Source organism: Oncorhynchus masou, chromosome 30, assembly GCF_036934945.1.
Source record: "Oncorhynchus masou masou isolate Uvic2021 chromosome 30, UVic_Omas_1.1, whole genome shotgun sequence".
NCBI classification, from domain to species: domain Eukaryota; kingdom Metazoa; phylum Chordata; class Actinopteri; order Salmoniformes; family Salmonidae; genus Oncorhynchus; species Oncorhynchus masou.
Genome location: NC_088241.1, coordinates 9,406,334 through 9,537,357, shown reverse-complemented (window position 1 = coordinate 9,537,357; position 131,024 = coordinate 9,406,334). Strand labels below are relative to the sequence as shown.

General features: G+C 43.1%; 7 protein-coding genes, 1 long non-coding RNA gene and 2 pseudogenes across 14 annotated transcripts; 4 read left to right on the top strand and 6 right to left on the bottom strand.

Moving 5' to 3' along the window:
* Positions 1–13,500: 13,500 nt before the first annotated feature.
* On the bottom strand, positions 13,501–73,942 carry LOC135521995 (histone-lysine N-methyltransferase 2A-like). Of its 3 annotated transcripts, none has more exons than XM_064947854.1 (34): positions 73,571–73,942; positions 67,566–67,644; positions 54,461–58,918; positions 54,075–54,268; positions 53,742–53,855; positions 53,360–53,522; positions 52,978–53,212; positions 52,568–52,866; positions 49,148–49,251; positions 48,384–48,494; positions 47,450–47,563; positions 47,109–47,258; positions 46,547–46,757; positions 46,300–46,413; positions 36,165–36,349; positions 35,512–35,613; positions 35,275–35,385; positions 34,526–34,602; positions 33,074–33,309; positions 32,806–32,960; positions 31,396–31,533; positions 31,079–31,237; positions 30,871–30,988; positions 30,662–30,740; positions 30,405–30,565; positions 28,950–29,093; positions 25,488–28,788; positions 24,579–24,691; positions 24,319–24,450; positions 21,312–21,564; positions 17,702–17,809; positions 17,084–17,167; positions 16,533–16,662; positions 13,501–16,342 (listed from the first exon to the last, which is right to left on the bottom strand). In XM_064947854.1, the coding sequence occupies exons 1-34, from the start codon at positions 73,901–73,903 to the stop codon at positions 16,067–16,069; spliced, it is 12,741 nt and encodes a 4,246-aa protein (XP_064803926.1). In that variant the 5' UTR covers positions 73,904–73,942; the 3' UTR covers positions 13,501–16,066. The 3 variants fall into 3 exon arrangements, with proteins under 3 accessions (XP_064803926.1, XP_064803928.1, XP_064803927.1); XM_064947856.1 differs by having other exon boundaries at positions 24,642–24,691; XM_064947855.1 differs by having other exon boundaries at positions 73,595–73,942.
* An 803-nt stretch (positions 73,943–74,745) lies between these two features.
* On the top strand, positions 74,746–76,410 carry LOC135522014 (gamma-secretase subunit PEN-2-like). Of its 2 annotated transcripts, none has more exons than XM_064947883.1 (4): positions 74,746–74,835; positions 75,253–75,349; positions 75,549–75,653; positions 75,967–76,410. In XM_064947883.1, the coding sequence occupies exons 2-4, from the start codon at positions 75,289–75,291 to the stop codon at positions 76,104–76,106; spliced, it is 306 nt and encodes a 101-aa protein (XP_064803955.1). In that variant the 5' UTR covers positions 74,746–74,835; positions 75,253–75,288; the 3' UTR covers positions 76,107–76,410. The 2 variants fall into 2 exon arrangements, with proteins under 2 accessions (XP_064803955.1, XP_064803956.1); XM_064947884.1 differs by having other exon boundaries at positions 74,766–74,867.
* An 88-nt stretch (positions 76,411–76,498) lies between these two features.
* On the top strand, positions 76,499–80,569 carry hspb6 (heat shock protein, alpha-crystallin-related, b6). 2 transcript variants are annotated; one of them, XM_064947881.1, is made up of 4 exons: positions 76,499–78,240; positions 78,644–78,809; positions 79,090–79,212; positions 79,432–80,569. In XM_064947881.1, exons 2-4 carry the CDS (start codon positions 78,651–78,653, stop codon positions 79,597–79,599), a joined length of 450 nt encoding a protein of 149 aa, XP_064803953.1. In that variant the 5' UTR covers positions 76,499–78,240; positions 78,644–78,650; the 3' UTR covers positions 79,600–80,569. The 2 variants fall into 2 exon arrangements, with proteins under 2 accessions (XP_064803953.1, XP_064803954.1); XM_064947882.1 differs by lacking the exon at positions 76,499–78,240 and adding an exon at positions 78,260–78,434.
* A 1,621-nt stretch (positions 80,570–82,190) lies between these two features.
* Positions 82,191–86,829, bottom strand: LOC135523026 (proline and serine-rich protein 3-like; annotated as a pseudogene).
* A 692-nt stretch (positions 86,830–87,521) lies between these two features.
* On the top strand, positions 87,522–90,314 carry lin37 (lin-37 DREAM MuvB core complex component). 2 transcript variants are annotated; one of them, XM_064947878.1, is made up of 10 exons: positions 87,522–87,598; positions 87,912–87,961; positions 88,087–88,162; positions 88,292–88,339; positions 88,472–88,501; positions 88,601–88,686; positions 88,834–88,994; positions 89,107–89,238; positions 89,332–89,405; positions 89,588–90,314. In XM_064947878.1, exons 2-10 carry the CDS (start codon positions 87,928–87,930, stop codon positions 89,673–89,675), a joined length of 729 nt encoding a protein of 242 aa, XP_064803950.1. In that variant the 5' UTR covers positions 87,522–87,598; positions 87,912–87,927; the 3' UTR covers positions 89,676–90,314. The 2 variants fall into 2 exon arrangements, with proteins under 2 accessions (XP_064803950.1, XP_064803951.1); XM_064947879.1 differs by having other exon boundaries at positions 89,315–89,405.
* A 76-nt stretch (positions 90,315–90,390) lies between these two features.
* Positions 90,391–91,814, bottom strand: LOC135523025 (prostaglandin D2 receptor 2-like; annotated as a pseudogene).
* Positions 91,815–97,184: 5,370 nt separating this feature from the next.
* On the bottom strand, positions 97,185–100,753 carry LOC135522009 (chymotrypsin-like protease CTRL-1). Its single transcript, XM_064947874.1, has 7 exons — positions 100,576–100,753; positions 100,203–100,303; positions 98,662–98,741; positions 98,453–98,534; positions 98,126–98,306; positions 97,840–97,970; positions 97,185–97,574 (listed from the first exon to the last, which is right to left on the bottom strand). The coding sequence occupies exons 1-7, from the start codon at positions 100,688–100,690 to the stop codon at positions 97,413–97,415; spliced, it is 852 nt and encodes a 283-aa protein (XP_064803946.1). The 5' UTR covers positions 100,691–100,753; the 3' UTR covers positions 97,185–97,412.
* A 409-nt stretch (positions 100,754–101,162) lies between these two features.
* Positions 101,163–107,064, bottom strand: hsc70 (heat shock cognate 70). The gene is made up of 9 exons (XM_064947862.1): positions 106,898–107,064; positions 104,869–105,074; positions 104,381–104,586; positions 104,036–104,188; positions 103,365–103,920; positions 103,073–103,275; positions 102,764–102,962; positions 102,369–102,601; positions 101,163–102,145 (listed from the first exon to the last, which is right to left on the bottom strand). The coding sequence occupies exons 2-9, from the start codon at positions 105,071–105,073 to the stop codon at positions 101,948–101,950; spliced, it is 1,953 nt and encodes a 650-aa protein (XP_064803934.1). The 5' UTR covers position 105,074; positions 106,898–107,064; the 3' UTR covers positions 101,163–101,947.
* Positions 107,065–107,674: 610 nt separating this feature from the next.
* Positions 107,675–117,191, bottom strand: si:dkey-238d18.4 (uncharacterized). The gene is made up of 10 exons (XM_064947866.1): positions 116,590–117,191; positions 114,698–114,883; positions 114,356–114,474; positions 113,768–113,871; positions 111,678–111,745; positions 111,135–111,281; positions 110,922–111,012; positions 109,545–109,693; positions 109,007–109,148; positions 107,675–108,869 (listed from the first exon to the last, which is right to left on the bottom strand). Exons 1-10 carry the CDS (start codon positions 116,885–116,887, stop codon positions 108,707–108,709), a joined length of 1,467 nt encoding a protein of 488 aa, XP_064803938.1. The 5' UTR covers positions 116,888–117,191; the 3' UTR covers positions 107,675–108,706.
* A 4,011-nt stretch (positions 117,192–121,202) lies between these two features.
* LOC135522016 (uncharacterized) lies at positions 121,203–125,818 on the top strand. Of its 2 annotated transcripts, XR_010452634.1 has the most exons (8): positions 121,203–121,289; positions 121,527–121,587; positions 121,696–122,126; positions 122,363–123,887; positions 124,456–124,567; positions 124,724–124,798; positions 124,941–125,019; positions 125,339–125,818. It is a non-coding gene; the product is annotated as an uncharacterized LOC135522016 (long non-coding RNA). The 2 variants fall into 2 exon arrangements; XR_010452633.1 differs by having other exon boundaries at positions 122,363–124,567.
* The last annotated feature ends 5,206 nt before the right edge of the window (positions 125,819–131,024 follow it).

Sequence of the window (131,024 nt, the reverse complement as noted above, 5' to 3'; positions counted from 1 at the left end):
CATTCAAATAGTATCTTATGCCAATCTTTGAAAGGAGGAACATCACTATTCCACTGTAAGAGGATGTTTTTCCTTGCTGTGAAAGTAAGGATGTTGTAAAGCCTCCTCTTACCCACAGAAGTAACATGTCTGCTAAGGTCACCTAAACAGAAAATAAACTGGGTCCAATTCTAGATCAAACCCTGGGATCTTTTCAAATTCTTGCAGAACAGAACAGCATCTTTGTATTTTAGAACATGACCATAAACAATGTGTTACGATGCCTGTATCAGTTTGACATTTAAGACTGAGGAGAAGAGGAAGAGGGGATAAAGGCATGTCTGTGATTATGTAATTGAAGTCTCGGGACTAGAGATGAACATCAGTGTACAAGCTTATTTTATGGTGAACATCAATGAGAAGCCCTTGTATAGCAGGCGTTACTCTGGTGGCCTCGGCCAGTGGTTCCATAGTGAGTGCAAATAGGAGCGGGGACAAAGGATAGTCCTGCCTGGTACCTCTATGTATAGAGAAGCTATTTGACCTTAGCCCATTAGTAAGGACAGTAGCCTGAAGATCATCATATTAAACTTTCACCCATTTTATAGTCCCCTAGGCCAAATTTAGTCAGAGCAAAGAATAGGTAAGACCACTCCACACAGTCAAATGCTTACCCAGCATCTAGTGAGAGCACAAGGCTTGAATTATATTAAGAAGTCGCCTGACATTGTTACATGACTTTCGGCCCTTAATGAAGCCAGTTGTCTCCTTTCACAATTAGTGGCAGTGAGTCCTCTAATCTTGTGGCTATAATTTTAGAAAGCAATTTTATATCCACATTCAGAAGGGAAATGGGTGTGTACGAGGAACAAGACTCTGGGCATTTTCCCTGTTTGAGAACAAGTGATACGTTGGCTTCTCAGAGTTTGAGGGAGGTGGTCTTTTGAAAATGAGTGGTTAAACATATCAAGCAATGGCTCAAGGATCAGACCATGGAACTCCTTATAAAACCCGTCTGGTCCTGGGGCCCTACCATTTTTCAGATTCTTAATTGCGAACATTATCTCTTGCTCAGTAATAGGGGCATTAAAGAGAAGCCTCTGTTCTTTGGAGATAGCAGGGAGGTTTGGGTGCATCATTTGTCAGTTCTGAGGCATAAAGATTTGCATAAAATGTCTTAAATGAGTCTGTTACGGATCCCTTTTTGGCCCGACAGTCTGGGGGGGGGGGGGGGATGGTAATGAGACCCGTAACATAACTCATGCAAATAATTGTGACAAAGTAAAAGTGAGAACGAAATAACCAGGACAATTGAAATCTACCGTCAAACTAAAGGTTTATTTGAAAACACACGGTAATGGGGGGAAGCAGGAAAAGGGGCTGAGCTGGACCCAAGGAAAGCAACAATAAGTATTAAAAAAAAACCTAAGCTAGACTACTTTTACAACAGCTAACTAACCAAAAATACAGTTGGTGGTCCGCCCAGTTCTAACTAGTGTATTTAACAAATTTTACCTATGGGTAGTGTATGCCCATGGGCGACTTGTCTTGGTTTCCCCTTTTCCCACCAGCAATCAAACACAAACACCATAACCAAAACAATAGTCACAGGTGATGAAAGTGCTATGGAGGTGCTCAAACAACAGAGAGGTTAATACACAACAAGAGAGTGAACTACAGAGACCTACAGACATGGCATTTACAGAGAGATTGAGCTCCAGAGCAAACAACTGACAGGGTTTTTAAACCAAGGGAAAGGAACTGTGATAGGGTAGGAAAACAGGAGGAGGTGTGTCTTCTGATTGATGATTGATTGTTGACTGATTGGGGAGTGATGATTTTCACCTGTGAGGGGAGAAGGAGTGAAAACTCACACACAGGATACTGGTATCCGTAACAGAGTCATTTATAAATTTATTTTCATATAAATGATTGCCATCGGAATAAGTAATAGTAGCAATTGACTGTGAGTCTGCTCTCTTAGCTAGGTAAGCCAAATACTTTCCTGGTTTATCTCAATGTTCATAAAGCTTTTGCCTGACAAATCTCATATTCTTTTCAGCGTCCTGTGTTAGGAGAGAGTCACAGGTTTCCCAAAGGAGCAAGGGGTTATCTGTTGATTGAGAGTTAGAGACAAATGCTTTAAACTCTAATAAAATATGATGTAAATGTATGGTCTTTAAGAATGGTTGTATTCAACCTCCAATGTCTTGACAGATTGAATGCCCCGTTGAGTTTCATGTCCAGGATCACCTCAGCATGATCAGATATGACTATGCTTCCTATCCTAACGGATAAAACAGACTGCAAAGACGTCCTGGGCATAAAAAAGTAATCTATTCTAGTCTGACATCCATGAGGCACAGAGAAAAAAGGTGATCTCTCTGTTAGAGGGATGAAAGGTTCTCCAAACATCAGCATACCCCAGATCATCACAAATAGTTTTAAGTGACCTAGCTTGAGGAGAGAGTGAAGCTATACCGCTGGGAAACTTGTCAATAAGGGGGTTCAACAAGCAGTTAAAATCTCCTCCAACCACTGCAGTGTCTGAGTTCAATTCTGAAAAGTCTATAAATACCTTAGTGAGGAAATCAGGGGGGTGGGGAGTAAATATCCATTATGGAAATGTTCTGCCCAAAGGGGCCAATCTTAAAGAGTACAATTACCCTTTCAAAAAGAGGATGGTGTGATTGACTGAGACAGCCACCCTCAGGACAACACATAACTGTTTACAAACATTTGTTATGTGGTCTCCTGAGGTGTAAGGGTTGTAAACATTTGTTGACCCTTCATATAGATACACCGAGAAGTATTTTGGAAGGTCAGAGGTTTGACAGGTTTAAAAAAAACGCTGGTACAAGCACACATACAGACACACACAACCATATGTATTTGTCTTAGAAAATAATGTTTCCAGTAAGTTTCTCTGCTTGTAACCTAACGCCCTGCCTCAGGTTCACACACACAGAGCCTTATATTTCATAAAAGGTCAATTACATTTTAAAACCCTTTATTTCTTTGAAAATGTTACCAACATTTAAACATATTACTATTATTAAAAGTTACTATGCAATATTAAACTATACTTCTGTTTTTTTACTCAACCTTTATGTTTGTCATACAGAACTACAAAATACATATTTAAAAAGTATAATTATTTTTAACTGTTGGAAAGACAGATGTTTTAAAGGAAGACACTTTCAGTTCAACAAGGTCACTACACATCAATCACCAGGACAACTTTATTGCAAACACATGCTTTACCCAAAACAGCTGCATAAGCACTCACTCAATAGCTTGAAAACACCCAGACAGGATGTCATAAATGCGCATAACTACGTGACACATAAAATAGGTCATCAATCACTTTCGGACACATGCGCTCACCTATAACTCTTCTATTAGTATACTAGTACCTTATTAGTATTACTAGTACCTCTAATTCACTACTCTTCCATAAGTTGCTAGAAGGCTCTTGAGGTTTTAGCGTGCAATTTGAATTTCAGCACAAATCTCCCATAACATTTGGGTGGTTCCACGAAATGGGTCCCTTTTGTGTGTCTTTCATATTTTAAGTAGAAATTGTACCCCATATTTAATTTTAAAAGCCTGTTATAAATTGTGTGCCCTTTAATATAGACCACATGGATAATTACATAAATCAGGTCTTTCATATGAATGAAGACTGAAAAGACTTTAAACTTTTAAACATTTAATAGTCAAATCATAGTGTAAAAGCAGGTGAGCTGGTTCTACTCTTTTGTACATTTTCTGGTGTTTTGAGGTTGAAAACTGAGTGGGTTGAGCATAACAAGTCAACCCTGTTACCCAACAATTTACGTTGTGAAGCTTACATTCAATTCTCCCTTCCTGTTGCACACAAACTTCCATTCCCCCTGTAAAAGGGGGTTCATAGCTGATTTAAGATGAAATCGTCATCCCTGTTACTTTATTAGCCACTTAATATAGTAATTATTTTATTGAACCTCTTGATATGGGAAAACATGTTTTTTTAATTAAGTTGACTGTGAGCTCATGATATAATGTTAAAATGATGTGAAATCAGGTTTTTCTCCTTCAAGTTACTCTACCCAAAGGGGACTCATTTAGTGGAACAGCCCATTAGTTCATGATTTACGCATTTGGCTCTGGTTTGACACAAGTCAGCATGACAGACGCGTAACTCACCCTTCGTGATATTTCCCCTCACCTCACCAGGTCCTGACCTCCAGTCTGCGCCACTGCAGACGGTTCTGGACAACCTGGATGTTCTAGAGGAGCTTGTGATCCTGCTGGACCCAGAGATCCCTGGGGTGAAGAACACCACCCACCTAGCATCTCGCTGCTCCTTCCCTGCCACCTGGATTACCTACACCTAAGTTGACTATGTGCTCGTGATATAATGTTAAAATGATGTGAAATCAGGTTTTTTGCACAACGCAAAAGGGACTCATTTCATGGAACGACCCATTAATACATGATTTACACATTTGTTCTAGAGGAACTTGTGATCCTGCTGGACCCGGAGATCCCTGGGGTGAAGAACACCAGCCACCTAGAATCTCGCTGCTCCTTCCGACACATGGATCACCTACACCTACTCCTTGATGGACAGAAAGAGCCCCCTGAGGGCTGTGCTGGAGGGGGTCATCATCAAGCACCCAGACGGGACTGTAGGACAATTGGCCAGGCTGCTGAGAAATGGACCAGAACGACACAGTGGAAATACGCACCAAGCACATCTTGCTTGCGGTTGTCTAGTCTGGGTGTGTTCTGTGTTGGGTGCGGAAAAGATGGCTCCATCCAGATACAATCACGGAGTCTCTACCACCTGCCAAGGCACTGAGATATAACAGGAGGGCCAGTAGGAGGCATGCTTTCCTTAGGGACCCCAAAGTCACAAGGCAGTGACCCTTTTGCATTAGGGTTCAAATAAGATATTTAACTGTGATAACATGGCGCTTACCACTTAAAGCAGGGATGTTAAAACCTCTTAGTGATCCCTTCAGGCGCCAATCCCGTTAGCGGGATAGATTTGACAACATCCAGTGAAATTGCAGAGCGCCAAATTCAAACTACAGAAATATCAATATTCAACATTCACGAAAATATAAGTGTAATACACTAAAATAAAGCTTAACTTCTTGTTAATCCAGCTGCTGTGTCAGATTTCAAAAAGGCTTTACAGCAAAAGCACACCATGCGATTATCTGAGGACAGCACCCCGCATACAAACACATGAAAATCTTTTTTCAACCAGGCAGGTGCAACACAAAAGTCAGAAATAACGATACAATAAATGCCTTACCTTTAAAGAGCTTCTATTTAATGCAATCCCAAATGTCTCAGTGACACAATGAATGATCGTTTTGTTCGATAAATTCCTTCTTTATATCGCCAAAATGTCCATTTATTTGGCGTGTTTGATTCAGAAATACACCGGTTCCAACTCGCCCAACATGACTACAAAGGAATCTAAAAAGTTACCTGTAAACCTCGTCAAAACAATTCAAACAACGTTTCTAATCCAACCTCAGGTACCCTAATATGTAAATAATTGATACATTTAAGACGGGATAATTTGTTTCCAATACCGAAGAAAAATAACACGGAGCGCGCTCCTGTTCACGTGCAACAAAATACTGGAGACCTTCTGAGTGACACATGGAATGAATAGCACTTCTTCTTCATTTCTCAAAAGAAAAACATCAACCAATTTCTAAAGACTGTTGACATCTAGTGGAAGCCATAGGAACTGCAACCAGGTTCAAAATAAATAGGTTTCCTATAGAAAACCATTGGAAAATCCTATGACCTCAATTTTTTCCACCCTGGATGGATTGTCCTCGGGGTTTCGCCTGCCAAATCAGTTCTGTTATACTCACAGACATTATTTAACAGTTTTAGAAACTTGAGTGTTTTCTATCCAAATCTACCAATTATATGCATATCCTAGCTTCTGGGCCTGAGTAACAGGCAGTTTACTTTGGGCTCGCTTTTCATCTGGACATCAAAATACTGCCCCCTAGCCTTAAGAAGTTTTAACCCCGGTGTCCTGAAAAAGGAGAGCCACACACTCCAGGAGCTCAGATGCAATAATGTGTAGCGACCCGCACAGACAGCTGTGTGTTATGTCTTAGGCTAGGATGTGGTTGTGTTGTACTGACCAGTACCCGGTGTTCGCGGGGTCCGACATGTCAGTCAACCTGCTATCTGCCAATCACGGGAATGCCTGGAATGTTCTGATGCCGGGCATCCTGGTGGTTGGCGGAGTGGCGTGGAGGGGGGTTGGGCAGGGGGGTGAGCATTGGAAGTTAAGACCAGGTTCAGCTTTTATTCTCTCTCTCTTACATCTGGGCTGCCCAAGAGAAGGTCACGATTGGCTTATGGGTTATCTGTTATCTTTTTGGCGTGTGCTACGGCCCAAACAGTAGCCTGTGTAAAGTTGGTTTAATAAACCGTCAATTCGCAAACTCAAGCCTCTGTCTGGACAATTGTTCCTTTATGATCTAGTCAGGTCATTACATTGGTGTCAGAAGTAAAAACGTTGATACAAGTTAGCCAGCTAGCTAGCTGACTTATGTGGCTAGCTACCGTAGGTGAGAACGGGGGTTGAAAATTCGTCGAGGGAATCCGAAAGTGAAGGTGGAGGTAGGGGACGATTATGGCCAAGGAGGTGCGTGTGAATGGACGTCGGGGGTTCTGTCTGAGGAGATCGCCAGGGCGTTGGAGCGCAGAGGCCGCTTGAGGGAGGACGTTAGAGCGATGGCGGCTGAAGCAGGCATGAGTGCTTCGTCGACTGTATTTCGCGCGGATTCTGGTGGGCGGACCGGAGGGCGACGTCGACGCGGCGTGACGAGGAATCTGGGGCTCAGGATGTAAACAAACATGGCGGCGCCCAGTTCCCGGCTGCGTCCGTATCTGTTAAGACCCCGAAGTATTCCGGTAAGGCGGATTGGGAAGCTTTTCATGCTCAGTTTGAACTGTTAGCTCATTTTAGGGGGTGGTCATATGAAGAAAGGGCACTGCAGTTGGCTTTATGCCTCACGGATGAAGCTCTGGCCTGTTTGATATTGATTAGCCCCGAGGACAGGCATGATTATGGTGCTTTAGTGGGAGCACTGAGGAGGCGCTATGGACAGTGTGTACAGCCCGGGCTACTGCGCTCCGAACTGAGTAATAGACGCAGGCAGCCTGGAGAGCCTCTACGGGTGCTAGCTAATGACATTGAGAGCCTCTCTCGGCGGGCATATGCTCACATGCCCCCCTCCGTGCAGAGCGAGCTAGCACGGGACCAGTTCATACGGGCGCTCTCTCCTACGGAGCTGCGCATACAGACCCAGCTGGCTCATCCTGAGTCATTGCAGACAGCCTTGGAGATGGCTTTGGAGAGGGAGCTGGTGTGGGCTGGGGCTTCAGCTGGGGCTTTGGTGGGGGTGCAGGGAGACACACCCTCTGTGCGAGCTGGGGGCAGAGCAGCCCGGAGCCGGAAAAGCCTGCTTGGGTGGCCGAAATGACAAAACTCATTCGGGCTGTGTCGCTACAGGCGGCACGAAACACAAGCCCTGGTCCCAGGGTCTGCTGGGGTTGTGGCCAGCCAGGCCATCTGCGCCGAGATTGCCCCATGTCCCCCAGAGCTCAGGGAAACGGCTCGGGGTCCGCATAGACCGGGTAGTGCGGACCCCTGGCTTTCTATCCCAACCACCATCATCTTCAGGAGGAGCCCACCTGCACAGACGGGAAGCAAGGCTCCACTTCCCCCAGAAGCAGACGAGGGCAAGCGGATGGAGCCTGTTGTTGTGGTGGGCCGGACCTGTGTTGGGGACTTTTGTCATGTCCCTGTCACTGTGGAGGGGTGCCCTGCTCCGCCCTGGTGGACACTGGGTCCACAGTAACCCTGGTGAGGCCAGATATTGTGCCAGGTTGGACTCAGTGTGAGCCTACAACTGTGCAGCTCCGCACAGTCACAGGTGAGCTGGCACCCATGAAAGGGAAGGGAATAATGACTCTGACAGTAGGGGGCAGGACTGTGCGTCATCCTGTGTGGGTGGCGGCTGTGCAGGACCCTTGTATCCTGGGGTTGGACTTTCTTAGGAGCACAGGCTGCCAGTTAGACCTAAATAGGGGCACACTGAGCTTCCAGGGAGGGACGGAAGTCACCATGGCCCCCCTAATGTCACATTCACTCAACCCAACAAACCCTTTACTCCAACAGTTAAAGCAGCAGAGACTCATGGCTGCGCCCCCTCCCCCACAGCTGTGTGTGACTTTTCCCCAGTCCCCCTGTCACCTACGGCGGTGTGTTACATTCCCCCAGCTACCTCCATGACGCAGCCCTCTGTGAGCCCGGGCCGCAACCCCCCAGCCCAGCTACCCCAGATGGGAGAGGAGAGGACACTGTCTGCAGTGAGGGAGATATGGGGGAGGAACTGTGTTGGTCTTGACCCCGAGCAGCAGGAACGGTTGTGGCAGTTGCTGTTTGAATTCAGAGACAGTTTTGCGTTGAGTGAGGGAGAGGTGGGTCAGACTCATCTGGTGCAGCATGAGATCGACACAGGTGATGCTCGACCCATCAAGATGCGTCCCCGCCGTATCCCGCTGGCACGCCAGGAGGCGGCAGACAAGGCTGTGTTGGAGATGCAGCGGGCAGACTTCATTGAGCCCTCAGACAGCCCCTGGGCGGCGCCAGTCGTCATGGTTCCGAAGAAGGGGGGCAAGCTGAGGTTCTGTGCGGACTACAGGCGGCTGAATGAGGTAACCAGGAAGGACTCATACCCCATACCACGTATCGATGAGTCGCTGGACCTGGTTAGGGGGTCCTCCTGGTTCTCCTCACTAGACCTCCGAAGTGGCTACTGGCAGGTGCCCCTCTCCCCAGAGGCCAGAGCCAAAACTGCGTTCTCCACTAACAGAGGACACTGGCAGTTCAAGGTCCTGTGCTTTGGCCTGTGCAACGCTCCAGCTACTTTTGAGCGTTTGATGGACAGGGTGCTGGATGGCATCCCCCGACAGCAGTGTCTGGTATACCTCGATGACATCCTGGCCCATGGCAGCTCCTTCCAGTCAGCCCTGGAGGCGCTACGGCGTGTGCTGGAGAGGGTGGCTGCCGCAGGTCTGAAGCTCCACCCCGAGAAGTGCCACTTCATGAGGAGAGAGGTGTCCTTCTTGGGCCACCGAGTGGGGAAGGAGGGGATCAGCACCATGGAGGACAAGGTAGGGGCTGTCAGAGACTGGCCCACCCCCACCGACCAGCGTCAGCTGAAGAGCTTCCTGGGCCTGGCCTCGTACTACAGGAGGTTTGTACGGGGCTTCTCAAGCGTTGCTGCTCCACTGAACCGCCTGCTGCCGAAGGACAAGGCTTTCACTTGGACAGTGGAGTGTGAGGAGGCGTTCAACACCCTCAAACGTGCACTGATCGAGGCCCCCGTGCTCGCCCCCCCTGACCTCACCTTGCCCTTTATCCTGGACACAGACGCGAGCAATGTGGGCATGGGTGGGGTGCTGGCCCAGGTGGGGCCAGAGGGGGAGAGAGTGGTGGCGTACTTCAGCAAAACATTTGACAAACATGAGCGCCGCTACTGTGTCACCCGGCGGGAGCTCTTGGCTGTTGTGGCTTCCGTCAAACACTTCAAGTACTACCTGGGTGGTCTGCCCTTTACTGTAAGGACTGACCACTCTGCTCTCCAGTGGCTCATGTCTTTCAGAGAGCCAGAGGGGCAGGTGGCACGCTGGTTGGAGGAGCTTCAGCCGTATGACTTCACGGTGGTGCACAGGGCAGGGGCACGCCACTCCAACGCCGACGCCATGTCCCGTCGGCCCTGTACTGCAGACGGCTGCCGCCACTGTGAACGGAGAGAGGGACGGGAGAGAGAGCTGCGGGCAGAGGAGGGTGTCTGTGCCACAGTGTGTCGGGCGAGCGGGCCTGTCTGCTGCGAGCTGCAGACTGTCAACGTGGCTGAATGGCGGCAGCAGCAGGGACGGGACACAGACCTACAGCCAGCGCTACAGTGGGTAGAGGCGCAGGTGAGGCCACCATGGGAAGAGGTAACAGCGCTCTCACTCGCGACCAAAGGGTTGTGGTCGAAGTTTGAGAGACTGCGGCTGGCTGATGGCGTGCTACAGCGGGCATGGAAGGAGTCAGCTACGGGAGAGGAGAGGTGGCAGGTGGTGGTCCCAAAAGCATTGCGGGAGGCTGTGCTCCAGAGTACTCATGGGGGTGGGGACTGGACACTTTGGGGTCACAAAAACACTGCGCCGTCTCCGTCAGGGCTTCTACTGGGGGCAGCACAAGAGGGATGTGGAGGACTTTTGTCGCCGCTGTGACAACTGCACAGCGAGAAAGGGCCCCCAGGCCGCTCTCATGCTCAGCTCCAACAGTTCCCAGTGGGGGCTCCCATGGAGAGGGTGGGAGTGGATGTAGTTGGGCCGTTCCCCACCACAGACAGTGGAAACCGCTGGGTGCTCACGGCCATGGACTATTTCACAAAATGGCCCGAGGCCTATGCTCTGCCTGACCAGGAGGCAGAGACCATCGTCGACGCCCTGACAGCGGGGATGTTCAGCAGGTTTGGAGCTGCAGAGTCCATCCACAGCGACCAAGGCAGAAACTTTGAGTCCCGTGTGTTCGCCACCATGTGTGAGAGGCTGGGTATGCACAAGACCCGCACTACTCCTCTCCATCCTCAAAGTGATGGCCTTGTGGAGCGCTTCAACAAAACGCTTGGACAGCAGCTGGCCATCGTCTCTTCCAAACACCAGCGTGACTGGGACAAGCACCTGCCTATGGTCCTCATGGCATGCCGCTCCGCTGTCCAAGACTCCACCTCCTGCACGCCTGCCCTCCTCATGCTGGGGGAGAGATCCGCACCCCTGCGGAGATGGCGTTGGCCGGCCCCTGGATAGCCCTCATGTTCCTCCGGGGCCGGAGTATGCCCGGAGACTCCAGGACCGCCTGGAGACAGCCCACACCTTCGCCAGAGAGCAGCTGGTGAATGCAGGTGTGAGGCAGAAAAGGAACTATGACGTGCACACCCGGGGAAGGCACTTTGTGGCTGGGGAGCTGGTCTGGGTCTACAGCCCCCTAAGAAAAAAAGGCAGATGCCCCAAGTTGGACAGTCACTGGGTGGGACCCTGCAGTGTCCTGGAGAGGGTAGGGGAGGTTGTGTACCGGGTGCAGCTTCCTCCCAGGGGGAGAAAGGTGGCACTGCACCGGGACAGGTTAGCCCCATACAGAGGGGCCTCTTTTCCCCAAACCCCAGGAACCCCCACAATTCCCCTCTCTGGCAATGACATTCTCCAGGCACCCACCCTCAGGTGCCGCAGACAAGGCTCCAGACAGCCCACTCCCCCTGTGTCACCGCGTGGTTCCCCAGAGCCATGGACTGTATTACCCGTTCCCGCTTCCTTGTCCCCCATATCCCTGCCTTCATCCCCTGGTTCCCAGGGGGGCACTCTGCGACCATCACGGCCACGCAGGCAAAGGAGACCTCCGGGTCGCTTCAGAGACTTTGTTTGTTCCCTCGGGGACGAGGGACTTTGTGGTGGGGGGCTGTGTAGCGACCCGCACAGACAGCTGTGTGTTATGTCTTAGGCTAGGATGTGGTTGTGTTGTACTGACCAGTACCCGGTGTTCGCGGGGTCCGACATGTCAGTCAACCTGCTATCTGCCAATCACGGGAATGCCTGGAATGTTCTGATGCCGGGCATCCTGGTGGTTGGCGGAGTGGCGTGGAGGGGGGTTGGACAGGGGGGTGAGCATTGGAAGTTAAGACCAGGTTCAGCTTTTATTCTCTCTCTCTTACGTCTGGGCTGCCCAAGAGAAGGTCACGATTGGCTTATGGGTTATCTGTTATCTTTTTGGCGTGTGCTACGGCCCAAACAGTAGCCTGTGTAAAGTTGGTTTAATAAACCGTCAATTCGCAAACTCAAGCCTCTGTCTGGACAATTGTTCCTTTATGATCTAGTCAGGTCATTACAAATGTAATAACCAACGCTTCAACAGACAAGCTGTCTTCATCAGGGTATAACGACAAACGCTGCAGATCACTAGTTTTTATCGTGTCAAAGGACACACACAGGTGTCTGTAATCGTGACCGGGTGTGGCTTGACATCATTGGTTAATTTTCAGATATAAATAGAACATACAAAAACCATGAATGGATAGCATACAATCATAGATAACATTTATAATGAATAGCAAAATCACAATAATGGCTTCAGATCAAAGTCTACGTTGAGCCCGAGGGGAGCAAGGGTCTTTAAATGTAAGATCCAGGCAGCCTCTCGTTTTAACAATAAGGGAGGGTGATGTGTTCGATGCCGATATAACGTAGGGATGAAATCGAGTGGTTCACTTCCAAAAAGTGGGCCGCAACTGGGTACGTCGAGTTTTTGCACATAATGGTACTACAACTTGCACTTTTAATTCACCCTTGGTTTTACCCACATCATTTTACCACAAGGACAAGTTAAGATACATAATACCGTTGATTGGGATCTGTTTCCCTGTTTGGGGGTGTTTAAGGGATCTACATTTGTAAGTGACATAGCATTGAGCGCAGCCGTTACATTTGTAGTTTCCATCCGGTAGAGGTGCAAATAGACATTGTGCAGGGGTTAATCAGTTTACCAATTGAGATTTCTGCCCCGCAAGAATACGACCAAGGGAGGGTCCGAAAACACATTACCGATACGTTCATCGGATCTTAGAATGTGGCAATGTTTGTGAACGATTCCCTTAATTTGTTCAGAGCACTTTAAATAGCGGGTAGTGAAGACGCAAGAATGATTCTTTTTGCGAGAATGTCCTTGAAAGAGATTAAGGGACATTTTAATGTTTGTGCTTTTCTTAACTCATTTCTGTGTTCTATACATGTGCTGTTCTACAAACCAATTTCTGTGTTCATGCAAGTGGCTGACTGGATAAGTCACACCTATCAGTAACTGCAATTTGGCAGTAAGCCCAGAACGTTTTGTGCAATGAGTACTATAGTGCAATGAGTTGGTTGGAACCTTTCTAGCGCGCTGACATATAAACTATTATTCATTTAAGATTGACATTCAGTGTCCCTGTGTAAATATTTGTTTTGGATTTGCTCAATGGCAGTATTAAATCAGACAATTTTTGTACCCTCTCCCCTTTAATTTTCTTTGCATCTCAGCCATGTTTTTGATGCGACAGAATTGGCTGTAGGGCAAACTGTATTTAATGGGAAGCATGTGACAGCTATCAGCCCTTAAACTGTTACATCAATAGGTTTCCTATAAAGATCAGTGTATAGAACATCATCCTCACACGAAATCAGATCAAGGAAACTGATTTGACTTGTGTCAGATGGCATCGTAAATCTCAGGTGCTCAGAACAGATGTTAAGTTCCCAACCTGGCCCTCACACAATCATTATCATCGTTTGTCAAATGTATTATCACTAATCAATGATATTGCTGTACTTATACATTGCATGTTATATAAATGTCATATCAGCATTTGTTTATTTACATTTTCAATTGACCAAGTCTGATTTGTTCAAACATCTTAACATCTTTATTAAGCAAATAACATTATAAATAAAAAAAGTGCATAGAAAAATTAAACGGGTTTAGAAATATGTATACAATTATTTACAAACTCAGGGTTTATTTGTACAAGGTAACAAAGACAAGTTCACACATTTTCTTATGTCTTTTACACTTTGTTATACTTTAAAATAACCCTACCATATAGAACATACAGCTTTCTGAACCAGTTCTGGGAGAGATCGTCATGGTAACTTCAGGTTTACAACTAGTGCTTTGTATGCTTCATCGAACACACAGGCCAGCTCTGCAGGACATTAAAACCAAGTTACTCTTATTATCATCATCATCCTCTTTTTTGCATTAGTATTCTTTAACATCTGTCAGAACTACTGAGGTAGAATCCTGGCAAAAGGTTGGGGAGTGGAGTGGGCATAGAGAAACCTTGTCCTCTGAGAAGTGTTCCCACATCCGGTTTTAAGCAGAAAAGGAATCTAGGTAAAGGATAGCCGTATCCCTGAAAACCAGAAGCATCCTGTTAATGGCAAACTCTGCTAAGGGTGTTAGATGATTGACACATGGGAATACAGGCTCCATCTCACTGATTGGTCGCGCAGGCGGGCTTAAGCTCTTCCTTACTGTGTATTAAATTCCAAAAGGACAGTGCTCATTTCCTTTAGATTATTATCTCTAGCTTGAAAGGTTCTCTGTGGCACGCAGATGGGAAGAATAGCATGGACTCCAATGCTTGCTATTCTTCTGTTATAAGGCCTGCCGATAATAAGGCCTGCTGTACTTTCTCCATGAAAATAATACCAAAACAAAGAAATAAAATCAAAAACAATTAAAAAAGACCTGCTTTAGAACAACGTCTTGTGTAAAGACTGAAATGTTATACACAACTTTCCTCAAACATCAAGGTTCAAATAAAAGAAAGAGGAAACAAAGTAAACAAAAAGAGGAAACGAGGGGAGGAAGATTTCCCACAAGACCACCACCATTTACACGAAGCAAAGCTAGTTTCACCAGTCCAAAATCTGAACAGAAACATGAATAAATACAACTATTCTAGAGCTCAAGCATTCTCCCACTGTAAAGATGTGAACAACAGTGTGTACACATTTGATTTCCTAATATGTCTGACTGAACTGACAGCGTTGTCTAAAGTTGTACGACAGCAAACGTTAAGGTGCTGAGTGCATTCTCTCCCTATCTTGGTTTTACACCAAGACATGATTCTCTCTTAAAGCCATCCTACGGAGCAACATACAGTACAGTACTGGCCTAATGCTATGCTTGAGATCTCCAGTGCACAGGGGTGCTGTCAGTACACACAGTCTGGAATATATAGAGTTTATAACACATCTCTTTGTGGTGGAACATGAACAGTGTTCCACCCTTTGTGGATTGCGGAGAATGTCAGAGAGAGAAGTCAGTTCTTTGTTAACTCCACTGAATGTTGAGAAATATGGAGTCTGGATTTTGTTAGTTCACTAAAGACGCGCAACGCAGCAAAGTCGTAGGCCTAATATTATTGCAAAAGGTAATCAGCATTTGCCATGATAGTAATAAAATATATTTTTAAATAAAAAAAGATGCACTGAGGTTTCCAGCTAAACTCTTCACTCTTGGATTGGGTAGTGTTTGCAACATACAAAAATGGCGAAGGGAAAGTTCTTAAAGATATGATTTAGCTGCAGCAAACATTGTAAGGGTGACACTAACCGTTATCTAACCGTTTAACTGAACATAATGGAGGTCCCGTCCCCGGTCTGTGGGAGAGGGGAGTGGAGAATGGATAGAAGAATAGGTATTATTTGCAGGGTCTCTGACGTAGGAGCCTCCAAGCCTATTGCCCATCATATCTAGCACCATGGTTCTCTGAACAGTCAACGGAAAGCAAATATGTACAACCTGACGCATGATGAGCACTGTGAAATATAATTTCAAATAAATAAAACTATGATTACAGGATCAAGTAAAGATGGAGATATGGCTAAGGGATCAACTAGATAGCATGGAGCCAACATGATTATGGGTGTCAAAATTAAAAATCTACCCCGCCACCCGACAACAAAAGAAAGAATATCACCAAGTCTAGCTTTTCTGGTCCACCCTTATTTCAACAGAAAGGACTTGACGTTATGGCGTCAAGGAAAATACCTTCATGCAACATAGAACCAGCAAAACCACAGATGTCTGCATGGTTCCTGTTCTCAAGAAAAAACCCACACTATAACAGTAGCTATTTCCACCCTCTCCTGTGGTGAACTTGTCCAACCCTTGGCAAGTGCATATTGGTTAGAAGTCAATGTGAGCTTATGGATGCATGTCTCTGTGTGGCGCTCCTCTTCCCTCTTGCTCCCCATCTCCTGGCCCTGGTTCCTCTCCCAGTCTCTTCGTAGTGGCTCATCCTTTCCTGTATTTTCTCTTCACCCACCTCCCAACCCAGTAAAACCTTAATTTAAGGATTTGAACCTGTCTTCCCCTGTTGCCTCTGCTCTCACCCCCTTCCCTTGTGCCTTGTTCCCCCTGCAGAGACTGTGGCAGTACCACGTCATCCTCCTGTCCCTAGTTGAGGAAGCGTCTGCATTTCCGGGCCCCGCAGTTGCAGTTGAGCTTGCTTGCTGGGTCTTCGATGGGGAACTTGTAGTCGTAGGTGAGCTCCTCACCCCGGTAGATCTTGCGCAAGGCGAAGATGACGATGTGCTTCTGGCCCTCCACGTTGATGACGCGCGAGTAGCAGTTGGGCTCGCACGAGTGGTTGATGAAGCGCGCCGCATTGCCGTGCATGGTGGCGTCCACCACGTCAAAGTCATCGATACGGAACATGTAGCAGCCGATACCCTGTGGAGGAAGGAGGGAAAGAGACAGGGGACTTAGTTTTAGTTTAACATGTATTATGTTGGTATCAGTAACATTTATTCATTCAAGCCCACAATTAGCGGATTTAAAAAAGTCCACCAACTAAGGTCTCGTTGGGACAAACCATAGGGCTTATGTCGTCTCAACCACACTCTGGACTGATTGATCTCACCTTGCCATCGTAGTACTTCTCTCGCTTGTCTGTGAGCACTGAGCGAATGACGATGCCGGCATACTCGATGACCATCTCCTGAGCGTCGATGTTCCTCTTGCAGAACAGACCTCTGCCGTGGATAGCAGACCTACACCAGAGAGAGATGTCAAAAGAGGCCCAAGTATAAACAACAGTTTCCATAGCTAATCTCCTTGGCAATTAAAAGGATGCGATGATCACATGATTAATTTATTTATTATCTGATCCTGAGCCAATGGGAATTCATGTTATTCATTTTGTAGCAGAATGACATAATAGCAGAAAAGGGAGAGGCAGGAAATATAAACCATGCCTCAGTTTCTAGTTTGCTGTGATAGCTGTAGAGAACCGCAGTGACGGCTTCCTGTCCAGACAGACTGCAAATTCTCTCTTGTGGGGTCAGTTGGCACCCCACTGAGAAACACATGAGCTCTTCAGCCCAGAATCATGATCATAGTCACAGGCTCTGTCCATAGTATTGGCTTTGACCTCAGTGCCTCAGGGGGGATGAGGACAAGTTGTGTGCTGACCTGTACACGCCTACAGCCTCCTTAGATGTCCTCTCCAGATGTCTGAAGCGCATGGCCATGGGGAGCTCCAAGCTCGTGGCACGTCTAGGAGAAAAGGGATAAGCAGAGAAGATGACAATGTGCTTCTGACCTTTTACATTGAACTCTGAGTCTCTAGTGACTCTTTTCTCAGACACAAGTGGGTAGAACATATTTGTAACATTGCTTGTTAGGAGGAAGTAGTTGCAGAAATGACAGAATGGTTTAGTCCAACCACAAAGATCACTTTAGGGGAGTTATAAATACTGAAATGGACAACATTTCAATAGTGAATTAGTTACAGCTATAAAAACGTTTATGTAAACCTGTAGTTGTACAGCTCCTTTGTTACTCATAAATCTGAATGAGAATATTGATATGTTATGTATACAAACTTATAAAATGGATCACTTGTTGATGTGAAAGTTGTTTTTTAAAGGAACAACACATGTACAACAAGTTCTAAGAATGTTCCCGCGAGACAAGATCTTTCATGGACTAGCTCCTGCAGTATTTAAGCCAAAGCATCCTTTTTTAAGATGTTAGCATTTAGCTAGCTTCCTTTGCAATGGCCAGCATACAATAACTCTGTAATCTGACCTTGTGGATTTGAGTGGGACTTCATCTTCTTCCTCATCATAGGGGTTGATGTCAGGCAGCTGGCGGTGCTGGGAAGCCAGGAAGTTGAACATGTCAAAGGTGGTCTTCCTGTAAGAGAAGACAGGAACAAGGTGTCACGTTACATTTTACAGTATGTAGGCTTGACTTTCTTTATCATTGTTTTCCCCCCCAGCATTGGTGTAGAACTTGGGATGTGGACGTCACCCACACACTCTTCATAAGTTAACGGAGCAGCATAGATGTCATACAGGTCTTATTTCTAGCTTACGCAGACTGTGGAGGTGGAGATGACGCTCACACAGAAACACAACAGCCACAGCACTTGTTCCTCTAAACCTGACAGATGTCGACATTCAAAACATACATTCCACCAATACTCTACACAGAGAGACTAGCTTCCACTTTGAAGTTGAAAACCACCTACAGAGGGGAAAACCCAGATTCTCCAGACATTTGCTAGACAGTGGTATGGGTTGACCAACTACAAGGTAAGGACAAAGTAATACCGGTTCCCACCATTACACTTGTGGCGATGTACCAATTCTCTGAAACTTCCAAATTAACATATTTTTATTTATAAAACTTCCTCCAACCAATAACGCATGATCAGTGTTGCACATTTTGGGGAAAATTCAGAGGTGGAAACTTTCCGTGGAAATTAACAGGAATATACGGGAAAATATGCAAATTAATATTATCATTTAAAAGTAGATGTTTTTTGCATTAGATATATTTACCATATCATATGGAGACAGAAACAAACATTTTACCTTATCATAAGTAGACATAATTGCAAATGATTACCGGTAAATCCTTCCAATAGAAAAAAACTAAAACTTGGTTACGAATTTGACTTTAATTTAATGAGTTGACTCTTCACATGGCATGATTTCACTGAACAAAACGAAAGGGAATATTGAATGATCCCCAATGATCCATCGCATCTCCCAAAACATTTTCAACATACATCTGTAAAATGATAGTCTAGTAACTAAAGCTTTCGTTGTCTTCCTCTCAGGCTTCCATGTCTTCTCCCTAGGCCTCCTCAATGTCCACCTCTTGAACATCAGACTCTGAGGCCTCATCCACATTGTCACTTTCCAACCTTGTTAAGGATTGTTCGTTGTCAGGCTCAAAAAGCCTCAAATTTGCCCGGCTGGCCACCACTTTTTCAACCCTTGTATTGGTCAGCCTGTTGCCTGCTTTGGTGTGCATGCTCCCAAACAAGGACCAGTTGCGCTTTGAGGCAGCTGATGTTGGTGGGATTTGGAGGATGATGGAGGCAACAGGGGAAAGAGCCTCAGATCCACAAAGTCCCTTCCACCATGTGGATGATGAGATGTTGGCACGACTGTCATATTGCATCTCCATCCCAAAGCCTTTGCTTGGAAGTTTACTTTGCCAGACTGCCAAGAACCTTGCCCTCATCCAGGCCAAGGTGGCGAGGACACGGTAGTGATGACACCATAGGCCTTGTTGATATCTGCACCAGACAGGATGCTCTTGCCAGCATACTTGGGGTCCAACATGTACGGTGTGGCGTGTATGGGCTTCAGGATTTCAGAACTGCAGTTTCCTCTGCTCGGAGCAATAGTGAAGTGGGCAGGGCAGTACGGATTTCTTCTCTTTCATCTGCAAGCAGAGTCTGAACATCAGACAGGATGGCATTGTCTCCCTCAATCCGTGCAATGGTTACTGCTATAGGTTTCAGGAGGTTCAGGCTGCTTACCACTCTCCCAAAATACATCCTCCAGGAGGATCCTCTTGATGGGGCTGTCCATATCGGCAGACTGTGATATGGCCACTTCTAGGAGAGACTCCTTCCCCTCCAGGAGACTGTCAAACATGATGACAACACCACCCCAACGGGTGCTGCTGGGCAGCTTCAATGTGGGGCTCTTATTCTTCTCGCTTTTCTTGGTGACGTAGATTGCTGCTATAACTTGATGACCATTCACATACCTAACCATTTCCTTGGCTCTCTTGTAGAGAGTATCCATTGTTTTCACTGCCATGATGTCCTTGAGGAGCAGATTCAAAGCATGAGCAGCACAGCCAATAGGTGTAATGTGAGGGTAGGACTCCTCCACTTTAGACCAAGCAGCCTTCAAGTTCGCAGCATTGTCAGTCACCAGTGCAAATACCTTCTGTGGTCCAAGGTCATTGATGACTGCCTTCAGCTCATCTGTCCCTTGTGTCTGTGCTCTTATAGAATACTGGTTGAGGGGTGGAGATGATGTTGATAATTATTCCTTGCCCACGAACATTCAACCACCCATCAGAGATGATTGCAATACAGTCTGCTTTCTCTATTATTTGCTTGACCTTCACTTGAAGTCTGCATCCAGCAAATGAGTAGATAAAGCATGTCAGGTTGGAGGGGTGAATGCTAGGCGAAGAACATTCAGAAATCTCTTCCAATACACATTGCCTGTGGGCATCCGAGGTGAACCAGTTGCATGCACAGCTCAAGCAAGATATTCATCAGCATTTCTCTGACTACGTTTCTCCATTGAGTCAAAGAAACTTCTGATTCCAGAAGGACCATGAGCTGTTGCTATCGATAAGGTGTCTCATCATTTTCACCTCGAATAGAAGTAGAGGGACTTTTGTCAGAGGTTGCTTGTTGTGAGCGCTGAGGGAACTTTATGCACTTGGCCAAATGATTCTGCATCTTTGTTGCATTCTTCACATGATTTGGCACAGTATTTGCAAATGTGCACAACTTTTCCTTCTACATTAGCTGCAGTGACATGTCTCCACACATCAGATAGTGCCTGTGGCGTTTTCCTGTAAAGATTAGAAAAGAATTGTAAGAAAAAACAAAATACAATTCCATGTACAGATAAATAGTTAAACAGTTAGATTAAACAACTTTGTAAGATAAATGTTTAAAATGAAACATGTATGGAAACGGGTGAATTAATACTTCTCAGTTAGCAGGCTCAAGCAAGCTAAAGCCCACATGGTAGCAAACACTAGCTAGCAGAATTTGTTAACCAGTTAACACTTTGCTGTAGACTACCATTTACTAGTTAACGAAAAATCATGTTTGTCATATAAAATATATTCACCCCACCCAGTATTGTAATCTAAACTTACCAGAAAGCATGTAGTCCTTGGCTCAGACAGTGTAGTAGTGTGGGCTCAATTGCATCTCATTAGTGTGCAAGATCTTGAGAATCTTGATGGATGAGTACACTGCACATGTGATGAAAGAATGCACTGTGCATGCAGAGGGTTGCAATTCCATTGAATTGGGGATAGTTTAACCAAAATATGCCACAAGACCTAGAATTGCCTTATGTGTATCCCACAAAAAAAGGTTCACTATTATAAGCAAACTTTTTTGATGAATTTAAGCAAAATTCCCAGGCTTAACTTCCCATGGAAAGATTCCCGGAAAGTTTGACACTTTGCAACCCTACTCATGATACCGAGGAAGTATTGGTGAAATGTTTACAAGATATGTAAGATTAATCTGTAAGACAACTCGGACTCAATTTACATTACAAAATAATGACTTCCCTTATATTTTCTATATTTAACTTCCAGGGCCCCTGTAGTGAACAGACACCGGGACACTGACCTGAGGTAGACCTCAGAGCGGGCGCATCCAGAGGGGTTGACAGGCAGGTCCTCCTCTTGGCTGATCTGTTTAAAGAAGCGGAAGGCGTGGCTATGGCAGCGGCGGGCCCCCTGGAGCTGCTCCACCAGGAAGACCACTGTGTCGTGGAGCAGGCCCAGCATACGGGCACCTGTCATCCCAGAGAAGGACAGCTGCCGAAGCCTGGCCCCCGCCCGCGCCTCCTGGACACAGTCTATCACTGCTCTCCAGGCCTCTGAGGAGGGAAAGGAGGGGAAGAGAAAGAAGAGTAAAACGTGAGTAACACAGAATAACACACAAATGGAAACATATGGAAAACAGCCAACATTTCGTGCTAGATGGTTTATTACACAAGTTCATTCTAGCTGATTACGAGAAAGGAATGTGTGTCATAATCTTATGTTTAGTCATACAGTCGAAGTCGGAAGTTTCCATACATCTTAGCCAAATACATTTCAACTCAGTTTTTCACAATTCCTGACATTTAATCCTAGTAAAAATTCTCTGTCCCTGTCAGTTAGGATCACCACTTTATTTTAAAAATGTGAAATGTCAGAATAATAGTAGAGAACGATTTATTTAATCTTTTATTCATTTCATCACATTCCCAGTGGGTCAGAAGCTTACATACATTCAATTAGTATTTGGTAGCATTGCCTATCTTGGGTCAAACGTTTTGGGTAGCTTGGGTCAAGCTTCCAACAATAAGTTGGGTGAATTTTGACCCATTCCTCCTGACAGAGCTGGTGTAACTGAGTTCGGTTTGTAGGCCTCCTTGCTCACTAACACCTTTTCAGTTCTGCCCACAATTTTTCTATAGGATTGAGGTCATGGCTTTGTGATAGCCACTCCAATACCTTGACTTTGTTGTCCTTAAGCCATTTTGCCACAACTTTGGAAGTATGCCTGGGGTCATTGTCCATTTGGAAGACCCATTTGCAACCAAGCTTTAACTTCCTGACTGATGTCTTGAGATGTTGCTTAAATATTACTTAATTTTCTTTCCTCATGATGCTATCTATTTTGTGAAGTGCACCAGTCCCTCCTGCAGCAAAGCACCCCCACAACATGATGCTGCCACCCCGTGCTTCACGGTTGGGATGGTGTTCTTTGGCTTACAAGCCTCCCCCTTTTCCCTCTAAACATAACGATGGTCATTATGGCCAGTTCTATTTTTGCTTCATCAGCCCAGAGGACATTTTTCCAAAAAGTACAATCTTTGTCCCCATGTGCAGTTGCAAACCGTAGTCTGGCTTTTTTATGGCGGTTTTGGAGCAGTGGCTTCTTCCTCGCTGAGTGGCCTTTCAGGTTATGTCGATATAGGACTCGTTTTTACTGTGGATATAGTTACTTTTGTACCAGTTTCCTCCAGCATCTTCACAAGGTCCTTTGCTGTTGCTCTGGGATTGATTTGCACCAAAGTACGTTCATCTCTAGGAGACAGAACGCGTCTCTTTCCTGAGCGGTATGACAGCTGCGTGGTCCCATGGTGTTTATACTTGCATACTATTGTTTGTACAGATGAATGTGGTACATTCAGCCGTTTGGAAATTGCTCCCAAGGATGAACCAGACTTTTGGAGGTCGACATTGTTTTTTCTAAGGTCTTGGCTGATTGCTTTTGATTTTCCCATGATCTCAAGCAAAGAGGCACTGAGTGTGAAGGTAGGCCCATCCACAGGTACACCTCCAATTGTCAATTAGCCAATTATCAGAAGCTTCTCAGGCCATGACATAATTTTCTGGAATTTTCCAAGCTCTTTAAAGGCACAGTCAACTTAGTGTATGTAAACCTTCTGACCCACTAGAATTGTGATACAGTGAATTATAAGTGAAATAATCTGCTGTAAACAATTGTTGGGAAATTACTTGTGTCATGCACAAAGTAGACGTCCTAACTGACTTGCCAAAACTGTAGTTTGTTAACTTCTTTGGGGTAGGGGGCAGTATTTTCAGTAAACTGCCTGCTACTGCAGATCCTAGGATATGCATATTATGCATAGATTTGGACAGAAAACACTCTGAAGTTTCTAAAACTGTTTGAATGATGTCTGTGAGTATAACAGAACTCATATGGCAGGCAAAAACCGGAGAAAAAAATCCAACCAGGAAGTGGTTAATCTGAGGTTTGTAGGTTTTCAACTCTTTGCTTATCCAAGATACAGTGGAAATGGGGTCATGTTGAACTTCCAAAGGCTTTCACTAGATGTTTAAAACCTTGTTTGATGCTTCTACTGTGAAGTGGGGCCGAATGAGAGGGGAATGAGTCAGAGGTCTGCCAGAGAGCCAAGAGCTGATCACGAGCATTCACATGAGAGGTAGCTTGCATTCCATTGCTTTTCTACAGACAAAGGAATTCTCTGGTTGAAACATTATTGAATATTTATGATAAAAACATCCTAAAGATTGATTCTATACATCATTTGACATGTTTCTGCGGACTGTAATGGAACTTTTTGGACTTTTTGTCCGTACTGTCCGCTGGACTTGCACGTGCGTTGTGAGTTTAGATTGTGTACTGAACGCGCAAAAAACAAGGAGGAATTTGGACAAAAATTATGGACATTATCAAACAAAACAAACATGTGTTGTGGAACTGGGATTCCTGGGAGTGCATTCTGATGAAGATCATCAAAGTTAATATTTATAATGTTGACTCCAACATGGCGGATATGTCTTTGGGTAGATTTGTCGTCTGAGCACCGTACTCAGATTATTGCATGGTTTGCTTTTTCCGTAAAGTTTTTTAAAGACCTGACACAGGGTTGCATTAATTAACAAGAAATTTGTGGAGTGATTGAAAAACGAGTTTTAATGACTCCAACCTATGTGTATGTAAACTTCCGACTTCAACTGTATGTAGAAATAGTGGGTATTTGTGCAGAAATCATTGCCTTGAGTACTGGGTAATGTAATTCTTTCTAAACTAACATTCTACAGATAAGACACATGAAGTCTATTCATTTGCCCTTTCCTCCCTGAAACCTCACCCTCTACGCTGTCTGCCTCCACACTGAAGCCGTCATCGCTTTTGATCTCAAAACGGAGGTGGGGCTGATCTCGGCTGGGGGGACACTCATCGTCTGAGGGCAGCAGCTCATCATCTGAGCACGATACAGCACCTGACAGGATGGAAATACCACAGGGTATTTTCAAATCAGGCACACTTGTTTACATTGTACAGGTATAAGAAGTATCATCAGTCATCATACAGACATACTGTTCATAAGGCACTATTACACATAAATACCGGAGTATTTGTTCCAGTCAGTCAGGGCACTGCGGCCCACTGCATCCCAGTTCTGTTGTTTACCTGTGTCCATCCCTAATCGAGGTATCGACAGGCGGTCCCAAAGCCCTGGCCTGTGAGGAATACAACAAGAGAAAACACTGAAATCGACTGGATACAGGCTGTATATCACTCACTGTATGAGATACACACTTCGGTTAGGGCAAAAATGCAGTGATAATAACCATCACACTCATTTACTAATCTCAGTTATGACTTCAAAAAGGTTTCTATAGTTACTGACCTCTACAAAGCATATTGACAGTCCTATTTCAAGAGTAAAATGCCTTGTTCCATTTGTCATATCACACTATAGGTTACTAGTAGGGAGAGGAAGAGTTTAGCATAAGGTTAAAAATAGCCAGACATGATCTTATCGACACTGATGAGAAGAGGCCCACACTGGAAACATGAGTGACGTGCCGATAGTGAAAAAATAATCTATTTCAATATGATTCTGACCTTTAGCATTGTTGCAGATGTAGCAAGTTAACCACTTAATAAAAGAGGAACACGGGGCCGGCAGGGTAGCCTAGTGGTTAGAGCATTGGACTAGTAACCGAAAGGTTGCAAGATCAAATCCCCGAGCTGACAAGGTACAAAATCTGTCGTTCTGCCCTTGAACAGGCAGTTAACCCACTGTTTCTAGGCCGTCATTGAAAATAAGAATTTGTTCTTAACTGACTTGCCTGGTTAAATAAAGGTAAAATAAAAAAATAAAAAAATAAAAAACACTACAGGAGACTCACTGGCTATCAAACATAAAAGGCATAACTATTTTTGTATTATTAATTGAAAATAATATTTGTACATTTTGTCTCATTACTCATTTCATAAGATCACTGCCCTGATAAGTTCCAAAGGACTAACCTTGTGCTTTCAGAGTCACTCAAGTGCTCCTCCTTTAGCTTGTCCAGGTCCAACACACCTTTCACCGTTGGGGTTTTAATGCGAACACCCCCAGCCCTGCTGGAGACAGCAGCAAAGCTGTCTTTGGGTGTCGGCAGGTCCTCCTTAGCACTAGGAGGCTCTGGCTCTAGGAAGTCTGTCTTGGACTTCTTTGTGGCACCAATGCGATCAGAAAGGGAGGACACCCTCTTCATACGGACATGGGCGCGAGGAGGGCGGGGTGTTGAAACAGACAGTATGGTGGCTGCGGGCTCGGGTTCGATGAGTAGTCCTGGGGGCAGGACCACAGATTTCAGGGAAGGGTTGTTACGGAATGTGGAGGGACTCAGTATGCGCGGACCGGTCCGGTTGGGGGTGTAGTTACTGGCCATGGCTTGGTTGATGATGGCTTGGGCGCTCTCAGTCTTGGTCATGGAGGAACTCCCGTCCTGACCAGCAAACTCAAACAGGTCTACAGCTTTGTCAGACTTTTTTCTCCCAGAAGTTGTGGAAGGTTCTTTCTTCTTTCTGGGTTTCTTCATCCCTGGTATAGCTCCATCTGCAGATGTGCTTGCGTTCTTCCTGGGTTTCTTGACTGCTGCCACTGTCCCATTGCTGTTGTGAGTGAGCAGTTGAGTGATGGTACCTGGGTTCTGAACCACAGACGTGGCCATCCTAGGGACATGGGATGGCATGGCTGTCCCTGGAGTCGGGGTGGACATTGTACCAGCTGGAGCTGGGGTGGACATTGTACCAGCTGCTGCCAAGGTGGCAGACAGGGCATTGCTCTGAAGGAGGCTGGCTATCTGAGTGACACAATTATAGGAGGGACAGCTCTGGCTGGGCAGCTGGAAGGTGTTGCTCTCTGGGTTCTTCACAAAGATCTGGCCCAGGCGGTTGACCAGCAGAACGTGAGGTGTAGGGTCCACGTTGGGACCACCCACTTCCTTAACAGTAAGGATAGCGTGGCCAGGTAGTCCCTGAGGTAACAGCGGCTGTTGGGGCTCCAGTGGCGGCCTGGGGGTGGAGAAGTTAATGGAGATGGTGTGTCCCATGGCAGCTTCCTTCTGCAGAGACATGGAGCTGTATCCGTTAATCATCACAGGGGCAGAGGAGGGCTGAAGTGAAGAGAGCATGGGGTGACACTGGGTGGATAGAGCATTGGAGAGAGAGCATACAGAGGGAGAGGAGGATACAATGGTAATTGCTGTGGAGACCATGGCCTGGGATTGTGTGGAGAATATAGGCAGAGAGACTGATCCATAAGTTGGGAGACTGACGCTTGATGTTGCAGACAAAATGGGATCAATTTGAGAGGACAAATGTGGAAGGGCACTGCCTGGAATAGGTGCTGATAATTTGGTACAAAAGGTCTCCATGGGTGGCAAGACTGTTGACCCTTGGGAGGATGACAGAGGTTGTAGTGAGATGCTAGTCAGAGGTGGCCTTGAAGGGTTAAAGCCAGGCAAAGAGGACTGCACAGAGGGACTCATTTGTAAAGGGTTCATCTGTGCTATGCTGGGGTTAGGGAAGTCCGAGGAGATAAGAGAAGAGGGTTGAAGAAGCTCCAACAGGGTGCCCTGACTACTGCTCAACGAGAGATCTCCGGAACTTTCGGTCAAGTGGTTCATGTAAATGGCAGATCCATCTGTGGGCAATACAAAGTGGCCACTGTTAGAATCCAAGAAGAGGTCTTTTGGAGCGTGAGGCTGATGGGTTTCCATGGGAGCATCAACCTGGACAGGGACCAGTTCAGTGAAACAGGTGCTGGGGGAGGGAGGATCACACCTTTCAAGAACAAGTGGAGCCTCAGGGGCAAAGTCTAGACCGGAACCTTGGAATAAATCCTCTGGGTAGACCGTATCAGGCACCTTAGTATGGACAAAGTCCGGCAGAGTTCCTAGAAGGGGTGCAAGCGGCACTGGTTCCTGGGCTTCTAAGGTGGGGATTGAGTTTTGTTGTTCAAGAGGAGTTGGGAAGGTGTATAACTGCAGGGGAGTAGTATTCACATCAGCAGGGCTGTTTGTTGTGGATGGGTCCACTGCAGCTGGTCTTGGAGCTTCTGGTGAGATCTCAATTGGCGCAAGGGTCACACTGTCCAAGTCAGTCCCAGCCAGTTGTGCGGCATTAAAGGCTTTGGATGGATCCTGGGGTATATACGCTGGGGGAGGTTTTGTAGAGGGGAGGACAACTCTGGTTGGAGATTTGAGAAGGTTGCTAAGGGGTGACTGATCTGAGACAGGGCTTCCAGAGTCTGCACATAGACCATTTGTCGTCATTTCTACTTCAGGCGGAACATGCATTTGAGCTGGGTTCTGAACTTGACTGGCGCTCTTCAGTTTCTGAGCCCCGTCCGTGGTTGTCACGCTGGCATCACTCTCCGTCCCATCGTCCACGCCATCCAGTTGAGGGATAGATCTTGAAGAGGGAGAGGCAGGAGCCTGGGTTGGGTCCCTGGAGCCTGTGCGACTGACCACAGTCCGCGAGAAGTCAAAATAGTGCTCCATGTCCTCATCGGAGGAAGTGTTACCCCAGTCTTGCCTGGCAGACGCAGCTGAGCGGGTCAGGGCTGTACGTGTCTTCCTCTTACGAACCTCTGGCTCCCAGAACTCCTCTTGGTTGTCGTCGCCCTCCACGTCTATCTGGGCACCACAGTTCATGGCCACTCCCTCATTCACTAGCATCTCCTCAATCTCAAGCTCAGTCTTCAACTCGGAGCCCATGGCCACGTCAGAGTCCTCGCGGAATTGTGTGAAAGAGCCCCTAAGTGGTGAGGTGCTGTTAGGTGCAGGGTTATCCTCCGGTTCTGGGGAGGCCAGGAAGTTGTGTGGTACCTCCACTGAGTCTGACTGGTTCAGGTCGAAAGACAGCCTGGGTCTAGGAGAGTGCTGGATGGTGGGGGAGAGGGACAGGCCAGGGGAAGGGAAGCTGCCCACACTGTCTTCCCATGGTGGCTGGGGAAAGAGTCCTGAGGTAGAGTGAGTCATGTTCCCGGGGCATCGGGCAGAGGAAGCACTTCGACCTCCGACAGGGCGGGCAGAGGGAGAGGTCAGCAGGATATCAGTAGCCCCTAGGGGAAACAGCAGAGAGGTGGGCACAGAGGCCTTGGGATGCATGGAACCCCCAGTGCGGAGAGTGATTAGTCCAGAACCAGTTGGGGAGCCTAGGGGTGGGGAGGACATGTCCCTGCGGGTTTGGGAGTGGGGGCTGTGGCGACGGGGCCTGCGTGTCTCCTCCAGGTCACTGATGGTCAGGATGTGGTGGGGTTTGGACTGGGTAGCTCCTGCAGAGGAAAAACAGATAGAAGTAAGACAACTGAACAGACACACAAACAATCAATGCTTTCTGGGTAATATCTATACATCAATCCAAACCTGGCAATGTTTTTTTTTTTTACCCAGAGGTGTTCTACAAAACAACATCAGCCAACTACGGAACAGTTACCTGGGGAGGGCAGAGGCCGGAACAGTCCTCCAGCTGGTCTCCTGATTTTGGGCCTTGCCCCTTGGTCAGGTTTAGGGAGTGGAGCTGAGAAGCTTGGAGTAGTGGGTCGGGAATGTGCCACGTCAACCTCTTGGGGATCAGATTCTAGAGGTGAAGCAACAACAACTCTGTTTACTATGCCACGGTTAAGTCTTTGCCAATATCCACTTTGCAGTGTAAGAAAGCCAACAGTTACACTAATATTTTATGCTGAACAAAAATACAAACTCAACATTCAACAATTTCAAAGATTTCAATGAGAGACAGTTCATAAGGAAATCAGGCAATTTAAATAAATCCATTGGGCCCTAAATCTATGGATTTCACATGATTGGGAATACAGATATGCATATTCTGGTCAGATACCTTAACAAAAAAAAAGGTAGGGGCGTGGATCAGAAAACCAGTCCGTATCGTGTGGGACCACTATTTTAGCCTCATGAAGCGCAACATCTCCTTCGCATAGAGTTGATGAAGCTGTTGATTGTGGCTAAAATAGATTGCGGCTGCGCGAAGTTGCTGGAAAGTGGCGGGAACTGGAACACACTGTTGTACGTCAATCCAGAGCATCACAAACATGCTCAAAGAGTGACATGTCTGGTGAGTATGCAGGCCATGGAAGAAATGGGACATTTTCAGCTTCCAGGAATTGTGTACAGATCCTTGCGACATGGGGCTGTGCATTATCATGCTGAAACATGAGGTGATGGCGGCGGATGAATGGCATGACAATGGGCCTCAGGATCGCGTCACGGTATCTGTGCATTCAAATTGCCATCAATCAAATGCAATTGTGTTCTATGTCTGTAGTTTATGCCTGCCCATACCCTCACGACACGATGGGGCACTCGGTTCACAATGTTGACATCAGCAAACCGCTCACCCACACGACACCATAGGCGTGATCTGCAGTTGTGAGGTCGGTTGGACGTACTGCCAAATTCTCTAAAACGACTTTGGAGGCAGCTTATGGTAGAGAACTGAACATTCAATTCACTGTCAACACGTTTGGTGGACATTCCTGCAGTCAGCATGCCAATTGCACGCTCCCTCAAAACTTGAGACATCTGTGGTATTGTGTTGTGTGATAAAACTGCACATTTTAGAGTAGCCTTTTATTGTCCCCAGCACAAGGTGCACCTGTGTAATGATCATGCTGTTTAATCAGCTTCTTGATATGCCACACCTGTCAGGTGAATTGATTATCTTGGCAGAGGAGAAATGCTCACTAATAGGGATGTAAACAAATTTGTACACTAAATTTGAGCGAAATTGGCTTTTGTACATACAGAAATTGCTATGATATTTTATTTCAGCTCATGAAACATGGGACCAACACTTTACACATTGCACTTATATTTTTGTTCAGCATAGCAGTGAGGGTTTGATGCAGTGTTGCATTACCAGGACTCTCACCTGACTGGGCACAGGGGCTGTGTGCTATAGTGCTATTCTCTCCTTTGTCAGGCATCTCTTCAGCAGGTTTCTCAGGGACCGGCGGTCGGACCTCACGGATCGTACACGTGTATTTGCATCGCCGCAGTGGGTTCACCGTGCTCCAGTACCAGCGAGAACACCTGCAGAGAGGAGTTGAAAGGAAGGAAGTCATAAAAAACCACATCTAAACATGCCAATTTCTGATTCATTATTAACTATGAATTGCTGCTACTTACCGGTAACCCACTGGGAAAAGTTTTCCTTGCTTTGCAGACAGCTCAGTCAGCATACCTAGCTTTTCAATCTGCAAAGAGCCTGAATTCAGAAAATAACAATGATTAGATGAGCAAAACCCATGACCCGTCCTGTGTCCACCCACTGTACTGTGATACCTGTACTCAAGGGAGCTAAAAAAATAACAATGTAATGTGTCGAGAAAACATACCAATCATCAAATTAATGTTTTCTGGCTCCAGTCCGGTCAAGAACTTCCTGCGAAGACTGACCCCATCAAAGTCCACGTACATCCTCCGATTCACCTCAAACCCTTGGCCGGTGATGATCTGCAAACGAACAAGAACAATGTACACATGCGTGAGGAAACTCATAAAAAAATAATACAGTCTCACTACTGAGTAGTCTCAGGACTTTACCTTGCCACTGATGAGGTCTCTGTGTTTGTAGCAGTACACCTTCTTGTCGTCCTGGAATACACAGTTGCGGGAGCGGGCACACATGAAGTGGTAGTTGCTCTGGCAGGAGGTCAGACAGCAGCCCACTGTAGCACCTGTATGGTTACAGCGCTCACAGCGCTGAGAGAACAAAATACACAGACAGGTTAGATCAGTCCAGGAGGAGAGAATAGGGGTGGATAAGGCGTTTGAGAGAGACAGAACTTTGGACAAAGATACACAAACTACAGCTGCTGGAAAAACAAGAACGTCACTGCACAAATAAAGTGAAGCCTCACCATGAAGCGCCCCCTAGCAACGGCACTGTGCACGTGCATCAGAGAGCCATTGTCCTCCTCGAACACCTCGGCGGACCACATGGAGCAGTTGATGTGAGCCCATTCGTTCTGGCCCAGGTACAGCAGCCTGCCCGCCTCCTGAGGAACACACGGAGGAGGTTAGAAATACAGAACTGGTGGGTTACCTACTGTGTGGATATGGTTTACTTCATTTCCTGATAGTCACAGGCTGTTATGTTAAACAAGGGTATGAAGGCTTAGTGCTCTGAAGTCAGTGTGGTTTGTGTTTCTTCCCACCATGCTGTGATTCCTTACCGCTTTGTGTTAGGGGGCAGTATTTTCATTTTTAGAGAAAAAAAACGTTCCCGTTTTAAACGGGATATTTTGTCAGGAAAAGATGCTAGAATGTGCATATAATTGACAACTTTGGAAAGAAAACACTAACGTTTCCAAAACGGTAAAGATATTGTCTGTGAGTATAACAGAACTGATGTTGCAGGCGAAAGCCTGAGAAAAATCCAATCCGGAAGTGCCCCAGGTTTTGAAAGTGCTGCGTTCCAATGGCTCCCTATTCAGCTGTGAACGTACCATCAACGAGCTTACGCTTTCTACGTATTCCCCAAGGTGTCTACAGCATTGTGATGTAGTTTTACGCATTTCTGTTGAAGAATAGCCGTAGGCGGCCACATTGCGGCTCCGAAAGAGATTCTCGCGTAAAATACAGAGGTAGCCATTACTCCAATCGGTCCTAGTGAAAAACAAATTGTCCCGACGGATATATTATCGAATAGATATTAGAAAAACACCTTGAGGATGGATTCTAAACAACGTTTGCCACGTTTCTGTTGATATTATGGAGCTAATTTGGAATATTTTTCGGCGTTGTGGTGACCGCAATTTCCGGGCGATTTCTCAGCCAAACGTGAGGAACAAACGAGGCTATTGCGCCTACAAAAATAATATTTTGGGAAAAAAATGAACTTTGGTTGTCTACCTGGGAGTCTCGTGAGTGAAAACATCCGAAGTTCATCAAAGGTAAACGATTTAATTTGATTGCTTTTCTGATTTCCGTGACAAGGTTGCCTGCTGCTAGCAAGGCATAATGCTATGCTAGGCTATGATAAACTTACACAAATGCTTGTCTAGCGTTGGCTGTGAAGCATATTTTGAAAATCTGAGATGACAGGGTGATTATCAAAAGGCTAAGCTGTGTTCCAATATATTTCACTTGTGATTTTCATGAATAGGAATATTTTCTAGGAAGATTTATGTCCGTTGCGTTATGCTAATTAGTGTCAGATGATGACAACGGTCCCGTACACGGGATGGGGTGTCACTACAGGTTAAGTCACTTTTGACAAGGGCTTCTCAGATGTGTTCTGAAACCTAGTTCCATTCAGTCTTACTCACATTGGACTTGGCATCTCCATACTTTTGGCACAGTGAGCATTGCCTCCCGTCGTCCTTGGACCACCCTGTGTCTAGGTCAGCCTTGGACAACCGTCCCTCAGACTTGGATGGCCATACCTCAGACATGGATTGCCGTCCGGCTCTTCCCCTTTTCCCTGAGGGACAAAGGACAGACATCATACCAAAACCACAACAATCCCCTTAGGAAATTGGTCTATTCAATATTTGCTTTCTCATTGTTTTTCCTCCCCTCAGTTGTGTAATGTACCTTTAAGTTTATTAAGCCTGAAAGCCCTGTTTTTCCTGAAGTGGAGGCCCCTTGTTGTCTCTGTGGTCAGAGGGGTGGTGGGGTGAGGCACCTCTTCTTGTTTCACCTCCAGGCGTGGTACATTCTCTGTCTGCAGGGTCCCTAGAGGGGCCCGGGACCTTAGCTCCTCCCTCTCACGCCACTGGGCGTACACATGCTCAGTGGTGGGGGGCTGAACCGCATGGGACAGCATCCCACTGCAAAGGGAATGGATGGAGAAATGGAGGGGTGAGGAGATGGAAAAAAAGAGTTAGTCAAGTTGTGTTAGAGTCATGCTGTGCCAGATTCCAACTTGAGTTACCAGCACGTAACTCAAATTTGGATGGTTTAAGCAAACATCTGAGTTACATGCACACAGTTACACTCAAGTTAGAATTTGACTTGAAGAGTACACAACTGAGACAGTGGCTTACATCAAGCTGATTATGATTACACTCATTTACATTAACAAATAATTCATATTTATTAATAAATCTTTTCCCCCAGAAGATAAGGTGACAGGCAGGTCAGGTCCTTTACCACTCTACCTTTACCACTCTACCTTTACCACTCTACCTTTACCACTCTGTGAATCACCCTACATTGAGCTAAATGAAGTCACTACTCTGTGTCCTCAGATGTGAACTGGGAATGTGTGAGAGAAGGGGACAGTCCTGGTTTTAACATCCAGAAGAAGAAAATGAGAAAATAATTGTAAGACTAACTTCTGTAACATTGGATTTGAATGACTGTCCCCCCACTTTAAGGTTGTTGTTGACAGTATAGTACAATTTAATCAACTCATCATTTCCCATCAGGATGTGAACAACAGGGGTGTCATACAAATGTGTGGCAAACCAGAAAACATAAATCAGTTGCTCCACTGAATGTAGGCTTATGCTGCTTCATGGGAAAATACATAAATTCCTGCAGGGCAGTAGAGAAGCAATATGTTACAACCCAAAGTTAAACTGGAATTTCATAGAAATGTTCACATGAGTCAATATCTGACGACTAAAAACATGGCAGCTTCTTCAACCTATGTGGTAAATCCCCAAATCCCAATGTCTGAGAAATAACTCCCAGACAGAACCTTCTAAGAGCCTTGGTTAATCGTACGCCGAGTTCACAAGCATAACAAACACCAGGTTTAACAGACAAGGACAGGAATCATCAACTAGATTCAGCCGCGGGTCGATTCTCTCTTGAGAAGATGGTCAGGGGGCCGGAACATAATTACACATCATATGTAGGACTGCAAAATGATCGCAAGATCCCCAAACAGATATAATAATTTGACTAAAACAGCCATTTCAAAACTTACATTTGTATAAAACCACTTATTTCTCTTTTATGTATGAGAAATAAAATCACTGTGGGCCACCAGTTGAGATACCCTGAACTAGGAGATACGAGGAGAAGATTGCTACTCACATAGGCAGGTCTTTGGATCGGGGGTCCCACACTTTGGGGTCCTGACTGTTGAACCAGTTGAAGACCTCCTCCAGAAGCTACAGAGAGAACAATGAGGAGAGGGTGAATCTACACTCTTCTGTTGGCCATTTTAAAACATGTACTGCTTTTTTCTTTCCAATAAACATTACAAAAATGGTCTTGGATTCAACCATCTTCTATGACTTTAGTTTGAACCAAGTGAACCTATGATGGCCACCAGAATCATAGAGCCCCATAACTCATTCCCAATTACATACCGTTCTGCTGACCAGACAGCCATATGGAACAACTTAGACACCACAAGACATTTTCTGAGGACTGATGTCACTGACTGAGTACAGACCATGCATTGTGTTAGGATGAGGGTATTCAAGGGTCTGTGTTGTCTAACTTTATGAAACTAGTGTGTACAGTTTGTACACAATATTTAAAAATAAGTTGAGAATGTCTCAAGCAAGATGAGCGTAAATAGCTGTGTTCACAAAGTGCAGCCAAGTGTAGTGAGAACATTTGTATATCAGTTTATTATCACGTGTGTGTGCTTTTAACAAAAAAGCTGTGTTTATGTAGCTAAAGTACAGGACAAATGCGATAACATTGCAGAAGACATCGTTCAAACAACTGTTTTTCTGTCATACTGAAAGTACTGTGCTTGCAGCAACACGATCAAGTAAATACTTCAGATTAGTTTCCTCCCAGAGTGTTGCTGTCTGAGTACTCAGCATTACCTTCAAGTAGTAGGAGCGGGCCACGGCTGTGGGCCTTTCATCTTCCGGGAGAGACTCCTCCTGGTCCAGACGCCTCCGCACCACTTGCACCACATCTTCATGGAATGATTTCTACAACATAAATAGACATGGAAATATACAAACATAGTTATTTAGCTGACACTACTCACTCATCTTCCTTTGAAATCTTTGAGATCCTGTCCTGCCAATTCAGATGCTATATAGATAGACACTGACCAGGGTGGTGTAGAGGCCTTTGTCAAACTTCTTGCCCACAGCACGGAGGTCACAGGCTGGCAGGCCTTCCGCTCCACTGTCAGGGACAACCTGGGTCACACACTACGAGGGGAATAAGGACATATTTAGTACGCTACAGAGAAGAAAAAAAACACTGAACATATAGCCACACAAGCACTTATGTGCAACAGTTCAAGAGGAACAGGCAAATATTCCTAGCCGATCTGTCTGCAAATGTACATCTGATATCAGCTAAAACTTTTTTTTAAAGTGGAGAGTCGTTGCACTCGTTCTTTATTATTATTATTTTTTTTACACCTTTATTTTACGAGGCAAGTCAGTTAAGAACACATTCTTATTTTCAATGACGGCCTAGGAACGGTGGGTTAACTGCCTGTTCAGGGGCAGAACGACAGATTTGTACCTTGTCAGCTCGAGGGTTTGAACTTGCAACCTTTCGGTTACTAGTCCAACGCTCTAACCACTAGGCTACCCTGCCGCCCCTTTGAAACTATTTCTTCAGAAAAGCCACATCAAAACTTGACTACAAGTCATGATAGGTGTTAAAAAGCCTGTTGCTATTTTCAGCCTGTGCATCCTGTCCCATTTAGCATCCTGTGGTAAGAAACATTGTACGGCCTGGTACCTCTCACCTGTGAGCAGGCAATGAGGTGCTGGGTGAGAGTGGAGGTGAGCAGGCAGGCCAGCACCTTCTCTACCCCGGCCCTCAGCTCCATGTGGAGCAGCTCCCTCCAGGGGCTGGGCTGGGATTGGCTGCAGGGCCGGCAGGAATACGCCACACTCTCTGGCAGGCTGGACAGAATCTCATACAGGTCACCTGGAGGGGAGGAGAGCGGAGAACAACCATAAGAACCATTCCTTAGCACTACATCAAAGCATGGGAGATAACAGCATGTGATAAACTTCAGATTTGGGCTGTCCCAGAAAGAGGCGTCTATTCTTTAGACAAATCACAATTTACATTTTTCCCCCACATAGACACACCCTATGCATTTGAATAAAATCAACTATATGCACCAAGATTGTCTGATGATTTAAGCTCAATGTTTGATTAAATAATTTAGACAAGGGAGCCCATTGGCCACACTGAGTAAAAACATTTATAATAAATGACAGCAAGTCTCTCCTTCCTGGTGCAGCAAGCAGCAAGTGTTTATTGCACTGTCGGCGCCAATGCTGCAACATAATAACAGCGATTTCATTTCTTACTTGTTCTGAAAAGTTCTGTTGCTGAAATACCTACATTTGTTAAGGAAAAATATTCCCTCGACACTTGTTCTCTTTGCGTGAAACATGTACGCACTGCATGCACGAGACCAATAGGGCCTCGCCTATAGCCTATCATAATCAGATCAATAAATTGGTTCTAACAAACTCCGAACACATGAATACAAAATGGATGTGAAAGACAAAGGGTGTCAAGACAAAGGGTGGCTACTTTGAAGAATCTCAAATATAAAATATATATATTTTTATTTTACGAGGCAAGTCAGTTAAGAACAAATTCTTATTTTCAATGACGGCCTAGGAACAGTGGGTTAACTGCCTGTTCAGGGGCAGAACGACAGATTTGTACCTTGTCAGCTCAGGGATTTGAACTTGCAACCTTTCGGTTACTAGTCCAACGCTCTAACCACTAGGCTACCCTGCCGCCCCAGTTTGTTTACTACATGATTCCATGTGCTAGTTCATAGTTTTGACGTCTTCACTATTATTCTACAATCTATCAAAATAAGATTTCAGAGTAACAAGATCCTGAGGCCCATTGCCGTGCCACTCATCCGCCACCATCACATTTCAGCATGATAATGCACAGCCCCATGTCGCAAGGATCTGTACACAATTCCTGGAAGTTGAAAATGTCCCAGTTCTTCCATGGCCTGCATACTTACCAGACACCCATTAAATATGTATTGTATGCTCTAGATCGCCGTGTACATCAGCGCATTCCAGTTCCCGCCAATATCCAGCAGCTTCGCACAGCCATTGAAGTGTGGGACAGCAATCTCATCTCTGTACCACACACAATCAATTCTCATCTCTGACCACACACACTTATCTGTAAGTTCCCTCAGTTGAGCAGTGAATTTCAAACACAGAATCAACCACAAAGACCAGGGAGGTTTTCCAATGCCTTGCAAATGACACCCATTGCCAGATGGGTTAAAAAAAGCAGAAATTGAATATCCCTTTGAGCATGGTGATATTGGGGGAATAATAATAATGCCTCAATTTACAATGTGCTGGTCCTAGACATCCCTGTCGGTAGCCTAGAGTGTTGATCACCTTTTCCCTCTTCTTCCTTTCCTCAGATAAGAGATCTCTCCTTCAACAGGAAGGGATTCTTCCTTCGTGTCCAGGGCCTCATCTGCACTTGTGAATTCCATTATTTGCTTTCGCTTCCAAACCCACAGCATTGCCAAGAATCGTAGATAAGTTTTGATTTCACTTTTCTCCAGTGACCATCTGATCGGAATGAATTCGTAGCGGTTTTTTTTCACAGCCGAGCAGACAGGTCTGGATGAATATAATGGATTGGCCGTGGATTTGAATTTCTTTACACCCCAGTGCCTTCAGAATGTTGACTTTGGACCAATAGTTCCACAACTTGAAGATTACCATGCAAGGGTATTTTGCTTTCTTCTTCCAATGGAACCGTTCCAGATCTTCTGGTGATATACCCTCATCAAGTTCCTCTGAAATCAGTTTGACCATGTAGCTGGAAAGGGAATCTTTTTCGTTGTCTTCCGGTAAGGACAATATTCTCATGTTTCATCTTGTTCTACAGTATTTTCTTCTTTGGTCCAATTCATCGTCCAAAGTTCGCAGCTGTGTTTCCAAAAGGCTAATTTTGTCGTCTTGTTCGCCCATACACATGCCTTGTTGGTGCGTGTCTGGCACGATAAGACTACTACTTTGAGCAAATCTACCTGTTTCACCACAAATTGTTTGTTTGGTGAGCATCAAGAGACTTTTAGGTACGCTTTCCTGGATACCCCTTAGATGTTCATTACTCTCCTCTGCATCTCCAAGTTGTTCCTTGTCTTTTCCTCTGAGGGAAGTCATGGTTGAGTCGCCACGTCGCTTTACCAACCGATTGGTTTGTTGTTATACAGTGGGGCAAAAAAAGTATTTAGTCAGCCACCAATTGTGCAAGTTCTCCCACTTAAAAAGATGAGGCCTGTAATTTTCATCATAGGTACACTTCAACTATGACAGACAAAATTAGAAAGAAAAAAAATCCAGAAAATCACATTGTAGGATTTTTAATGAATTTATTTGCAAAATATGGTGGAAAGTAAGTATTTGGTCAATAACAAAAGTTTCTCAATACTTTGTTATATACCCTTTGTTGGCAGTGATAGAGGTCAAATGTTTTCTGTAAGTCTTCACAAGGTTTTCACACACTGTTGCTGGTATTTCGGCCCATTCCTCTATGCAGATCTCCTCCAGAGCAGTGATGTTTTGGGGCTGTTGCTGGGCAACACAGACTTTCAACTCCCTCCAAAGATTTTCTATGGGGTTGAGATCTGGAGAGTGGCTAGGCCACTCCAGGACCTTGAAATGCTTCTTACGAAGCCACTCCTTCGTTGCCCGGGCGGTGTGTTTGGGATCATTGTCATGCTGAAAGACCCAGCCACGTTTCATCTTCAATGCCCTTGCTGATGGAAGGAGGTTTTCACTCAAAATCTAACGATACATGGCCCCATTCATTCTTTCCTTTACACGGATCAGTCGTCCTGGTCCCTTTGCAGAAAAACAGCCCCAAAGCATGTTTCCACCCCCATGCTTCACAGTAGGTATGGTGTTCTTTGGATGCAAATCAGCATTCTTTGTCCTCCAAACACGACAAGTTGAGTTTTTACCAAAAAGTTTTATTTTGGTTTCATCCGACCATATGACATTCTCCCAATCTTCTTCTGGATCATCCAAATGATTTCTAGCAAACTTCAGACGGGCCTGGACATGTACTGGCTTAAGCAGGGGGACACGTCTGGCACTGCAGGATTTAAGTCCCTGGCGGCGTAGTGTGTTACTGATGACAGGCTTTGTTACTTTGGTCCCAGCTCTCTGCAGGTCATTCACTAGGTCCCTCCGTGTGGTTCTGGGATTTTTGCTCACCATTCTTGTGATCATTTTGACTCCATGGGGTGAGATCTTGCGTGAAGCCCCAGATCGAGGGAGATTATCAGTGATCTTGTATGTCTTCCATTTCCTAATAATTGCTCCCACAGTTGATTTCTTCAAACCAAGCTGCTTACCTATTGCAGATTCAATCTTCCCAGTCTGGTGCAGGTCTACAATTTTGTTTCTAGTGTCCTTTGACAGCTCTTTGGTCATGGCCATAGTGGAGTTTGGAGTGTGACTGTTTGAGGTTGTGGACAGGTGTCTTTTATAATGATAACAAGTTCAAACAGGTGCCATTAATACAGGTAACGAGTGGAGGACAGAGGAGCCTCTTAAAGAAGTTACAGGTCTGTGAGAGCCAGAAATCTTGCTTGTTTGTAGGTGACCAAATACTTATTTTCCACCATAATTTGCAAATAAATTCATTAAAAATCCTACAATGTGATTTTCTGGATTTCTTCCCCCTCATTTTGTCTGTCATAGTTGAAGTGTACCTATGATGAAAATTACAGGCCCCATATTTTTAAGTGGGAGAACTTGCACAATTGGTGGCTGACTAAATACTTTTTTGCCCCACTGTACATAGATTACCACTCACTCTTTCCCAGGTACTTGGGGATATATTGATCTATCGATTTATAGGCTTAATTTAAACTCTGTTTTCTGGCTTCTATATACATAAACAGATTTGTCTGTAAAAAAAAAATCATCTACTCACTTCACATGCGTCCTAAACAGAGCTACTCACTCCCCATACATCATCTCGGTACCCGCATGCGTCTCCTATGACGTCAATTCCAAGGAAAACTAACTGAAACTAGACAACAAAAAATGTGAGAAACATGTTCCTGAGAGCAAAGGTCAACTTCTTCATAACTGGAGAAAAAAACACACTACAAAAGCACAAGATGGGGAAACTTTGTAATTATATACAGTTGAAGTCAGAAGTGTACATACAGCTAAGCCAAATAGCTTCCCACAATAAGTTCGGTGACTATTGGCCCATTCCTCCTGACAGAGCTGGTGTAACTGAGTCAGGTTTGTAGGCCTCCTTGCTCACACACTTGTTCAGTTCAGCCCACAAATTTTCTTTAGGATTGAGGTCAGGGCTTTGTGATGGCCACTCCAATACCTTGACGTCCTTAAGCCATTTTGCCACAACTTTGGAAGTATGCCTGGGGTCATTGTCCATTTGGAAGACCCATTTGCGACCAAGCTTTAACTTCCTGACTGATGTCTTGAGATGTTGCCTCAATATATCCACATCATTTTCCTTCCACATGATACCATCTATTTTGTGAAGTGCACCAGTCCCTCCTGCAGCAAAGCACCCCTACAACATGATGCTGCCACCCCGTGCTTCAAGGTTGGGATGGTGTTCTTTGGCTTGCAAGCCTCCCCTTTATCCTCCAAACATAACGATGGTCATTATGGCCAAACAGTTCTATTTTTATTTCCTCAGACCTCCAAAAAGTACAATCTTAGTCCCCATGTGCAGTTGCAAACCGTAGTCTGGCTTTTTTTATGGTGGTTTTGGAGCAGTGGCTTCCTCCTTGCTGAGTGGCCTTTCAGGTTATGTCGATATAGGACTCGTTTTTACTGTGGCTATAGATACGTTTGTACCTGTTTCCTCCAGCATCGTCACATGGTCCTTTGGTGCGATAAGTGCAAATCAATCCCAGAACAACAGCAAAGTACATTCATCTCTAGGAGACAGAACGCATCTCCTTCCTGAGCGGTATGATGGCTGCGTGGTCCCATTGCGTACTATAGTTTGTACAGATGAACGTGGTACCTTCAGGCATTTGGAAACTGCTCCCAAGGAAGAACCTGACATTTCTGAGGTACTGGCTGATACAAAGCAAAGAGGTACCGAGTTTGAAGGTAGGCCTTGAAATACATCCACAGGTACACCTCCAATTGACTCAAATGATGTCAATTAGCCTATCAGAAGCTTCTGACATAATTTTCTGGACTTTTCCAAGCTCTTTAAAGGCACAGTCAACTTAGTGTATGTAAACTTCTGACCCACTGGAATTGTGATAGTGAATTATTAGTGAAACAATCTGTCTGTAAACAATTGTTGGAAAAATTACTTGTGTCATGCACAAAGTAGATGTCCTAACTGACTTGCCAAAGCTATATTTTGTTATCAAGAAATTTGTGGAGTGGTTGAAAAATGAGTTTTAATGACTCCAGTGTATGTAGTGTATGTAAGTGTATGTAAACTTACGACTTCAACTATATGTTTCTGGGTAACCCCGATAGCAAAAGGACAAATCAAGAAAGCAGAACTCTAGTCGTGCAGTTTTACTTCTCCTTCAGGAAGAAAGTGACATCAGGGCATTACATTAAATAACTATTTTGAGAATCACCCACGTAATTCTTTCGACCTTTCATACTAGTTTTTCACAATACCAACATTTTACAAACGATACAATAGTAGTATCACGATACCGAGCAGTATCAGTGGCCTTGCATCCCCTGGATGCTTTTCTAAATGTTCTCCAAAACCCACACTTGTACTCAATACAACATAATGAACTTAATAGAATACCGCATAGAATGGCTGATTTTCTGATATTTGCAAAGCCCTACCTGTGATTTGGCTGGAGTAATGGGAGGAAGGAATATATATCAGTGGAGGATGCTGAAGGGAGGACAGCTCATAATAATGGCTGGAACAAGACAAATGGAATGGCATCAAACACATATAAACCATGTGTTTGATACCATTCCACAAATTCCGCTACAGCCATTAGCACAAGCCTGTCCTCCCCAATTAAGGTGCCACCAACCTCCTGTGAAATAGACGCATAATGATCTGCATGTCATTGTGTCAGTAAGGAGAAGACACTGCATGAAACCTTCTTTACTCTTCAGTTGACACACACTTACCCTCCCTTCCTCACACACTGTCTCCCTCACTCTCAAACATCACTCTCTCCCACAAACACACATATACACACACTGAGCCCAACTTAAAACATTAGGCACCAAACAGAATTTAAGGAGCACCAGAAAGATTTTTTATATAGTTCAGGCTTACATGAGGTCTATATGAAGCCTACATTTAAAGCACATCTCATGAGAGCAGACCCAAATTCCTTTCCTCGTATACCAATCAAATTTGCCCAAACCTACTGTCAAGTTACCAGGTTGTTAGGTAACATGACTGAACAACGTTATTTGATGTCAAATCAATGAGCAACCCGGGGTTTGTTCAAAACGTCCCGCGTCATGGTTTGTGATATACAGTGCCTTGCGAAAGTATTCGGCCCCCTTGAACTTTGCGACATTTTGCCACATTTCAGGCTTCAAACATAAAGATATAAAACTATATTTTTTTGTGAAGAATCAACAACAAGTGGGACACAATCATGAAGTGGAACGACATTTATTGGATATTTCACACTTTTTTCACAAATCAAAAACTGAAAAATTGGGCGTGCAAAATTATTCAGCCCCCTTAAGTTAATACTTTGTAGCGCCACCTTTTGCTGCGATTACAGCTCTAAGTCGCTTGGGGTATGTCTCTATCAGTTTTGCACATCGAGAGACTGACATTTTTTCCCATTCCTCCTTGCAAAACAGCTCGAGCTCAGTGAGGTTGGATGGAGAGCATTTGTGAACAGCAGTTTTCAGTTCTTTCCACAGATTCTCGATTGGATTCAGGTCTGGACTTTGACTTGGCCATTCTAACACCTGGATATGTTTATTTTTGAACCATTCCATTGTAGATATTGCTTTATGTTTTGGATCATTGTCTTGTTGGAAGACAAATCTCCGTCCCAGTCTCAGGTCTTTTGCAGACTCCATCAGGTTTTCTTCCAGAATGGTCCTGTATTTGGCTCCATCCATCTTCCCATCAATTTTAACCATCTTCCCTGTCCCTGCTGAAGAAAAGCAGGCCCAAACCATGATGCTGCCACCACCATGTTTGACAGTGGGTATGGTGTGTTCAGGGTGATGAGCTGTGTTGCTTTTACGCCAAACATAACGTTTTGCATTGTTGCCAAAAAGTTCAATTTTGGTTTCATCTGACCAGAGCACCTTCTTCCACATGTTTGGTGTGTCTCCCAGGTGGCTTGTGGCAAACTTTAAACAACACTTTTTATGGATATCTTTAAGAAATGGCTTTCTTCTTGCCACTCTTCCATAAAGGACAGATTTGTGCAATATACGACTGATTGTTGTCCTATGGACAGTCTCCCACCTCAGCTGTAGATCTCTGCAGTTCATCCAGAGTGATCATGGGCCTCTTGGCTGCATCTCTGATCAGTCTTCTCCTTGTATGAGCTGAAAGTTTAGAGGGACGGCCAGGTCTTGGTAGATTTGCAGTGGTCTGATACTCCTTCCATTTCAATATTATCGCTTGCACAGTGCTCCTTGGGATGTTTAAAGCTTGGAAAATCTTTTTGTATCCAAATCCGGCTTTAAACATCTTCACAACAGCATCTCGGACCTGCCTGGTGTGTTCCTTGTTCTTCATGATGCTCTCTGCGCTTTTAACGGACCTCTGAGACTATCACAGTGCAGGTGCATTTATACGGAGACTTGATTACAAACAGGTGGATTGTATTTATCATCATTAGTCATTTAGGTCAACATTGGATCATTCAGAGATCCTCACTGAACTTCTGGAGAGAGTTTGTTGCACTGAAAGTAAAGGGGCTGAATAATTTTGCACGCCCATTTTTTCAGTTTTTGATTTGTTAAAAAAGTTTGAAATATCCAATAAATGTCGTTCCACTTCATGATTGTGTCCCACTTGTTGTTGATTCTTCACAAAAAAATACAGTTTTATATCTTTATGTTTGAAGCCTGAAATGTGGCAAAAGGTCGCAAAGTTCAAGGGGGCCGAATACTTTCGCAAGGCACTGTATAAAATGCACGCGAATCCTGATACAAATAAAAAAGGCATCTCTGGTATTATGGGTCATATGTTTGTCACCGTTTAGGCTAGAGACAATTTGTTGGGGCATGGACTCTACAAGGTGTTTAAAGCGTTCCACAGGGATGCTGGCCCATGTTGACACCAATGCTTTCCACAGTTGTGTCAAGTTGGCTGGATATCCTTTGGGTGGTGGACCATTCTTGATACTGTTAGATTCTGGGTTCTGACTTCTTAAACTTGGAACATTGTTATTGTTAGAGACATGATACATCAGAAGTAATACTATAGTATCTGAGGAGTGAAACAGACTGGTTTTTATATCAGAAGTTAATGTTTATCTGTAGGAGCCAGATGGCTTTGGAATGTGCTGAGTAGAGGGGAGGCAATCACATGATTGCTATAGGTGGAGAGCTTTGGATTAGGCATCAAGGGGGTTGAGGTCAAGTCACCTTAAGGGAGAAGGAACGGTTTATTACCCCATCACTTCGTCTTCCTGTCGAACCATAAAAGATGTAAGGGTTGGAGAGAAGGAGGAGTGCATCTAAATTGGAGTATATATACTTGTGTTGGTGGAAACTTGTTTAGTCTGAATGATCTGTACTGACCCCCTGGGAAGAATAAAGTTGGTTAAGCGCTCCCTATCTTGAGGGAGGATGGGGAGTAAGTCTCACGGATAGTCAGAGGATGGTTTGTCCTCGGGGTTGCGCCTGCCATATCAGTTCTGCTATACTCACAGACATTATTTTAACAGTTTTGGAAACTTTAGAGTGTTTTCTATCCAAATCTACCAATTACATGCATACCCTAGCTTCTGGGCCTGAGTAACAGGCAGTTTAATTTGGGCATGCTTTTCATCCAGAGGTGAAAATACTGCCCCCTACCCAAGAGAGGTTAAACTTGTCTCCTCCCCTTCACCTACACTGATAGAAGGTAACAGCCGTAAGGGCTCATAGCTTTCAACTGGATTCACCTGGTCAGTCTGTCATGGAAAAAGCAGGTGTTTAATGTTTTGTACACTCAGTATATGTTCTCTATTGTGAAAGTGGGAATGTAAACTGTTGAGGGCCTAAAACGGTGACAGAAATTCTTCGCACAGAAACGCACAAAATACTTCGTAAACTGCAAGAAAATGTTACAATTTTCAGAGTGGGGTTGTCACCACACCAACACTTTACTAAGGATGTGCTACCAGACCAAGTATCATAATACAGAGTAAAATGTATCCACTTCCCTTGCACTGCGAACAGCTCCAATTATTTAACAAACGTAACAGAAACCACATCAATGCCTGCACACGCCAGCTCGCCATCACGGCTAAATAGCATTTTAAAAGTGATGGAGATGTGCAGAAAAAAACAGATTGAGAGAGGCCGCTGAGCAGGCTAACGGCTGGTTAGTGGGACGCAGCTGGCTGCTCACAGCTGTCACACGTGATATTGGATGAAGCACTCATTCTGATATGACATATCTGACATCACGATCTAAACCCTGGTATTCTATTTGTAGGACGCAGAGGTGATCACACAGGGAGAAGATCTGTTGGGGCCTCAACGTTATAACTCAATAAGTTATCTACACACTTTTTGTCAGATCTACATGACTCACGTGGATGACCTTTATTCTGAGATAAAAAGGCAAATATCACGGAAAAGTGACGAGTTTGCATCCCTGTGGAAGGTACGGCTGAGCAGGGGATCCCGTTACACAGCAGAAGAAGTCGGGCGTAACACTGGAAGACCCACCTGTCAGGTCCTCACACTTGGCATGGACCCAGTGGTTACAGGTGGCACACTGCATCATCTGACTGTCGTAGTCACTGTCCTCATAGCACTTGAAGCAGATCGGACAGTAGTTGCCTTTAGAAAGAGATACCGTCAATATCCTGCCATTCCCATATGAACAGTGAAATCAAATAAATTAACTTGTCTTATCATGTTTTAACATTAGTGTTTGCAGATCAACTTCCCCAAAGCGCTCACGTCATCTCACCTTGGTCGTGGAGCTTGGTGCAGTCTGGACAGAGTCCTTTATCGTGGTTCCACTCGGTGTCCCAACTCTTCCCTGGTGTAACCCCACAGCTTTTACACCTGATGCACGTCATACACACCCAGGCCTTCCTCCTCCTGTTGGGTTTGGGGTAGTTAGGCCCCAGGCATGAAGGGTGATAACAGTTCTGACATCTGTCACACTCCAGCAGAGGCTGAGGAACACCAGAGAGATACATTATTACAGTTACACATAGATTGGTGGCAACACTGATGTCACAGTTTGGATATATGGTGGATATATGAAGATTGTTAAATAGTTCACACTCAGGCCGTTAACAAAATGTCTGTTGTGGTCTACTTAAGTGTCTCTCCCATAGACATCAATAGCAGATAGATCTGGTCTACTCAGTTCATCGACTCTCATTGAACCAGAAAATAAACAGAGTGGAGTGTCACTTCCTCTTCAGTCTATGGGTTAACTATAGACCCTAGATATAGCCTAAAAACTAGTGACCAGGTGTTTAAGTTCTCAGGAGTGACTGGGGCCTTGTGTGGACCCATACCTTGGAGTGCTTGTTTTTTCTACCACATATATGGCAGCATTTGCAACGACGACAGCACCAGTTCTCCTTGTTCTCCTCAGAGGGCCGCTCCGTTGGCTCAAGGCAAAACCGGTGGAATGGCTCACAGCACACCTGGCAGTACAGCATTTGCTAGGATAGGAACAGATAACAGTCTGCAGGTTTAAGACCTTCCAATGGTGGATTCAAAAAATCCATCATGGCCATACATTGACAAAAACATCTTATATGTCAAAACATCCTATAGCAATTATCAGTGTTGAAAACAAAGACATTCCTCCAATGGGACATTGTAATAACAGAGCCATGTTGTGAGCCTTTACCTCTTGTTGTCCTTTACTGGCACACAGCAGGCAGACACAGGGGGGCATGATGGGTACAGAGGTCAGGATACTCAGGCCTCCCATCATCCACACGTTCTGGAGGTCACAGTCCTCCTGCATGGCAGACAGGGGAGGCTTAGACACAGCTTTCAGCTTTCATACGGAGGCCCACAGTACAGAGTCAGACACAGGCGTGGGAGATACAGAGATGGGAAACAGCCTTCTGGACTCTACTTGATGTAGAAGAACACTGACATCCAGTGGATAGATAAGGGTATTACAGAAATAAACCAAACCAAAGACAAAACCTGATGATGATAATGGCTAATTTAACCATGGTTATAAACAGAGTAGTTTGGGTCCTGGATGCTGATAGGCTGAAACAGCATTCTTGCCGTGTATTTTGCATACAATATAGCACGGGTATGACACAAAACAACTTATTTACTGTTATATTTATGTTTGTAACAGTTTATTATAGCAATAAGGCACCTCAGGGATTTCTGGTATATTGGCCATTATAAACAGGGTGGTTCAAGCCCTGAATTCTGAAGCTATGAGCCCTGCTCTAACTCTGTTGGTAAACGGTTTATAATAGCAATAAGGTACCTCAGGGGTTTGTGATAGATGGCCAATATACCGCGGCTAAGGGCTGTGTCCAGGTACTCCGTGTTGCGTCGTGCTTAAGAACAGCCCTTAGCCGTGGTATATTGGCCATATACCACACTCCCTCGGGCCTTACTGCTGAAATAAACCACACCTCCTCTGCTTTATTGCTTAATTATAATGCAAGGCCCAAGTTCAGTTGTTTAAATCAATGCACTTGCGCTGGGCCTATATTTTTCTGGATTGGCTCGACAAGCAAAATCAGTAGCTAACTGGTAAATGAGATCTCTAAAAACACAGCTACAAGAGTCAGGGAAAAGCATCCGACCTTGAAGTCCACGCCGATCTTGTGCGTAGGCTCGGAGGGCTCCCTCTCCCTCTGGTCGAATCCATTGGCCAGGGCGGCCAGGACACTGGGTGGCGTCTGTTCCAGAGGATTCTGGGAAAAATATGACGGAGGATGAAAACGGGCTCGTCCCCACCCCGCCTCCACCAACATCCTTCCCCTCTCACCCCCTACCCTGGCCCTTGGCCACCCCGGAGTGGCCCCAGTGTGGGATAGCAGGCGCCAGGGGTGGGGAGACCCTTGGTCCTCGGGGTAGGAGGAGGATAGCTCCAGGTCTGGCTGTGGGGGGGACTGAGTCATCTGCGCAAGTAACTGCTCCGCCGACAGCCCCTCTGACTCCCTCTCTCCCTGGTGGTCATCGTCCAGCCAGCTGTAGACACCACCGCTCAACGGGCCTGTCTGCTTCTGCTGTGCCTGTGAAGGGTGGGACTGCTGAGGCCAAAGCAAAAGAGCACCAGCGTTATCTGCCACGAGCACCTATAAGCAAGCAGCAGCTTAACTCAGAATGAGAGAAGGAAGAGAGGACAGGGAATCCCACCATGAGGTGCAGCAGAGGGAACACGAAGTGAGTGGAAATATTGGAGAGATTGGAGAGAGAGAGGGATGTGTGGAGAGAGAGGGAGGGATGGGTGGGGAGGGGTTGTGGAGATCCTTTTGTGTTATACACCTAGGAGACCCAGAAACTGTCAATTCATGCACCGCCTGCTCAGTGGCATCAGAGCAGCAGCCCTGTTGTGATTCTTTACCTTGTCAGTTTTACGGCGACCAGGAGGGACTCGGTGGTGCAGCCTGCGATGTCTCACACCGTCGTCTGACAGGTCTCCCAGGAATCCATCCAGAGAGACAAAGTCTGAAGATGAAAAGGAACCATTGCAGTGGTCATTAGACATACAGCGTTAACACTTCAGAGTTAATGCATCACCTCACAGCTATGAACGGGATCTTCTAGAACAGTGGTTCCCAAACTTTTTATAGTCCCGTACCCCTTCAAACATTCAACCTTCAGCTGCACTAATACCAGGGACAGCGCACTCTCAAATATTGTTTGTTGCCATCATTGTAAGCCTGCCACACACACACTATACATTTATTAAACAAGAATCTGTGTGAGTTGTCACAACCCGGCTTGTGGGAAGTGACAAAGAGCTCTTTTTGGACCAAGGCACAAATAATAATGTAATAATATTTGCTCTTTATTTAGCAATTTTACATATAAAACTTTATTTGTTAATCAAAAATTGTGAATAACTCACCACAGGTTAATGAGAAGGGTGTGCTTGAAAGGATGCACATAACAATGTTGGGTTGTACTGGAGAGAGTCTCAGTCTTAAATCATTTTCCACACCCCGTTCTGTGCCTGTATTTACTTTTCATGCTAGTGAGGGCCGAGAATCCACTCTCACATAGGTATGTGGTTGCAAAGGGCATCGGTGTCTTAACAGTGTGATTTGCCAAGGCAGGATACTCTGAGCGCATCCCAATCCAGAACTCTGGCAGTGGCTTCTGATTAAATTCTATTTTCACAGAACCGCTTGTTGCAATTTCGAAGATGCTCTCTTGTTCAGATATCGGTAAGTGGACTGGAGGCAGGGCATGAAAGAGATAACGAATCCAGTTGTTTGTGTCATCCATTTCGGGAAAGTACCTGCGTAATTGCAAACCCAACTCACTCAGGTGCTTCGCTATATCACATTTAACATTGTCCGTAAGCTTGAGTTAATTTGCACATAAAAAAAACTACAATGATGGAAAGACCTGTGTGTTGTCCTTGTTAATGCAGACAGAACAGCTCCAACTTCTTAATCATAGCCTCAATTGTGTCCCACACAATGAATATAGTTGCGGAGAGTCCCTGTAATCCTAGATTCAGATCATTCAGGCAAGAAAAAACATCACCCAGATCGGCCAGTCGTGTGAGAAACTCGTCATCATGCAAGCAGTATATACAAGTGAAAATTATGGTCAGTAAAGAGAACACTTGTGTGTGTGGTTAAAACGTTACATGGTCACTGCCCATATCCTTGCATAGTGCAGAAAATACATGAGAGGTCAGGGGGCTTGCTTTAAAATTTAACAATTTTCACTGTAGTGTCCAAAACGTCTTTCAAGCTGCCAGGCATTCCCATGGTAGCAAAAGCCTCTCGGTGTGTGCTGCAGGGTACCCACGTGGCGTCGGGAGCAACTGCTTGCACACGCGTTATCGCTCCACTATGTCTCCCTGTCATGGCTTTTGCACCATCAGTACAGATACCAACACATCTTGACCACCAAAGTCCATTTGACAAGGGCCAGCATTGTCACAAAGATGTCCAGTACTTTAAAAATATCCTCTCCTGTTGTTCTGGTTTGCAGAAGAGGATGTCATCCCCCCATAAACGTAACGGACCTATACCAGAAGCTGTGCCAGGCCCACCACGTCGGTTGACTCATCCAGCTGTAACATATAGAATTTACTGGCTTTGTTTGCGAAGCAGTAATTGTTTCAAAACATCTGCCATGTCACTGTTGCATCGTGAAACAGTGTTGTTTGATGAAGGCACTGTTTGTATAGTTTATTTGGCCTTTCCCCCCAGCCATATCCACATCAGCAGGAAGAATTAAGTCCTCCACAATAGTATGGGGCTTGCCTTTCCTAGCCACTCTGTAGCTCACCATATAAGATGCTTCTAGCCCCTTCTTATAAATCTGTTGCTTTTATACATGTCTTACTACTCAAAAGTCATCTTAATTCTCACTCATAAAACTGCTTTGGCTTATTTTTCAAATTGGTATGTTTTGTTTCTAAATGTCTGTGCAAGAGTGAAGGTTTCATTGAGTTCGGAGATAGTGCTTTTACACATATAACACACAGTGGCTGAGGAAAAGCATTACTCTAAATGTAAATGAACCCCAAATCAATGTAGTTGTCATCATATTTGCACCTCTTCGATGGTCCAATATCCCTGTCTGTTGTTCGGTGTTTTCCTGGGGAAGGGGGCAGTAGCTCTTCGGCTGCATCAGATTCACAACTGTCAGTGTCCATGCTAGCTGGGCTAACAACCAATGCAGAATTACTGATGCTAGCATTGGACGTTGTTGCGGATGAATCAGAATTATTTGGGTAACATAGATAAATAAGATGTTTTATTTATTTTCATAATGCTTATGTGTGATATTTGTCATTAGAATGTCTCTTTTTGGACTATACTGTTGGCAGTTGCACTTTTCCCTTCTCAGCTAGGGAAAAGTCACTTGGGGCACAAAGAGGGAAGAGGTCAGGTTTGAACATTATCTTCATATGTGAATGTATCTGTTAAATCATGTGAAGTGCTCCACAATGTCTGTACGCCAGTCACTCCCTCCTTTTCCCATTGGGGGGAGGAGTATGGCAGTGTCTGGAACCATTGTATTACCTCTCCGATGTTGCACTTATCTTTCATGGTATATGACCTCACTCCCCTCAGTGAGCTTGTTCTTGAGATGGGTGTATCTAAAGTTGACAATTGATATATGCCATTGGATGAGGTAATGTTTTGGTACTATGAAGTCTCAGGAACGAGATGAGAACCTCGTCTTAGAGACCAAACTGAACGATAATTTATAGCTAATGCTATCTATCTATGGGATACTCCTCTCTCAAGTAAAAGTCTTTCTTTGTGAACTGTTCTTAAGATCTGTGGTTCGTCATGTAAGTTGAGAGGGGTGTATCTTGGCTATAAAAGATCTTATTATTCTCTTATAGGCACTCTCAGAATTAATTTATAGACACTGAATTGATCTGAGAGTCAAAGGGCTATGGTGAAGCTCATATAATTAAAGATGAAGTTTAAGTTTAACTGACTGGTGTGTGGTTTGTAAACTCTCATTTAGTAATACAGGAAATTACCACAACAACGTGCTCGTGGAAGCAGAACAATGTATAGTCGACGGGTGCAGGTGTAGTACTACCAGTAGAGCTGGTATGTGTCTCTATAGACGTGGGCCTTACTAAATGGACTGTTTGAAAATGTGAAGAATTTTTATTTATTTATTTTTAAAATGTGAATCACATTTTTATTTGGCGTACCCCCGACGGCATTGTGCGTACCCCAGTTTGGGAATACCTGTTCTAGAAGATCTGACAATATTAAATAAACAGAGGAAAATCCCTTTGTATGACCACTTCTCAACAATGTTATATTACTACCTTGGGTGCGTGGGCCGGGGCCTCTCCTCCGACCGGGGGAGGCAGAGTTGGAGCCCACGGTGATCTCCAGGTCGGAGTCATAGTCCAGCAGGTCAAAGTAGGAGCGCGGCTTCACACAACGCCGCGGCTGCTTCCTCACAGATGGGCTCTGGCTGTCCCCCACCTCCATCCCATCAACTTCCTCATTGCTAGACTGACCCACGCTGAGGGAGTGCCGCCTGCGCTTCCCAGGACCTCTAGGAAACTTGCCACTCAGACGACGTGCCTTTCTGTCTTCAATCTGATCGCATCTTTTATATCTTTTGGAGAGAGAAATACATTTGTCATTTAGTTGTCTATTCAATCTATATAATTCAATAGCATATATGTGAGTTGGTCACCTTTGCAATTCTGATGAGCAGTACACTTACACGCAGCATTGTCGCTTCGTATTGGGCCCTCCAAATTTGGGTTTGTCCAGGCAGTTCATGCACTCGCCACAGTCCTCCTCATGGTTGCAGCCCTTGCAGATCCCACACCTCCGAGAGCGGAGCCCGAATGATCCAAGGCTCTTTTGTTTAGCAAAACCAGCTCCCGACTTCCTGACCTTGGTAACCTTCTGGTCCGGCAGCCCAGGGCTGTCTGGCCCAGAGGGAGACCGACCACCTGCAATAGGTAAGGTATATGATTATGATATATTTCATAGGAAAGTCAAAGAAAGTTGTGGGGAAAGACAATAACGCATAATGTCACTTAAAAAAGTTTGTTGAGAGATTTGCATTGATAATCCATTTTGAAAGCTTGAGGCTCTACCTTGGTTCTTGCCAGAGGGAGATATGCCAGTTCTCTCATGCAGTGGCAGAGCACTGAGTCTGGGGATCATGTCATCGGGCACCAGTGCACGAGGCTGGCCCAACACCACAGCTGCTGCACGGCACACGTGTTTGATGCGTGGACCCCCCGCTCTGCGGAACTCCTGGTAACAAGGAGAGAGGGGGGACAGGGAGGGATGCTGTTATGACACATTCTTTTATCACAATGAAAAATGTATTTATGACCAGAAAAGGTGGGTCTTAGTGAGGAAGAAACAACATACTGATAAAAGTTGCATTCAGACACATTGAAAAGCGAGAGACACTGAAGATAAAACATGCAGAGAACAGCACAGACCAGGATTGTGTTCATATGCCCATACCTGTGACAGGGGAGGGTCAGTCATGTTTGAGGCAGCAGGTTCAAGCTGCTCTTTCGGTTTCCTCCTTTGTCTCTTCCCTGCTGCATCTCTGGAGCCAGCAGGCCCTGATAGAAGCTGCAGGTAACATGTTTCATCACTATGGGCTTACACAGGAAGCTCTCCAGAGATATCACAATAGATGTTAATGAATATCATCCTATTTAATGACAATGAGGGGAAACATAAAGCATATTCTGTATCAGAAAAAGTCCCATCATGCATGTTGTTTAGTGCAAAAAATAACTGCATGGCAATTTTAAAGTGTATTCCTTTTATGAGTGAGACAATTATTACCCCTGAGGACTTGAATTGTTTCTGCTGGTCGATCTTGTTGAGCTGGACCTTGGCTTTCTTGAGCAGATTGAACATCCTCTTATTGGCCCCTGTGAGGCAAACTCTCTGGGTGGCTCCTTTCTCCTCAGCAGCAGCACGGTCAGCCTCAGCGATCGTGTCCAGGTGCAGTTCCTGTGGCTCAAGCTTTCCTGCTTCTGGGACAGAGAAATTCCAAAAGGTATGTCACTTTACTTTCCAGGGTAGTTCAAGCAGTGAAAACATACATATTAAACCAAGTAATATACAAATAAACAAAAATACCAGGTTTACATAATGTGCAGTTATTTATCAAGCAAGCTAATGTTGAACAACTATACGCATGAATTGATTGAAAGCTCTTTTCTTACCTGCAACATTTTCAGCATTTGTTTTGTCTTCCTCTGTCAACTCCTCATGTTCTCCATATTGAAATGTTAAGAACTTTGAGTTCATAGTCCGAACACACACAGAGACTTTTCGCACAACCCCAGGGCTATCAAGGTCCTCAATCTTGAGCTTGGATTTGCCTTGCTTTGATTTGGGTTTGCTTGGAGCTGTGATTGTGGGACGTTTCTTTAGACAGATGCTCTTGACTTCATCATCCAGACCTTCCGCTAGCATATGAACAGAAGATTGAAGAGTATTGCAAACACCATCTGTCATCACGTTTTTTCTTCTCCTTTTGGGAAGTCCTGGTTGCAGCTTCTTCAGTCGCCTGTACATATTTAGGTGAGATGTTTGCTTGTTGAACTTGTAGCACCTTTTCTTTTTCTGAACCTCCTGGGGATCGGTTGATGGGTCAGAAGCAATTTGGATTTCTTTGGATAAAAGTAAAGTCTCATACTCGCTCTGAAGAGTTTTGTCCAGCGTATATACTTCCTCACCAGACTCTCCTGGCACATGCCACTTGAAACTGGGATTCCTCAAAAGGGACTTCCTCTTTCCAGACTGCTTTCCGGAGGATAAGCCGTCACTCATGTCAGTGGTTTCCTTTTCCAGTTCCTGAGTTGAGAACAAATCGACATCTAACTGCGCCTCATTCAGGAATTCTTCATCGTCGATAGGCAGATCCGGAGTAAGCTCTCTACCTGTGCCATCTTCTCGTTTCCTTCCAGTGCGTGGGTGTAAGCCGAATAGTTGGCCTTTCTTCGGGGAGTTTCTACGAGGCAAAACAGACATGCCAGCATCATCCATAAACCTCTGTGGAGTCTTGATCACCCGTGAGGACCGGGCACTGACAACAGGCATGATGAAGTGCTTTATGTTTTTAAGGTACTTTGATTTGCCATGCTGGTCATCAAAAGCATCAGACTGTGGTTCATCATCCACAGTGTCTTGTATATCCTGCTCCTCCAAAATTTGCTGGGCGAGATCAATTTCTACCTGCTTAGATAGAGTTTTAGGCCTGGCTCTTGGTCTTTTGCTACCAAGGAACTGAAGGCTTGAATTGGGGACCTTTTTCCTTCTGTTCTTGGTCTTGAGGATACCAATGAGTTTAGAGCTTGCCAGTGTGGAAGCAGCCTCTGGGGAATAAACTTCCTTTAGGTCCACCTCTTCAACAGCTTCAGGTACCTTACTTTCAGGTAATTTACTCTCATCACTCGTGCTCCCTTCTGGCCTCTGCCTTTGTTTCTGCCTCTGTCCAATCAAGGCTCTTCGCTTCTTTTTGCCATGTTTGAACAGACTTCTATGACGGCGTCGTTCTGTCTTTTCAATAACAGAGGGCTCCAAAAGCAGCACCTTTCCACTCCCTATTGGCTGGGTCTCTGGCTCCACCTTTACCGCTAGTTGAGTGTCAGCCAAAGTCACAGGTTCAGATTGGGCTACTTCTATGTTTGGAGTTTCAGATGTTGGTGTATTTGACTTCTTTCTAATCGAAAGGCTAGAAGTTCTTCTCCTAGGTTCAGAGACAAGAGACAATGTGGAGATCTCCTCTGTCTGCTGTTCAGATCGGGCCATCTCTGTGTTTGGAGTTCCAGATGATGTTGATGTCTTTGACTTCTTTCTAATTGAAAGGCTAGAATTTCTTCTCCTTCTAGATTTAGAGACAACAGACAATGTGGAGATCTCCTCTGTCTGCTGTTCAGATGGGGCCGTCTCGGTGGTTGGAGTTTCAGATGTTGGTGTCTTTGACTTCTTTCTAATCGAGAGGCTAGAATTTCTTCTCCTTCTAGATTTAGAGACAACAGACAATGTGGAGATCTCCTCTGTCTGCTGTTCAGATCGGGCCGTCTCGGTGGTTGGAGTTTCAGATCTTGGTGTCTTTGACTTCTTTCTAATTGAAAGGCTAGAAGTTCTTCTTCTAGGTTTAGAGACGACAGACAATGTGGAGATCTCCTCTGTCTGCTGTTCAGATCGGGCCATCTCTGTGTTTGGAGTTCCAGATGATGTTGATGTCTTTGACTTCTTTCTAATTGAAAGGCTAGAATTTCTTCTCCTTCTAGATTTAGAGACAACAGACAATGTGGAGATCTCCTCTGTCTGCTGTTCAGATCGGGCCGTCTCGGTGGTTGGAGTTTCAGATGTTGGTGTCTTTGACTTCTTTCTTATTGAAAGGCTAGATGTTCTTCTCCTAGGTTTAGAGACAACAGACAACCTACAGGCCTCCTCTGTCTGTGGTTCAGATGGGGCAATCTCGGTGTTGGGAGTTTCAGATGACGTTGGTGTCTTTGACTTATTTCTAATTGAAAGGATAGAATTTATTCTCCTCCTAGATTTAGAGACAACAGACAATGTGGAGACCTCTCTCTGTTGTTCAGATGGGGCCGTCTCTGTGTTTGTAGTTTCAGATGGTGTCTTCCTTGACTTCTTTCTAATTGAAAGGTTAGAACTTCTTCTCCTAGGTTTAGAGACAACAGACAATGTGGAGACCTCCTCTGTCTGTGGTTCAGATGGGGCTAACTCTGTGTTTGGAGATTCAGTGGGTTCAGGTAACATCTGCATCTTCCCTGGCCTCTTTCTAACTGAAACACTCAAACTGCTTCTCCTTCTAGGTTTAGAAACAGACAATGTGGAAACCTCAGTCTTCAAAACCTCATTGGTCTGTGGTTCTGCTTCACTGGCAGGTTCATCAGATGGATGTTCCACATTTGGACTTGTTTGAAGCTTGTGTTTGTGGGTTGTCCAGGGTTTATGACTTCCACGCTTCTTCCGCGGTGTAGACATCTTTGCCAGTCTTCTCCTCCTTGCTTTGGGAGTTGGCACAGCATTTGTGTCTGATAAAGACATTTTTTCCTCCAGAATTTCACTTGAATCTTTTGTGGTTACCACTATCTTTTTTTCTTCAGGTGCAGGAGTAGTTTGATGGATCAGGAATGATGGTTTTGAGCGTTTAGGTTTACCGGGTGAGGAGACCTTTTTTATCTGAAGGGGTGGAACAACCATTGCCACAGTATCACCACAGTCAGTTTGAGTGGCCTCCTCTGGATGTGGTTGCGTTCCCTGTCCCACCTCAACATGAAGAGATGACCTTTCCTCAAGAGACAAAGTCTCCTTAATCTTCTTCTTGGAAGACTTCTCATTATGTGTGTGCTCAGCATCTCTGGAAGTAGTACAACTCGTGGCCTCTTTCTCTCCAGGGTTCTCAACATTCTTGATCACACTGGGTTCAAAAAGAGAGTCTTTGTCTAATTCAGCGTTATTCGGCTGCTTCTCTGTTCCTTTGACAGTATTTCCAGAACTCTGCACTTGGGTGTCCTTTCTTTTCCCCTTAACCAATGTAAGTGTCCACACAAATTTGCTTCGTTTCTTCTTACGAGAGGAGCCCTTACTGTCAGTCCGAGATGAGCCTTCCAATTTGGGGTTTCTGATTTTAATCAGCTTAAAACTTGGAATCCCGATTATGTCATCATCATTTTTAAAAGCCAGACCGTCATTGGATTCAACAATTGGCTTTTCAGGTTCTGTGGCTAACGGAACATGGATTTCTGTGACAATCTTCTCTCCTTGATGTGCCTTGCTTTGTTTACGCCTACTCTTTCTGGGTGGTGTTTTGGCTTCCTCTATTCTTGAAACCTCTAACAATGACTCTGCCAGACATACTTTGTCATTGCTCTGGTTTTTTGATTCTGTTACAAGGCCTTCATGTGTTTCGCAGGGTGGATTAGTAGTTCTACTTCTTCTCCGGATCACCAGTTTATTGACTTCAGTGCTTACCTCTGTGGTTCTTTCTTTCCGTTTGAATTTCTTAATGTCTGTTTTTGGTGCCGCATTTCCACTTTCCAGTGCAATGTCCTGTTTGCCTGTTGATTTTATACCCCCCTCTGATTTTTGGTCATCAACATCCCCAACTTTGGCCCCACTTTGAACACAGGGTTCAATGATCTTGGAGGCAGATCTACCACGCCTCCTTGCCGGTATGGCTCCTCCGCCTCCCTCATCCTCAGTGCCATTCAGATGCTGTGCCTCATCAGCTTGTGTCTCGGTCTTTAATTTGACATGGGCACTGGAGATCTGGTCACCTTTGACATCATTAGCCTTTGATTGAAAATGTAATCCTTTTACCTTCAGCTTCTCCACAGATTTTATACGTCCTCCCTTCTCCTTTCTCACCGTCTTCTTGGCCACCAACTTGATGGTAATCCTTGGAGTTAAAGCCGCCCCGTTTTTCGCAGGACGCCTCTCCTTTGCTGGGTTTGAGTGCTTGTTTTTTGAACCCTTCCTACCATCCTTGGAAGGCACTGCATCTGGAGAAATTGCACAGTGGATTTCTTGTGAAGATCGTGCATCTTCTTCGGGAGTGGGAGACTCATCTGTCTCCTTTGGGGTGACTACAAGGGGTGGCTTCTCTCGTATCCTTTTTGATTTTGTTGTTTGGACAGGATCACCTTATGGAGGAAAAGAACAAATGAGAGAAGAAATTACTATCATATCTAAGCTGATATACAATGGCTTCAGAAAGTATACATACCCCTTCTCTTATTCCACATTGTTGTGTTACAGCCGGAATTCAAAATGGTTTAAAATGGAATTTCTCACCCATCTACACACAATACCCCATAATGACAAAGTGAAAACACACACACAAAAAAGATTTGCTAATATATTGCAAATGAAATACACAAATCTAATTTACATTTATATTTACTCAGGGGTGTGAATAGCTGTCAGAATCACCGTTGGCAGTAATTACAGCTGAGAGTCTTTATGGGTGAGTCTATAAGAGCATTGCACCACTGAATTGTACAATATTTGCACATTACTCTATTTAAAATTCTGCATGCTGTCATGTTGGTTGCTGATCATAGCTAGACGTCCATTTTCAAGTCTTGCCATAGATTTTCAAGCAGATTTAAGGGATAAGTTGTAACTAGGCCTCTCAGTAACCTTCAATGTCGTCTTCGTAAGCAACACCAGTATAGACTTGCAGTGGCGGAAAAAGTACCCAATATACCTTAACAGAAAATGACTCAAGTAATAGTGAAAGTCACCCAGTAAAATACCAGAGTAGAAGTCTAAAAGTATTGGGTTTTAAATATACTTAAGTATCAAAAGTAAATGTATAAATACATTTCAAAGTCCTTATATTAAGCAAACCAGACCACCATTTTATTATGGATTGGTGGGCACACACCAACACTTATAAACAATTTACAAATTAAGCAATTTGTGTTTAGTGAGTCCTCCAGCTCAGGCAGTAGGGATGACCAGGGATGTTCTCTTGATAAGTGTGTGAATTAGACCCTTTTCCTGACCTGCTAAGCATTCAAAATGTAACAAGTAATTTTGAGTGTCATAGAAAATGGAGTAAAAAGTACATTATTTTCTTTAGGAATGTATAGTGAAGTAAAAGTAGTAAAAATATAAATAGTAAAGTCCAAAACAAACTACTTAAGTAAAAATATTAAAGTACTTTACACCACTGTATGTAGGTACGTACAGTTGAAGTCAGACATTTACATACACCTTAGACAAGTACATTTAAACTCAGTTTCACAGATCCTGACATTTAATCCAAATAAAATTTCCCTGTCTTAGGTCAGTTAGGATCACCACTTTATTTTAAGAATGTGAAATGTCAGAATAATAGTAGAGAATGATTGATTTCAGCTTTTATTTCATCACATTCCCAGTGGGTCTGAAGTTCACAGACTCAATTAGTATTTGGTAGCATTCCCTTTAACTTGGGTCAAACATTTTGGGTAGCCTTCCACAAGCTTCCCACAATAAGTTGGGTGAATTTTGGCCCATTCCTCCCGACAGAGCTGGTGTAACTGAGTCAGGTTTGTAGGCCTCCTTGCTCACACATGCCTTCTCAGTTCTGCCCACACATTTGCTATAGGATTGAGGTCAGGGCTTCGTGCTAGCCACTCCAATACCTTGACTTTGTTGTCCTTAAGCCATTTTGCCACAACTTTGGAAGTATGCTTGGGGTCATTGTCCAGTTGGAAGACCTATTTGCGACCAAGCTTTAACTTCCTGACTGATGTCTTGAGATGTTGCGTCAATATATCCACATCATTTTCTTTTCCTTGTGATGCCATCTATTTTGTGAAGTGCACCAGTCCCTCCTGCAGCAAAGCACACCCACAACATGATGCTGTCACCCCGTGTTTCACGGTTGCGATGGTGTTCTTCGGCTTGCAAGCCTCCCCCATTATCCTCAAAGCATAACGATGGTCATTATGACCAGTTCTATTTTTGTTTCATCAGACCAGAGGACATTTTCCAAAAAGTACAATTTTTGTCCCCATGTGCAGTTGCAAACCGTAGTCTGGCTTTTTTATGGCGGTTTTGGACAGTGGCTTCTTCCTTGCTGAGCGGCCTTTCAGGTTATGTCGATATAGGACTCGTTTTACTGTGGATATAGATACTTTTGTACCCGTTTCCTCCAGCATCGTCACATGGTCATTTGCTGTTGTTCTGGGATTGATTTGCACTAAAGTACGCTCATCTCTAGGAGACAGAACGCATCTCCTTCCCAAACGGTATGACGGCTACGCGGTCCCAGGGTGTTTATACTTGTGTACTATTGTTTGTACAGATGAACGTGGTAACTTCAGGCGTTTGAAATTGCTCCCAAGGATGAAACAGACTTGTGGAGGTCTACAATTGTTTGAGGTCTTGGCTGATTTCTTTTGATTTTCCCATGATTTCAAGCAAAGGGGCACTGAGTTTGAAGGTAGGCCTAGAAATACATCCACAGGTACACCCCCAATTCACTCAAATTATGTCAATTAAGCATATTAGAAGCTTCTTAAGCCATGACACCATTTTCTGGAATTTTCCAAGCTGTTTAAGAGCACAGTCAACTTAGTATGTAAACGTCTGACCAACTGGAATTGTGATAGTGAATTATGTGAAATAATCTGTCTGTAAACAAATGTTGGAAAAATGACTTGTGTCATGCACAAAGTAGATTTCTGAACCGATATGCCAAAACTAGTGTTTGTTAATAAGAAATTTGTGAAGTTGAAAAACAAGTTTTAATGACTCCAACCTAAGTGTGTAACCTTCCGACATCAACTGTATGTATGCATGTATGTATGTAGTTCTCTCTACCGCATGGCAAGCGGAACTGGAGTGCCAAGTCTCGGACAAAAAGGCTTCAACAGTTTTTACCCCACGCCATAAAAAAACTCCTGAACGGGTAATCAAATGGCTACTATTTGCATTGTGTGCCCCCCCAACCCAACCCCTCTTTTACACTGATGCTACTCTCTGTTTATCATATATGCATAGTCACTAACTATACATTCATGAACATACAACCCCAATTAGGCCGACCAAACAGTCCCCCGAGAACATTGGCTACCCGGGCTATCTGCATTGTGTCCCACCACCCACCAACCCCACTTTTACACTACTGCTACTCTCTGTTCATAATATATGCATAGTCACTTTAACCATATGTAAATACTACATCAAATCAGCCTGACTAACCTGTGTCTGTATGTAGCCTCGCTACTTTTAGACTCGCTACTGTATATAGCCTTTTTACTGTGGTTTTATTTCTTTACTTACCTATTGTTCACCTAATACCTTTTTTGCACTATTGGTTAGAGCCTGTAAGTAAGAATTTCACTGTAAGGTCTACACCTGTTGTATTCGGTGCATGTAACAAATATTAATTTGATGTACATATTTGTCCTTGTGTAGTAGGTTATTGTCTTGTTGAAAGGTGAACTTGTCTTCCAGTGGCTGTTGGAAAGCACACCAAACCAGGTTTTTCTCAAAGATTTTGCTTGTGCTTATCTCTATTCTGTTTATTTTTGTCCTAAAAAAAAAACTCACTAGCAGTTGCCGATGACAAGCAAACCCATAACATTGTAAATATGAAGAGAGTTACTCAGTGATGTGGTGTGTTAGATTTACCCCAAACATAACACTTACTTCCTAGGTATCATGAGAAGGATTGCAACGGGTCGGAAACTTTCAGGGAATTTTCCATGGGAAGATAAGCCTGGGACTTTTGCTTAAATTCATCAAAAAAGTTAACTTATAACAGTGAACCTTTTATGTGGGCTACACGAGGCAATTCTAGGTCTTGTGGCATATTTTGGTTAAACTATCCCCAATTCAATGGAATTGCAACCCACGGCATCTTCCATCACATGTACAGCAGATTCTCAAGATCTTGCACACTAATGTTGAGCCCACACTACTACACTGTCTGAGCCAAGGACTACATGCTTTCTGGTAGGTTTTGATAACAATACTGGGTGAGGGGATATATTTTATATGACATACATACATTTGTTAACTAGTAAATAGTTGCCTACAGCAAAGTGTGTTTAAATCATTTCTAACTGGTTAACAAATTCTGCTAGTTAGTGTTTGCTACCGTGTGTGTTTTAGCTTGCATGAGCCTGCTAACTGAGGAGTGTTAATTCATCCGTTTCCATACGTTTCATTTTAAAACATTTATCTTACAAAGGAGTTGTTTAATCTGACTGCTTAACTATTTATCTGTACATGGAATTGTATTTTGGTTTTTCTTACATTTTTTTCTAATCTTTACAGGAAAATGCCACAGGCACTATCTGATGTTTGGAGATATTTCACTGCAGTCAATGTAGAAGGAAAAGCTGTGCCCAATTGCAAATACTGTGCCAAATCATGTGAAGAATGCAACAAAGATGCAGAATCATCTGGCCAAGTGCATAAAGTTCCCTCAGCGCTCACAACAAGCAACCTCTGACAAAAGTCCCTCTACTTCTATTCGAGGTGAAAATGATGAGACACCTTATCGATAGCAACAGCTCATGGTCCTCCTGGAATCAGAAGTTTATTTGACTCAATGGAGGAACGAAGTCAGAGAAATGCTGATGAATGTCTTGCTTGAGCTGTGCATGCAACTGGTTCACCACGGATGCCCACAGGCAATGTGTATTGGAAGAGATTTCTGAATGTTCTTCGCCTAGCATTCACCCCTCCAACCTGACATGCTTTATCTACTAATTTGCTTGATGCATAGCTCAGAGTTCAAGTGAAAGTCAAGCAAATCATAGAGAATGCAGATTGTATTGCAATCATCTCTGATGGGTGGTTGAATGTTCGTGGGTAAGGAAAAATTAACTACATCATCTCTTACCCCTCAACCGGTATTCTACAAGAGCACAGACACAAGGAACAACAGACACACCGGTCTCCACATTGCAGATGAGCTGAAGGCAGTCAATGAACGTGGACCACAGAAGGTATTTGCACTCGTGACAGACAATTCTGCGAACAGGAAGGCTGCTTGGTCCAAAGTCAAAGAGTTCTACCCTCACATCCATTGGCTGTGCTGCTCATGCATTGAATCTGCCCCTCAAGGACATCATGGCACTGAAAACAATGGATACACTCTACAAGAGAGCCAAATAAATGGTTAGGTATGTGAAGGGTCATCAAGTTATAGCAGCAATCTACGTCACCAAGAAAAGTTAGAAGAATAAGAGCCCCACATTGAAGCTGCCCAGCAGCACCCGTTGGAGTGGTGTTGTCATCATGTTTGACAATCTCCTGGAGGGGAAGAGGTCTCTCCTAGAAATGACCATATCTGCCAATATGGACAGCCCCATCAAGAGGATCCTCCTGGATGATGTATTTTGGAAGAGAGTGGTAAACAGCCTGAAACCTCTAGCAGTAGCCATTACACGGATTGAGGGAGACAATGCCATCTTGTCTGATGTTCAGACTCTGCTTGCAGATGTAAGATAAGAAATCCGTACAGCCCTGCCCACTTCACTGTTGCTCAAAGCAGAGGAAACTGCAGTTCTGAAATGCATCAAAAAGCGCAAAGACTTCTGCCTGAAGCCCATACACACCGCAGTGTACATGTTGGACCCCAAGTATGCTGGCAAGAGCATCCTGTCTGGTGCAGAAATCAAGAAGGCCTATGGTGTAATCACTACCGTGTCTCGCCACCTCGGCCTGGATGAGGGCAAGGATCTTGGCAGTCTGGCGAAGTACACTTCCAAGCAAAGGCTTTGGGATGGAGATGCAATATGGCAGTCGTGCCAACATATCTAATCAGCCACCTGGTGGAAGGGGCATTGTGGATCTGAGGCTCTTTCCCCTGTTGCCTCCCATCATCCTCCAAAACCACCAACATCAGCCAAGTCAGAGTGCAACTGGTACCTTGTTTGGGAACACACACACCAAAGCAGGCAACAGGCTGACCAATACAAGGGTTGATAAATTGGTGGCCATCCGGGCAAATTTTAGGCTTTTTTTAGACTGACAACGAGACATCCTCAACAAGGTTGGAAAGTGATAGTGAAGATGAGGCCTCAGAATCTGATGTTCAAGAGGTGGACATTGAGGAGGTCCAGGGAGAAGACATTGAAGACAGAGGAAGATGACCAAAGCTTTAGTTTCTAGACTATCATTTTACAGATGTACAGTAGGGAGAACAAGGATTTGATACGCTGCCGATTTTGCAGGTTTTCCTACTTACAAAGCATGTAGAGGTCTGTAATTCTGATCATAGGTACACTTCAACTGTGATTGACGGAATCTAAAACAAAGAATCCAGAAAATCACATTGTATGATTTTTAAGTAATTAATTTGCATTTTATTGCATGACATAAGTATTTGATACACCAGAAAAGCAGAACTTAATATTTGGTACAGAAACCTTTGTTTGCAATTACAGAGATCATACGTTTCCTGTAGTTCTTGACCAGGTTTGCACACACTGCAGCAGGGATTTTGGCCCACTCCTCCATACAGACCTTCTCCAGATCCTTCAGGTTTTGGGGCTGTTGCTGGGCAATACAGACTTTTAGCTCCCTCCAAATATTTTCTATTGGGCTCCAGGACCTTGAGATGCTTCTTACGGAGCCACTCCTTAGTTGCCCTGGCTGTGTGTTTCGGATCATTGTAATGCTGGAAGACCCAGCCACGACCCATCTTCAATGCTCTTACTGAGGGAATGAGGTTGTTGGCCAAGATCTCACGATACATGGCCCCATCCATCCTCCCCTCAATACGGTGCAGTCGTCCTGTCCCCTTTGCAGAAAAGCGTCCCCAAAGTATGATGTTTCCACCTCCATGCTTCACAGTTACGATGGTGTTCTTGGGGTTGTACTCATCCTTCTTCCTCCAAACACGGCTAGTGGCGTTTAGACCAAAAAGCTCTATTTTTGTCTCATCAGACCACGTGGCCTTCTCCCATTCCTCCTCTGGATCATCCAGATGGTCATTGGCAAACTTCAGATGGGCCTGGACATGTGCTGGCTTCAGCAGGGGGACCTTGCGTGCACTGCAGGATTTTAATCCATGACGGCGTAGTGTGTTACTAATGGTTTTCTTTGAGACTGTGGGCCCAGCTCTCTTCAGGTCATTGACCAGGTCCTGCCGTGTAGTTCTGGGCTGATCCCTCACCTTCCTCATGATCATTGATGCACCACAAAGTGAAATCTTGCATGGAGCCCCAGACCGAGGGTGATTGACCGTCATCTTGAACTTCTTTCATTTTCTAATAATTGCGCCAACAGTTGTTGCCTTCTCACCAAGCTGCTTGCCTATTGTCCTGTAGCCCCTCCCAGCCTTGTGCAAGTCTACAATGTTATCCCTGATGTCCTTACACAGCTCTCTGTTCTTGGCTATTGTTGAGAGGTTGGAGTCTGTTTGATTGAGAGTGCGAACAAGTGTCTTTTATACAGGTAACGAGTTCAAACAGGTGCAGTTAATACAAGTAATGAGTGGAAAACAGGCGGGCTTCTTAAAGAAAAATGAACAGGTCTGTGAGAGCCGGAATTCTTACTGGTTGGTGGTGATCAAATACTTATGTCATGCAGTAAAATGCTAATTAATTACTTAAAAATCATACAATGTGATTTTCTGGATTTTTGTTTTAGATTCCGTCTCTCACAGTTGAAGTGTACCTATGTTAAAAAATTACAGACCTCTACATGCTTTGTAAGTAGGAAAACCTGCAAAATCGGCAGTGTATCAAATACTTGTTCTCCCCACTGTATGTTGAAAACATTTTTGGGAGAAGCGATGGATCATATATTCCCTTTTGTTGTTCAGTGAAATAATCCCATGTGAAGAGTCAACTCATTTAATTAAAGTTCAATTAGTAACTACATTTTTTTAATTATTTTTTCCATTGGAAGGATTTAATAATTTGCAATTATGTCTACTTATGATAAGGTAAAAGGTTTATGTTTGTCTCCATATGATATGGTAAATATATCCAATGCAAAAAACATCTACATTTAAATGGTATTAATATTAATTTCCATATATTCCCACAGAAAGTTTCCACCTCTGAATATTCCCCAAAATGTGCAACCCTATTTCCCCAGTCACATTTCTATTTATGAAGCATACCATAGTTTCCCAGAAGAGCAGCCAGTCGTGTTCGGGAGAAAGCGGTAGCTGGTTGAGTCCATTGTGTTCAATATCTATTGGTGAGTCTCTGTGTGGCGCACATGATGTGATAAAGTTACACTTGTATGCAATTCACTACTAAGTGTTAGCCATCAGATATCTTAAAACTGTCTAAGATGTGCTATACTCTCCAGCTGTGTATTTGGTTACTTGTTAGTTATCTAAGTAAGTGGCTGAATTAATAAGGAGATGGGCGGTTAGCTTTCTGCCGTGTTCAAAGATGAATTATCTGTACAGTTGCCATTTTTTCTCTGTGCTTCCAACTATTGTTTTTTTCACTCTTTCAAAAATGTGTTTATTTGCACAATTTCTCTCGTTTACTTTAGCTTGTAAATGTCTACACCAGAAATTACTACTAGCTATACTTGTATAACATTATTAGCTGGATTTGCCAGTCTTTGCAATTGATTTGTTTGTTTGTGCCCGTAGGCATTCATGAGAATTTGCCATTAATTGTGCTAATTTAGTTGTAATTCTGGTAATTCTGCCAATGGGCCTTTTTTGCGTTTTGAGCCTCTTGTGTGCTATACCAGTAATACCGTAAATCCCGGTATGGCAGAATAACAGTATGAAAATCTCGATTCCGCCCAAGAATAATAGATAGGTGGCAAGGGATGGGAATAGGTGTAGAATAGGCTAATACTTACTTTTGGAGGGATTATGTCTGGACCGTATGGGGCCTTTATATCCTTTACGATCAGATTCAAATCCTGTGAAATCATCTCCCTGAAAGGCAAGGTCAGATTATTAACTTTGGACACTCAACATTCTTTTTCCGACTGTTTCACAATTTTCCATAACCTCACAACAGTTTGATACCGAATATGCATTTGAAATTGATGAATAGTAGTTGCATGCAACAATTAGGTCTAAAAGCTTTGACAACAGTGACAATAACCTAACACACACACACACCTGAACACAACGAGGCCTATGCAATTGAATGCTAGTACTAATACTGTTGACTACAGGATCTTTTTTTATATCCCAATCTTGAGGGAGAACAGAGGCAGGGCAATCAAAAATTATATTGTGTCATGTCATATAGTGAGTAGGTTATTCCATGATAACAGAATTACACGGAGACTCCTATTTTTTACATTAAAATGTATGCGAAATAAAAAAACATTGATTTCAAAGTTGAACAAACCGAACAAACTATGCACAAGGACTACTTTGAACAATTTACACAGAACATTTCACAAAAATACATTTACTGGAAGAACTGTGCAGATGCTAAATTTGGTAACAGTAAAATCTCCCTCTGTTTATGCAACCACATTTTCCAAAAAACGTCAGATTCAAAGATGTTAGCAGAAAGAATGGAGTGTCAGCTATGACATGACACCTTGACTTTGAAAATCGATTTTGGTTATTGAATACACTATGTGAAGTGAATTTACAACCGGTAACAGAACAATGATTGCGGAATTACCTAATCGGTCTCTGATCTGTACAACACAGAAATGCATAATTATGGATATGATTTTCACTCTTCATGGTGATGTATCCTGAATTAGGTACACAAAAGGTAAAAAATATGCAATATCTTACTTTGCATATATGGGTATTATTCTACACACTGGCCATTATTCTCATGATCTCTGTCACCAATTAAGACCAAATTTGGTTGGTCCAGAACAAATCTGAACCAATCATAGACTTCTATGTAGTGTACAGTACAGCACAGTTCAGTACTAGGATTGCAAATGTTGGTAAATTTTGCTGCCGACTAGCCGACCATCATTAACCGGTCAATAAAACAGCTACATTTTTACAAACAGTAAAATGGCATGACCAACTGAAAATACCATGCATTAAAAAGGAGAGGCCATTTTTCATTAAGAGCTTAAATGCAAACATGCAACTCTACCACACCTATTGTCTTAAAGTCAAAATGTTATAGCCTATTATGGAACATGCAACTCTTGTAATGAAGCAGCTAATAAAATGTCATTTTCAAATACTTGCCAAAATGCATTATGCGGGAAAAAGCAGTTCTAAAACTGTGCACCTAAAGCGAGCCGATTCATGTGTGACAGGGATTCAAATCTGTCACACAAAAAGACGGGGAATCTAAAAGCAACAACTAGGGTGGGTTGTTAATATGACTAGGATTGTGCCTTTTGCTTCTAGCCAACAAAAGAAAGTTGATATGAAAATCAATAGAACAGTAGAGAAATTAAAGTTAATGGCATGAGGAAGTCTATATAAAATAATTGCCTGTTTTTATGGTTGGATTTTCTCCGGGCAACCTTGAAGCCAGGTAAGAAATGGCTCATTATTTGAAGTAAAGTAAAAACTTTCAGGTTTCAAACAATTATACTGCCTAAAGCTCATGTTGCAAAGTGGTGGGTGATAGCCTGACTATCGTTGACTATAGCATATGCACTCGAATGGGAAAAGGGAGGCGAGCTTAAATTACGAGTTGAGATGGAAAAATAAAAAGTAATATATAAAAGCACGTTTCACTCCAGTACCATCTTTTGAGGAGCTGCTCTCTGACAGGTGATAGGCTATTCTCTGTATGCTGTGCACGTGCGATAATTAAGAAACAGGAGAACAAATGAAGATACACAAGGACAATTTAATTCCCCTAAATTATGCCAATTAACCTATAGACTGATAAGCATGAGCGGTCAACTGTATTTTCGGCGGTTAACCAATTAACTGTTAAGATCCCTATTCAGTACAGTAGACTCCATTGTACCAAACTTTACTGTACAAGGGATCACGTTAGAGTTCAGAAATCTGCACTTTCTTCAAAATCTGCATTTTAAACCATTTCCCACGTGTTTTATGTTGAAAGAGTGCCTTTTTGTTTCAATAGGGTGATCAGTGGAGTGCAACTATAGTTGTTCTTCACAGAAAATACATTAGTGCAACACATTCGTCAGAAAATAGCTTCATTTTCATCAGATGACAACAGAAGTGCAACATTATCTGGCTTACAGCCACACAAGTAAATTAGCTTACAATGAAAAAATCAAGTTATTTTTTTGCAAAAACGATGTATGACCATCATATTTGAATTGTTTATTATCATAGAAAGAGATTAGCTAGTTAAATTTCCCAATGTGTCTCTTGAAGTTAATCTTGCATTTAACCTGAGAAAAGTACCTACATATCAGTCAGAGCACAATGCCTGTTCGTGAATTCTCATTCGAGTGAAGTGCAACTGAAACACAAAATTAGTCTGATGCCGAGCAGAAATTACAATAAGCATTTTAGATCTGTGCTTATAAAACGCAGCAAGATACAGCATCTTAGGCGTTCTCTTTTTCTGAGGGAAAAATGCAGAATTCTGCATTAACGCGTAATGATCTATACTCTTTACTGTACCCAGTTGTGCTTCACTGTACTGTGCAAACTTGTGAAACAGACGTCTATGATCGGTGATAAGACCAAATCTGAACCAATCATGGATGTCTATGTTTGGGCTAAATCGAGGCCGGTCTAAACCGACCCAAAAAAACTGTCTGTGGACGTTGAAATCAAGACCATGGCGGACTGACCAAATGTCAACGTCCATGGACGTACGGTGTCAGTCGGTTCAGATGCCAGTTCCAGTAAATGGAAAGCAAGTGGTCTCGTGGGTAGTTGTCAGTAAGAGCTGGGAGGGGTAACAAAAAAATACATTACAACCTTATTCCAAAACGTATTACATTCTCTCCCCCCCCACACACACACACACACACACACACACACACATTTACATAAGTATTCAGACCCTTTACTCAATACTTTGTTGAAGCATATTTCAGGTCTCTCCAGAGATGTTCAAATCGGGTTCAAGTCCAGGATCTGGCTGGGCCACTCAAGGACATTTAGAGACTTGAAATGTGTCATTCTGCCTCTGAGCAAGGCAGCTAACACACTGTTCCTGGGCACCAAAGATGTGGATGTTGATGAAGGCTGCCTCCCGCACAGCTCTGATTCAAAAGGAGTTGGGTTAAATGTGGAATGCATTTAGTTAGTACTACTGACTGGGTATCCCCCTTTCCCTTTCTTGGCTCTTTGCTTAGTGTCGTTGTCCTGTTGAAGATTCAACCCAGTCTGAGGTCCTGAGCAGGTTTTCATCAAGGATCTCTCTGTACTTTGCTCCGTTCATCTTTCCCTCGATCCTGACTCCCAGTCCCTTCTATTGAAAAACATGCCCATAGCATGCTGCTGCCACCAACTTGCTTCACTGTAGGGATGGTGCCAGGTTTCCTCCAGACGTGACACTTGGCATTCAGAGTAGAGGTCAACTGATTAATCGGAATGGCCGAATAATTAGGGCCGATTTCAAGTTTTCATAACAATCGGAAATCGGTATTTTTGGGTACCGACTTTTTAAATTTGTTTTTATTTATATTTACACCTTTATTTAACTAGGCAAGTCAGTTAAGAACACATTCTTATTTTCAATTCTTGTTTTCCTACATTGCATATAATCTGACTGAGCATACAAGCATCTAAGTATCTGACTGAGCGGTGGTAGGCTGAAGCAGGTGTGTAAACATTCATTCAAAAAGCACTTTTGTGCGTTTTGCCAGCAGCTCTTCGTTGTGCGTCAAGCATTGCGCTGTTTATGACTTCAAGCATATCAACTCCCAAGATGAGGCTGGTATAACCGAAGTGAAATAGCTAGCTCGTTAGTGCGCGCTAATAGCGTTTCAAACATCACTCGCTCTGAGCCTTCTAGTAGTTGTTCCCCTTGCTCTGCATGGGTAACGCTGCTTCGATGGTGGCTGTTGTCGTTGTGTTGCTGGTTTGAGCCCAGGGAGGAGTGAGGAGAGGGACGGAAGCTATACTGTTACACTGGTAATACTAAAGTGCCTATAAGAACATCCAATAGTCAAAGGTTAATGAAATACAAATGGTATAGAGGGAAATATTCCTATAATAACTACAACCTAAAACGTCTTACCTGGGAATATTGAAGACATGTTAAAAGGAACCACCAGCTTTCATAGGTTCTCATGTTCTGAGCAAGGAACTGAAACGTTAGCTTTCTTACATAGCACATATTGCACTTTTACTTTCTTCTTCAACACTTTGTTTTTACATTATTTAAACAAAATTGAATGTTTCATTATTTACTTGAGCCTACATTGATTTTATCGTTGTATTATATTAAGTTAAAATAAGTGTTCATTCAGTATTGTTGTAATTGTCATTATTTTGATCATCCAATAATTGGTATCGGCGTTGAAAAATCATAAATCGGTCGACCTCTAGTCTTTACTTCAACATTGTGTTTTGATTTATTTCTAATACCTTTTATGACTTTCTGGTAGATATTTTTAAAGAACCGTTTCCATCTTTTTTGTGTGTGCCAGAAATCAATTCCTAATTTGCAAAAAAATTGTATTTTCTTTAATGCATCTGTACCTTTATTTTCCAAAAATATACTCTTCGCTTTCATTTGACACCCAATTTGATATGCTTCTACGAACTTCACGTTGGTGCTCATGGGTTCTTTTACATGGAAATGACCATGTATAGTGCTATTGGTTACTGCCTACTTGGAATAGGTCTCCCATGTCAAATGTTTACCATCACTGGGATGACCTGTAGATTATTGTGTTAGTCTTGAGCACCAACCTATACCATTACAAACCCAACACAAGTGCACTGGACAAGCCATTACATCAACTAGTTAAGTTAATCATTCAAAAACAGTCCAAGCACATCTTTCAAATGATCTTCTCCTCCAAGTAATGCATATTTGTTCATGGATGGCGAGGCATTACCAAGAAACCAGCAGCAATTTACCCAGTCATGCCTGGGAACTGGGGAGGGGTTGCAGGCCTCTCACTACATCTGCTACATGCCTGTTAATATGCAAATAAAGTCGATATTGTGGCAGCAGCATTTTGTCAGCTAATGTGGAGCTTGGGTCCAAGCCAGATTATTAACATATGAATACTTGCAGTCATTGGGTAGGCCTAGGTCATGTATATTTCAAATGTAAATATCTAATATGCTTGGTGCTCCTGTCTTGCTTGTAATAAAATAGAAAATGGACTGCAATAGCAGGCCAAGTAACGTTAACATCGCACATCATGACAAATTTACCCACTACCGGGTTTCGTTATCAGTTTCCCTCCAATGACTTCAACAACCTAGTTACATTAATTGACTCAGTGACAGCGACAAAAAAAACTGACCAGGTGACATTCTGCAAGCCTTGTTCTTGAAAGGAACGTGAAATGATCCCCATACACCGTAGTTAGTTAGCTATCATAGAGTAGGTATCTGACGTAGCCCCTCCCCCTCTTGAATCCATAGAAACATTTATGTAGCTACGTTCGTTACTCACTGCAGCAATTACAGGCATAAACTAGCTAAATACTAATTTAAGACAAATACCTGACTAGCTACCGTGGGTGTAAGTTATTCGTGGTAAATATTATGTCTAACTAACCATAGAGCTCCAATGCAGACAAATATTACATTAGCCTTCCCCTTTGTTAGCTAGCGCTATTGACGAACATCTCATGAAGTCGCTACTGCTAACGTTAGCTGGATAGCTAACTAATGTTGACACTTAAAGCAAAGTATTATGAAACGGGGCCAACTCTACATGACACACACACACACACAAAACTACACACCAACACAGGTAACCAAAATGGCATGATAAAAGAAGCAAAAATATACTAACTCCAGCAGCGATTTGGGCTCTCACCTCTTCGCTCCCACTTGAGCTGTACCCAGCCTCCGCTAAGCTCTTGTGGTTCGACTCTATCCCAAGTAAGCGCAAGTGAGACTGGTCCTCGTTTAACGAGAGAACCAGGCTTGTGGGCCTTGGGCCTCCAGCATTAGTCACATCGTCAGCTTCTGCCCCTGATCGGTCGAGTTGCCATCGCTTCTCAGAACGCAAGCGGCTGCGAGACGACCATGGCCGACCAGGGAAGCGACCTCGGGGTGCAGCAGTACCAACTTGGCCTCCTATGGCAGCCGCGGTTGCTGATCCGCATCCCGCTGCCGCCATCATAGCTTCAAAAACAACACCGATAGCAACTTGAGGTGAGACAAGAGGGAAGGCGCGAGAAAGGGAGGGGGGACCCGCAAGGCTGCCGGGAAATGAAGTATGTCCAAGGAAAGCTTCACAGGGTAACTTGCAAATCTTTATTTAAATTATGTTTGAAATTTATAGGGGTGGTGTGTGCAATGCATTATGTAATACAAGTAATAAACCCATTTGATATTAAAAAAAGGACGCATTGCTCGATCATCGTTTCATTACAACCATTACGTTTATTGATAATTAACTACAAGGCCCAGCTTCCCTCCATGCAAAAAAATACACATTTTGTGAATGGCCATCTACCGCTATACCAATATTTTTAGGCTGGTCCCTATTCCTCAGAGCGGCTTGTCCTCGTCTTTTGATATGTTCATACACATTGCACATTATGTGCGCGCTCCTTAGATGAGAGAGAGAGTCTATGCACTTAAATCAAGCTCTAAACATAATTTGAAAAGAAGAATTAAAAATATCCACAAGTCTAGGCCTATATTATTTTGCATTGATAAGATGAGAATTATGGTTGTACATTGTAGTAAATTTCCCTGATGGAAATTATTCACAGAATAAGACAGGCAGGTTAACAGTAATTTTGCAACTGCAAGGCACATATTTTGCATTGCAACTCACATCGTCTGCACTGTCAGCAATCATAGGTGATTTACTACAAGCAAAAGTGAATTACACTGTTGAAATATATTTTTATTTAAATGCTAAAACATACGTTTCTATGTACGCGATCTGAACTACAGTACCCACAACGAACGGGGGGGGGGAAATATGGACGTCACATCCCCCTCTTAAGAAAACTGGAGTAGGAAGCGGAAATGACAAATTTACATTCTCTTTTGTGTGTATGTTTTGAGCTGTTGAACGTGAAGTTGTCAAGCAATTTAGAGGTATTTGACATCTATATAATTAAACATTACAGGTAAAAGCCTCGGAAAAATATTATTAATGATGTATTTTCTGTAATAGAGGACAATTGCTGTTAACATTGTAGCATATATTGTTAGCCATCCAGTACGCATTATTCTCGACTGCTTTTTCTAAACTGATCTACTAGTCTACACATTTCGCCTTAAAATACTTCAGTTCGCAAAATTGGTGTTTAAATATGTTATCGTGTCATCTGGGCAGATAGCCAGGCAAAAGTTCGGTGGAAACACAATACTTGTTCCATTCTTATCGATAGAGGGCACCCTAGTATTTTACAGACGGGCAGTTCCATGAAGCCGAAATGTGCCAGTCTTGATCTTCAAAATACCCTCTCACTTTTATCCTCTTCCATCATACTTCAATGTCTCTTTGAAAAGCTGTCAATACGAAGGGGGAAATAACAGGAAATCAACATGAATCTAGAGCGCCTTCCCAATGAGGAGAAACTCACCCTCTGTAGGAAATACTATTTCGGTAAGTTGGTAAGTCTGAACCACCAAGTGTTGTTTTTCTCTAATTATAAGCCACGTGACCAGGGGATTTCTGTCTCCTGGCATGGTTCAAAGAGAAAAACATTGCATGAGCTCTCCAATGTTAGTGTTTACAACGTGTGTATATATATATAAGTAAAGCAAGAATCATGTAGTAATACTGTAATGACTTTCTATCTCAGGGGGATTTGCATTCCTTCCGTTCCTGTGGCTGGTGAATGTGGTGTGGTTTTTCAAAGAGGCCTTTGTAAAGCCAACATATACTGAACAACTTCAGATCAAAACATGTGAGTGTCAATCATCCAATCAGAGTCAATGTACACAGAGAAAGTGCTGTTAATTAATGTAACTCAAGATTCCTGTACAAATGATTAGTTGTCCATATTTGTTGTGGGAAATCCACATACTGGATAAATAATACATTTGTTACAGGTTGTGTGTCTTATGAGATGTAGGCCTATGATCCATAATGGGATAAGATGATCCAGCTAAAACATAAAGTTGGCTTTGTATTAGTTTAATTAACATTAGTGTAAGTATTAGTGAAAGCATGCAGTTTCTATGCAAACATGACTACAATACATTACATCTCTCTTTCAGATGTAAAGCGTTCAGGGCTGGGGTTCCTACTGTGGGTTGCAGTACTCACCACATGGATAACCATATTCCAACACTTCAGAGCAGAATGGGGTGAGGTGGGCGACTACCTCTCCTTCACCATTCCACTTGGCATTCCCTGAGACAGACAAGGCGGGGAAACAAGAAAGCTTCCTACTGTATAAAACTTTACCATGACAGAATTAATAGGAAAATCTAACATGGGTTGAAATAGTTAAATGTGTAGTTTATCTCAATGGATAATCATGGTAATTTTCTTCTGGGCTTTAATGAGTGGGAAGATGTCCTATGAACACTGCACATTTTCCCCAAATTGTGTGTAGTGTGTTGATGTCTCAACACATTTGAGTAAATTTGGAAGGTTAGACACGCGAATGGTATGTATGACAAAAATAAATAGCAAATTCATTAACTTTCTAAATGAAATGGAAGTGTATGCCTTTTTTATTTGCTGTAATAAGGTTTTGAGTTTGGATGCCAGATTGTGGTCTCGTGTGCATTTCATTAGACATTTGGCTTCTATGGATAAAAGGAATGGTATGAGCATAGCTTTGGATAACAATATCCAATTGGCTTTGTGTTTAATATGTCAGTATTTGTGTAACACTGCTCACAATAACAACATACTTATTCCAGATAATAATATTCATAGTATCCTTTGTACTCTCGGTGTAAACCATTCCAACAGTGATGAGATATTAGCCAGTAAGGTACTTTATGATTGCAGAATTATGATTTTTTTAAGTGCTTAAATGAGGTCCGCTTCTGGCCAATCTCTTAGGCGCCTATTATGAAACTCAATACATCTGTAGCAAATGTTACCCCCCCCCCCCCCCCCTCTTCAGGATCATGGTTGATGCCATTTTTAGGTACTCAGAGTCAGACTCTACTTCTATTACCAACTGACGCCATGGCAGGAAGGACATGTAACCCCACCAGCTCCAGTACTTAACAAGTCCATTGAGTCTGCCAGGGTTGTATAAGTCACACGACTGTCTGCTCTAAATGGGGTCAAGGGGCAGTGGATGTAAACCCAAATCAGATGTGTGTGTGATGGATGGTCATAAGATACCCAATCGATGAGGTGCTAAGACCTGTGACATGCTGGAGGCTTATATGACATTGTTGTGGATATGGTGTCAGTGTAATTGTAGAACATGGTGTTCACCCTGCATGTCATGATGACCTAATTATTATAAGGTCGTTTTAATCACCAGGACAAAGTGGCTCGGGGAGACTGGCCAACATTAATCACATATTTGTTCATCCCTCTCTTTGGGATTATGATCATCTCTGTAGAAATTATAGAATTAATACAAATATTGAATAATTTTTCTTTCGAATAGAAACACTTCCAAATAAGGCCAATGTGATTGAAGATTAGTGTGCTTAACACCTGCTTCACATTGATCAAAAGATCATTACATAAACAATGTAACAGAAAAATCTGAAGTATGTAGACCTATAAAATAAATATGGTAAACATTCCAGTATTTGGTAAAATATTGTTACAGGGTGTGACATTGGCAATGTTTGTGACCTTGTTCAACCTCTGTTTAATAAGTGTAGGTAAAAAGAAATCCTCATGCCCCAGTTGATAACCCGGGATAAACACAGTTTATGCAGTGTAGGCCTAATGGATACCATCATTCCAATTAAGCCTGTCAAAATAAAATTACAATATTTAATCAGTTTTCAACGAATCTGTTGTAGCAATTATTGAGCAGTCCAGTCAGTTATGCAGTCTATCCCTATAAGGAAGCGTCTGAACTGTTGCCTGGCAGAACACTGTATTGAGATTACCGCTTTTGGCAGTGTTGAATGTCAATTGCCAAATCACCAAAAGGGGCTCCCAACAGGTGTCAAGGAAAACGACCATGTAAACTTAATTAAAAAGGTGCACTATCATACGTACACTATATGATTATAATGGAGAATATGGTAACAGTTCTTCATATTTAGGTTGATATGATAGGGAGGAGTGTTCCTTAAGGCAGGTCCCCACGTTATCGAAGCATTTGACCACAACTAAAACAAAATCATAATTCCCAGGGGGTCTGGTGGTGAATCCAAAGCTAGCAGGGTGCCCCACAGCGAAGTTCCCGCCTCATTATGTAACTCCTGCTATCATAAATACAGACCTTAACTGGCACTTCCACAGTTTGTCAGGGAAAAGGGACGAGTCAGATACACGGACGCAGCAATCCATCCTATTGGCAGTCAGAACATAATAGGACTTGCAGGCATCTCATAACGGTAAGTGCTAACGACTCTACGTCTCAAACGGGATTTTACACGGTGACCCTTCCCAGCAACAATTTGAAAGGTCTTTGAGGTTCAAGCGTAATCGGTATTATTTACAATATTCCAGATTTGACAAGGACTATAAAAACCATCGCTGTAGTCTTTACGAATCAATCACTTTTTGAACCTCAGCAGTGAAGAAACGGGTATATTATAGTTGAATTATTTCTTGCTTCATTCTAACAACTTCTATTAGGCTAATAGTTTCTCGAATAGTCCAATAAATGTAGGTCTATCATTTTTCCCATGTGCGATTTCTTCCTGTGGCCTAGAATATTCGTAACATCCCCGGCCCATACTGGTGTGAAAGGCTGTAGTAATCACTGCATATTTTTATTTTTTTTTTTTACCTCAGACGCGAAATGGACTTCGATCTGCCACCCACTTTTCCAGCCAGCGGTATCGCATGGGAGAGGGTCCTGCCGCCTCTTCTTCCCGGGCTGAACGGGACATTCGGGCTGTACTCATTCACGCCGTCGGAGCTGCTCACCCCAGTGACGGAGCAAACTGGCTCTGCACAGGTAGGTTTATTCCCGTTACACTGCACGCATGCAGTGTTCTAATTTCTCACTGATCAAACCATTTATGGATTCATTTTTCATGACTTTGTTCTGTATCAATAAGGTAGCCTTGATTAATGCATTTTATGTTTTACTTTCTATATTCTGACACTTTAATGAATGCCCATTTACTGCAGGTGCTCTTGCCTTATCATTTGAATATAATTACATAAAAGTAGATTAAACCAGCAGTAATAGAGTCAATTTGAGTAGTAATATTGGTATCTTCCCCTGTTGCCAGGTGTGTTGTGACCACAGTCGATTCACAGTTCAGGTTGATGTAAAACACTTCAACCCAGAAGAGCTGATGGTCAAGGTGACAGGAGACTTTGTGGAGGTCCAAGGGAAACACAAAGAGAAAAAAGTAAGCAACTACTGTGTTACATGTATTACGGAAGAGTTGTTCTCTGTTCATAATCACACTGCCATAGTGTGATGACAGACATTGAATATAGCCTGGTTGCTATGCAGTCTGTTTCGGCTTCAGACAACTACTGACCAAACAGACTGGAAACCAGGCCACTTGTTAGCCTGAAAACGAGCATTCCTCACTGACTGTGTTCACTATAACGTGTGTTTGCAGGATGGGTCGGGGCTGGTGACGCGACAGTTTAACCGGCGCTACAGGATTCCAGAGGGAGTGGACTCCATGGCTCTGGAGTCGGCTGTGTCGCCTGAAGGCATCCTCATCATATCGGCCCCTATGCTGCAGGGGGAAAACTCCAGACACCTGTCCCACTCAGAATCATGAGCATACACACCATAAGAACAAACACACAATCCATAGGAACCAGTGTTGGGGGGGGGGTGTCGTAGTAAACTACATGTAGTTCAACTAGTAATTTAACTACATTTTGCAGTAGCTTGGTGGCAGTTCATATCTGGTAGTTTGCTACACAGCAAAAAAAAAAAAAGTAGTTAACTACTGGAACTACACACTACTTCTTTTGCAAATAGAAGACATGAGTGAAGTAGGCAATAATTTCCTTTCTTTTTCAGTATTACCCCTTTCTAATTCTCATTTGAAACAGTTGTTTAATATGCTAAATTACACATTCTGTTAACATCTTACTCCAGAGTGATCTGTTCTTGCAATTTGTAGTCTGACATTTCACATTTAAAATAGTGTATTGCAAAGAAGTTTGCAATTTGTAAAATTAACTTTAGTTGAAGAAAATAAAAAAGTAGTTATGGGTATCTTAACTTCTTCCAGTGTGAAGTAATTGGTAACTTGGTAAACTGTACACACACCAAATAAGGATAAAGCAAAAATACAGGCACATTCTCCTCCAACAGACATATCAAACACTCACCAAGGAGCTGGTGCCTTCCTGTACCAAAACACCCATTAACTAAGCCGTCACAGCATTAAAATTCCCTGCCCTCTCTCTCTGAGGTTTGTACATATTAACAGGACAGATCTCTCATTTAAAATCATCCCTCATCCTAAAGAATCTCATTTAACTCATCAATCTTAATATTTTTATGGAACCATTCATTGTAAATATATAAAACCATTGAAAATGTTGATTTGATTGTGTGGTGTGTCTAATGCCCTCTAAATCATGTGTAAAGGTTTTAACACTCAGATTATCAAGTATGTTCACAAAACCCAACAGTAAGGTTGTTGTATATTTAACTATTCATTGTAAAAATATAATTTGTTAACAAAAATAAATGCACTATATTTCGGTACAAAAATAAAAATGCTGTTGAATTGATTGTTGTTTTTGTTCCATGTGTGTGTTCACCACCAGTGATCACGCTTCCTGGAATTCATCCAACAGTGAGTCCACCTCACTGAAAGAAAAAACATCTATTTTTAGAGCATGTTCCAAGGTTGCTTCAACGCTTTGCATAGCCAAATATATCACTCTAGGATCCATATCTGTGTCTGCAATGAGAAAAGAAAATGTACAATTTTACTCCAAAGACAAAACAATCAGCATAACATCATGATTTAACAATACAGTGCATTCGGAAAGTATTCAGACCCCTTGACTTCTTCCACATTTCGTTATGTTACAGCTTTATTCTAAAATAGATGAAATCGTTTTCTCCCCTCAATCTACATACAATGCCCCATAATGACCAAGCAAAACAGGTTTTTTGATTTATTTTTCAGATGTATTACAAATAAAGAACTGAAATATATTTATGTAGGTATTCAGAATTTTCCAGTTCTCTGCTGCCAATGACTGGAACGAACTACAAAAATCTCTGAAACTGGAAACACTTATCTCCCTCACTAGCTTTAAGCACCAACTGTCAGAGCAGCTCACAGATTACTGCACCTGTACATAGCCCATCTATAATTTAGCCCAAACAACTACCTCTTCCCCTACTGTATTTATTTATTTAGCTCCTTTGCACCCCATTATTTTTATTTCTACTTTGCAGATTCTTCCACTGCAAATCTACCATTCCAGTGTTTTACTTGCTACAGTGCCTTGCGAAAGTATTCGGCCCCCTTGAACTTTTGCAACCTTTTGCCACATTTCAGGCTTCAAACATAAAGATATAAAACTATTTTTTTGTGAAGAATCAACAACAAGTGGGACACAATCATGAAGTGGAACGACATTTATTGGATATTTCAAACTTTAACAAATCAAAAACTGAAAAATTGGGCGTGCAAAATGGTGAAATCCCTGAGCGGTCTCCTTCCTCTCCGGCAACTGAGTTAGCAAGGACACCTGTATCTTTGTAGTGACTGGGTGTATTGATACACCATCCAAAGTGTAACTAGTAACTTCACTATGCTCAAAGGGATACTCAATGTCTGCTTTTTTCTTCCTCTTTGTTTACCCATCTATCAATATGTGCCCTTCTTTGTGAGGCATTGGAAAACCTCCATTGTGGTTGCATCTGTGCTTGAAATTAACTGCTCAACTGAGGGACCTTAAAGATAATTGTATGTGTGGGGTATATAGATGAGGTAGTCATTCAGAAATCATGTTAAACACTATTATTGCACACAGATTGAGACCATGCAACTTATTATGTGACTTGTTCAGCACATTTTTACTCCTGAATTTATTTAGGCTTGCCATAACAAAGGGGTTGAATACTTAATGCAAGACATTTTTCAGCTTTTAATTTGTCACGATTTCTAATAACATAATTCCACATTCGACACTATGGGGTATTGTGTAGGCCAGTGATAAAAAAAAAATCTAATGAATCCATTTTAAATTCAGGCTGTAACACAAAATGTGGAAAAAAGAGAATAGTTTCTGAAGGCACTGTAATTACCCTGAAAATATATTAAGTTCATTATCTTAATGAGTAATGGAAAGGTCACGAAGGATGTACTGTATCTAGGGAACATATACCAGTTCTTTACCCGATTTGCTCCTTCACCCATCCTCTGCTGCCTTAAGACATTCAGTAAGGGGTCGTCTTTAAACTCTTGATCGTCTGAATCTTAAGGGGAAAAAAATACGCAGTTAAAATGTCACTGTGCAGATAACAAAAGTAACTTTAGGAGCAGTTGATTACATGACCGATTATTTTTGTTCTAACTTTAGTTACTTTCCAGCAAAGCTATGCCAGGTGTTCATAATATGTTATATTAGATCACATGTTAATTGTACAAAGGTATAAATAGCCAGAAATGTACACATGAACAAGAGCAAGGTGAAGTAAAAACCAATAACTGTCACTGGTCCACACTGTCAATGTACTCCTGTAACAGAAGACTATGGCATCACTCAATTGTTATGCTGCCCTATATAGTCAGCAAAAGACCCCTTTAGCATTTAGGGCAAAATCCTAACTTATTATTTAGAGTAAGTAATGCATGTATAGAAATGAGATTTTCAGGAAAAAGGTGTTTGGATTCAGTCCCGGTGGAACTTGACTGGAGGCTATATATACACACACTGTATTATACGGCCAGAGTCTATTCCACCTCTGCTACCTAGAGAGTTAAGGTTAGCAGTCCCCACTGCGCCAGACAGTCTCACCTTCAGTCTCCTGCAGCAGCTGAGCTACGACCTCCCGGGGCTGCTGTGCACTGGGAGGCAAGGCGGGGGACTGTGTGGGCGCATATCTGGGAGAGTCAGAGGACACAGCGGTTCTGGGCGGGTCCGGGGAGTCCATGGTCGGTAACATTACCTCTGAAACTACCTGCCAAGGTAAATTAATATGCTTTGCTCATCTAATATATTTATCTAAATTAAACTAACCTGGATAAATTAATAAAGTAAATTCATATTATTGTAACAATGAAAAAATAATGACTGTCTTTCTTCAATGTATTAATGGCATCTAGCATCGGTGATGCTGATGACCCACGGTGTTAACTGACCTGTCCCAGGGTAATGTGTATGGGAGAGGGTGATGGAGCACGATCTCCAGGGCGGCCCTCTCTCACTACCCCTGGCCTGCTTTCCTGTTGCCTCCAGTCTCTGCTTGGCTCCTCTCTCCATGGGGTGACCCTGTCTTTACATCTGGTGCTGTGTTGGCTCACACTCCAATCTGTATAGCTGGGCCTCTCAGCATGGTCGGCAAGGCGAAGAGACAAGGCGGGCAGTGGTGAAGAGGACTCATGTTTACTAGTGGGCTCCTCAGTGGAGGTGTCTGTGGAGCTGAACTGGGCTTTGGGCTGCCTGATGGTCCGGTCGGCCCTAGAGACCTCCTCTTTGGGCTCCTCTGGTGGCTGGGTGGAGGGGAGAGGGGCTGAGCGGTATAAGGAAGGATGTCACGGAGGAGGTGCATGTGGGGACAGACCGGGGTATCCGGCTGCAACTTGGAGACGGTGGGGCTGGAGATGGGGAGGGCAGCTGCAGGGGAGAATGGTCCATGGGGGTCACTGGTCTCCTGGGGGGCTGGGGTGAAGGAGCGGGTAACTATATGTGTGGAATATGCAGGGTGGGGATTCCGCTGTACCTAACGAAGGGAAATAAATGAAATGATCTGTGATTAGCTAAATGCATTGGAAAATACTACCACACAATAGCAGACATTTCAAAGAGACTTCAAAACATATTTCTAATAGCAGGTGTAGAAGACAGGAGGGTAAGTACCTTGTGTACCTGCCAGCTGACAGAGTGATGATGAAGGGTGTGAACCTGATGTGGGTGTGACCACCAACTGGCCTGCTCCATCTTCCTCCTCAGGCGCCACTGAAACAGGATGTCCTCCTCTGGGCATGTGCATGGGTCAGGGGGACCAACCACAGACAGTTTGGGCACGGTTCCAGCATTGAGGTCTGCTGAGCTTAGGTTCCCCACAACTTGAGGAAGCGGTTGCACAAGAAGAGTTATTGCAATATGTGTGAGAATAAAGAAAGTTGCAAAAGGAAACTAAATGGTGACCATGAGAAATTAGGGACGTGGCAAGAGCACAGAATAAGAGTGACTCTGGGAGTTTGAAAAAGCAATATAATGTGGTTGAGACCAGGGAAATTCATGCAAATCAGATGTTTTGAACTTCCCAACCCACATGACTCACCAGTGGTTGAGTTGATAAGACTGGTAAATATAGGCCTTCGGACTGGCTCATCTATGCTCACAGGGGAGGACAAATTGGAGCAGCCCAGGCCCTCAGAACTGATGAGGATAGATCCACTACTGAGTGATCTGAAAACATTTTTAAAAATGTTTTTTAAAGACTAATCCAATTCTCCACATTGCAACTGACTGAATTACATTTAATTGACCCCAACCCTGCTCAGTGTATTCTATTCCTCCCAGCATATCCACCTTCTGTGTAGCAGTCTACTGGCCTTCTCCTGTAGATGCAGTATCTCAGAGTCTCCAAGGTCATCGTGAGAGGAGTCTGACAGGCCCTGCCAGGGCATCAGAAAGAGACGCCAGTGGGTGCATCGGAGGCATCATCTCCTGTCACCATTTCTATCACCAACATTCTAGAACATTCACAATGTTGTGTAACTATGAGCCCTCAGCGGGTTTCGTTTTGAAAACGCTTTATGGATCAGTTCTATAAAAGCTCACGTCAGTTGCATAGAGTTTAGCTCATTCCCTCAGGGATATGCAGCAAGCTGGATATGGAGCGGTGTTTTGACCAGAAGGGGTATCAACAAAGGCATCAAACACAGTTGCATAATCAAAGGGAACAGCTTCTAACTAGTTCATATAAACACTTTGGTTGGGCAGGACATGTCGTCTGGTGTTGGTATGCAAATATTTATGAGGAGAGGCACTCTGCATGGGTAGTCTTTCTTCCAATAGATCTCAGCCATTCTGGCTCTTGCACACTTGACAGCATTACATAAACCTGTCCAATACATCTCAAACACAAACTCTTACCAAAACATAGCATGAACAGAACAATGCTGTTCCGATTAACACCACTAGATGGCTACACTGACCCCACCAATTCAATGAACCTTGTTGTTACAAGTGTACATCACACACCATGGCACTAAGATCAAGGAGTCCCCTGTATGGGGAGAGGGTGGTGCCATGCCAAAACTACCCAACTGGACTGAGGGTGGTGGCTGAGTCTTTTCTAAGGGAAAGGCCTGTGTACATAAAGAAATAGGGAATTAATAAGAAATTGTATTTTACTGTTTATACACACAGCATATTTATTTATATACTGGATTCTTGACATATCTCACTAATATATCTACTGCTGTACATATTAATCCAGTGTATAGATTTCATTTTGATGGTGCTATTTGGGTTGTTAGATGGATGTCCTTACATTCTTGATTTCTTTCCTTTAAAAAAAAAAACGTTTTAATTGTTTGACATTTTACTGCATTGTTAGGAGTTAGTAACATAAGATCTTCGCTGCACCTGCTATAACACCTGCTAAACTGTGTACACGACCAATAAACTTTGATTTGAAATGGAGAGCAGAGCAAGACACTTGGTCAAATGCATCACAATGGTCACTAGATTCATTGTTTTATCGAGCCAGCAAAACTTTTAATGAGTTTCAATGAGATGTAAAGAACAATGAATGATCCAAGTGAAGTACCTATGTCAGTGGTTTGAGTGGGTGTAGAACTGGAGGGTGGAGGGGAGGAGGACAGCCACCAGAAAGGCTGCTGGCCCTCTCCCACCATTGCCGACGTCTGCAGACGTTCCTCTCGACTCTGCGGCCTTCCATGACGAACGCGTTCAATGTTCCTGGAAATAGGAATTATTGTAGTTACTAATGAGACATGTAAAGGGCATAACACCATAAAGCCATACAAAAATCCTATATTCGTCACCTGCAAGCTTATTGTGGATATCATTATACACACTACAATGAAGACATACATGAGGATGCAGAGTCACAAATGCTGTATGACACGTCACAAATAAAACAAATTACCATCATGTAATTCTAGAAATAGTATTAAGCATACTTTGCCAACACTGAATCTTCCTGCTCTCCTCCCCCAGTGGAAACTAGGGACTTTCCCGCTGTTGGGTCCTATGTCAGTGTGTCTGTGTTCGGGGAGGCGGCAGTGTTGGCCGGGGAGAACCCAAGATCAGTGGAGGGCCAGGACTATTAAAGTAGGCTGGGCCTAGTGGCAGGAGGAGAACAGAGTACAAAGTGGTTGGCTGCCCCAAGGAAGCACGGGTCCTCTGGGCTCAGTGAGTGTGTCTGGAGAGGAGGAGGGCTGGACAGCTGGGCAAGACCAACAGTGTTCAGGGTCTAAGACAAACCAGGAAAAAAGTTAGTTTGATCAGGAGACTATACTGACAACACGTGTATTTACTGTATTGGAGTATGTGTATTTGGAAAAGACCCCGACAGCCCCATAGTTCAGTTCTTACGGTTTTCCTCTGTTGCTTTGGAAGCTTCTTGGTGCGTGAGGGGTTGTAAATGTGTTTTTCCCAGAGGTGGGTCTGGCAGAAAGGGATTGTTCCTTGTGAACAGAGCAGCACCACTAGGAGAGCAAGAGAGACAAAAGATAACTATTTTCATTGTGGTAAAAAACACATCGTTCTGGTTTTGAAAACGGTAGTTCTGCATTAATTTTTATTTGTTCCACGTCTCACCTGGATTTCATGTTGATAGTAGCACCGGCACCAACTCACACAATGGGCAGCGAAGTGTTACAGCCCACATGTAGACTACTCTTTGCTATAATCATAGGATGAGACAGTGTTAAAGTGTGTGTCAGGTAAATATCTAGCACACATGCATTTGATTTAACAAGAGAGTGAAAAGAGCTAACTGGCACTGCAAAACGTTTTCCCTGTAACTTGGCTAGCTAACAGCATTGCAGTTTAAAACTAGTTTGTTCATTTAGAAAGGCTAGATCACTGACACCGATAACGTATTAACTTTTTAAAAAGCACGTACTTTCCATGTAAATGTTACTGGAGCATTTCGATTTGATCACTGCCTGGGTTGATTCAATGAAAGAAAAACACTGTGCCTTCCGGGTTTTTATCTGGCTTGGATTTGTGTCAGTTACCAGGCAACCAAACGGCTAAATAAAATAGTTAGATTAGGAAAATATGCATAGTCTAGACAATTAGTTCCACTTTTAAATGTTACATTCCTCGTATGATAACCTTTTATTCAATTATTTGACAGATTCGATAATGTTGAGTTGATCTTTTCCGAGAACATCATTATCGACAACAATCGATTCTGGCCAATCCACAGAAAGTTGGTAAGTGACAGACATTAATCTGGACCAATGATAGTCGTGTAGTCGACTCCGCATTGCCCAACCAGCAGAAAGGAAACGACCTGCGCGCGGAAGAGGAAAGTCTACTGAAACAAATCCGACCACCGCGCTAACCAGGCAGCTAGCTAGTTGTTGGATGGTAACAAAACTACGTTATATGTATAGATACGTGGCCTTTAGACATTAATTCGACAATAATGTTCTGCTGATGAAAAGTGATGTATCAAATAGACACAAGTCGAAGACTGCTTAAATTAGCTAACGTTAACTAGCTACTTAGGTTCGGTATCCAGGCACAACAACAGTGTCCCCTAGGGTCATTGAACGTTAATATCTAGAAACATTTTGAATCAGTGTTTCCCCTTATATAATCAATTTAGCAAGCTTTTCGTTGTAGCTAGCTACCAACTAACTTTTATTTTATCTTTGTTTTGGGGATTTCTGAATGTCAGTGTGAACGGGTAGATCATGCATCACGTCAAGATCAAGACTGAGAAGTCAGGTGAGAGCTTGAACATTTCAAAACCAAAAACCCATTCAGATGACGATACAGTGGTACCTAACACTATATACTGGAATTATTATATCTCTCCTAAGTAAAGTCGACTGTTTATTTATATATGACAGATGCAGAGGGGAGTGGTGCACGCAGCCGACTAGATGCAGTATTACAGGGGCTGGTAGAGAAGAGTGATAGTGAGAGGTTGGTGTTTTTATTTTATTTGTGAAGATGCAGTACATTAACTGGCTTGACATTGAAACGTACAGCTTCAGGAACTTTTCCTCTAATCAAGCTTAGGTGATGGGAAATGCTGTTTTTGCTGTTTTAAAGGGAGCAAAATGAAGACGAGACAAAGATGGCAGAAGAGTCTCTGAGCAAGTATGGGCATTTTTTTCTGTTTTTTTTTTTATATTAAAAGAAGTATGCTATTTAGACTTACTCAATAGCCTATTGTGGTTCCGTTAGTCCCACTACTTCTGTAGTAATTCCAATTGCCTATTTCTTCCATAGGGATGTGTCTCCATCTTCTGCTGGGAAGCGGTAAGTCTTATTTGATTTTTTTAAACACATCTGACTGTGTGGCTGTTAGACACCGAAAGGCCTTGACCTGTCCCCTTTCCCTTGTTGTTGATGTCATAGACCATCGTCACGGTTTCCACAGCACCGGAGAAAGAAACGGAAAGAGATGGATGATAGCTTAACAGAGAGCAACCAACATAAACAAAGTAAGTCTGCTGCAGATGTCAATCCCCTGCCAAACACAGATAGTTTGACTTTTAAAAACCTTTTGTCTCTCACTCACTGACTCTACCTTTCAAGCTCTAGAAAGTCACCTACATATACAATCATTTGTTCTCCTCCCTCTCTGCTAGATGCCTACATTATCAAGTTGTTTGACCGCAGTGTGGACCTGGCCCAGTACACCACCAGTACCCCACTTTACCCCATTTGCCGGGCCTGGATGAGGAACAACCCGGCAGTGAGAGAGCGAGCTGCATCCCCAAGCCCCCCACACAGCATGGGGGAAGAGGAGGTAAGCTCACACCCAAAAAGCAGGACAAAGATGCCCACAATGTGGGCATAAATATATATATTTTTCAATAGAGCTCTCTGTTCAGTATTTGTTTTCACCTGAATCTTGCCAGGCTGCAGACATGCTCAATGGTAAGGGACAGAATGTGTATCGCCTCCCTCCGCCCACCTCCTGTCCTCTCAACCCTTCTGGAGATCCTGTCAATCTGAGGATCCCATCCACAGAAAAGCCTATCGTCAGCAAGGTACTGTATAACATCTGCTACGCCTAGCCATCACTTTCATATTTGCCACAGTAAAATGGTTGATTGTTTCAATCAGTCTGTCTTTGTCACCAGTCTACAGATACAGCTCTTGTTTCTGGTCCCCTCATATACAACCACATAGAACGCTGGAAAAAGATAAGGCAAAAGTAAGTCCAAAGCATCTAAATAATCACAAAAGCTAACTTAGTTGACATGGATAGATTGGGGAGTCGAATATCAACTATTGATCCGAATGTAATCTTGATTGGAAAAAAAGTTGATACAAATTCTGTCAGTATACATTGTTTATCAAGCTGCGATCAATCTTAATATACATAACTGTGTTCAGATGGAAAGAAGCGTCCAACAAGAATCAGCTGAGGTATAGCGAGAGCATCAAGATCCTGAAAGAGATGAAGGAAATGTACGACCGCTAGCTGGGAATCCTCCAGGTAGTATCCCACCGCAGAGGGAGGAGAAAAGAATAGAGCAGGTAGGAGCTACGAGGAAGTCATCTACCCCAGGACGCTGCCCTAGTCCTCTCCCCAAGCAGGCCATTGCGTGTGACAATGTAAGAGGAGCTTCGTGGAGCCCATTTTTACCATATACTGCCACATTTAAGGACCCAAAGTCCTCGTTTTGAAAGTGTAGCAATACTTTCAGCAAGTTGATGCTTCTGGTGGGCCCAAGTTCACCTGTGACTGGAGTATTGGGATTCTTAGATAATAATTACATTAATGTTTTTTGTCATATTACAGAATATCTGGTAATGTTGTCGATCCCACAATGTGTCATGAAAAGTTTGTAAACAGGTTAAGTAGTGTACAACATTTGTCTAAATTCTGGGATACTCTAAATCAATTCCAATGGTTAATATTTGTTTTGGGATCACCAGTTTCCCAGACAAGCAGTGTCCTCTGGAATATTGTTTTTGCATAGATGTTCAAAAGAAAAGTCTCACACACGTCTCCCTAATTTAAAGTAAGTAAACTGTGTAAAAAAGTTATAAAGTATTGAGCTATTGTAATTTATTTATCGCTATAATAAATCTGCCAGAGTGCTGTTTTTACAGTTGATTGATTTCTGAAATGTAAGTCAAAGGATTTCTCCACAGCAGTTATTTTGGGAGAGGGTTTTTCCAGAGGGATCTTGTCATCTGCAGGTCAGAAACACAGTCCATATGGATGAAATAGGTCCAAGATATTGATCACATACAGGCAATAAATGTTCAGTTTGTTTTGGATCACAAAGGAATGTCGTCTGAAGTTAAACCTTTATCTGACCAAAGAAAAACACTTACGAAGAGTCCTTTTAGGTGTCAACTCTTTTATATTAGCTACAAGCAAAATATAAACACAGAAATGAATAAATTACCGTAAGAATTTTTTTAACATTTTTGATACCAAAATACCTTCAGTTAATAGATCCGTCTGGTCGAACAGTCTTGTAAGATTTTGAAATGAGAGGTTTAGGAGTGTTATTGTCTATTTGTGTGTGATAATGTCCCAATCATTTCCCTATAATGTCAACATAGCTTTCCCATAACATCAAAATAAGGTCCCCATAACTTCAACATAACATCACTATAACATTAGAAGTTAAATCCTGTAACTGCATTTGCATTACTTGCACTTTTGAGGTTTTAGGCTGGGTATCTGTAAAGCACATTGTGACAACTGATGTAAAAAGGGCTTTATAAAAGACATTTGATTGATTTGATTAATACCACCACAATAACCACAGCTACTGACCATTTCAAGTCTCATAACTACAGTATAGATACAGTCAAATTACACTGTAATACAGATGTACTAGCCCTGTCTTTTGCAGACATCTCACACCTCAGTTTCCACTTTACCATCAGACTGGTCACCAGTGAGGCGTAAATGTCCTTCTCTGGAGTCAGAGACTTAGACTTAACGGGAGAGATGGGAGCGCATTGATGACACAAAGTTCATCCCCTGGTCCTCTGGTAAAGCGTTCTCGAATACAACCAGCACGGACTGACGCAGCTTCTTCTGGAACTCGTCACACATGAAGACGTACAGGATGGGGTTCAGGCAGCTGTTGAGGAAGGCCAGGCTAGCGGACAGGGGAATTCCAATATGCACGACCAGGTTGAGGCCTGGGCTGCCATTTGTCATGATGTCCAGAAACTGTAAGACGTGGAAGGGCATCCAGCAGATGAAAAAGGCCAGGACAACAGAGACGATCCGGAGGGATCTGCACGTTTTTCCTCTCTTAAGGCGCCTGGTGCGTATCCATATGGCAATGTAAGAGGCTATGGTGACCAGGAATGGGATGAGAAAGCCCAGCAAGAAGCGGAACACAACTATGTTCCTGTAGGTGGAGGAATCATGGGAAAATTAATAACTGCACATTGTCCTATTACCATAGTGCATGATCTCCTGAAAGATGGTGAACGGGAGGCTGCAGACCAATGAGGCTAACCAGATCCCCACACAGATGACCTCGGCCCTGCATGGCGTGCACTTGTTATGGGCCCACACAACCACCCACATGGACAGACAGCGGTCCAGACTGATGGCCGCCAGGAGGAAGATGCTGGCGAACATGTTGAAGGTTACATTTTGGTAATTTGTAATCCCAGTTTTTATACATTTCCCACCTATGACCAGGTAGGACTTGAAACAAATAAAGTCATTCGATTTATAGAAGACATTTAGTACATGACTTCGCCTTCATATGGTCTTTATTCACACAATGCAACAATTCTAATGCATATGAGTTTCTAAAAAAGTATGAGTAAAGCAACTGACAAATTGAAATGACATTAGGAATAGCGTGTTTGTCATGAAACGACTTCTACAAATGAAGCATAAGTCTGAATGAAAGGTTAAAGCATCTGAGGTCAGAGATCATAAGGGTAGAAAATAAGACTAAAGCGTCTTACCCATTTCCTTCCTATTCTCTATAGCAATGAATATCATCCACTCTCTCCCACCACAAATGAAACAGCTCTCTCTCGCGTGCGCGCTGTTGCACTCTTCCTCCCTCCCTTTCTCTCCAAACATCCTTGATGTTTAAAGTGCCTTTAGTCAGTATTTAGTCAGCCACCAATTGTGCAAGTTCTCCCACTCAAAAAGATGAGAGGCATGTAAATTTCATCATAGGTACACTTCAACTATGACAGACAAAATGAGAGAAAAAATCCAGAAAATCACATTGTATGATTTTTTATGAATTTATTTGCAAATTATGGTGGAAAATAAGTATTTGATCACCTACAAACAAGCAAGATTTCTGGCTCTCACAGACCTGTAACTTCTTCTTTAAGAGGCTCCTCTGTCCTCCACTCGTTACCTGTATTAATGGCACCTGTTTAAAGTTATCAGTATAAAAGACACCTGTCCACAACCTCAAACAGTCACACTCCAAACTCCACTATGGCCAAGAACAAAGAGCTGTCAAAGGACACCAGAAACAAAATTGTAGACCTGCACCAGGCTGGGAAGACTGAATCTGCAATAGGTAAGCAGCTTGGTTTGAAGAAAGCAATTATTAGGAAATGAAAGAAATCAAAGGTGGGAGCAATTATTAGGAAATGAAAGACATACAAGACCACTGATAATCTCAGCTAGCCTTGATCTGGGGCTGTCACGCAAGATCTCACGCCGCGGGGTCAAAATGATCACAAGAACGGTGAGCAAAAATCCCAGAACCACACGGGGGACCTAGTGAATGCCTCCTTTGAATTCCATGCAGAGATTTGGGCTCCAGGTTCCTCGGAGAGTTCATCAATGAGCTTGGACCTTTCCTGAACGGCTCACCTCTCACAGTCCTGGGCAAAGGGACCTGCGGACCTGGCATCCTTTCATCTCCTCTCTGGATTCCTCCTCTGTCTCTGCTGCTAAAGCCACTTTCTGGGCTCCAAGCATCTGCCTCTAACCCTAGGAACTCATCACCGCCTCCCTGGTGTTCCCCCTCCCAAGTTCTCTCGTCAACCGTCACATCCGATCCTCGTTGCTAAGTCTCTCACTGGCTTCCAGTTGAAGCTCACATCCCTACCAAGACCATGGTGCTTGCCTCCTCCGGAGCTGTGATCCTATCCTCCAGGCTCTGATCTCCCCTACACCCGGGGACCTTCGTGACCGCTGGCTCGTCCCGATGTCAAAACTGTATCGCCGCTCTTTTCCCCAAGAGTGGAACAAACTCCCTCACAACGCCAGGACAGCGGAGTCAATCACCAGACACCTGAAACCCCACCTCTCAAGGAATACCCACTACCTTGTATCCAACACTCCCACAGTAATCGCTTCTCACCACACTTCCATCCTATCATCGTCTTCCCCCCTTAATGATTTAGATGCTATCCTCCTATTGTAAAGTGGCTCCCTCTCTGACAGATGACTTCCAACCATTTTGGCGAAGGTCGACGACATCCGATCTCTGACACCGCTGGTTCTGCTCACACTGCCCTACCCTGACTTAAATGTAAATGTAACAATGTAACACACTACGCCGCCAGGGACTTAATTCCTGCATTGCCAGACGTGTCCCCTTGCTTAAGCCAGTACATGTCCAGGCCCATCTGAAGTTTGCTAGAGAGCATTTGGATGATCCAGAAGAAGATTGGGAGAATGTCATATGGTCAGATGAAACCAAAATAGAACTTTTGGTAAAAACTCAATGGTCTCTCCTATCTCGTCGTGTTTGGAGGACAAAGAATGCTGAGTTGCATCCAAAGAACACCATACCTACTGTGAAGCATGAGGGTGGAAACATCATGCTTTGGGGCTGTTTCTCTGCAAAGGGACCAGGATGACTGATCCGTGTGGTGCAAACTCCCCTCACACAGGACAGCGGAGTCAATCACCATCCGGAGACACCTGAAACCCCACCTCTTCAAGGAATACCTAGGATAGGATAAAGGAAAGAATGAATGGGGCCATGTATCGTTAGATTTTGAGTGAAAACCTCCTTCCATCAGCAAGGGCATTGAAGATGAAACATGGCTGGGTCTTTCAGCATGACAATGATCCCAAATACACCGCCCGGGCAACAAAGGAGTGGCTTCGTAAGAAGCATTTCAAGGTCCTGGAGTTGCCTAGCCAGTCTCCAGATCTCAACCCCATAGAAAATGTTTGGAGGGAGTTGAAAGTCTGTGTTGCCCAGCAACAGCCCCAAAACATCACTGCTCTAGAGGAGATCTGCATGGAGGAATGGGCCAAAATACCCACAACGATGTGTGAAAAACTCGAAGACTTACAGAAAACGTTTGACCTCTGTCATTGCCAACAAAGGGTATATAACAAAGTTTTAGATAAACTTTTGTTATTGACCAAATACTTATTTTCCACCATAATTTGCAAATAAATTCATTAAAAATCCTACAATGTGATTTTCTGGATTTTTTTTCTTTCTAATTTTGTCTGTCATAGTTGAAGTGTACCTATGATGCAAATTACAGGCCTTTCATCTTTTTAAGTGGGAGAACTTGCACAATTGGTGGCTGACTAAATACTTTTTTGCCCCACTGTATGCCATATCTAAATCTGTCTTCTCTGGAAAAAGTAAAGAGACCCTAATAGAAAAGTTACTCAAGTGAAAGTCAGCCAGTAAAATACTTCTTGAGTAAAAGTCTAAAAGTATTTGGTTTAAAAAATACTTGGAAGTATCAAAAAGTATGAATAATTTGAAATTGCTTTATAATAAGAAAACCAGACGGCACAATTGTTTTTTTAAATTATTGTCGGAAAGGAAGGGAGCTCTCCAACACTCAGACATAATTTACAAACAAAGTATGCATGTTTTGTGACTCCGCCAGATCAGATGCAGTATCCCTGGTCATCCTTATTCTCTTGATAAGGTCAGGACCATTTTCCTGTCAAAATGTAATGAGTACTTCTGGGTGTCAGGGAAAATGTATGGAATAAAAAGTACATTTTTAATTTTTACCTTTATTTAACTAGGCAAGTCAGTTAAGAACAAATTCTTATTTTCAATGACGGCCTAGGAACAGTGGGCTAACTGCCTTTTCAGGGGCAGAACGACAGATTTGTACCTTGTCAGCTCGGGGGTTTGAACTTGCAACCTTCCGGTTACTAGTCCAACGCTCTAACCACTGAGGAGCGGCTTCCATCTGGCCACTCTACCATAGAGTCCTTATTGGTGGAGTGCTACAGAGATGGTTGTCCTTCTAGAAGGTTCTCCCATCTCCACAGAGAAACTGGAGCTCTGTCAGAGGGACCATCAGGTTCTTGGTCACTTCCCTGACCAATGCCCTTCTCGCCTGATTTCTGAGTTTGGCCGGGCGGCCAGCTCTAGGAAGAGTCTTTGGGTTCCAATCGTCTTCCATTTAAGAATGATGGAGGCCACTGTGTTCTTGAGAACCTTCAATGCTGCAGAAATGTTTTGGTACCCGTCCCCAGATCTGTGCCTCAACCCAAACCCATCTCGGAGCTCTACAGACAATTCCTTCGACCGCATGACTTGGTTTTTGCTCTGAGATGCACTGTCAACTGTGGGACCTTATATAGGCGTTTGCCATTCCAAATCATGTCCAATCAATTGAATTTACCACAGGTGGACTCCAATCAATTTGTAGAAACATCTTAAGGATGATCAATGGAAGCAGGATGCACTTGAGCTTCAATTTTGAGTTTAATAGCAAAGAGTCTGAATACTAAATAAGGTATTCCTGTTAATTTGTAATAAATTAGCAAACCATTTCTAAATCTGTTTTTACTTTGTCACTTTGGGGTATTGTGTGTAGATGAGTTTTTTTTTACATAATCCAGTTTAGAGTAAGTCTGTAATGTAACAAAATGTGGACAAAGGGAAGGAGCCTGAATACTTTCCGAATTCACTCTATAGCCTATAGATCTTTGAGCCTTCCTGTTTCAGGTAATAAATTAAATGCAGTATTAGCCTTATTTAGCTAATGAATGTTGGGTTATGCATAGGCTAAGCTTCTAATGCTCTGTCACTTGCATAATCCACACCTACGCTCCGCTGGCCTCTCTCCTTAAAAAATGCTCCTTCGCTCTTGGAGTCCCAGGAAAAGCTAGACTAAAATAATATTTTTTTAAGCATTATTAGACTATCAGTAGACTATTTGAAGAGGGATGCAGTCTCTTCTTTGCTGAATGTTAAATAGGCCTACAGCATCTAATAGAACTTGCATGGAGTTTAAAAGAAGAGAGAATGCGTGATGGTAGGCTCTGGCAGTTATTTATTCAGACCCATAACTGGTCAATCTTCATGGAGTGAATAGATAGCCATCTGGATCTTATTCTGGTCCTATATTTATTATTCAAGGATGTCATTACAATGGCGGAGATAAGGACAACAAAACATATTTCATTTAACTGTTGATAGCAAAGAAGTCCACACTCAAAAAGATTAGGCTACTGGAGCTTGTTTCCTTTATTTACCCAAGAGAGCATGTATACATCTATTGGCTTTTATGTTTTTGTGTCATGTGTGGTAGCCTATATCATAAACAATGTATTAGATAATGGCACGATCATTTGGGCTTTTTTGGGCTTGGGGTCATAAAATGTCTTTGATGTTCATGCTGATCAAAGCTCTAATCAAATCCAGACATTTATATTCTTTATATATTTTAGAATGGCACTTCTGGTTTTGGCATGAAATACCGGGTTCGTCATGTGACATGTCATTTATTTTTGGGATGGAACATTTGTAAATTACCAGGAAAATATGTAACCCTGGTATGGCTTGCTTGACATATGTTTTTTAATTATTTCCATATTTGCTGTCTGGGGAAAAGTTTTGGGGAAAAAGGACAGTTCACACATTTAAAAAAATAAATAACCGCGCCAAATGTGTTTTAGTAAGACTCTCCAAAGGTTACTATTAATGAATGCTCCGTTTTTGTTGTATGTGTGTGTTTTGTTTTGTTGATGATTATGTTTTTCCTAAGTGGTCTCTCGGCACTTTTGACTTCAAACAGAAACAACTTCTTTATACAACTTTAATTGAATGCATCTTTTTCAGTTACATTGAAAACAATTAAACGGTGGCAACACAGTGAGCGGCTGTGCATGAGACAGGTTGAAATGTCACTAGCTGATGGGAAAGCCTGTATGACATCAAACACTCATCTATGGGACCACTGTTTGCAGGAAGAAGAGTTTGTTATGCGGAGACATGGCTGCTATTGCAGCTGCAGCTGGGGTCCACTGTGACTAGTTGGAAGCGACGGTCTGGTCAATCCAGCCACGCAGGTAGGCGACACGGGAATAGACGGCAGGGGTACTGACGTTGCAGTTGCTGGTGCCCCAGGACACGATACCCACCTGAAACCACACACCACTGCTCTGACACACCAGAGGACCGCCAGAATCACCCTGGAGATGGAGGAGAGGTTAGGAGCACTGGCACAGGTAGAGATTATTGTAATAGGTGCTGAGTGGTGGCCTATCTGACTTCCATTGTCATGCCATTGCCAGAGAATTTGGTTAAACAAATCTGTATCTGGCTGCTTTAAGATGGAGCGTGTGTTGGGGAAAGGTTATTGCCGGACGGAATGATACCAGAGTGATAAGAGAGAAATGTTCAAAAACTGACTGGAGAAAGGTAGCCTCAACTTGCTCCAGGAGTACAGTCAGTTACCTGGCAAGAGGACACTCCGGAGGCTCCGGCGCAGATCATGGCATCAGTGATCCTGTTCTGGCCCCAGTACTGCTTGCACTGAGCAGGGCTCAGCAGAGGAAGGGCCACCTGCTGGAGGATACGGGGGCTTGCTGGGGACGGGGATCAGGGGACATGGTTAGGAAGGAGCTTAGTGCTCTAATGAAAGCTGAGGTGGAAACATTGGCATCCATTTGCACATACTCTTGCATTAACTGTAAATCTATCATGTATCAATAATGGTTTAGTAGCTTGTGTGGCCACTCACAGGTGGTGCCAGTCTTGCCCCAGCCAGTGGTGACACAGCGGGTTCCAGAGGGGAAGGAGGTGCTAGAGGTGGCCAGGCACACAGGGGACACGCGGGCGGTGATCTGGACAGGGGAGGACAGCTTCAGCAGGGTCACGTCGTTGTTAAAGTTCTGGCTGTTGTAGTAGGGGTGGGTGATAGCCTACAGGGATCAAGGAAAGATGTAGACACAGTGAAGTGATTCATCTTCGAAAGTGAACAGAATCTCAGAACTCTGGTAAAACCTATGAAGCAGGCAGGCATGTTGTGGTTAAGTGAGTGGATCTCTCCCCAGGCTCCTGGACTTACCCTGGAGATGCTTTTGACCTGGATCGGCTCAGCATTGGACTGACGATCGTGCTCTCCCAGGATCACATGGTGACGGCCAGGACTGGAGAGAGAAAAAAGATTACAGTGTGTATGAATGAACACAGCTCATCTGAGTGAAACTAAGAGGAATGTAATATGTACTTATGAACATGGTGCTAATAAAGCACTTTGGAATTAAATGCACTTACGTGACACGGCAATGGGCAGCAGTGACAACCCAGTTCTGACTGATTAGGGAGCCTCCACAGAAGTGGAATCCAGAGGCATCCTGAAGGAGAAAGGGAGAGGTGGAAGACAGTATATAGTATGGGTCTGACCATAATATGAAGACAGTAGCTAGATAGTATGGGTCTGACCATAATGTGAAGACAGTAGATAGATAGTATGGGTCTGACCATAATATGAAGACAGTAGCTAGATAGTATGGGTCTGACCATAATATGAAGACAGTAGCTAGATAGTATGGGTCTGACCATAATATGAAGACAGTAGCTAGATAGTATGGGTCTGACCATAATATGAAGACAGTAGCTAGATAGTATGGGTCTGACCATAATATGAAGACAGTAGATAGATAGTATGGGTCTGACCATAATATGAAGACAGTAGATAGATAGTATGGGTCTGACCATAATATGAAGACAGTAGATAGATAGTATGGGTCTGACCATAATATGAAGACAGTAGATAGATAGTATGGGTCTGACCATAATATGAAGACAGTAGATAGATAGTATGGGTCTGACCATAATATGAAGACAGTAGCTAGATAGTATGGGTCTGACCATAATATGAAGACAGTAGCTAGATAGTATGGGTCTGACCATAATGTGAAGACAGTAGATAGATAGTATGGGTCTGACCATAATATGAAGACAGTAGCTAGATAGTATGGGTCTGACCATAATATGAAGACAGTAGCTAGATAGTATGGGTCTGACCATAATGTGAAGACAGTAGATAGATAGTATGGGTCTGACCATAATATGAAGACAGTAGCTAGATAGTATGGGTCTGACCATAATATGAAGACAGTAGCTAGATAGTATGGGTCTGACCATAATATGAAGACAGTAGATAGATAGTATGGGTCTGACCATAATATGAAGACAGTAGCTAGATAGTATGGGTCTGACCATAATATGAAGACAGTAGCTAGATAGTATGGGTCTGACCATAATATGAAGACAGTAGCTAGATAGTATGGGTCTGACCATAATGTGAAGACAGTAGATAGATAGTATGGGTCTGACCATAATGTGAAGACAGTAGATAGATAGTATGGGTCTGACCATAATATGAAGACAGTAGCTAGATAGTATGGGTCTGACCATAATATGAAGACAGTAGCTAGATAGTATGGGTCTGACCATAATATGAAGACAGTAGCTAGATAGTATGGGTCTGACCATAATGTGAAGACAGTAGATAGATAGTATGGGTCTGACCATAATGTGAAGACAGTAGATAGATAGTATGGGTCTGACCATAATATGAAGACAGTAGCTAGATAGTATGGGTCTGACCATAATGTGAAGACAGTAGATAGATAGCATTGGTCTGACCATAATGTGAAGACAGTAGATAGATAGTATGGGTCTGACCATTATGTGAAGACAGCACTTCCCAACATGCATTTACTCTAAGTGGCTAACAATAATCATCAGTGATTACAGCATTGTGGTGTGAAAAAACAATGTATAGAATGAAAGAGTGGAAATGGGGATACCTGAAGGGAGACTTGCCAGGGCCAGGAGCCAGATACGGCGTTCTGTCCGTTCACAATCTTCAAGCCGCTCACCTGCGGCGGGATGCTAGGCACTCCGCAACCTAGGGCACGAACACACAGTCTCAAACAACACCCTATCCTCATATATCGTGCACCATTTTTGACCAAAATGCTACATAGTTTTGATTAGCCTCAGAGTATGGACTGACATGCCTTCAGTAACTACCAAAGTATAATACAACACTTCACCTCCTTGTTGGCCAGGGCTTCTTTTAGCTATTTATCTCAATAGGACTTACCTATGTGAATAAATAAAGGATCAAAAAGATCAAATCAGTTCATGTTACCAGACATTGACGATGACGCCACTCACCCAGGGCTGAGGCCACCAAAGCGAGACAGCTGACAATCCAGAGCATGGCCATAGTGTAGTAGACTGTGCTTGACGTCTCTTTGTCCCTCTCCTTCTTATACCCTGGCAGGCCCATCAGTCATGTCTCCCACTCACCCACAGGTTTCCCCAAGGTCTGATAGAGCTGGGAACAGTCAGGTGGAACAGGTGGGAAAATCTCACGCCTCAGGGACAGTCAGATACATGCTTGTGTTTGCCATGTAGTGCACTGTACTCTATGTGGGATAGGCCTAAGCAAACAAGGCTTTGCACAATGATTCCAGGGAAAGTCATAATTCTTTATCTTTATGCTGAGTGGAATATATGCTCAGACCCCAAATTTGGTCCTCTGAAATGCCCTTAATGTCTTTTTTTCTGGTTTCTTATCACGCTGTCCAATTGGAGTTCTGATGATGGGCAGAACAATAACATCTTGTAACCGTGTGTTGCAATCCCACGAGTAGGGTGGAAAACCATGGTCTGACCATTCTGTTTCTATGCAGCCATACATGACAGCAAAACAATCAAAAACAAAACACTTGATTAACAATATGAATTCAGATCATATGTTTTATGGAGCTCTTTGTTTTATTAAGAAAGGAAGCTATTGGGATTCATTCATCTATACAAAGTAGCAGTAAGGACATGTGTTCACATTGCTATTCAAGTTCATACTTTGACACATTTAAAATGTCCCTACATTTGAGGTTGTAACAGAGGACCCACTACCACAAGGTTGAGGCCACTGAGAGAACCTCCAGAAAATAGGATCTTATCCCATTAAATTTTGAGAAAGAGACAAATTTATCAACCAGTCAGGAACAACATCTGAATCTGCACATGGTGCTGTCTTCACACATCATAATCACATACATAGCTTTTCCTACTTCTTCATAATAAGATTGCTACAAGAAGAATGTCACTTTTGTGGGAACTTTTCTGATGAGCAATAGTGCAGATGTTCATACAAGTTTATACAAGTTTATACGACTTTAAGCACTTTGTGACTCTGTTAATGTACATTAACTCTGTTATCTCTGTTAATGTACAAAATGCATTTGTCATCTCAAACCTAAGGGAGGGTATTTGGTGGGAGGTTAAAGAAAAACACAAAAAATGCTTATCAGAATCCAGCTTTATTGGTTGTGATATATTCAATCTGATAAAAGTGAAGGTTGTGTGAACTGCACAACAGTACAAAGCTGTAGGAGCCTGCCGTAGATATAAATATTACACAGGATGTTCTCAATAAGAGAAGTGATGACACAAGCCAGGTCTGCAGTAGGTGATGTGTGAAGCCTGGGAGCTGAGATGTGGACAGGATGTGGATTCTCTCCTGTAGAGGTTAGGGATTTTAGTCCACCTCCTCGATGGTTGGACCAGAGGAAGAGCCAGCTCCAGCGCCTGGCATACCGCCTGGCATACCGCCTGGCATACCGCCTGGCATACCTCCTGGTGGGCCTCCGGTACCCTGATACAGATTGGTAATGATGGGGTTACACACCTTCTCCAGCTCCTTCTGCTGGTGCTCATACTCATCCTTCTCTGCTGTCTAGATAAAGACAAGGGGGGAGACGAGAGATGAAGAGAGAGTATGAGAGGGTAAGAAACACAGGTGGTGATCACAAGATTCTATCTTATATGATTTACTTACTGTGTAGCCTACTTTTACCATGGGAGGAAATGCATCAGTGTGAAACCAGTGCTAACCAACTGATGTTGCACTAAGAACACTCATTCTAGGTGGAACTCTAGACCAGCCACCTGTGGTTTACCTGGTTCCTGTCCAGCCAGGAGATAACTTCGTTGCACTTGTCCATGATGGTCTTCTTGTCCTCCGGGCTGATCTTTTCCGCGAGCTTCTCGTCGTCCACGGTGCTCTTCATGTTGAAGGCCAGGGACTCCAGTGAGTTCTTAGCTGTGACCTTCTCCTTCTGAGCCTCGTCCTCAGCCCTGTACTGGTCAGCCTCTTGCACCATGCGCTCAATGTCCTCCTTGGTCAGACGTCCTGGGGATAACATTATATAATTTCCCATATGTGACATATTCATTATCTCCGACTCGCTCCTATTGTTTCGCTTTCTTTTTGGGACTCTTTTCTTTGAGGAAAGGGTTGGAAATCAATAAGACCTTTGATCATATCGTGAGGTTCAAGGTTAAGGAGGCATACCTTTGTCATTGGTGATGGTGATCTTGTTCTCCTTGCCGGTGCTCTTGTCCACCGCAGACACATTGAGGATGCCGTTGGCGTCAATGTCAAAGGTCACCTCGATCTGGGGGACGCCCCTGGGGGCAGGGGGGATTCCGGTGAGCTCAAACTTGCCGAGGATATTGTTGTCCTTGGTCATGGCTCTCTCCCCCTCATACACCTGAGAAAGAAATTGTGGGAATGGATTAATACAGATAGAATCACAGAGGGTATATGTGATCTGGCTACTTTACACAGACGTTGGCTTTGTACAGCTGATAAAAGACTCACCTGAATGAGCACTCCAGGTTGGTTTTCTGAGTATGTTGTGAAGGTCTGGGTCTGCTTGGTGGGGATGGTGGTGTTCCTCTTGATGAGCACGGTCATGACCCCTCCGGCTGTCTCAATACCCAGGGATAGGGGTGTGACGTCCAGCAGCAGCAGGTCCTGCACGTTCTCTGACTTGTCACCCGCTAAGATGGCAGCCTGCACAGCTGTGGAGGACAGAGAGATGTTGGATGATACATTGAAACACATACACTTGACACAGTGACATTTTCCTGCAACACAGTGAGATACCTACCGGCACCATAAGCCACAGCCTCATCAGGGTTGATGCTCTTGTTGAGGTCTCGGCCATTGAATAGGTCCTGCAGAAGCTTCTGGATCTTGGGGATACGTGTGGAGCCTCCCACCAGGACGATGTCGTGTATCTGGGCCTTGTCCATTTTGGCATCCCTCATAGACTTCTCCACAGGTTCCAGGGTACCGCGGAACAGGTCAGCGTTGAGCTCCTCAAAGCGAGCCCTGGTAATGGAGGTGTAGAAGTCGGCACCCTCATAGAGAGAGTCAATCTCGATGCTGGCTTGGGTGCTGGAGGAGAGGGTGCGCTTGGCCCGCTCACAGGCAGTGCGCAGGCGCCGCACCGCCCGCTTGTTGCCGCTGATGTCCTTCTTGAATTTACGCTTGAACTCACCGATGAAGTGATTGACCATGCGGTTGTCGAAGTCCTCGCCTCCCAGGTGGGTGTCGCCAGCAGTGGACTTGACCTCAAAGATGCCATCCTCGATGGTCAGGATGGACACGTCAAAGGTGCCGCCGCCCAGGTCGAAGATCAGGACGTTGCGCTCACCGCCGACCTGATAAGATAAGAGAGAGCAATTAAGTCCGTAGGACTTTCAAAGGACTAATCAAGCAGATCTAGTGTGAACTGTACAACCCAGTGTTTTCTTGTTTGTTTTGTGGTTTCTGTACCTTCTTGTCCAGGCCATAGGCGATGGCTGCAGCAGTGGGCTCGTTGATGATGCGCAGGACGTTGAGTCCAGAGATCACTCCAGCATCTTTTGTTGCTTGGCGCTGGGAGTCGTTGAAGTAGGCAGGGACTGTGATGACAGCATTGTTCACTGGCTGAAGAGGGAAAACACTATTAGTTAGATCTAGTGTGTATCATCCCTAAATAGACTGTCAGTTTGAGTTATTAACATATAATGTATACCCATCCAATCTTTTCAAACCTACATGGAGTGCATGGAGTGGGTTGGAGCTAAGAGTAGATTTGGAATTAAGGTGTTTTTTCATTTGGTTTGTCAGACTCCCTACCTTGCCCAGGTAAGCTTCAGAGATCTCCTTCATCTTGGTGAGCACCATGGAGGACACCTCCTCAGGGAAAAAGGTCTTCCTCTCTCCCTTGTACTCTACCTCCATCTTGGGCTTGCCACCATCGCTCACCACTGTGAAGGGCCAGTGCTTCATGTCCGACTGTACCACGGCATCTTCAAACTTACGACCAATTAGACGCTTGGCATCTTTGGACACAGGGATGGCAGAGTAGGGTTGATTTTCAAGAGTAGGATGAATTTGTCTGTGGACACTGGTCTAAGGTCAGTTTTGCATTTCCCCCTAATGGAGTGGCGCAAGGCTGATGGATTTAAATCTAGTACTTTTAGGCCCTCAAGTGGGGACTACTGATAACAACAGGCAAGCGGCTACAGCGCTGAGCTTAAAGTAAACCTTGATTTGGTTCCCTTTGTCCACTAGAGGCTTCATCTAACTACCCACTGTGTGTCAAGGTGAGGTTATGTGCTTACCGAACACAGTGTTGGTGGGGTTCATGGCCACCTGGTTCTTGGCGGCGTCACCGATCAGCCTCTCCGTGTCGGTGAAGGCCACATAGCTGGGTGTGGTTCTGTTGCCCTGGTCGTTGGCGATGATCTCCACCTTGCCATGCTGAAAGATGCCCACACAGGAGTATGTGGTCCCCAGGTCAATGCCTACTGCTGGTCCTTTAGACATACTGCAACAACAAGACCAGAATTAGAGTTCATTAGTGAGAGGAGAATTACTTGAATTATTTGAGAATTACGTAGGCCTACAGTATCATACAAGAATGTTGAAAGATACTTTTCATGGAGGCGATATTGTTATAAAACCTTCTCTTTTGAATATTATCAGTTATTAGTAGTTAGCAACAGGTAGTTAGATGACAACAGTCAAATGTTTCAACTTGTGTTGAAAGCCTTTGGGGTTAAAGGTCATCATGTTCATGTATGTGCACGAGTGTGTATGCGTGCCACGTGCACGTCTTTGACAGTGTGTGTGTTCCTTCCCTGTCATTCACAGAGAGCAGATGCAGTCCCATGTCAGCCCCCAAATTGGAAGTGATCCCTGGGGCTCAGCTGTTCTAGAAAGTGCTGTCTTGGCAACATGCCAACCAGTGGAGTGGTACCAACACCACAACTCCTTAAAGCAGCAGTACCACCAGTAGCATGCCACCAGAGCCAACAGGCCACCCTCCCTCACCCTCCCCTCCCTAATCCTGTTTTCCCCTCTCCACAGATCATTCTGGCAATACAACACCCAACTGTTACCAGCCAGGCTAAATCAATGTGACGTATTAACAGAGTGGCTTTTTTCCAACAGCTGAATCACACAAACTACCAACACATTCTATTAATATGGCTCACAGATCTGTTGTTGGAACACGGGTTGGATTAAATTAAGTGATTATTAATGAGCAGTTAAGTAAAACTGGACTTTGCCAATATCATATGTACTGGGCAGTTACCTTGTTGAAATACTTACTACTGTACTTCACTATTGTGTAATATGGAAGTTATTATGGGCCTGGACTGTAATAACAGTAAAGGCCTTAGAAACCTCACTGTTGGAGAAGGAACTATGATATATTTTTAAGTTGTTACCTCACAATTAACTAATACATGAAGTCAGTGGGGAAACAAGTGGGGATTGTTGAAATGGTGAACATGCTAGACAGGGCCAGATGATGTGGTGAGGCCCACATATTTTATCGTTAAAAACAAAAATGTTTGGCATGTAAATACTGTACCTAATTATGTTATACAGCCACTCACAGTATTCTTGTGAAAGGATAAAATTTGCATTTCTCATATTCGGGATGGATTAAATAGACAAAGCCACCTCACACAAACAACTGGTACTGGTAAAACTGGTAAATTCCTTGTCACTTATGATCTAATTCTGTTACTCCTGTTATATTCATTTAATTTGAACAAACCCTTGTTAGCATCCTTTTGATCTATTTGAAATATAAATAAAACGTATCTAATAACTATCGGTGCTAAGCATACCATACATACCACTGTACCCATATTTAGATCAGCTGCACATATCTCATATGTGCATGATTCGTGTTCAAACTGACAGAGAAGTATCAAGCATGGATCAAGCACATGGACAGAGCTGACACCATTGGGTGTGGTGTGTGAAACTATGACAGTGTTTGTGACATACAGTGAGACAAGGCAGGCCACAAAGGGATTACAGGCACAACTTCCACTGGTCAAGCATGTCAGTGGACACTGGACAACATGTGTGCCCAGAAACAGAAAGTCATGCAATAGACAAATCATTCACACAGGCTTTACAAGAACTTTTGGCTTCATGCTACTTAAAAAACACTACTTAAACAATTTGAGATAAGCTTTATGCTAGTTCTTAATGCTCCTCCGACAGCCAATAGTTGACATAAAGCATGCTAGCGTCATTATGAGAGTGGGGTCATGTCCCTTGAGTTGGACAGGAGCTGGCAAGTCAAAAAGCAGAGCTGAATGCAACGCTTCTTAGAAAATGAGTTACCTTGCTCAGTCAGTTGTGCAACGCTTCAAAGATTACCACACAAACCACAGAACACCGGCTGCTCAATTCCACTGAAGCACTCCTCTCCTTTTCCTGGACAGAAAGACTAAGAGGACGAGTGTCAGGTCTCTCCAGAGTATATAGCCAGCCACAGACAGACAGACAGCACACGGCTCACAGATTCCATCAGGGAATCAGGTGACTCAGCCAGAGAAAGTTCTAGGCCCACGTAGCTGCCTGCATGTGTCCATTCAGTGCTAGCCAAAGCCAACTAACTTTATCTGGTATAGGAGTTAGCGGAATTGCTGTATGCCCTTTGTCAGTGAATAAAAATAGAAATTAGAAAAGACCATTGTATTTTCTCTCTACACTTTATCTTAATTCCTGTTTTATAAAAAAAAAGTTAAGTTTGTCCTGTTCAGAGTAAGGAGGTTTTCTCAGGGCATGTGAAATTTGATTCACATGGTCTGGGGGCTGTTCAGTGAGATAAGCACTGTGAGAAGACTACAGATATCTCCTACCAGCAACCGGCCTGTGGATTCACATTCATTAGAAAAGCACATTCTAGTTTGTAAAGTAAATTACATGATGTAATGAATTTAAAGTATTTTGGAATAAATTAAGAATATTTTTTATATATATAGTTGTCTGAACCTTTCATAGCATGCTCCATGAAAATACTACCCTATCCATGAAAGCATTCATCAAGGGCTTACGTCAAGTAGGTCACACTAAGGCTATTCCAAAAAGGTTAAATGAAGAAAAGATTCACACATCTTTAATGTCCCACAGTTTATTACATTTAACCCTTATATAATAACAGTACATACATACAATGACAAGCCTGTCCCTCCAACATGTGGAAACCTATTCTTCACTCACTAATTCGCAGGTCGAGGAACTGAAATGTCAAGCAGTGAAACATCTGGAAATAATCCTCTTCACTGGTGGCCTTCGTTTGTAAAGCATTTTTTAATGAATTGTTCCAAACCTAATTATACTCAGAATGACATGTTCACTATCTGCCTAAAAGCACTGGACACCTGAAAGGGACATCTCCCTCAATGGCAATTAGCTGGATCACAATAAAACATTTAAATCACCAACAAACTAACATCAAACTTTCACTAAGCAAGATTGTGACAGACATGCATATTTATTTTAGTATTCCAGACAGTATTGGCTCAGAACTGAACCAATGAACAGCTACTCCTTTCACACAGGTCCACTATGATACATAGATCAGCTGGCATCCTATTTTATACCTTTAGAAATAGACTGATTTTTCAGTGGTCTTGATGCAGTTCCAAGACTTGTTTTCTTCCAGTAGTATCACATATTATATAGTTGAATCTCAGATCAAGGGTGAGAATACCTTTTGGCCACATCATAGTCCTAATTATTATATAATTGTGTAAACAGGGCTTTCTTCTAAACTCACCAAGAAAAACCTAGAAATCAAGAAGGCCAAACTCCAGGTGATGTAACCAATTCAGCGTTGCACACTTTTCTACCCGTTCAATGACACCTTTCTAAATAATAAATAGATATGTTTTAAATAGATAGAAATTAGCATAATCAGATACAACAACAAAGACAGTCCAAATTGATAGAATTGTTGGTAAGTAAGCAGCATCACTCACTCCAGGTAGATCCCACAGAAATATGAATGCTTCAACGTTAGTGGACAAGACCTGTCAATAGCACACACTCATCTTAGGAAATAGGTCCCTTGTTTTGAGTCCACCCCACAGTTACTACAGGTTGTAGCTGAATGTTCAAGAGGTTAAGTTAAGGACTGATCTGGGTTCAGGAGAAGAAGCTGCGGAGCTGGAACAAGAAGTGTCCCTCCTTGTTTTTACTTGTCCTGCAGCGGCCGTTCATATAGTCCCAAGCAGAGCGCTTACAGTAGTTGTAGAAATGCTCCTCTGCTTTCTTCAGGGTGAGGTTCAGGTCCAGAGTTCCCTGCAAACTGCACAGAGAGAAACACGGAGCGAAAGACTGATGAGTCCGGCTGTATTGCTTTGTAATGACAAGGCAAATATTTTCAATGATGGACAGACGCAGATACACACACACACACACACACACACACACACACACACACACCTGTTGGTGAACTGGATGAGCTGCACATCATTCTTACACCTCAGCAGGGCATCTCTGTTGTCCAATAATATGGTGGCACAGATGAAGAGTTCAAAGGTGAATTCTGTGTTGACGGCCTGTGCCTCAGACCCTGGTTTATCCTCTGGAACAATCCCAGAGCATTCAATACAACACAAACAAAATCACAAGAAGGACAACATACCATTGTTATAAGCAAATACAGAAGGACCAAAACGGGCTTCTGTAAATTCATATGACCAATTATATGGACATATACACTACATGACCAAAAGTATGTGGACACCTGCTCGCCGAACATCTCATTCCAAAATCAGCACTCGGTGGTCCTGTTCTGTGAGCTTGTGTGGTCTACCACTTCGCGGCTGAGCCGTTGTTGCTCCTAAACATTTCTACTTGACAATATATTGTGTATTTGGAACCATGCTTTGCAGTGTTTATGTACTGTTACACATGTGACATGTCACTGACTCACAAGCCTGGAACTTGAAAGGATGGCCACAGGAGACCACGGTCTCACCTATACTCTGCCTGCGGGCGATCCTCTCCTGGTAGCGGGCGCGGTCCACCTGCTGGGAGATGAGCTCCAGGTGGTCACAGCTCAGGATCTCAAAGAGACGCAGGGCATCACAGTGCTCAAACTCCCTTTGGAAACCCAGTAGCAGCCATCTGGGAGAGGGGACACACATAAATGTAAGTATACACATTTCATGCAAATACACCCCTTTAAATTAGTGGATTCTGCCATTTCAGCCACACCTGTTGCTGACAGGTGTATAAAATCGAGTACAGTCATGCAATCTCCATGGACAAATATTGGCAGTAGAATGGCCCTTACTTAAGAGCTCATTGGACTTTCAACGTGGCACCATCATAGGATGCCACCTTTCCAACAAGTCAGTTCATCAAATTTCTGGCCTGGTCAACTGTAAATGCTGTATTGTGAAGTGGAAACGTCTAACAGCAACAACGGCTCAGCCGCGAAGTGGTAGGCCACACAAGCTAACAGAACGTGACCGCCGAGTGCTGAAGCGCGTAAAAATTGTCTGTCCTCGGTTGCAGCTCTCACTACTGAGTTCCAAACTGCCTCTGAAAGCAATGTCACCACAATACATTTTATTTGAGAGCTTCATGAAATGGGTTTCCATGGCCAAGCAGCTGCACACAAGTCTAAGATCACCATGCGCAATGCCATGCACCGGCTGCCATTGGACTTTGGCGCAGTGCAAACGTGTTCTCTGGAGTGATGAATCACGCTTCACCATCTGGCAGTCTGACGAAAGAATCTGTGTTTGCCGGATGCCAGGAGAACGCTACCTGTCCCAATGCACAGCGCCAACTGTAAAGTTTGGTGGATGAGCCATAATGGTCTAGGCCCCTTAGTTCCAATGAAGGGAAATCTTAACACTCCAGCATACAATGACATCCTAGATGATTTTGTGCTTCTAACTTTGTCGTAACAGTTTGGAGAAGGCCCTTTCCTGTTTTAGCATGACTTTGCCCCCGTGCACAAAGCGAGGTCCATTCAGAAATGGTTTGTCGAGATTGGTGTGGAAGAACTTGACTGTCCTGCACAGAGCCCTGACCTCAACCCCATCGAACACCTTTGGAATACCAACTGCGAGCCAGGCCTAATCGCCCAACATCAGTGCTCGACCTCACTAATGTTCATGTGGCTGAATGGAAGCAAGGCCCCGCAGCAATGTTCCAACATCTAGTCGAAAGCCTTCCCAGAAAAGGTGAGGCTGTTATAGCAGCAAAGAGGGGACCAACTCCATATTAATGAATGTAGAATAAGATGTTCGACTAGCAGGTGTCCACATACACTACATGGTATGTGGAAAAAGTATGTACTGCAAACACATACAAATGCAGTATATGCGTGTGTGTTGTGTACCTGTGACAGAAGGTGAAACTCTCCATGCTATCGGTTATCAGGTGGGTGTGGAGCTGAGGATCTAACTCCTTCAGCAGTGCTGCCTCCAGCTCTGAGTGACAACAATCAAAATGTTAATAACATTACCTTATTATCAAGTCTACAATATTATTACACATGTACAGAGAAGACAGACAAATAAATGTAAAAAAACAATTAAAACTAATAACAAACCTATCTTCCTGTGCAGGCCGTCAGCACGGAAGTCCTTGGAGAACTTCTCCATGTAGTAGGAGAAGCTCCAGTAGGTGTCCACCTCAGAGTCCAGCACCTCCAGGAATCGGCTACAAAGGTCATTCATCCCCTGGGCATAGCTCACCTCTGACCCCCATCACATCAGCATGAAGAAAGTAAGTAAATACAGTTACTTTAGCTTCCTACTAAGAATAAGGGGATAATCTGAACATGCGAATATGCGTGTAAATTTCTCATAAATTATGCATTTACTTCCATGGCAGATAGGGGCGAAAACGTACACACACATTTGTCAAGCTAGGATTGTGTGACATGTTACTCCGCCAACATATATTTCTCCACTAGAGGGCTCTCTAACAAAACGTCCTTTCAGTGGTTGGGTGACAACCGGCTCATGACCAGTATACAGTATTTGCAGCACTAAAACTGAGATAGACAGGATCAAAGATAAACAGAGAGTGAGAAAAGAAAGAAAAAGAGACAGAAGAGAAAGAGACAATAGGAGAGAGAAAGAAAGATTACCTGGGTGAAAAGCAGCATATGTGATGAGAATATCCCTCAACACCAGCAGATTGCCCAAGCCTTCACCCCTGTAAAAGCAAACAAACCAAAATCACTAGGGTTGCAAAGGGAGAAAAGGTTACCGGTACTTTACCAGTACACTACAAGAATATTGGACACTTTCTAGGATTTTAGGTAATTTTCATAACATGTAAAATAAGAGGTTTAAATGTGACAAAGCTGTTAAAAATAATCCTTAATAAAACCCATTCATTTATGAATACAGTTAGTATTTAATATGAGGGTTTCAGCATGGAATGTCCTTTATCTTTTTTATATGCTTTTATTTATTTTACTATGTCAATATGTCTTTGTTGTAAATGTTTTGGGGCCAAACTGGTGGCAGTTGTGAAAAAAGTAAATAGTTGGAAGAGTTGAAGAGGTAATTGCAAACAATGTCATTCTATTTAATATGCTTTTTTTCCCATTGTGTAGGCCATTTTATCCTGAACCATATGGTCTATCGCCTAGAACAGGGTTTCCAGAACTTTCTTTTTTTTTGCAACCCAACCATGTAAAAACAGTGATGTAATCAAAGGCCAATGTTTACTTTTTTTAAATTGGGTCTATGGCAGTCTATTACAAATCAGTTTGACAGTACTTCAATCTAAAGGAAGTATGGTTTGAGGTGACAAATGCATCAGAAATGTATTGGGAAGTGCAGAAGATCATCAGGCAATCATTTCGCATGGTTTTCTGTGTAGAAAAGATCATTGATATTATTTTCCACCCAGTCTGATTTAGAGCCTGGTCTTGTCCACTCTGTTCTAATGAGTCCTGCGCAGCTTGAGGGAAACACAAGACCCATACGTATTTCTTATCTTTCAGTGAAGGGGTCATAATATTTTGTAGCTTAAACCGTAAAAGATGTTGAGACACATTTGTAGGAAGAAAACAAACTGCTCTGTTTATTACAACTGTATCTAGGAGGCTACTGGAGGTTACTTTAAGAACCCCGGTTCTATGAACCAAGCGCAATTATTATTATTTTTTCTTTCAGTCGCAACCCCTAGTTTGGGAAACGCTGCACTAGAAACTAATGGACAATATGGACACACAGATGTAAAGATTAAGAAAAGATCACTATTTTATATGATTTTTTTTTAAAGTTACCATAGATAAAGTAATTTTGGTAATTAACAGTTAATTTGACAAAATCTGATAACTTTGGTAAATTACCAGGAGTTTTGCAACTCTCGTTAAAACAAATAAGATCAAATAGACTCACACAAAAAGACTGATCCTTAAAATGAGCAGCTTCATACTGGCTTTATATGGGTTGTTAGTTTTTTTTTAGCTTGACATTACGTTGTAACAACACAGCCTTCTTATTCTAAAACCAACTGGTAGTCAGTGTGTCACTGCTTACACATGTTGACAGAACAAACACTTAAGGCCCTACTCCAATATGCCCTGTTGAGTTAAGTGTTGAACTGTTTGTAGCTGACAGCCTGCCAGAGGAGTTTAAACAGAAATCCTGTAAAGCTTCCTGCTTCTGTATTGAGCAATGTTCCCTGTAAAGGCATCAGCTTTAGTTCGCCTGGCAGCTAGCCGAGCTCGGCTAACCGAAACCAAACTAATGTGATCACTTACTTCAATAAAAAACCTCCGCTTGAAAAACAAGAAAGAAACGAGAGAAAAAAAAAAGTGGCAAGAGTACTGTTTGTCCATTTTGAGATGCCGTAGCCAAGTTACACTTCCTCAAAAAAGTCAGGATTAATTTAAGGTAACTCAAGAAATCTGTCATTAATTTTGAGGATTTCCAGAAGAGATCTTAATTGTGCAATTTTGTATCTGACTAGAATGTTTGGTGCAGTATTTCTCAAGTGAAAGAAAATGTGCATGAGGACGAGTCATCTCTCATTGAATGACAACAAGCACTTCAGTGAAGAATCCCTACTGGTGAACAATCTCAAACGAAGGGGCGTAGACTCTGGCTACCGACTTACTATTTGATCAACACAAAGTATTGAGAATTCATCTGTGAGAATTTCATTGGCGCTCTGTCTCTGTACAGAGACTGAAGTTGATAATGAACTAAAGTCACTCACGAGTAGTAGGGTAGGTCTCGGTCTGTCCGAGGCACATCCTTGTCGATGATTCGGATGGCCTCTTGGAGCTCCTCCAGATCAAAGGTCACCCGCTCAAACAACACCTAGGTTCAGGGGTCAGAGAAACAAAGATATTAGTGGTCAGATGGACTATGTCATCATCTCAGACTTCAGTCTAACATACTGTAGACTGTAAAGGTATGTAACAAGACATGTCAATCTCAGAGTGTGACCAGCTGTTAAGAGATTGTAAAATATAATAATATATATAATATTCAGTAATAAAATGACAGAGTGGATTATATTGACATGTCCATGACTAAAGCACACAGTTTGTAGCCTAACACCCATATCCTGGTGCAATATAAACTGACAACATTTCAAACAACCCCAAGCTAAATTACCTTAGTACATTTTCAACGCATAGCACTTCTGCTGAACATATTAACTATGAATAGGTGAATGGTCAATAGGGAAGGTGTATGGTAATTTTGATCTCTTACACTCAAACATGTAAAGAGGGAGAAGCAGTTAAACCATGTACATTTCAGGGGGTTCTGTGTGTACTTTCTGAGGCTGGTGGTTTACCTGGGCCTGTAGCTCCAGAAAGGACAGCCTCTCCTTGACCTCGTCACTCTGGTTCTGAGTCTGCAGCTGGACCCTGTCCTGCCTCACATCGAAGTACCGCACCGCTGCCACCAACTCAGCTAGAAACACACACAGGGAGGGAGGAAGAGAATGGGAGGCAGGTGAGCGAGAGTGAAGGAAGTAACTTTACAGGAGGAAACCAGGGAGAATTTACAAAATTGGTTGAGCTCATAGATTCCAGCATAAAGTTGATGAGTCTAGAATAAGGTGCTGACAACAATAGATAGCAAGAGAGAGAGAGAAAGAGAGAGGAGTATAAGTTGATCTACATCCGGGCCCTACCATCGGTGCCATTTATACGCAGTCGGATGGCGGCAGGAAAAAGCTGCTGCCACTTCCTCTTCATGGAGTGGTAGCGGACGTTGAGCTGCTCCTGCAGTAGGGGGCGCTCCAGAGACGTGGAGCTGCAGGGGTACATCCCAAACAGGAAACGCCACACCTGGCCACGCCCCGAAGGGGACATACCACCTTGACACATACAGCACAGGTTGAGTCCAGATACTTTACAATGGCTTCTTTCCTCCTGTGTAATCCATTTCCTCAACCTCACTGATGGGAAACAACTGGACAGGTGAGAGATGCAAAGACATGTCCACTTGGTGTTCTGGACTGGTAGGTCTCTAGCTTTTCAGCAGAGTCGACTCAGATTATAATGTTGAGACAAGGACTTCTGCATAATTTTACAGGAGTGTGAAGACTAGACTAGAACTAAAATTTAAAAGATAAGCTATTGGATCAATTGGTCTCTGACTAGATTTTTTTTATTTAGCTCGGCAAGTCAGTTAAGAAAGAATTCTTATTTATAATGACGGCCTACACTGGCCAAACCCTAACGACGCTGGGCCAATTGTGTGCCGCCCTATGGGACTCCCAAACACGTCCGGTTGTGATACAGCCTGTAATCGAACCAGGGTCTGTAGTGATGCCTCTAGCACTGAGATGTGCAGCGGTCTAAGACACTACAACTCGGGTGATAAAGTGGCTAATATATTCCTTCTAGCTAATTAATCCCTAAACAAACTAGGCTTCTCAAGGAATGACTGGTTTATAATGGTTAGTGTGCAAAACAAGCATTGATCCCCAGCCTGGAGACCTTTAGCTCCCTTCGTAGAACTCTGACAGGGATCATTATATAATGTTTTTTGCACCATAGTCATTTCAGCTAATGATATCGCACCAGAGAAGAGAAGGAATGTGCATCAATGAAAGAGGGGGGGGGGGGGGTCCATGTTCCTGATTAAGTTTTTTGATAAACACACAGTCACAGTAGTAATGCCTCTGTAGCAGTGTACCATGTACCTAGCTCACAGAACTCTACCTTGGGTGCATTGGAAAACTCATGACTCTCTCTGAGCTTTTCAGCATGACGAAGCCCTAGGGGTTCAGAGTCAGAGAGGGTTCAGTGTTTACAGTCAACACTATGCACTCCGATTCCTACATCTTGGTCATATACTGTAGCTGTCCCCTAACCACTGATACATGGTCAGATATTTTGTCATCCCTAAATGGGTAAGATTATGATTGGTAGTTGATAATCTGATCCTAGATTTTAGGGCCCATTTTCACCTTGAGCTTGAAAACATGTGAGTGGAGGCCCTGAGTGTACCGGTGACTGCAACTTACTTATGGAGCATTGATGCAGATAGAAGCAATTAAGTATACAGTCCCCAGCTATTCACCCATTCATACACTCCCCTCTTGTTTTCCCTCGGGAGCTGATGTGTGTGGACTGTTGATATCATACCCACAAACCATGACTGATGGATTTCATGTGAATCATGATTTTTCCTCCCTCTGAAAATAATCTGTCAGATCACACCAAAGGTCTTGACTGGTAACTGTAAAACCAAACCATTGTCGGTTTCTAAAAGTCTTTGCTTGAGGGGTCTCAGTGAGGTTTGATTACATGGCTTTCTGGAGAACAGTTGAACTGTAGTGCAGTCAGCTAGCTCCTCAGGCAAACATCACTTGACTTCCTCTTGACTTGTAGATATTGATAGAGCAATATCTGGGAAACAATTTAACTTTACTTCATTTAAACTGTGATAGGCTCCAGTTTACTGGCCCACAATGTTTGAATATTAAATCACTTTCAATCAATTAATGCTGAATTATGAATTGGCAGTGATTCATGCCCATCAATTTCTCTTTAGGATATCGTATCCCATCCTTACCATTCTTGAAAATGTGCATCCGCAGCCTGGACTCGTCCACTCTCCCCTCTGCGTCCATAACGCCAGGTAATTCGAGTGGTGTCGTGGGTAGTGCAGGTGCGTTTACCAGTGATACTATCTGTTGGTTCCCAGACTCCGCCGTGACATTATTGACTGGTGAACTTATTTTAGTTGTCCCATGCTTTCCCTTTGTTTTAAGGAGAGTCCCATGTACTCCGTGTTCTTTGGCGGTACTTTCATGACCTGGAATATCGAGTGCAGGTGAGTGCGGTAGCCCGTTCTCCTGTCGAGTGTCCATGATGTATATTCTCACTAATGACACGAAGTGTAAAACACAAACATCCCTCCTCGTGAAAACGGTGTGCCCGCTAAATTTGTTTGTTGTAAAAAATAAAAAATCGTTTTACCTTCCTTTCAATTTTATGTTTATGATGCGCTGCGCTCCGATTTTAAATGGAATATCCCTCAATACACAGGAGTTAGGGCATTTCCCAGTTCAGGCAGGAATCCATGTTGTGTGAGACTGTTATTCTCTGCCCACTTTAAACCTCACGACCAAAGTTCTTCCTGTGAGCCAGTCATATGACTGAACCTTACTGTTTTGTGTGTGGCCTACATTCGGGTTTTTATGTCGGGTTGAACGCAATTCTTAGGCTACAGAAGCATTTTAACACCACCTAGGGGTTTTTACAAGACAACTATTCATACTGTATAAGGCTAGGCTACACATGGTCAGTCTGGCATAAGCGTTTGAAAGTGAAACGCCTTCATTCATATTCGTGGCTTCTTATGATGGACAAGGTTTACAGCTAACTAGTCTAAACTGCTCTTTTATCATGCTACACCCAAACCTAACTCTTCACATTTCCTCCCACACTATGATTAAAAAAAAAAAATAAATATATATATATATATATATATATATATATATATATATATATATATATATATATATATATATTTATCCGTTATTTTACCAGGTAAATTGACTGAGAACACGTTCTCATTTGCAGCAATGACCTGGGGAATAGTTACAGGGGAGAGGAGGGGGATGAATGAGCCAATTGTAAACTGGGGATTATTAGGTGACCGTGGTGGTTTGAGGGCCAGATTGTGAATTTAGCCAGGACACCGGGGTTAACAATAAGTGCCATGGGATCTTTCATGACCTCAGAGTCAGGACACCCGTTTAACGTCCCCAATCACTGCCCTGGGGCATTGGGATATTTTTTTAGACCAGAGGAAAGAGTGCCTCCTACTTGCCCTGGACTCCCATCCAGGAACTGACCAGGACCAACCCTGCTTAGCTTCAGAAGCAAGCCAGCAGTGGTATGCAGGGTGGTATGCTAAATGGAAGTGGTCTGTTGAATGGAAGTGGTCTGTGAAATGCAGATTCAGTGCAATACTAAAAGTACAAACTAATGACCATACAATATGTTGGGCCTTTTTCCATTAATGAATTGAATAAGTACTTAACATTTTTTAAATTGAACCTTTATTAAATCCTCCAAATGAAATCTTTAAGAACTGATTGTGAGGCTTCCAAGCACTATGATGACCAACAGCTTCACTGCCAGAAAAGCATAAAAAGAAAAGTTGCATCTCTGAAGTATTCTCTTCTGCACCTTAAAAAAACAAAATAATTTTGAAAACATTAACTACAAAGGGAAGGACAACGTCATCTGTATGATAACGTGATACATTTTTTAGCAATACTATAGTAAGGGAATAAATGTGATATTTTTTGGCCTATGTTAATATATGTGAAAAATGTTGTTGTGTTACCTGGGATAACTGAGGTAAATATTAACCCATAAGGTGTGTGTAGCCTCACTGAGGAGGAGTCTTGTCCCATTGCCATGGTACTGCTTGTCCTTTTCCATTGACGCAGCACTGCAGAGTGCAGAAGTAGTAGCCTATGTCATTCAGCTCTAACCAGGTCACCAGGATGCTTGTATCTGTTGTGTTCAGGTTGTAGGTTTTCTGAAACATCCCCTTGAATCGGGGAAAGTCACCCATCTCCCTCCACACCTTCCTCTGGCCATGTGTGGCCGTGTTGATGTACCACTCTGCCCTGCAGCCAGTGATCAGCTCCCCGCTGTCCGACAGGACACGGCATCCCATGGGCCAGTTTGACAGTCACCACAGGGTCCTGGTCCACCCATACACGACAGAAAGCTTGATGAGGGACTGGACAACAAAATAGACAAATACTTGTGACAAATATTCAAGAGGATGTCAAGAGGATGACTTTCTTTGCCATCAAGACAAAAGAGTGAAACTTGAAGCACCTGTCTCTCCTATAGTCAACATTTGGGGTTTGTGTCTGTGAACTGCACAAAACTAAATTAAAACCCAAACAAGATAATCATTACCTTTGAGAAGGATGATCACAATTAGGACAATGTGAAAGGCAGTCATTCTTTATGTCAACAAGAAGAGACAAATAATTAGCATGTTGTATGATACTAAAAGTTTCATCCAGATAAGAAATTCAGAGAAGAAATGTACTAAATTTGTCATTAAAGTCTTACCTTATGCCCCCAAATAGTACTGCAAAACAATTACAATACAATAACCAACTTTACTTCCTTAAGTTAATTTCCTGATGCTCTCCCTACACTCTGAGGTTTAAAAAATATATGGATATGAGTCAAACCCACTGTGGTTTCCAATGTAGGTTTGTGTGAGCAAATGTCAGTTGGATGTGGATATCAGAAATACTTAATGTGTATGTTTAAATCATTGACCTTGCAAAGGCCAAAACAATATAAAAGTGGTTTTGTTTTCCTACTTTAAAAGTTCCAGAGAGGGGTGAGCGAAAGAAAGAGGGGTGTGAGCGATAAAGAGTTGAGAGAAAGACAGAGGTGTGAGGGATAAAGAGTTGAGAGAAAGACAGAGAGGTGTGAGGGATAAAGAGTTGAGAGAAAGACAGAGAGGTGTGAGGGATAAAGAGTTGAGAGAGACAGAGAGGTGTGAGGGATAAAGAGTTGAGAGAAAGACAGAGAGGTGTGAGGGATAAAGAGTTGAGAGAGACAGAGAGGTGTGAGGGATAAAGAGTTGAGAGAAAGACAGAGAGGTGTGAGGGATAAAGAGTTGAGAGAAAGACAGAGAGGTGTGAGGGATAAAGAGTTGAGAGAAAGACAGAGAGGTGTGAGGGATAAAGAGTTGAGAGAAAGACAGAGGTGTGAGGGATAGAGAGATCGAGACAGGGATGAGAGAAAGGCAGAGAGATTATATGAGATAATATTTTTCTGCGTTCCTGATCATGCGTCAGTTACATTCATACTCACTACCCCACAATCCCCACCCCGTGGTAGCCCCTCTCTAGTAGAACACCATGTACCTAGCTAACAGAGCTCTACCTTGTGTGCAATGGAAGCCTGATGACTCCTTTTCAGCATGACAGAATCTCTTCAGCAACCACAGGTTAGAGATGATTGTGTTTACAGTTCAACACTGTATACCCTGTGTCATATCTCTCTTTCTCATATCTCCCTTACTGATAGAGAGAGAAAGACTCCTCAGCACATTTGGTTCCTTAAAAGTTGTGGGAATGTACATTTTTAGTTACCCATTGGTTCTGGGAACGAAGCCATACGTTTCCTGACTGGTAAAACGTTGTTTTTTAAACATTCTGTTAACGGAAGCGAAAATGTAGCCTGTTCTGGGAATGTTCATTTTTAGGGTACAGGGAGGTTCTGAGAATGTTTCATTTTGGAACCCTGAAAGTTTTCCTGGGAGGTTTTATTAACATTTTGAGAACAAAAATGATAGGCTATTTGAAGGTAATTAAATAACATTCTGAGAACATGTTTCAATAACACTGTTGGCCTAGTGTGGGTTAACTGTTTTGAACACATGGAAATGAATTTGTTTAGGCATTTTTATTGTTATAGCAAGGCATCGGTGAGATTCAAACCTATGATCTTCTGTTTCCTATTCATGGAATTAGTCCACTGCGCCACCAGGATGTACAAACAGGCCCAATTTCAAAGGGAACAAGCGCTCATTAAGATTAGGTGTCAATAGAAAGAGTTTTGTTGACGTTGAGGACGGAATGTTTTTAAATTTAAAAGATGTATTGTGGTTTTTATGTAAAGTTTTCTTAATGTTCTGAGAACATGACTTTAAATAGAACCATGAGGAAAACCTGCAGAAAACATTATGTTGAAGTACTGAAATTCCCACAGAAGAACGTTGTTTCTTAACATTCTCTGAAAGTTCTGAGAACTTGAGTTTAATAGAACCGTGAGGAAACCTGTAGAAACCGAAATGAAATTCCCACCTAAGAAACATACGGTTCTCAAAACGTAATGTGCCATCTGTGTATCCTGCACCGTTCCCAGAATGTTGTGTTCAAAATAACCATAGGACAACCACACTCTCACCAAGCTCTAAGAAACATATGATTCTCAGAATGTTATGTGCTAGCTGTTTCTCAAGTAATTAGCCAGCAGTCACCTTCAGTTTACACTTTTACACAAAACTTCCTGTAATTCCTTTTTTTTCAATCACCATCATTGTTAAGTAACAGGAAATATACATGCAATACTTTTGACACCACTCTCGTTATAACTTCTTGTCACTCATTTTATTGGAACCAGTTGGCTTTTAAAATGTGTGCCGGTGCCATGGTCACTGCTGGTGTTTTCCTTGGACCTGTTGCCTCCTGTTTGGGCACCTCTTTTCACAACACAGTGAGTATCCTCCGTAGATTTGGGGTTTTATTTTGTTGTTGCTGAACCAACATTATTTCCCAGTGCTTTACAGTCTGTGCTATGCTTGTTGGTCAGTGGTAATGTTGTATTTGGTTGACACAATTATGATGGGAGCGCCATCTGACACCAGGCATCTTTAACACAACATGTAAACGATATTAGGAATCTGGTGTGTCATCAGTTAGAATTAACTTTCAAATCTCTCTGTTGGACCAGATGAGCCCATTGATATGGATTGAGATGATGCTCATTTTGTCTCAGGCCTCTAGCACTAGTGGTATGTGATTCATTTTTATGTCAATATGCACTCAGTGGTTTTTTTATGCTATGTCTAAACAACACGAACTGAATAATCCTAATACTTTTGTTGTTAATTCAAACACAGGTGTGGATTGGAAAGCTGATTACCCGAAGGTTGTTTTTACCAATAAGGGAGATGATGTGACCATTCCATGCAATTTTACCTCTCCCCCGTCCCCATCTAAAGAGCCTATCCAGGCCTACTGGAAACACCTGGGAAATACTAAACTTAACATCAATGACAATGACAATAATGAATTCCTCTATCACCCCAACAACACATTTGTCATCAAGAGTTTTCAGAACAGGACCAACATGACAGGAAATGTCACTAAGGGAAACTGCTCCCTGAACATCAAGAGAATTGACGAAGGCGACATGGGGCCTGACTACTTGAGAATTGCCACTGGAGCCAACAACTTCAGTTTTATTACTGAACTTGTCCACATTATGGGGCGGCAGGGTAGCCTAGTGGTTAGAGCGTTGGACTAGTGACCGGAAGGTTGAGCTGACAAGGTACAAATCTGTTGTTCTGCCCCTGAACAGTCAGTTAACCCACTGTTCCTAGGCCGTCATTGAAAATAAGAATTTGTTCTTAACTGACTTGCCTGGTTAAATAAAGGTAAAATAAAAATAAATTAATGTATCTGTTAAACAGTAGAGGATGCAATGTAAAGTGCTTTTGTTCAGTGAAATGTGTCATTAATTTGATATGGAGGAAACTAATCCCTACTGTATTTTTTTCCATTCAGGAACCTCCGGGACTATTTCAATCATACCAATGGACAAGTCAAACACAGATGAACTATTCAGCTTAGAATTTTCACGTATACACAGAATTTTAACTGTTTGTCTACACCACAGGAGGTTGGTGGCACCTTCATTGGGGAGGACAGGCTCGTGGTAATGACTGAAGCAGAATTAATGGAATGATATCAAATACATAACATTTAAATCAAATCAAATTTATTTATATAGCCCTTCGTACATCAGCGGATATCTCAAAGTGCTGTACAGAAACCCAGCCTAAAACCCCAAACAGCAAACAATGCAGGTGTAGAAGCCCGGTGGCTAGGAAAAACTCCCTAGAAAGGCCAAAACCTAGGAAGAAACCTAGAGAGAAACCAGGCTATGAGGGGTGGCCAGTCCTCTTCTGGCTGTGCCGGGTGGAGATTATAACAAAACATGGCCAAGATGTTCAAATGTTCATAAATAACCAGCATGGTCAAATAATAATAATCACAGTAGTTTTCGAGGATGCAGCAAGTCAGCACCTCCAGGAGTAAATGTCAGTTGGCTTTTCATAGCCGATCATTAAGAGTATCTCTACCACTCCTGCTGTCTCTAGAGAGTTGAAAACAGCAGGTCTGGGACATATAGCACATCCGGTGAACAGGTTAGGATTCCATAGCCGCAGGCAGAACAGTTGAAACTGGAGCAGCAGCATGGCCAGGTGGACTTGGGACAGTAAGGAGTCATCATGCCAGGTAGTCCTGAGGCATGGTCCTAGGGCTCAGGTCCTCCGAGAGAGAGAAAGAAGAGAGAATTAGAGAGAGCATACTTAAATTCACACAGGACACTGGATAAGACAGGAGAAGTACTCCAGATATAACAAACTGACCCTAGCCCCCCGACACATAAACTACTGCAGCATAAATACTGGAGGCTGAGACAGGAGGGGTCAGGAGACACTGTGGTCCCATCCGATGATACCCCCGGACAGGGCCAAACACGAAGATACATCCAACACATGGTTTCCATTTGTTTGATGCCATTCCATTTACTCCATTCCAGCCATTATAATGAACCGACCTCCACTCAGCAGCCTCCACTGATCTACATGCATTACTCCATATTGAGAAAGAGAAAACATATTTTTTGAAATGTATGTAAAGTTATTGAAAATGAAATACAGAAATATCTTTATATATTCACACGCCTGAGTCAATACATGTTAGAATCAGCTTTGGCAGTGATTACAGCTGTGAGTCTTCCTGGGTAAGAGCTTTGCATGCTTGCATTGTACAATATTTGTAGATAATATTTTTTTTCATTCTTCAAGCTCAGTCCAGCTAGTTGTTGATCCTTGCTAGACAGACATTTTCAAGTCTTGCCATAGATTTTCAAGCCGACAAAACTTTAACTAGGCAACACAGGAACATTCAATGTTGTCATGGTAAGCAACTCCAGAGTATATTTTGCCTTGTGTTTTAGGTTATTGTCCTGCTGAAAGGTGAATTTGTCTTCCCGTGTCTGGTGGAAAGCAGACTGAACCAGGTTTTCTTCTAGGATTTTGCCTGCGCTTATCTCTATTCTGTTTATTTTTATCAACAAAAAAAACTCCCTAGTCCTTTCCGATGACAAGCATACCCATAACATGATGCAGGCAACACATTTCAGCTTTTCCATCTTTATTAATTTGCAAACATTTCTAAAAACATAATTCCACTTTGACATTATTGTGTATAGGCCAGTGACACAAAATCTCAATTTAATCAATAAAAAATTCAGACTGAAACACAACAAAATGTGGAAAAAGTCAAGGGGTGGGAATACTTTCTGAAGGCACTGTATCCATTTCAAATCAAATATTTTGAGAGAGGGTCTCTTGATTTTGCATTGGGAGGCAGGTTGTCTAGCAGTTAAGAGTGTTGGGCTGGTAACCAAAAGGTTGGTAGTTTGAATCCTTGAGCTGTGAAATATCTGTTGATGTGCCCTTGAGCAAGGCACTTAACCATAGTTGCTCTGGATAAAAGTGTTGACTAAAATGTAAAAAAAATATTAATTCAAATGAGTAATGGAATGAATAAATATTCCTCAGTCCTAATCAGAATGTTTTTCACAGTGTGTGAGGAAGCGCCATCCACGACCATATATATTGCCACCACGGTCCCAGTGGTTGCAGTTCTACTGGTTGCTGTATTGGGGATTGTTTGGTTCTTCAAGTACAGGAAAAGGTGGGTCTGGTTGATGGGTGTCCCCAGAGGAAAGCTCTCAAGTTTGACTGACATTGATCAATTTCTATAGCAACATGATGTCCTCTGCCTTCTATTAGTCATTGCAGATACATTTTACTCACATTCGCTAAAATAACAACTGATTTGATTTTCTAGGTCCAGGTGTGTCACTATGCAAGTGTCTGGATATTATGCTAATTTCACCATGACTCCAATGGCCAAACCTGAAAGGTATGCTTAAAACTATAAAACATCCTTCAGGAAATTGCTAGTTGGACATATTTCAGTTTTACTTCTGAATGTTACTCTAAAATATGTTCTTTGATTTGACCTACAGTGTCAGTGAGATACTTGTCTTCCCCTATCTCCACAGAGTCAAAACTACAAAGAAAGATGAGACCCAAGTTCCTCCTCCAAGGGTCATCGATGAGCCCGTCTATGGCAACGTCCAGGTACATTACAGCACCCTGAGCAGATCTGTTTTAAACTGACAGTACTCTTTATAAAGATAGTACATGTAGACTGTTGATAAGTCATCAGCTTTGGACCTAATGTTCTTTACCCACTGGGCACACACTGGTTGACCCAATGTTGTTTCCTCGTCATTGAAATGACATGACAAAAAGCAACGTGAAATAGATTTTGAGTTGACGTCTGTGGCCAGTGGGTACTATATATGTTTAGCATGTTGTCCATTTAGTGTTGTGCTCATAGCTTCTTGATAGACCTTTCCCTACCTTCCCTGCCTGATTTCTCCATTTCTCTTTACAGGATCCAAACGATCCGATGGACAGTATGGATCAAATGGACAGTGTATATGCAAATGTGGATCTCAGATTTCGTCACTGCTTAATAATACTTGTTGAGTGTGTGCTCGCGTGTGTTTTTATCTTGATTGTTTTCTTGTCAAAAGGCAGTTTACAGTGTCAGCCTTCATTTCTCACATCCTGTTTGACTTTCACTTGGTTAGACAATATTATGTGCAGCTTGTTTGTTAAATGTAAAATACATAGTTCAGTATGTAACTATTTTTGAAAGGACTGGCTTTCAAATAAACATACTTACTGAGATGATATGCTACCGGTTGTTTGATTCAATATCAAAACAATTCACACAAAAACAGCTCTTGCAGTCCTATATTGATAAGCATTCACAACTAAACATAATGTTTGTGCTGAGTTGGACAGAAACATAATGTCAAAAAACTATGTTTTTTGACAAAGGCTTTCTGGGTAGTCATGAGTGAATGAAGTCATACACATGAGATTCACGTGTCAAAGTGAATAAAGTGTTTAAGTTTTGAATGGTTGAGTCTTAAGTTTTCTATGTTGCATATGTGAACAAATAGTATCTGATAAGAAACTTTGCAGACAATAACTGCCATTGATGTTTTTTTTAGGCCTTGATATATAGGCCTTGATTTTGGTACTCAAATGCAACATCTCAGGGTAAGAGTGGATGAATCTCTGGCATATTACTGGACATGAACTAAGAAAACACAGAAAAGGTACTTCTGCATTCTTATTTTTTCAGTTCAAACTCATACATTGTATTCTGTGTTTGACGAATGAGAGCTGTTCCAATTGCCTTGGTTTTAGGATTATATCTCTACGACATGTTTTAACACATTTCCTCTCTTTTCTTCCACAGTCACCTGTGATGGAGCTCAAACTGCTGTTTCATGTTTTGCTGTTATATGTTACCTCCTTAGTTTCCTGATAATATTACAGCAGTCATGTCTGTGCAAGCTGACTATGTACACTAGGAAGGATATCGTTTAACTCATGATTGACTTGAGCCCAATGACTTCTCCAGTGATCCATGGGGTCGAGTCTCAGGTCAGCAGATGTCCCAGGGGGTCAACAGACATTTCAGGTGTACTTATACATTCAGGTACCCTCCCACATGGACACACATCACAGATTATAGAGGCACCTGTTATACCCTCTCCTGGTGGGGGAAGGTCAACAAATATCTAGAACCTACAGGAGAACACCAGATGGCCCCAGAGTTTGCACCCAGATCCTGGGAGACCTGAGCAAGGGAAACTGCATCCTGAGGATCGATAATGTTCAGCACGATGACGTTGGACCGTTCTGTTTCAGGACTGACATGCCAGAGTACAACCAGTTCTCCTTTGTTAGTAACATGGTTTGTATCAATGTGAAAGCTGGGTAGGCCTATGTTTATTTGGTTGAGGATTTTTTTGTCTATCTGTATCCTGTTGAATTGTTAAACGTGGCTTGTTAAATGTGCCTTTCAAAAGGCCATATATCAGTCTTTGACTAATTGTTCAATTGATGCTTTTCTTCTGCGTCAGGCTGTCCAGTCCCCTCTTTGTCAGTGAGGGAGGAGGTGAAGGAGGGGGAGGTGGTATCTGCCTCCTGCTCTGTGTCTCACTCCTGCCCATCTGATCCCCCTCTCCTCACCTGGAGCCACTCTGGAACACCCAGCATCCAATCACAGCAGCATACCAAGGGCCATTGGGAGGTAACATCATCCATGACCTTTACCCGCACCATCACTGATAATAAACCAACCTCTGGACAGTGAACAGCTCAAGACTCTCAATGTCAAATGACACTCTATGTCAAAGTCCTGTATAGTATAAATGAGAGTGGTGATATTTCCTGACAATGTTGTTCCAAACCAAGTGGTGTGGCAGCTGCTGGGCTGAACAAACAAACTCATGATTCTTGCATTGTGGGAAAGAATGACCCAGTCAGTGGCTCATCTGCATTGTCAGTGGCGATTTTAACATGTAAATCTTGGTGGGGCAAACAAAACATAAAACAATTGGAATGCATGCCAGCAAAGCCACTACAGTATACAACACAAAAACAATAAACAATAGATGAATTGCACTATAACTGTGCCAAACTGTGCCCACAAACTGTTAGGGCCTACATAAAGCTGTCCCAAAAGCAGAGTCACAAAAGCGGTCCCAAAACCTTACCACTGCTACACCTTGCTAACAGCATAGCCTTGTCTGGTAGCAAAACAGTTAATTCAGCCTTATTTACTGCCTTCAAAAAAAACAAAGCTGATATGGCTGACTTGCTTAAACAAATGTGCTCTCTGACTGACTATTGAGATGTACAAACTATGGCATAAGGGGACGACAAGCGGAAAATAGGCAATCCATAATTTCAATTAAGACATTAATGAGCGAGCAAGGACAGACAGTCAAAATAACTATTTGTTCAGCACTTTTGAAATGTACAGTGACAGAAATCAACACGGGCCATTCTTACAGTGTTCTCTCTGTACACCAAGTCAGGAACCGTAGGTTAAGTAAGGGGCAGACAAAATATAAGCAGACAATGAAATCTCTTACAATATTAGATAATTACATTTCAGTTTAAGTGGAGGGGGAGTTTGAGGATAAGGACACAACAGTGGGGCAAAAAAAGTATTTAGTCAGCCACCAATTGTGCAAGTTCTCCCACTTAAAAAGATGAGAGAGGCCTATAATTTTCATCATAGGTACACTTCAACTATGACAGACAAAATGAGAAGAAAAAAATCCAGAAAATCACTTTGTATGATTTTTAATGAATTTATTTGCAAATTATGGTGGAAAATAAGTATTTGGTCACCTTCTGGCTCTCACAGACCTGTAACTTCTTCTTTAAGAGGCTCCTCTGTCCTCCACTTGTTACCTGTATTAATGGCACCTGTTTGAACTTGTTATCAGTATAAAAGACACCTGTCCACAACCTCAAACAGTCACACTCCAAACTCCACTATGGCCAAGAACAAAGAGCTGTCAAAGGACACCAGAAACAAAATTGTAGACCTGCACCAGGCTGGGAAGACTGAATCTGCAATAGGTAAGCAGCTTGGTTTGAAGAAATCAACTGTGGGAGCAATTATTAGGAAATGAAAGACATACAAGACCACTGATAATCTCCCTCGATCTAGGGCTCCACGCAAGATCTCACCCCGTGGGGTCAAAATGATCACACGAATGGTGAGCAAAAATCCCAGAACCACACGGAGGGACCTAGTGAATGACCTGCAGAGAGCTGGGACCAAAGTAACAAAGCCTACCATCAGTAACACACTACGCCGCCAGGGACTAAATCCTGCAGTGCCAGACGTGTCCCCCTGCTTAAGCCAGTACATGTCCAGGCCCGTCTGAAGTTTGCTAGAGAGCATTTGGATGATCCAGAAGAAGATTGGGAGAATGTCATATGGTCAGATGAAACCAAAATAAAACTTTCTGGTAAAAACTCAACTCGTCGTGTTTGGAGGACAAAGAATGCTGAGTTGCATCCAAAGAACACCATACCTACTGTGAAGCATGGGGGTGGAAACATCATGCATCATGGGGCTGTTTTTCTGATCCGTGTAAAGGAAAGAATGAATGGGGCCATGTATCGTGAGATTTTGAGTGAAAACCTCCTTCCATCAGCAAGGGCATTGAAGATGAAACGTGGCTGGGTCTTTCAGCAATACAATGATCCCAAACACACCGCCCCGGGAAGGAGTGGCTTCGTAAGAAGCATTTCAAGGTCCTGGAGTGGAATAGCCAGTCTCCAGATCACAACCCCATAGAAAATCTTTGGAGGGAGTTGAAAGTCCGTGTTGCCCAGCAACAGCCCCAAAACATCACTGCTCTAGAGGAGATCTGCATGGAGGAATGGGCCAAAATACCAGCAACAGTGTGTGAAAACCTTGTGAAGACTTAAAGAAAACATTTGACCTCTGTCATTGCCAACAAAGGGTATATAACAAAGTATTGAGATAAACTTTTGTTATTGACCAAATACTTATTTTCAACCATAATTTGCAAATTAATTAATTAAAAATCCTACAATGTGATTTTTTTTTTATTTTTTTTTCATTTTTCTGTCATAGTTGAAGTGTACCGATGATGAAAATTACAGGCCTCTCTCATCTTTTTAAGTGGGAGAACTTGCACAATTGGTGGGTGACTAAATACTTTTTTTGCCCCACTGTATATAATGTACCATACATCCAAGCCAAAAGCAGTGAGTAAGAAAATGCCATGGTAATTTTTCGATCCCCATCACTTCCGCTGAGTGCTGGACCTGCAGGACAGGAAAAAGTTAATCTCCATAGAATATGTAACATTACAAATGAGACTTTCAATGTCTGAAATCCAATTACTTACTTACTTTGCTCTTTCTTGCGGTAGTCTGATAAACTGCTTGCTGCTGACTGTACACTGTACTGCATAATTGTATCAGGTTTACTAACGCGTTAGTTTGAGCATCTAGGTTGACTATGAAGTGAGCATGATTTAGGCTGTGTGTGGTTTGGCTTGGAAGGGTTTTTTCGCCTGGTCACAAACACCAGCTGTGTTGTGCACTGAAGTCTACAACCAAAGGGAAAATGTGAGAGGAGTAGAGCGCGTAGATAGATGCGAGAAGGAATTATATATACAATGAGCTGTTTGTATGTTGCTGCTATGAACCCTGTGATCAGGGGTGTATTCATTGCTCCGATTCTGTTGAAAAACTTTTCTTAAATGGAAGCAAATGGAATGAACCGGTGACAAACATACCTGAATTTGTTCAATAGAAACTCTTGTTTGCAACTGTTGCACTAATGATTACACTATAAATCAGCTAGATGCAGGCAAGAGTGTGCAAGGTGACATTGACTATGTCTCACCTTGATTACTCAAAATGTTCTCGACCTGTGCACCTACGCTGTAAAGGTTCATTCATTGGCTAGTTTGTAGCAACCTCATGATGGGCACAGGGCAAATTGTAGCATCACGTAGTAGCCTCAACCTATCGATGTTACATTGAGCTGGATGAATGGATATGAATGACAGTCATCCAATATGCTGTAATAGAAATAAGGCCATGTTCCTGAATTCTTTTTCTTTCCCCCCTCATCTTAAACAGCACCGCCACTGCTCTCATCACACTGTTTTGTATTTTCTTGTGTGCTAATTAGTAAATAAATTCTAAATACATAAATATACTTCTTTTTTTTACTGTAGACAGAATCTATATTTGTTGGCTACCTCCAATCCATACACAATAAGAAAATGGTGGGGTAATGTTTTGCTCCATATCACCTCCTCATGGTGCTGGACCTGAAGGAATACAAGTTAACATCGCATATAAAAGTTAGCATTGCATATAATACTTTAAATGTTGAAAAGCCAAATCACCTACTTGAGTAAAACTATTCACACCACAAGTACTGTGGAATAAGGGGTGAGAATACTTTCTGAAGGTAACAGTATCTGGCACCCACTGTGACTCTGGTCCGGAATCTAATTTCCTGCAATTCTATCCATTTACGATAAGGTGTTGAACTATGTTTTTAAATATTGTATTCTCGATATAGCTCAATCTAATACTACTACTACTGTACATTGCGTTTTAGTCAGGCTGTTTATACCACAGCACATTTATATAGTGGATTCTTGACATAGCACACTGTAATATATCTACTGCTGTACAAATCATTC

What these genes read in the sequence shown, in the direction of transcription:
- lin37 (XM_064947878.1), top strand. Translation starts at nt 87,928, where the DNA reads ATGCATCACGTCAAGATCAAGACTGAGAAGTCAG. An exon ending in GATCAAGACTGAGAAGTCAG is followed by an intron (nt 87,962 to 88,086) that starts GTGAGAGCTTGA and finishes TATATATGACAG; the next exon opens with ATGCAGAGGGGAGTGGTGCA. An exon ending in TGGAAAAAGATAAGGCAAAA is followed by an intron (nt 89,406 to 89,587) that starts GTAAGTCCAAAG and finishes AACTGTGTTCAG; the next exon opens with ATGGAAAGAAGCGTCCAACA.
- LOC135521995 (XM_064947854.1), bottom strand. Translation starts at nt 73,903, where the DNA reads ATGATGGCGGCAGCGGGATGCGGATCAGCAACCGCGGCTGCCATAGGA. An exon ending in GAGACCTCATCAGTGGCAAG is followed by an intron (nt 30,989 to 31,078) that starts GTAAAGTCCTGA and finishes GTTCGTTTGCAG; the next exon opens with ATCATCACCGGCCAAGGGTT. An exon ending in CAGCCCCTGTGCCCAGTCAG is followed by an intron (nt 29,094 to 30,404) that starts GTGAGAGTCCTG and finishes CTTCACCTCTAG; the next exon opens with AATCTGATCCCCAAGAGGTT.
- hspb6 (XM_064947881.1), top strand. Translation starts at nt 78,651, where the DNA reads ATGGACTTCGATCTGCCACCCACTTTTCCAGCCAGCGGTATCGCATGG. An exon ending in AGCAAACTGGCTCTGCACAG is followed by an intron (nt 78,810 to 79,089) that starts GTAGGTTTATTC and finishes CCCTGTTGCCAG; the next exon opens with GTGTGTTGTGACCACAGTCG. An exon ending in GGAAACACAAAGAGAAAAAA is followed by an intron (nt 79,213 to 79,431) that starts GTAAGCAACTAC and finishes GTGTGTTTGCAG; the next exon opens with GATGGGTCGGGGCTGGTGAC.
- hsc70 (XM_064947862.1), bottom strand. Translation starts at nt 105,073, where the DNA reads ATGTCTAAAGGACCAGCAGTAGGCATTGACCTGGGGACCACATACTCC. An exon ending in CCCCACCAACACTGTGTTCG is followed by an intron (nt 104,587 to 104,868) that starts GTAAGCACATAA and finishes CTGTGTCCAAAG; the next exon opens with ATGCCAAGCGTCTAATTGGT. An exon ending in CACCATCACCAATGACAAAG is followed by an intron (nt 102,602 to 102,763) that starts GTATGCCTCCTT and finishes TGTTATCCCCAG; the next exon opens with GACGTCTGACCAAGGAGGAC.
- LOC135522014 (XM_064947883.1), top strand. Translation starts at nt 75,289, where the DNA reads ATGAATCTAGAGCGCCTTCCCAATGAGGAGAAACTCACCCTCTGTAGG. An exon ending in CTGTAGGAAATACTATTTCG is followed by an intron (nt 75,350 to 75,548) that starts GTAAGTTGGTAA and finishes TTTCTATCTCAG; the next exon opens with GGGGATTTGCATTCCTTCCG. An exon ending in ACAACTTCAGATCAAAACAT is followed by an intron (nt 75,654 to 75,966) that starts GTGAGTGTCAAT and finishes TCTCTCTTTCAG; the next exon opens with ATGTAAAGCGTTCAGGGCTG.
- si:dkey-238d18.4 (XM_064947866.1), bottom strand. Translation starts at nt 116,887, where the DNA reads ATGGACACTCGACAGGAGAACGGGCTACCGCACTCACCTGCACTCGAT. An exon ending in GCGTATAAATGGCACCGATG is followed by an intron (nt 114,475 to 114,697) that starts GTAGGGCCCGGA and finishes GTGTGTTTCTAG; the next exon opens with CTGAGTTGGTGGCAGCGGTG. An exon ending in CGCCCGCAGGCAGAGTATAG is followed by an intron (nt 109,149 to 109,544) that starts GTGAGACCGTGG and finishes GGATTGTTCCAG; the next exon opens with AGGATAAACCAGGGTCTGAG.
- LOC135522009 (XM_064947874.1), bottom strand. Translation starts at nt 100,690, where the DNA reads ATGGGCCTGCCAGGGTATAAGAAGGAGAGGGACAAAGAGACGTCAAGC. An exon ending in AGGTCAAAAGCATCTCCAGG is followed by an intron (nt 98,307 to 98,452) that starts GTAAGTCCAGGA and finishes TGATCCCTGTAG; the next exon opens with GCTATCACCCACCCCTACTA. An exon ending in GGGCAAGACTGGCACCACCT is followed by an intron (nt 97,971 to 98,125) that starts GTGAGTGGCCAC and finishes CCCCGTCCCCAG; the next exon opens with CAAGCCCCCGTATCCTCCAG.